This window comes from Mesocricetus auratus, unplaced genomic scaffold (assembly GCF_017639785.1).
Source record: "Mesocricetus auratus isolate SY011 unplaced genomic scaffold, BCM_Maur_2.0 Super-Scaffold_100025, whole genome shotgun sequence".
Taxonomy (NCBI): Eukaryota; Metazoa; Chordata; class Mammalia; order Rodentia; family Cricetidae; genus Mesocricetus; species Mesocricetus auratus.
This window is the reverse complement of record NW_024429206.1, coordinates 6,285,001-6,409,079: the sequence shown is the minus strand read 5'-3', so window position 1 is coordinate 6,409,079 and position 124,079 is coordinate 6,285,001. Positions and strand designations below refer to the sequence as shown.

At 45.0% G+C, this 124,079-nt stretch overlaps 1 protein-coding gene and 1 long non-coding RNA gene across 3 annotated transcripts; one reads left to right on the top strand and one right to left on the bottom strand.

Annotated features, from left to right (window-relative positions):
- Window positions 1–6,067: 6,067 nt before the first annotated feature.
- Sppl3 (signal peptide peptidase like 3) lies at window positions 6,068–90,052 on the bottom strand. Its single transcript, XM_005078962.3, has 11 exons — window positions 89,469–90,052; window positions 41,523–41,600; window positions 26,273–26,361; window positions 17,748–17,867; window positions 17,022–17,100; window positions 15,961–16,073; window positions 13,178–13,284; window positions 12,573–12,736; window positions 9,447–9,646; window positions 8,709–8,818; window positions 6,068–7,671 (listed from the first exon to the last, which is right to left on the bottom strand). Exons 1-11 carry the CDS (start codon window positions 90,035–90,037, stop codon window positions 7,600–7,602), a joined length of 1,701 nt encoding a protein of 566 aa, XP_005079019.2. The 5' UTR covers window positions 90,038–90,052; the 3' UTR covers window positions 6,068–7,599.
- Window positions 90,053–90,056: 4 nt separating this feature from the next.
- Window positions 90,057–101,547, top strand: LOC121133908. 2 transcript variants are annotated; one of them, XR_005870922.1, is made up of 4 exons: window positions 90,057–90,523; window positions 91,934–92,046; window positions 99,449–99,558; window positions 100,753–101,547. It is a non-coding gene; the product is annotated as an uncharacterized LOC121133908 (long non-coding RNA). The 2 variants fall into 2 exon arrangements; XR_005870921.1 differs by having other exon boundaries at window positions 90,057–90,527.
- Window positions 101,548–124,079: the final 22,532 nt, after the last annotated feature.

Sequence of the window (124,079 nt, the reverse complement as noted above, 5' to 3'; positions counted from 1 at the left end):
CTGTCGGAGCTGAGCTAAGCTGAGCTGCCGCCCCTGGGACACTTGGGAGCTCTCAGACTATTGCTCACTCAATAGATACACCAGGCAGTCAGGTGGTCAGTCTAAATGGAACTTAAAAACAAAACAAAGCAATTTCAAACAGGGTCTCACTATGTAGTCATGTCATGGCTGGCCTAGAATTCACTATATGGACCACTCTGCATCCTGAGTTAGTGTGAAATAGAAACTGAGCCATGTTCTAGTGCCAGGCCTTGGAAACTAAGTCCCTTCCTGGGCCCTGGGAGTCACTCAAACACCAGGACTGGCCGATTTGGTTCTCTTGCTACTGTACTTAAGTGTTTTGTTTTTTGTTTTTGAGACAGGGTTTCTCTGTAGCTTTGGAGCCTGTCCTGGAACTCGCTGTATAGACAAGGCTGGCCTTGAACTCACAGAGATCCACCTGCCCCTCCCTGCCTCCCGAGTGCTGGGATTAAAGGTGTGCACCACCAACACCGGTCTTGTTTTGGTTTTTAAAGACATGGTCTCACTATGTAGCTCTGGCTGTTCAGGAACTCACTATGTAGAGCAGGCTGGCTTCGAACTCACAGAGATTTGTCTGCCTCCGCCTTCTAAGACATGGTTCATTATGCCCGGTTTAGAATTATTTATTCTGTATGTTTTGCTTGCATGCAGTGCCTACAGAGGCCAGAAGAGGGCAGCAGATCCCTGGAGCTGCCATGTGGGTGTCAGGACTCAAACCTGGGGTCCTCTGTAAAAGCAGGCAGTGCTCTCTTTTTTTCCTTTTTAAGATTTATTATGTACATAGGCATGTGTGCATGCAGGTCAGAAGATGGTACCAGATCTCATTACAGATGGTTGTGAGCCATGGTTGTGAGCCACCATGTGGTTGCTGGGAATTGAACTCAGGACTCTGATCTCTGGAAGAACAGCCAGTGCACTTAACCACTGAGCCATCTCTCCAGCCCACAGCAGCTAGTGCTCTTAAACTTTTGAGCCATCTCTCCAGCCTCGTTATATGTTTATTGACAGTTTCTACTTGCTCATTTATTGTGAGTGTATTTTCCTGTGAATCTTGGAATATAGTTATAATAGGTACTTTAAAGTCTTGAATGTTGGGGCTGGAGAGATGGCTCCGTGGTTAAGAGCACTGACTGCTCCTCCAGAGGACCCAGGTTCAATTCCCAGCACCCACATGGCACCTCAAAACTGTCTGTAACTCCAGTCCCAGTGGATCTGATACCTTCACACCAATGCACATAAAATAAGGTTAAATTATTTAAAAAAAAGTCTTGAATGTTGCATGTGGTGGTGATGAACAGCTTTAATCCTAGCACTCAGAAGGCAGGGGCAGGCGGATCTCTGTGAGTTTGAGGCTGTAGACTGGGTTTCTGTTTCACCTGGTCCTGCAGCAGTTTAGTTTCCAAATCACACTGAGGCTTATATTAATTATAAACTGTTTGGCCAATGGGTCGGGCTTCTTAATGACTAGCTCTCTCTTACTAACCCATTTCTATTAATCTATGTATTTCCAGCCGGGCGGTGGTGGCACACGCCTTTAATCCCAGCACTCAGGAGGCAGAGGCAGGCGGATCTCTGTGAATTCGAGGCCGGGCTGGACCGATAGCCTCCGAAACAATACAGAGAAACCCTGTCTCATAAAAACCAAAAAAAAAAAAAAATCTATGTATTTCCACCTGGTGTTGGCTTACTGGAGAAGCCTGAGCGTCCTATCTTCCCAGTAGTTGCATGACATCTCCCTGGTGGTTCCTCTCTGTGTTCCTCTTCCCAGAATTCTCCTAGTCTAGTAGCCCCACCTATACTTCTGCCTGGCCATTGGCCAAAATAGTTTTATTCATCAACCAATAAGAGAAGCATATATTCACAGCATACAGGGCATCCACCATCACCAGACTGACCTACATAGTGAATTTGTGGCCAGTCAGGGCTGCAAAGTGAGACATGCGTAAAAAAACAAGGTCTTAAATGTAGCTAGGTATGAGGGCCTAAGCCTGCTGTCCTAGCTGCTCAGGAGGAGGAGACAGGAGGGCAGGCTGGGCAACACATGAATATCTGTCTCAGAAATAAGGCAGCCCCGTTCTGAGCTCCACATGCAGCGTGGTAGACTTACAGAGACATGCATACATGCATCTAATAAAAAAAATCATCTCCATGCCTTTATGGCCTCACACCTGAGACACCTCGAAGAACTCATCTCAATTTCTGTTCAAGTGTGTGTTCTGAAAGGATTCGAACAGGGTGCAGATACTCTGCTGAGGGGTCTCTTTAAATGTGGCTCAGCAGTAAAAACACTAGGTGTCCAAATTTGGTGACCCATGTTTAATCCCTGCAACCCACAAAGCAGCCAGATATGGCAGTGCACACCTAACCCCAGCACCCCTATAGTGACATGGCGGGCAGAGACACCAGCTTGAGGCTCAGGGGTCCAAAGACTCTGCCTCAGCAAGGGAGGACAGAAATGGGTTCATCAGCTGGGTGTTGGTGGCGCATGCCTTTAATCCCAGCACTCGGGAGGCAGAGGCAGGCGGATCTCTGTGAGTTTGAGACCAGCCTGGACTACCAAGCGAGTTCCAGGACAGCTTCCAAAGCCACAGAGAAACCCTGTCTCAAAAAACAAAACAAAAAAAAAATGGGTTTATCATCTTATCTCCACGTGTTGTGGCGCGCGCGCGCACACACACACACACACACACACACACTAGCGTTTCAGTCTTGGTTTAACCCAAGACCTCAACACAACACTCAGTTTCTAGGTTCTAGGCTGCTTGGACTCTGCTGAGTGTCTTAGGGACACAATCAGCGCTCTCTGTCTCTGTCTCTCTCTCGGCTGCCCTGGCACATGTCAGACTTGGGACACTTTTCGGTCCACTTGGGACATTCCTTTCATTTACGTGTTTAGGTTCTGTCCGGCAGGACTGAGATCTCAGAGGTCTCAGCAGCTGCCGTCTTCACACTTGCCACAGGAGCCCTGCTGCCGAATTGGCAGATGTGCTGGGACCCCGGCTGACTGGGTACATAAGTCCTGCTGCCTCCTTCCTAGGGACTATGAGGCTGCGACCTCACGATTGGGTAAACCACTTTTTTTTTTTTAAGGATCTTATTATTAATTCATTACCGATGGTTGTAAACCACCATGTGGTTGCTGGGAATTGAACTCAGGACCTCTGGAAGAGCATCCAGTGCTCTTAACCTCTGAGCCATCTCTCCACCCCTGGGTAAACCACTCTTAGTTCATATTAGTTTAGAGATTTACTTTTTAAATTCTGCGTGTGCACTGTGTTCGAAGGCGCAAGGGATTGTGAGGGGCCTGACGTGGGGATGGTTAAACCCTTCTCTTCGCTGGTGGGTGGAGGACTGATTCAGTGATGGTTTCTCTGTGACACTCAGGGGAGCGGTTACTGATGCATTGCCTGGTGGCAGTCGTTAGCCAGGCTGATGGCTCGTTCCTCCCACCCTTCTGTCCTTGGGGTCTCTGGCAGTAGGTCTGGTTCCAAGCCACATCTAGCTGTGTGGTCCTGGGCTGCACTATCTCCCATGTGGGTGTGGTGCCAGGGTGAGGCGGAGGAGTGGGCACTCATGGCCTGGAATGTTGGCCACAGCCAGCGGCTTTGTCCTGTGAACACCCCGCTTTCACCCCTTACGAGGCGCAGCCCCCTGCCCACGGCTTGGCAGACTCCCCCAGCCTGTGCCTCGGTGTTGTCTCCACCCCTGTCCAACAGCCCCCTCCCTTCTCCGTGGGGACTTGGAAAAGCTGAGGCTCAGGAATTGAGACCTCCAGTGCCTCTGTTGCGGGAGAACCAAGTTTCACATGGTCTACCCAACAGGGAAGCAGCCAACCAGGCAGAACCAAACCAGAGCTTTTCTTTTCTGACAGTTTTGCTCTGTAGCTTAGGTTGGTCTAAATTCATGATCTTTCTGTCCAGAGTGCATAGGAGGCAGAGGCGGAGGCAGACAGATCTCTGTGAGTTCAAGGCCAGCCTGGTCTGCAGAGCGAGTTCCAGGACAGCCAGGTATATACAGAGAAACCCTGTGTCAAAAAACAACAAAAGACATGGACCACCATTCCAAGCTTCCATGCTAGAATTGTAATTCTTTTGATCTGTGATGTTATGTAGGTTGCCACAGTTAGTATGACTCAGATCCCTAAGGCAACCACACACTGGTATGACCGGCTTTAAGTGCCATGCACGGGGGCTGCCACACCCTCTTGGCAGGGGAATGACTAAGACAGACTTCTGAGCCCTGTTGTGGTTAAAGGTTAAGGTGTGGCAAGCTGCTACTGCGTTCTTTCTGTAGTCATTTATGTTACATCTGACAGGAACCCTGGCTTCTGTGCTGGCCTGTTGAGTCCTCTTAGCTGGCCTGTCTAGCTCGGCCCCCATGGGGCTTGGGATGTTGGGCTATTGTCAGTGAGGCAGAGACTAGGCAGCGAGCGAGCCATGGGACCGTCTATTGAGCTCCACACGGAGCCCCCGTGTGACTACATCTTGTACACAGAGTTGGCTGCCACTCAAGTGTTCAAGCCCTACCCCTACCCACTTGACCGCCACAGTAAGGGGACCAGGATGTTCAGCTTGGTTTGTGTGAGTACCTAGTGCCTGTCAACCTAAGCACTGACCTATGACTGAACGTCCTGTAAGGATGGAAGGACCACGGGTCTCCGGGGAAGCAGATGAAAGGAGACTGAATGCAGACCCAGGCAAGTCTTGAGTTTCCGCTCCTCCTCAGGAGCAGCTGGACTGTACACATTGTCTCCAAGTTTCAAATGACTGCCTTTCTCTCCTGCTGAGACATGAGGGACCACTGTTCCAAAGAGAATCTCTCTGCCATAGGTGCCGAAGAAACGGGCACGTGAGGCTCAGTGACGTGCCCTGAGAGTGAGCCTACACGCTGCTGGCTCCTGGCTAAGCACTGACAGCCTCCAAACACTACAGAGAAACCCTGTCTAGTAAAACAAAAAAAAATGTGTGGTTCTTACACAGGACCCGGGTTTGATTCTCAGCACCCACATGGCAGCTTGCAAACACCCCTAGTTCAAGGGGAACCCAATGCCCTCTGTGGCCACCAGGCACACATGTATCACACGTATATAAATGCAGGAAAAAACCGCACACACATTTTAAAAACAGAGGGCACTTGGGGAGGACTCAGATTTGCCTTCTGGCACCACAAGGTAGTTCGCAACCATCTGTGACTCCAGTTTCTGGGGAGCTGGGACCTTCTGGTTTCCATGGGCATCAGGCATACACACAGCGCCCGTAAGACCTGCAGATAAAACAAAAAGTAGTTTAAAAAACCCATTTTATTTCCTGGCTCTGAAAACTGGCACTTCCCAAACCGCAGGGGTTTCACACAGACTGACCTGGTGAGCGGTAAGGAATGCTCTATTATCAACACTAGCAACAAAACCAAATTCCCTTCCCTGCCACCCCCTTTTCTTGTGGGTACAGTAGCCTGCCTGCGTGATGGAGGCCTGTGCTGGGCTGCTGTGGAGGAAGTTTCCCCATTGCCCTGGCTGTCCCATACAGCACTGTTGTCTCCAAGTGGCACATCTTGCTCGGAAGATGGCCTACTCCATGGAAGTCTGAGCAGAGCATGCCTTGTTTTGGGAACCAAGTCTGAGACTGGCAAAGACCCTGCCTGACAGACACAAGAACACATCGAAACCTTCGGCTTTTGAGGCCAAGGGTGTAGCAGGCACAGGAAGAGTACTGAGTCTCCCCAAGTCGCACTTCCTTCTGACAGCATCTGCCGAGGCTTTGGGGGAGTCTTTAAACATTCTGAAGACGGAGACCAAGTGCCAGGAATTCCTGGCACTTTACAGTGGAGTCCTCTTCCCCCATCACCCTGCACTGAACGCAGGGGCCTACTTCGGCCTTCATCAACGCCGCATGCAGGTGTGAGCTCTGTACACAAAGGGAGCCGCTACCCCGTGACAGAGCCAGAGTTGCGGGTGACAACTCTGGGGATAGGGTTTCCCATCAGTCTCTGGCACAGTGGAAATTACAGGAACTCGGCACCAACCCAAAAGTGAAGTCAGGACAAAAGCTAGAAAAAGGTGTCATTTATTAGAGACAAAACCCCAAACCCTCAAACCCTTCAGCAGAATTTGAAGATGACGGAGGAAGCCAACACCATGATGGCATCCTGCTCCCAGACGAGCTGGGCATGGGCTGTGACCTCTGCAGGAATGACAGCAGCCCTGGGGTCGACAGCACCAGCACCACACAGGCAGGCCATGCTGGCCGTGACCCCAAGGAAGAACAGATCCACACCCCGCTGCTGTCTCAGAGTCACCGAGATAAAGATGAGCAGACACTGTGCTAGTCACTGCTGTGCCCAGCCCTGGAGAGATGACACAGCCTGCTCTGACCCCAGCTCGTAGACTTTAGTCCCATTTTCAGAGAAGCAACTGACATTTGTACCCAAGACTGTAATCACAAAAGCAAGGACAGGACTGTGTTGTTTTTGTCCTTTTTGTTTTTTCTTAAGGAGTGAGGGCATGGGAAATACAGCGCACCAATGAAACGAAATGTCAAAAAAATACAAAAAAATATAAAATAGAAAAATGTATTTACAGGTAGTACATCACTATGATCAGAAAGCACAAAGACACCTGGCTGCTATAATACATGCACGGTTCAAGAGGCGATTCCTAAAAACTGCGAGGAGAGCCTGTAAAAAGAAAAGGGTCAAAAAGATCAAACCTTTTATCCCTAATTTGCTACACGGATCAAAAGAGGGAGGAGTCCCCAGAGCTCATGGGTCCATCGGTTCGACGTGGCCACAGTTTCCGACTGCAGGAGACTCGTGAGGCAGACAGCAGCTTATGCAAGGACGCCACAGGAAGCTGCTCCACATGCTCAGACTCAGCAAGCCCTGTCTGCTACACGGCATGATCTTAGCAGGGTTAGTCACTGTTTCTCATAGATATCTATGTGCGTGTATATATATATGTATATATATATATATATATGTACGTATGTATAAAACCGTGTCCTTGCTCATGGCCAACACGGGTGGACACAGTCATTACAACAAATTCTTATGTGTATGTTGTAAGAAGTCAGTCATTCAATGTCTGTGGATTTAATAAGTCACTTCACACCACAGAAAATATTTAATAAATCCAAAAGAAGAAAAAGAAAAAAAAAAAAAAGAGAACAGAACTTCTGTCTCAGGTCTCTGAAATGGAGTCCCCCACAGGAAACTGGTCCCAAAGTTTTGGAGGTTCACTGAAGAAACACCGGTCTGCTTTTCCCCATTCTCTTAGTGTTGGACGTCGTAGAGCAGGTCCTTGTTGTCTGCAGTTAATAAGTCAGCTCCGCTGCTCCCCACGAGGAAACAGTCTGGCCAGATCTGTAAAACCTGGGGAGGGCAGTCACTTCTGGAAGGATCCGCTCTCGCCCGCAGCGTGCAGGAAGAGAAGGGCACGTAGGCTCCAGCACCTTCCTGCACCCCGTCAGCCGCAAACCCAGTCACACTGCAGCTCCTCTGATACCAGCCAGCTTTTAGAGGAGACAAACCCGAGGTGAGAGAGAAGGGCGATGGTCGCATTCTGGTCACTTGCCACGTGAGCCATCATACTTCCAGGAACCGGGAGCTGCTGGACTTGGAGTGGAATGGCTCAGACCACATCCTTCGTAAGTCACCCTGGAGACACAAGGGACATGGATGAGTTCAGGGTCAAACAAGAGGCACCAGTCCTTTCTCACATGAGAGAGCTTCTGTGGTGACCACGGCAACAACCTTACTCACTGCAGATGACTAGGCCTCTGCAGCATGGAGATGCTTGTGTCTGGAGACTTCGCATACCCACCCTGGTCCCTGAGGGAAGTTCTACCTCAGGCATGTTCATGAACGTCTGTCAGTCTCGGGCTGACACAGGTACACGCACAAAAATGTGCATGGTGGTATATCCAGTCAGAAGGCAGAGGCAGTGGATCCCTGTGAGTAGGCCAGCCTGGCCTACATAGCCAGTTCCAGACCAACCAGAGCTACATTTTGAGACCCTGACTCAAAACCCTTTAAAAAGAAAACAGAAATTACTGTGAATTAGGGCTATAGGGGACAGGAGTTACATACGGCTCTAATATAAATGCTCACGTTTATGAGTATGAGTCCTCTGCCTGCATGTGTGTGTCTGGTGCCCACAGGGATCTCCTGGGACTAGAGTTATGTACAGGTGGTTCTGAGCCGCCACACAAGTGCGGGACTGAAGCTGGGCATCTCCAAGAGCAGTGAGGTCTCTGAACCACTAAGCCATCTTTCCAGCCTCAATATTAAGTAATGTATCCCAAATAAATTTAAGATTAAAAGCCATCGGGACAATGGAGGCGCTAGTTTGGTGTGGAACCCGGGGATGGACACTGACCCCAGGGCCTTTCTGAGCTCCAGGGTTTCAGCTTCTAAACAAGGGCCTTCCTAAGTTGCCCAGGCTGGTCCTGAACTCAAAATTCTTCCAAGTCAGGCCTTTTGAGAGCTGAGGTGACAGGAGCACCAGGGCATTTGGCCCTAAGGTGTTGCTATTATCAAAGTAAGAAGTCCTGACAGGATGACTCTTGTGATGTCAGTTTTTCACTGACCAGTGACAATGTAGTGACATAATCGTTAGCCCTTCCTGTCAACAGCTCTAAGCAGTCTACTGAGAACCAAGGGTGCAAGTCACCACCTCGCCTGTCTGCTCTCACCTTTAAGTAGGCCATGGTGAGGAGTGGCAATAAGGTGAATGGCACCAAGTAGAGGAGGGCGGGCTGGGCGGCTCGGTGGATCCGAGATGCCACAGTTGCAGTGAGCAGACCTACGAGAGAAGACATTGGTGACTGGCTGAGTGGCCAGGAGAGGAGAGACCCTTTGTCACCTGGCTGCTCTATGGACGGCCTGGTAGACTTAAGGTATTTGACAAAGCCTTACAACCATGCCTAAGAGCTCCCCTCTCAGCCTCCTTACTTGCTAGATGGGTAAATACTAGCCTGACCCCTCAGGGCTTACAAACTGACAGGGTCTCAGGTGAATGCCAGGTCAGTGAAGGCGAGGTACTTTTATACTATTTTAGCAGCAGGATAAGGCAAGTGTGCGCGCGCGCACTGTTTCTATTTCTGCTGGTAACAACTGTTTCTTCCTGGTTTGGTTTGTGTGTTGGCTGGAGGTGACGTATGCACTGGAACCAATGGAGGCCAACAACAAAGAAACAGGACAGTTTACCCGTGGCTAGCCTCTCAGCATGCTGTGTGTGTTGGACTGAGAACTGGCCATGTTCTTCCTACATGTGTCTCAGGCACAGGACACAGCACACAGAGCACACCCCCAAGGGCCCTGTGGTTATAAACAAAGTTACTGTTCTGCAGCTGCTGCAGACTTGGCTGGCTTAGCCACGAGTGTTGGGGAAGGAGCAGGGGCCTGGGCATTTCCTCGCTGGTCTTTCTTACCTACAAAGTACCCAATGAGGGTGCAGTGGAAGTAGGAGACCTTCTGCATGCGCCCAGAGATGTTAGCCGGACCCGGGGCACCACAGGAGTCACCACTGGCTTGTTTCTTGTAGTTGTCATAGCGCAGGACAAAGCATAAGAGGAGTCCAGGCATCACAATGTCCCCGATGCCCAACATAGAGAAGTGACTGCCAGTGGAGCTGAAACACAAGCCACACGTCAGGGCCGCCGCGCCCTAGCACGTCCACGCTTCGGCCGGGAGCCTCCTCTCTTTCATTTTACACACTGGCTCCAGGTCTCCCGCCCTCCTCCCCGCCCACCTCCCCAATGAAAGCGTCTGTGCTTGCTTGTTTCTCTTGGTTTGAGACAGCGTCTCACTGCAGCCCCGAATGGCCTGGAACTCACTATATCGACCAGGCCACCTTGAACTCAGAGTTCAACTTGCCTCTCCCTGAAATTCTGGGATTGAAGGTGTGTACCGCCATGCCTGGGCCTGTTTCTTTTTGAGATAATGTCTTGCTATGGACCAAGGCTGGTGTCGAAGGGACATTCTTCCTTAGCCTTCTAAATGCTGGGATTATTGACATGCCCCACTCTGTCAGGCTGACACTAATCCCCCCCTCCCAACAGGGTTTTTCTGTGGCTTTGGAAGCTGTTCTGGAACTAGCTCTTGTAGACCAGGCTGGTTTCGAACTCACAGAGTGCTGGGATTAAAGGCGAGCACCACCAGCTTTTTAAAGTGCAAAAACCTCCGAGCACTGGCTTTGGCAATCTGCTTCCAGGGAGCACGAAGTGAGTGGTGGGTGACCTCCTATGGGAATGTCACCATCTGTGACACATTCACTCCTGGGACTACAAATGAGGTCTATCAGCAGCTGTGGAAATATGCTACCCCAGTGAGAAATCGTTCCACACGTGGGGAAGCAAGGGGAAGGCTCTTTACTGAGAGAATAAAAAGCACAAGGCAGACTGCGGCTACTGTCCAAAGAGGAGCAGCAGAATAAAGATGCTACTAACTTATACACATCTTAGGCTTTGTACATTCCATATATGCTGTCTTCCATAAATCTCTCTTGGTTCCTGGTTAACTGAACAATTGAAATGGACAGGAGACTGTAGAGCTAGAGCCATTTTAAGTACATTAGTGTTGGTTTTTGAATAGCTGTCACCCAGGGACATCCTGCACACCTAACTCAATCATGCTTTTCTTGCTAGCACAGGGGATGTAGTGGTTATCGTTCCACAGGTATCTAGTGCTGCTTCTCAGTCTGTCTGTTATAGGATTGGGGTTCTAAGCCTGGTTGTCTCCATTGCTTTGGGAATGGGCCTAACAGCTGGTGAGCCCTGGTGAACAAAGTTTACACCCAATATCCTAAATTATGTCTAGCAGGCCTTGTTAGCAACATTCACTTTTGATACTTTGCAGGCAACACTATGTGTGTGACAATGTCTCTTAAGCAAATCTATTAGGAAGTCCCTTATAGTGTCTCTTCTACATCAGACAGAGACAAAAGTAGCACGCTGGTTGCCAAGACTGCTTCACTGAGATTGTTACCATGAGAACATATTTTTACAAATGTCTCAGAAAACAAAACAAAACACAGAATCCCAATTCTGCTAATTCTAGCCAACTGTAAAAAGCAGGAACCGCAGCAGCGGCCACGGTGTGACAATATGAAGCAACAGCCGTGTCAAGACAGAGGACGGCGCAAACAATGTCTTCACGATACGTGAAGGAGAGGAGTGACACAGAAGGGACAGCACCAGGAATCACATGAGACAGATGCCAGGACAGCAACAGAAAGGCTATCAGCAGTGACAAACAGGAGCCCTGTCCCAACTCCAGGAAGTGAGGGGAGCCAGGGTCATCCAAGTGGCCGGTTGAGACACAGGCCACAAATGCAGCGGTGTTAGGGGGTGGGGTGTGTGTGTGTGTGTGTGTGTGTGTGTGTGGACAGTAATGAAGACATACTTCACTCTGCTTATCTATCTCACAGGGCTGAGAACTAGGTGCTACCTTTAGAGGTGGCTCGTTGAGAATAAGCTACTGTCAAGGCTTGAAGACTAGGACCAGTTGCATGTCACAGAGTCTGGGGACGGCTGGATGAGGTGGTCTGGCTTTAGACATGCCGAGTTTAGACAGTGTAAGCAGCCAGTCCTGCCCTGTGGTGAGGAGAGCTTCCATCCATTCCAGTGCAGCACTGGGTTCTGCAGCCTCTTCTTGCCTGGGGCAGTCACTGCTGGTGGGATTGAAAGCGCCGAGCTTGGTCCTCCACACAGAGCACTGTTCACTTCCTCATTCTCCAAAACCCTAGAGAGACTACTCTTGACTGGAATAAACCGGGGAGACTCCAACACAGTGGCTCTCAACCTTCCGAACGCTGCAACCTTTTAATACAGTTCCTCATGCTGTAGTGAACTCCCAACCATAAAATTATTTTCATTGCTACTTCATAATTGTAATTCTGCTACTGTTATGAATCATAATGTAAGTATCTGATATGCAGGATATGTGACCTCTTGTGAAAGGGTTGTTCAATCCCAAGGGGTAGCGACCCATAGGTTGAGAACCACTGATCTAAATGTAGATGATTTAGATAAAAAAAAATTTGGTGCCTACAGAATATTCCAATAGTTGTAAAATACCTCTTCTCAGTAGTCTATCAAACTTTAATTCCACGAGTCTCATCAGGTCATATGGAAACAGATTTAGAGGTGAGCATGCAGAAAGTCTACAGAACCCGTGTCCTGGTTTGAAAAAACGACGCCCCATAGGTGTTTCGATACTTGGCCCCAGCTGGTGACTCTGTTTTCCAAGGTTGTGAAGCCATTAGGAAGTAAGGCCTAGCAGGAGGAAGGGGTCCTTCTGGGGCAATGGTGGTGGCATAGTGGGGGACTCTGTTTCCTAGTCCTTGGAGAGAGAACAAGATACCCCGGGCTCTCACTGCCAGAGATGGAGCAGCAGCCACACACACCTCCCCTGCTCGTGAGATCACCCCATCCTCTCTTGGGTGATCTGTGGGCATTTGTTATTGGGATTACAGAAGAAAGACAGATGTCCATGGCAGGAAGACACAAGGCAGCAGTTATGGTTATTAAGGGCAGAGACCTGCAGGCCAGTCCTACCTTGGGAAGACCAATTTTCCAGGCAAAGACAGGCGAGGAACATCACGCCCGACACTGGGTCCCAGGTGGAGTTTCCGGGACAGAACATCTAGGGGATTGTCAGCTGGCTGTGTGGCTACTTTCACCATGACATTGCTGTTGAAGATGTAGGCTGAGAAAAACACCTGCCAAGATGAAGAGATGACTGTAACAGAAGGGGTGAGCCACTTGAGTTAGTCAGTAGCCCTCTTTTGTTGTCCTAAAGCTCAGACCCTGCAGGTCTTGGCCAAGGCTTTGACTGTCTGAAGGGAAGGGAACCTTCTTCCTGTGTGTGCTGGCCTGTAGATTGCTGTCTTTCCACACCCAGACACTCCTTCAGTAGAATGGGGGCTGCTATTCAGGAACTCTCACCAGCCTGTGGTCTGTTGCCCCAGTCACACACACTACCTACAGTATCACAGATGTCACCAACAAACGCGGCAGATGCCTGTATATGCCCAACACCAGCAGCCCTGGGGTAGCAGGACTCACCTGAGATGCTCGGCAGGCCAGGCTTTGGGTATTTAGCAGTGACTGCTTCAATTAAACACAAAGGGGAACAGGGCTTCTAATGAAGAGACACTCACCCAGAAGACATCGTAGATGAGGAGCCCTGAGAGAAGCAGGCAGGATACCTTGAGGCTTGGGAGGCGGACAAAGGCGATCATGGCAACACAGAGACCCATGGCCAGAGCTGGGGGTAGGGGAATATGGGAATCAGTTGGTGTGTGGATGGCAGTCTCTTTCCACAAGCTCTTGACTACCCAGCCCTACAGAGGGCTCTTGAGCTCTCATTTCAGACGTGTTAGTACTGCAGCAGCCCACCTGTGGTACACACCTTTAATCCTAGCACTCAGGAGGGCAGAGGCAGGCGGCCGTCTGTGAGTTTAAGGTCTACAGAGTGAGACCCTGTCGAGACACACCATCCCAATAATTCACTGTCCTCTCTACTGAATTTCCTCCACCAATCCTTCAATGTAGTATCTGCAGCATTTTCATCTTAAACAACATAGTGTTTGGCAATAGCCCTCCTAGCTGCCTTCCTACAATTTCTGTGACCCAATTTACACCAAGGTCCCTTAAAGCTAGTTTCTTAAACCATGTTTAGCAAAAAATTAGTAGTAAGGGTTTCTAAACACACAACTGTCAAAAAACCCTAAATGTGACACCTGGGAGTATTCCCTATGCACCACCACACCACTTATGGGAGCCCTGGCACTGCTCATGTGTCACGACACGTGGTGCCTGCCAAGGATCCAGCATTTGTATGCACATCAAGTTTTCTTTCTGGTCTCACAGAGCAGTGATTAAATTACAGAAAGGGACTCTTTCCCTACAGTATTCTCAGTGTGCAAATGTGCATCACATGAGCTTCATGAATAACTGATAAGATGAATTTTGAATTGTGACCAGAACACAACTCCAACCGTTTCTGACCTGGCCTGAACACCCTCTGCCATTTTGTACTGTGTTTCTGTGAAGCATCATTTAGTAAAGTCAAGAGACTGACCAACCCTGAAGAGCACTGAGTAAGATACACACTTTGGTAAAAGTAAACAAGCACCCCATTTCGTCAGTGTGCATGTTTTGTTGGTTTTGTAGACAGGGTTTCTCTGTGTAGCTTTGGAGCCTATCCTGGCACTTGCTCTGTAGATCAGGCTAGCCTAGAAATCTGCCTGCCTCTGCCTCCCAAGTGCTGGGATTAAAGGCGTGCACCACCAATGCCCAGCTGCATGTTTTGTTTTAACAGTGGAGAGCAGAGTGTAATAAATGAGCCATACTCTGGGAAACACCTTGAGATCACTGTATCCCTTATCCCACAAGCACCAAAATGCACTTTGTCTTTAGTAGATATTTATTTTTGGGGACAGAGTCTTTCTATGAACTCTCTATGGAGATCAGGCTGGTTATTCTGGAACTCTCTATGGAGATCAGGCTAGACTCTATCTTAGAGAGATCCACACGCCTCCTGAGCGCTAGCATTAAAGGCGTGTGGCCACTACCTCCAGGCAGGCTGGAACACAGCTTTTTAAAATCTTTTAACTTTTGATGTTTATGTGAGTGTCTGATATGGGTGTGCAGATGCCTGCAAAACCAGAAGGGTGGGATCCTTTGGAGCTGTCGTTACAGGATATGTAAGCCATACCATGTGTATATAGAGAACTGAATTCATGTCCTTGGAACAGTCTTCAAAAGAAAGAACTAGTGATAGAGGTTATGGCTGGTGACCTGAAAAACATTTTGCCAACTGGAAGAAGTCAGATGCAGCCTGGAAAAGCCAACTGGCAGATGCCAGGGGCGTGGCAGGCGAGGTTGCTGCTGGTCTAGCTGAGAGAATGGGGCAGGCCTGTTCTACTGTGTCTGTGAGGACTCAGTCTATAGCAGGTTGACATCTTCACTAGCAGCTTCTTTCTGCTCAGCCAATTTTATATGACCCTAGATAGTAGGCAGATAAAGCTGGTATATGAAGCAAACACTGGCTTACATATAAATTTACCATTAGAGACAAAAAGTCTGCATACTAATACAGACAGTGCCTGACAATTTTTACAAAACAAATCTTGGCTGTATGACACTGTCTACATAGATGCCTTCAATATTTCCTAGAATTGATCTCTAGCTTGATTACAGTCAATGCCAAGAATTCTGCTTTGCATAAATATGCAATACAAAATACTAGACGTATGCTTAGTATCATTTTAGAAATTGTTGGAAACTCTGTCCTAATTCCAAGCCAGAACTTATTCAATTAATTTTTTGAATGAAAATTAAGTCAGCAACTCAAAACAGCAATTTTATTTATTAGTTCTTGAGAGGGTCTTACTGTGTGGCCCTGACTCCTACCTAGAATTTGCTTTGTAGACCAGTTGACCTTGAACTCACAGTGATCCTCCTGCCTCCTCAGTCCTAGGATTAAAAAGCATGTATTGCCTAGTCTAGAGAAGGAGTTCTAGGACAGCCATGACTACACAGAAAAACCTTGTCTTGGAATAAAACAAACAAAGCATGTGCCATCATGCTTGGCTCAAACAGCAACTCAACCCAAAGCTATGCTAATGCAATATTTACATTCTGAGAAATGACAGCAGGAAAAGATCTATTATACCTTTCTGTTTCTGTGATAGAGAAGACTTTGTATTGCAGCAAAAAACACTTCAATCATAACATACATAGACGTCATCGTGAGCAAAAGTGTTTTAGGCAGGGAGCGTCAAGTCCTCAGGACTAAGAGTTTGGTGAAGGCACATGATGCTACAACATGTGTGCACACTGTCAGAACACCGTAATTGTGTCCGAATCTGCAGCAACCTCTGGTCACGTGACCTATGAAGGCATACTGGGTGCCATGACAACCTGCCATGTTACTCACCATCCATAAGAAGCCAGTGGCCAGTGAGAACCCAGATGAGGACAAGCATGACAGACAGAGAGAATGACAGTAACTCAGCAGCGGTGAAACGCCCACAGCAACCAAAGGAAATCCTGGAAAACACACATTTGTGGGACTGAGGGGCGTACTGCATTCAATAACCAAAGCTCCCATCGTTCTTCATGACCAGAACTCATGACGGCTGGCCAGAACTGTAGGAAACACGTGAAAAATTATCCGGGAAACTGAAAGAACCAAGCCTTGTTGGAGCCACCTAAAAAAAATTATTCTTTAGCTCCTATTTGGTAATGCATTTCACTTTTAAAATGTAATTTTATTTATTACTATGACTGTGTGTGGGTGGGAGGGTAGGGGTACATGAGGAGGCCAGCGCCTGTCTGTCCTTGCACTGCAGGTTCTAAGGGTCAAGCTCAAGCCACCAGGCCTGCTCAACAAGCTCTTCTACCCACTGAACCAAGGCACTGGTCTCAAAGTGTGTTTATACTAAATTACCAACATGGGCTTTTAAACATTTAATGTAGCATTAGTCTTTAGGAGGGCTGAACATAAGGAAATCCTATTTTTGAGAGAAAATAAATTGGAGAGAAGGAACAGATTCCATTCATTTAGCAATGATAAAATAATATTTGTAAGATGGGAAAACCTACTTGGTCACCACTAATTTCTAGAAAATCGGCCGCCACAACTGATTAGTTTTGACGCCATCTCCACCAGCACGCTCCAGCTTTCTTTCCAGGGAGCCATGGCTCCTGGAGGTGAGGCGCTCTGAGCAGGGCAGCACACGCGGTCACCCAAGAAGAGCCATGAGGAGTCCATCCCCTGTGTCCTTCCTACCCAGCTAAGGGGGAAGCACATCCCACACATTCCCACTGTGGAAGCCTCATCTGTATCTCCTCTGCCATGAAAAGGTGAAAAGGGGACATTATCTTCCAGTTTTAACAAGTATGGCCCAACATCTCAAACCCCAATCTCTGGCTGCGTATCCCAGCAGATCCCCGTCAGTCACTCTTAAAACCTAGAGGAAAGTCCTAAGAACTTACTTGTTCTGAGGTGAACAGGGTCTTGTTAAATACTGGCACATCGGGAGAAGAAGAAAAGCAAAAGCTATTGTTGCAAGAACTAGGGAAAGGAAATACGTTTCATTAAAACCTTTTTCTTAACTACTCATAAGAAAAATGACATAACTCATGTAAAACCCTCTTCCAACATACCTTTCTTGACAAGTGGGAAAGTTACTACCTAAAGACTTTTTGTTTTGTTTTGTTTTTTTGAGACAGTGTTCTCTGTGTAGCTTTGTAGACCAGGCTGGTCTTGAACTCACAGAGATCCGCCTGCCTTTGCCTCCCGAGTGCTGGGATTAAAGGTGTGCGCCACCACACCTGGCTCTAAAGACTTCCTTACTGTCTTAACCCAGAGGAAAGAACAAGCAGCAGGCAGAGGTAGACGCCTAGAGTATTTAACTCGCTCATTTCCCCCTGTACTTCCATCGTTGCTTAGTTTGAAAACACAAGGGAAAGCTGGCAAGTCCTTTATGAGCATCAATACTTCTATTGGCAGACTGGACATTACTGGAGGATGCAAGGGTCACGCCTACCGAGACCTTTGAGTTATAAAGGTGGTATCACTGAAGTTTCAGTTTTCCAATTCCCACCTTTCTCTCAGACTGATGAAGATACAACTTACAAGGCATGGCAGACACATCATAATATATGAACAGTGATTAAAACTATAATTTTTTCCTTGTAGTATACGTGAAGCCAATTTACCTGCTGTACATATTGTGAAAACGACTTGAACTGAGTCAAAGAAGAAGAACATTACAAGGAGAGAGACGGACGCTCCAATGGGCAGGAACAGAGCCTGGGTGGAGTCAATTGTCTGGATACCTGAGCAAGAGAAAACAGGACACACTCACCACTTATTTCTCAACAGGCAAGATGGCCACGTACCCCCCTCATAATTTACTGTACTCCTGAGTCTAAACAATGAACTGACATTACCTCTTCAGGCTTAAAAGAAGAGCTCAGATATTTTAGAATCCATTTATGTAGTTTTCCCAGCTTAAGGACTTTTAAGACCTTAACTGGAAAGTAACAGAGCAAGCATCAAACAAACACCTCAGTATGTGGCCAGAATTCATTCTACCCAAGAGGGTATAAACAAATACTGAAATGAAGAGGATGCCACAAGAGTTCCACACAGTTGTGAGCCACCACATGGGAGCTGGGATGAACTGAGACTCAGACTCTGGAAGAACAACCGTGCTCTTAACTGCTGAGTCACCTTTCCAGACATTTGAAATATTTAATACCAGTTAACTGGAACTGGCCGTCAGTTTCAAGACCTGCCATGACTTCAATTTTTATTCAAACTCCATATCCTATAACTGCCATCCTTGTCTTTCAGTAACCTAGCTTCCCACTCAGCCAAGCCAGAACTTTATGCAGTAAGCCATGAAATGCAGATGGCTCTAGGCATTACTGTCCCAATGACTTTCTCTCAGTGACATTGTGAGCCTCTTTGCTGTCCTTGGTGCTTTCACTACAGTGTGCAAAAACTCTTCATTTGAGTCAGGTGGTGCACACGCCTTTAATCCCAGCACTTGGGAGTCGGAGACAGGCGGATCTGTGAGCCTGGTCTACAGAGCGAGTTCCAGGTAGCAAGGGCTTCATAGTGAGACCTTGTCTCAAAGGGGGAAAAACAAAAAACAAAAAACCAAGAATAATTTCCTGAAGCTGGGGGATAGCTCAGCTGGTAAAACATTGGTTTTGGAAGCCCAAATATGAGTTTAATTCCCAAAACCCCACGCACAGTCTGCTGGGCATGGCTGTGTACTTGTGAGGCTGGCACTAGGGAAGAGGGTCTCTGGGGCTAGATGAGCAGTCAGCAGAGCCTAACTACTGAGCTCCAGGCCAATGGGAGACTTTGTCCTAAAGGAGGTGGATGACATTGTTCAAGGTGGCATCTGAGGTTGTTCTCTAGCTTCACATACATGCAAACACTTGGCTATACAAAGACATTAAGACAATAATTTTGGGCTGTAAAGACGCCTCAATAGTTTAGAGTACTTGGTGCTTTTGCAGAGGACCCAAGTTCAGTTCTCAGAACCCACAGAGCAGCTCACAACCATCTGTAAGCCCAGTTCTAGGGGACCTGACATCTTCCTTGGGCACACACGTGCACATGTAGGCACACATTTATACACACAATATAAAAATAAAATCCCAAAAGAAAAATTCTTGTGGCTAGAGAAGGCTCACTGGTTAAGTGCATGCACTGCTCTTCCAGAGGACCCGGGTTTGATTCCCAGCACCCACATCAGGAGGCTCATCACTACCTGCATGTAACTGCAGCTCAGGGCATCCAGTGTGTTCCTTCTGGTCTTTGAGGACACCTGCATCCAAGTGCCCACACCCATATACACATAATGAAAAGTAATAAACAACATTTTCTGTCAGTGGGTTCATTGCCATTCTGGTAGGGGGTGGAGGGAAGACAGCTTCAAACAGCCAATCAGAAAAGCTATTATGAATGAATTTTAAGGCACCAAAACAGGAAACTAATAGAGAAAGTCCTGGGCTAGAGCAGGATGCAGCACAGTGTTATGCCTTTTTAAAAAATATTTATTAGTATTTTATGTGACATTTGTCTGTGTGAGGGTGTCACCTAGAACAAGAGTTACAGACAGCTGTGAGCTGCCATGTGGGTGCTGGGAATTGAACCCAGGTCCTCTGGAAGAGCAGCCAGTGCTCTTAACTGCTGAGCCATTGCTCCAGGCCCCTGTTTTTTGTTTTTCTTAAGATTTATTTATTATGTATAGTGTTCTGCCTGCATGTATGGCTGCCAGCCAGAAGAGGGCACCAGATCTCACTACAGATGGTTGTCAGCCACCATGTGGGTGCTGGGAACTGAACTCAGGACCTCTGGAAGAGCAGCCCCATTCAGTGTTCTTAATTCTTGGTTGTCCATTGAAATCACTGAAGAGATCATCATTACTTAGAATCACAATTACTTATTATTTATTTTGTGTTTAGGTGTGGGTGTGCCATGGCTTGAACTCAGTTCATCAGACTTGGCAGTGTCTTTACATGTTGAGCCCCCCTGCTGGCTCTCAAGAGATGTTTAAACATTACACTGCTTAGATAATTACAATGAAGTCTCCAGGGGTTAGCTCTAGCTAAAAGTCTACACAGAAAAGTTTATTTTGTATGTGGAGTTTGGAACTATGACAGATGAGGGATTGGCAAAATCTAATGATCACCGATGGAAGGGGAAACCCCATGTGTTTTGTATGCCATCTACTTAATTAGTCCCACTGAGATGTCATATGAAACACTGTCACACAATCTATTATAAGGAATTAAAGTTAAAACTGTGTTGAGGCTACAAGTAAAATACACACATAGGCACAAAGGGCTGGGAATGACACGTTAACACTAAGCACCACTGCTAGGGCTGGGAGGTCTCTCAGCATTAGGAACACTTGCTCTTGCAACCGGTGAGTTCACTTCCCAGTGCCCATACCATGCAGCTCACAACTGCCTCTATGTACAGCTCCTGCAGGGAGAGGGTGGTGTGTGTGTGTGTGTGTGTGTGTGTGTGTGTGTGTGTGTGTGTGTGTGTGTGTGTGTGTGTGTGTGTTGCCCTTTTCTGGCCTCTGTGACTGCCACACCTGCTGTCCAGAGAATGCATTGTTGGGCAAAGACACCTGTGCTAGCCCGATGTCTTGAATTCCATCCCCGGGCCTGTGTGATCCTGTCTCCACCCTCACAGAGCAAAAAGAAAGCAGACATTTTAGAAGAGCAAACAGGGAGTGGAAAAGCCTATATAACCCTGATGCCTGAGGAAAGTGGGCAGGAAGACTATGGCTCAAGGACAGCTTGTCTTAAAGATGAGAAAAAACTCAGCTCTAAGGATTTAAATTTACCTATCCCAAGAGTTATTCAGTTTTAGGGGAAATAAGCCATGAAATATTTCCTCAAAACCAAACCACTTCTTAGTGGTTAGGTGAAGGTCAAGTAACCCACATAGCAGAGGGATAATTTCACTTGGGAATAGTGATCAAGGTGTGGTGACAAACACATATGACCCAGGAAGTGGTCTGCTCTGAGTTACAGTCAACCCTTAGCACACCACAGGGATTCTGAGTGTGTACACCTGCAGGCCAAATTCTATGACACCATCTCCTCTAAATGTGGGGCCTCTTCTGTGGGTCAAAGAACTAAAGAAAAGTACAGAAACAACTGTCTTCAACATAAATGACTTTGCTATTAGGTAAACAAACAAAACCCCTTTTAAACCACAAACCTAAACCACGTTCCCGTTCACGCTCTCTCCTCTCCTGTACAACAAAGCATGCTGTTGTCTACAGACATGCAATCAGTTCATTTGTGAGTGTGGTGCCCACCGGTGATCCCAGTGAGCTGAGGCACGTGTGTCAGATCAAGGTCATACTTGGTTACATAGTGATTTTGAGGTCATCCTGACCTACACAAAAGTCTGTCTCCTGAATTAAAATATGAACACAAAAGTTCAGACACCTGTTAGAAGGACAGTTACATTAGCAAGCCATCCAAGGGTGTTAGAGTGTATTGAATTTCTCTTTGAACCCATAGATTCTAAGCCAAGAGAATATGTCACTGGGCAAGTAAAGTTCTTTTAGTGCTGCCAGAGAGAATGGTTCTATAGGGGATGGACTAGCCAATTAGACATTTTTTGCCAAATTCCCATAATTTAAAAGCAAAATAAAGTAGAGCAAGACATTTAACATAGCAATCATAATCACAAAGGATTACACAGACCCAACTGCATTATCTTCAGAACGAAAGTCAAGCTAATAGAAAGGCATGATTATGGAATTAAAAATTATAAACAATAACATTTTTATTTTTTGGAACCCAGTCTTAATGTAGCCCAGGGTAGCCTCCAACTCCTAGAATGACTTCGGATTCCTCACCCTCCTGTCTCTTCCTCTCAGGGAGTATAAGCACTGGCAAAACACACACCTGGTTATGGAGCAAACAGTGAGAACACCGGTGTAAACTGAGTCGTTACACGGTTGACTTTATCTTTTGATTAACTATTTATCAACAACTATCATACACTAGGCAACAGGACGGATTAGGAGAAATGTCTAGTTTTCATGGGCTTTACAGTCAAAATGGGGAGATTAGAGATAGGTACTCTTTACTAACAAGAGAATTCCAAGTGTCTATCCACCAATTTCACAGTTCAAGACTTCCAGATGTCCGGTGCAGGGAGTACAGAAAGCCCATATTGACATAGGCTGGCCATGCCAAGGACCCCAATTCTTCAAACCCATGGGAAAATGGCAACTACCTGCTGAGGCCCCGAGGCGTCTTTAGGAGTACATGAGGAGGCAGCGTTCTCCTGGGGATGTTTAGGAGGTGAAGACCGCTCTCAACCAACTCCAACTGAGCTTAGTTAGCTAAATCTGCCTCCCTGATCCAGCTGTAGACCATAAACCCCGCCTCTTTGTTCCGCTGTAAGCAACAACCCCACCTCTCTATTCAACTCTTGGCAACAAACTCACAAGCTTCAAGGCTGCAGTTTCTCCAACAGAGAACTCAGTCTACCCTATCCCAGATTTTTCTTCTGTCTGTCTTTTCTTCATTCCTTCACCAGGCATTAGGTCTGTCTCTGGAGGCTATGAAAGGACTGAAGTCAGGCAATAGAATTTACGTGGCTTAAAAAATATCTTACTACTAGGGCTGGAGAGATGGCTCAGAGGTTAAGAGCACTGACTGCTCTTCCAGGGGTCCTGAGTTCAATTCCCAGCAACCACATGGTGGCTCACAACCATCTACACTTCAATCTGGTGTCCTCTTCTGGCATGTAGGCAGAACACTGTATGTAATAAGGCGTTGGTGGCGCACACCTTTAATCCCAGCACTCGGGAGGCAGAGGCAGGCGATCTCTGTGAGTTCGAGGCCAGCCTGGTCTACAAAGCGAGTTCCAGGACAGCCTCCAAAACAATACAGAGAAACCCTGTCTCGAAAAACCAAAAAAAAAAAAAAAAAAAAAAAAAAAAAATCAATCTTTAAAAAAAGACACGGTGGCACGAACCTATAATCCCAATAATGTGGAGAACAAAGGCAGGTGGATCCATGAGTTTACGGCCAGACTGGTCAACACAGTGAGTTCCAGGCCAACCACCATACACTCTCCCAAGAAACACAAGAGGAGCCTGTCTGTCCAGGTTTCATCCTGTGCTGTGCTGGTGGCTGTGCAGTGCTATTTCAGGCAGTTTACAGTCTGCTTTCCTGATTGCTACTGCTATTACTTTCAAAGAGGGTTCTTCTACTCTTTATCTGAAGTGACAACTCCCGAGTCTTTGGTCAGGTATTCTAGGAGCCCTACAGGAAGACCACAGTTACCATTGCACACTTTGATGTTTTGCTGTGGGTCACATGGCTGACCTAACCTGTTATCTTGAGCACTTCTAGGTCTTTCAATAACCAGGGACAATCTAGTAGTTACTGACAGCCAAGGCAAGTAACCTAGAACCCTTTATTCTGGCTGTTTCCGCCCTGTCCTTTCAACTTAGAATGATGGACTCCTCCATGGCTGAATGCCGACTTTCTCTGCACTGGCTCATCACCTTCTTGGTATCTGGGTCTCAGTGTTCTGTGGAAGTGATGATTCTCTTTCACCCTGATAAATAACAAGAACTAAACACTGGTGTTAGCAGTTAGGTACTTCCTTCCACAGTACGTTGAATGAGATTTTACTGAGACACATTGCAGATTTCCCTTAGATTCTGTGATGTAGTGTACCAGAGATTATCATCTGTTTTAATTACACCGTTTGCATATATGCTACACAACACAGGACTTTAGAAATAAAGTTACAAGCCAGGCAGTGGCGGTACGTGCCTTTAATACTAGCACCAAGGAGGCAGAGGCAGGTGGATCTGCGTTTGAGGCTAGCCTGGTCTACAGAGTGAGTTCCAGGACAGCCAGGGCCACACAGAGAAACCCTGTTTGGAAAAACCAAAGCAAACAAACAAAGAGAGTTACAACAGTGAATGTAAGTGACTGGCTGGAAGTACTAACAAGATAACAGTGACACAATACATTGATGTCAAAGTCAGACTTCACACTGGCGTTAGTGTGGTTTCTAGGAGTTATTGGTACAGACTTTATTTCACACAAAGATTTTATCACTTTGTGAAAAGACCTTTCTTTTTTTAAAGGCAGAGTCTATGTAGCCCTGGCTGTCCTGAAACTCTGTAGACCAGGCTGGCCTCAAACTCAGAGATCTACCTGTCTCTATGTCTCAAAGACTGAGTCTAAAGGCTGCTCAAGATTCATTCTGTTTTTTGTTTTGTTTTTTAAAACAGGGTTTCTCTGTGTAGCTCTGGCTGTCTTGCAACTAGCTTTTGTAGACAAGGCTGTCCTTAAACTCACAGAGCTGATTCTGTTTTGCTGTCTCTGTCATGTTCACTTCTCATTTTGAAGTAAAAAACTGGGTAAGTGCAATCTGGTTATGAAGCATTAAGGAACTAAATAAAAGGAAACGAATGGCATTAAGTGGTCTCTTTCCATCCATGGTCCTCCATCAACATTCTACCAACTGTTTCTAAGATCCAGACCTCACTAGCAGGCAGCAGTAACCTGTCCTGTGAGCCAAGCTCACTCTCTCCTGTCAGAAATCGCAAAGTCCCTTTTCTTGGAATGCTGTGTCTGCCAGCATCAGACCTATTATTCCCCAGAGAAAAGGCATACTGACCCACCACTATAGCTGGCTTTCTTCACTCTCTTCCTGGGTGGTGAAATGACTTGGTCTCTTTCTGAGGTGCTGAGTGCGGGCCACACCCTAACCCTAAACAACCAGGAAGGAACAGCTGGTGTTGGTGTAACAAAGCATGAGTAAATGGGAAGTGTCGGTATAAATGTTGCTATCCACAAGCCGTGTTTCTGGTGGTGGTGGGAGTCTACTGCTCAAGTCAACCCAGACCCCATCCTTCTTTCTCCTCATCTCTTTCCATAACAAGCATTGTATTCTCTCTAACTCTACTCAGGGAGAATTCACACACCTAAAAACTAATCCATTTTAGAATCCATTCTTTGGTAAACTTAAGATCTCTGAAATCACTACACTCTAGTTTTATTTTCTTTGTTACTTATTTATTCATTTGTCATTATTTATTTATTTTTACAACCACCCAGTAAGCTCTCACCTTTTATAGTTACTCTTCTTCTCTCCAGCCCCAGGCAACCACGAATTAACTTTTTGTCCAGACACATTTGTTGTTTGGGGGATTTCATATAAAGGAACTCACACAGGAAGTAACTATGCCTGGCTTCCTTTACTTAGCACAGCACAAGCTTCATCTGTATTGGTGCATGTACCAGAAGTTCACTTTTTTTTGTTTTGTTTTGTTTTGTTTTTTTACGAGACAGGGTTTCTCTGTATTGTTTTGGAGGCTGTCAGTCCAGCCTGGCCTCGAACTCAGAGATCCGCCTGCCTCTGCCTCCCGAGTGCTGGGATTAAAGGCGTGCGCCACCACCGCCCAGCCAGAAGTTCACTTTTATGAATATGGTGTGTATATACAGTATATATGTATGTGAAGTGCATGTACACATGTGTACTTATTTATTGAGCAGGGTCTCACTCTAGTTGGAGCTGACAGAGTAGGCTAGGCTCCCTACCCAGCAAACCCCAGAGGTGCTTTCATCCTGCCCCCCAGGGCTGGGGTTATAGGTACATGCCACTATGCCTGGATTATTACAAGGGTCCTGGGGATCTGAACTCAGGACCCCATGCTTGTAGGGCAAGCACTTTACTGATCAGGTCATCTCCCTGCCCCCAGTACTTCATTATGAAATAATATTCCACTGTATGGATACACAATAATTTGTTTACAAATTCACCTCTATAAAAAAAAAGATCTTTGAAATCAGGAGACACTCCTAATGGTTAGTTTTCTTCACAGTACTTGGATGCCGTCTCTTAAGAGTCACTGAATCACAGTGTTCTCAGTACAAGTTACCAACCTCACCTCATAAAAACAGATACTAAAGTCACAGGCAGGTGGACGCCTGAGATGGGTATCCTTTAGCCTTATCTTAAGGAAAGATCTCAGTAGTGAGCATTAGGCTCAAATACTCAGTGGGTTCAGATTTACAACATAAAATGTAGCAGATGATAGTTCTTTCAGCTGTATCAAGCAAAACACAAAGCCATGGAATGATTAACTGGGGGACAGAGGTCAGCTGAGGTAAGCACATGTGGATGGGGTGGGGGTGAATGACATGACACGCCTTACTGTTATTGGTGCTGTTGCCATTGAAAGACCCAGAAGAACTGTTACTGTCTTTCTCCTTATCTTGGTTTTCAAAGTCCATATTAAGAGACCTGTGGGAAAAATTGAAAGGTAAGTTTCAGTTTTGCTTAAGAAATAAATCAGCAAGGCCAGTCAGGAGACAGTGTTCTACAATGCTAAGTTATGAGGGGAAAACGATGATGTCTTCTGAACTATGAGCAAAGCTTACGGTGTCGGTTCAAGAGCTCTCCTGACCACTGAAAGGTGCACTCAAGTACAGCTCCATCTTCCAGTCTCAACACTCATCCTTCATTACTTTTCTTTGTTTTTTCTGTGTAGCCCTGGCTGTCCTTGAACTCACAGAGATCTGCCTGCCTCTGCTTCCCGAGTGCTGGGATTAAAGGTGTGTGCCACCACAGCCTGGCTTTAATTATTTTCTTGGGATAAAAATCTGGAGAGAAATGCTGGATAAGGAGCAAGCACATTTTGGGATTTTTATACCCAAGCAACAGCTTTTAGAGAGGGTAGTCTGAAGACTTTCTAAGGTGAAAATGCCTGTGCTTCTAACAACAGTCTTAAAGATAAATAAACAAAGGCCACTTACCCTACAACGGAAGAAAACACCTACAAATCATGTAACTGAGGTGTGTGTGTGTGTGTGTGTGTGTAGAATGGCAAGAATTAAGTCAGGTTAAGAGTCAAGTGTTGGGAAGGACAATGCTGGGAATCTCACACACTGAGGTGCTCATGTTTAACTGGGTCATTTTGGCAACAGTCCAACCATACATCTGATTTTGAAGTTCTAGCCTCCAGAACTCTGAGAAAATAATTTTCTGTTGTCTAAGCCATCAAGGCTATACAATAGTTTGCTATGGCAGCATGAGCTAATATAGAGTACAGGTCATATGCTATATTATTCCAACTTGTTTCATGTGTTCTGATATGTCCAATATTGGCAAATATCTTAATGTCTGCTAGGTAAAAACCTGTTTTTGTTGTTGGGAATTTCACAGATGCCAGCTAGATTAAACTGACAAAGAGGGAGGTTTGTCAGGACTCCTTAGTCAAGATTGCCGTGTAGAGTTAGTTTGGCTCTCTAGAACCCATGTCAAAAGCTGGTATGGTTGCACACATTTGTAACCCAGTTCTGGGAACAGGGAGTATGTGGCACAAAACCAGGCAATCCATGAAGTTTACTGGTTAGTCAGCCTAGCTCAATTGATGAGCTCACAGTTTCATGAGAGACATTGAGGAAGAAGATACCGGTTACGTCCTATGGATGACATGCACACACAACACAGACATACAGGACATAAAATTCACTATACTGTTGTTCATTTTCTTTCTGCTTATATTGGTCAATTATTGAATGAGGGACACTTATTTTCAGTTATATTTGTGGGTTTTATTTTCTTCTCTATCTACCAGTTTTATTCATATAATTATCATATATGAATAAGCATTTAGGAGGCTCAGGGAAATGTCTTTGCTCCAAGTCTAGTTACCTGAATTTAATTCCTCCATCCCATGTGGTGGAATGAGAACCAGTTCCTACAATCTACAAGCTGTACACACACACACACACAATGAAAGAAAAGAGACATTCTCTAGTTGGCATTTTCTTTGGGCTGCCAAACCAGTTCCCAAATAAAGACACGGAGACTTACTATAATTATGAATGCCTGACTTTGACTTAGTGTCCCACCAGCTCTTTTAACCTAATTTAACCTGTTTCTTTTCATCTACGTTTTGCCTTGGGGCTTTTTACCTTTCTTTTGTTCTACATGTCCTACTTTCCTGCTTCCTCCATGTCTGTCTGTCTGGCACCTGGTATCTCCCTGTAGTCTCTTTTACTTTCTTCTTTTGAGCCTAAATTCCTCCTTCTAGTTATTCTCCCTGATGGGAAGTTCCACCTATACCGACTCCCTTGCTCTTGGCCATTCAGCTTTTTATTAGACCAATCAGGTGCCTTAGGCAGGCAAGGTAAAACAGCAACACATCTTTATATATTTAAACAAATGCAACGCAACACATCTTTACATAGTTAAACAAATATTCTACAACAATATCCTCTTATAAAAGTTAATACTTAACACTCAGGAGTGCAAACTTGTACAGTCACTGTGAAAATTAGCATTATGAAAATTAGGAATCAATCTACTCCAAGACCCTGCAATACCACCGCTGGGCATATACCCAAAGGAGGCACATTCACACCACAAGGACATTTGTTCAACTATTTGTAATAGTCAGTATTTGTAATAGTCAGAACTTGGTAACAACCCAGATGCCCTTCAGCTGAAGAAGGGATAAAGAAAATGTGGTACCTCTAAATTTGTAGACAATTGGACAGAACTAGAAAAAAACCATCCTAAGTGAAGTAACCCAGACCTAGAAAGACAAATATAGTATGTACTCACTCATAAGTGAGTACCAGACACAGAGCAAAGTATAACCAGCCTACAATCTAGATCCCTCTTCCAGAAACAGCTGGAAGCAGATGTGATCTATGGCTAACCATTGGGTCAAGCTCCTGGAGTACAATTGAAGTGAAGGAGGAGCAATAATGTGAACAAAGGAGTCAAGACCACGATGGGGAAACCCACAGAATCAGCTGACCAGAGCTAGTGAGAGATCACTGACTCCGCACTGTCAACTGGGGAACCAGCACAGGACAGAACTAGGACCCCTGAATACAGGTGACAGTGGTGCAGTTGGGACAATATATGAGGCCACTGGCAGTGGGTCCAAGACCTAACACTAATGTACAAACGGACTCTGTGGAGCCCATTCTCTATGGAGGGATCCCTTGTTCAGCCTAGACATGTGTGGGGGGGGCGCTTAACGCCTTGGTCCTGCCTCATTAGTTGAAGGCACAGATGTAGTTGACATCCTAGGGGAGGCCTTATCCTCTCTGAGAAGCCTTTGGGAAGTGGGATGGGGGAAGGAAGGAGAGGGACCTGGGATTGGAATGTAAAGAACATATATTAAAAAGTTAGCACTCAGGCTATGCTTTCTGTCTGTGGAAATGCAGTTTGCTTGGAAAACTACTTTGCTTGACAGGGACCACTCTATCTTTCTGTTGATGAGTATAAGCAACAAGTTCCTTTTCTGGGCCTTTTAAACTTCTTTTGTTTTGTATTTTGGTTTTTCAGGTTTCTCTGAGTAGCCCTGGCTGTCCTGGAACTCACGCTGTAGCCCAGGCTGGCCTCAAATTCAGAGATCCACCTGCCTCTACCTCCTTAGTGCTGGGATTAAAGGCATGTGCCACTACTGCCTGACTTGCCTTTTAAACTTTTTTTAGTTTTATATTTATAGCAGTTATGTTTTTCTGTGTGTGTGTGCACGTGTGCATGTGTAAGGGTACACATGCATGTGTTTTGTGTGTATGTGTGATTAGGTAGACTGGTTGACCAGAGTTCCAGAAACCCAGCTGTGCTGCACTCGGTTTTTGTGTGGGCTCTGGGGCTCTGAACTCGGCATCATGTTTGTGAAAAACCACTCTAGGGACTGAGTGCCTCTGCAAGAGCAGCCAGCGCTCTTAACTGCTGAGCCCTACAGACAGACACAAACAGCTATTTTTAAATTTTTTTCTAAAGAAAGGGTCTTACTTAGGTTCATTTCCCAGCCCACATGATGGCTCACAACCATCTGTAACTCCAGTTCCCTGCAGGGATCCAGTGACCTCTCTGATCTCTGGGGACACTGCATGCACATGGCATACACACATACATGCTGGTAAAACACCCACACACAGAAAATAACAATTTTTTAATTTTTTTTTTTTTTAAAAAAGGGTCTTACTATGTAACCCTAGCTGGCCTGGAACTTGTTATGAAGACTAGGCTGGCCTGGAACTTGTTATGAAGACTAGGCTGGCCTGGAACTTGCAAAGATGGGTCTCCTTTGCCTCTGAGCCACACCTAGCTCAACTGGGTGTGTCACTTTGATTTGGTGTGAAGGATTTAAAATTTCTCAAAGTGGAAACTGGAAACAAATTCTTTCAGGTCTTGTTTATCTAAAAACATTTTTTCCTTCATTCCTGAAAGACACTTCTGCCACAGTCTTACAGTGGTGAGCTGGTCTCTAATCCCCTGACATTCTGGTATCTTTTTGTAAGGATAAACTGTCATCACATCTTTTCTCCTCTGGAGATGACCCTGCCCCTTGCGGCTTTCAGGATCTCCTTTTCTCACTGGTTCTGAGCCATTACATGAAGGTACTGTGCTTTGGGGTACTGCAAGTCAAGCCTCTTGTGCTTGGAGTATATTGAGGCTCCTGATCTGTGAATTATGGTTTTCAACAACCCTGAAAATGTATGACAATGATCTCATCTTTCTGTCTTGAGGCAGGTGTCACTGTGTAGCCAAGGATGGGGTGGGATGGGGTGTGGTGCGGTGGGAGGGGGCATGGTGGGGGGGGCCTCAAGCCGATGCTTCTTGAGGTGGGGGGGTGTCACAGAAGTGGTAATGACAGCTCTGTTTTCGTCTGGGCAGTCTCTAGCTCTTTGTTTTCAGGGCCCACTATCTTCTCCCCCACAATGTCTAGGAGCTGATCTGCCATGCAATGTATGACCTAATTTCATTTCTGTGCTTTTGATTTGGGCCTGATGGTTAAAAGTATTTACTGCTCTTAAAGGACCTGTGTTTAGTTCCCAGCACTCAACCATCTGTAACTGCAGTTCCAGGGAATCCAAGTCCTTTTCTGATTTCTGTGTACACCAGCCATGCACATGGTGCACAAACATTCACTGTAAGCAAACACTTACACACATAGAATCACCTAAGAAACCCCACTTGGTTTGGGTCTTTAGTCAAGCCCTTTTGTATATGATATATACCGTTACAACTGTATGATTTACTTCTTCAGTTACTCTAACATCTGTGTGTCAGTGTGGTCATTCTCAGCATAGCTCCGGCCTTCCTTGCCTTGTTGCAGATACTGTGCAAAAGTGTATCTACATTTTTAAAAATTTTTGTGGTGCTTGAGAGCAAACCCAGGGTTTTGTGTGAGACAAACACTCTACCACTGAATTCCACCTGTTTTCTCTGCTGCTTCAAGATTTTTACTCATGTTGGCTGCTTAGTTTTTCATATAGCTATACATTTTGTCTGATTTCTCACTTGCTCAACGTTGCTCTGTGTTTATGGAGTGATGTGAAGCAGCATGAGTCTGGGCAACTGTTTTCTACCTTGAGTGCTCTACTTGATGCCATGAGGCTGGTAAGTGGGAACAGTCTTCCTTCTCACACTGTCAATTTCCTTACATGCATGGATCACCCTGAACTCAGAGAAGGCTCTCTGCAGAGCAATTGGAAGTTTGAGCCAGAAAACAGGACCCACTCACTGTGAGTCAGGATTGCTTTCCTTTGCTATCTGAAGAAAACTATCTGAAATTGTCACTTCGTGCACTTTTGTAAGCACGCGAGCGCGCGTGCACACACACACACACACACACACAGAGTGAGTGAGAGGCCAATAATAACAGTAAACAGATCTAGACTACTCAGCTTTCTAATTCTAACATTCACCTGTTTGTATACATTTGGGGTCTTATATTTATTTTTAGATCTACCAAAGGAAGATGCTTTGGCAGGAAATAAAAGGTTAACTTAACTGCCCCAAGTCCATCAGTCCTAGAGGAATTGTTACAGTGACTGGTTGCTGGACAAACCATCACTTCTTGCTTCTGATTAGGTCTATAAAACAACAACACCTAAAAAAAAACAAAACACAAAACTTGTATTATGACACTTTAAGACCAGTCTCTTCTGCCACGATCCCTGCAGTAATTTAGCGTATGGTTCCACCCCTCTGTACTCTAAACTTTCATTAGCTCTCATGGCAGAGCTAATCATCTAAAGGGACAGAAGTCTAGACTGGTGATTCAGTGCATGGGAGCGTGCTTGCAGCCAGTGAACACAGTCTGCGTCCTCCCTGTGGGCATGCTTTGGGAAGACGTGCATCAATCTGAGTTTTCAAATCCACTTATGAACATAATAGCAGTAAGGACACTCGTTCTGTCCAAGGCTGCTTCTCTGACTCTGGTTTCAGCTGGGTGACTTTACAAGAATCTTTATTCGCATGTCTGCCCTGGGGTCAAGCTTTCACTTCTCCTGCTGGCACACCCCGACACTCTGAACTGGACAGCCGCTAGCTGCCTTTTTGGTCTTACCAGAGGCATGGGCTATACACAGCTTCTCTCAGAAGATGGAGGCAATGAACCTGTGCAACCAGGTTGAGGGGCTATTTAACTTCCAATTTGTTATTAACTGAGAGCTATTAAGAACTCAATCCTAGTACTCAGGAGGCAGAGGTAGGCAGATTTCTACCTACCAAATGTATAGCCAGCTTGGTCTATAGAGAGAGTTTCAAGACATCCAAGGCCACTCAGAAAAACCAAACCAATTCTACCTTTACACCTCCTTTCTCTCCTTTTGCAGCCACCCTTTCTACTTTCATTTTCTACATATGTATTACATATATGTGCTTCAGAATATTTGTCTACACTGCATGAAGATATGTCTGTTTTACCTCCCCTTCCTATGGCACCTAAGTGGTCTGACGAAGAGCTGAGTGGCCAACAGCTAGACAGGAGAGAGTAGGTGGGGACTTCCGGGCAGAGAGAGGAACTCAGATGCCAGTGAAACACAGAGGAAGTTGGGTGTACGTTATGGAGGATAGGTAACTAGCCCCATGGCAAAACATAAATTAATAGAAACAGGTTAATTTAAGTTATAAGAGCTAGTTGGGAACAAGCCTAAGCTAAAGGCCAAGCTTTAATAAGAATTCTCCATGTTATTATTGGGGAGATGGCTGTCCTAAAAGAAAGTCCAACAACATACATGTAGGTAAACCTAGATTACACAGATGAGAGAAAACATGTGATACTGGTCTTTCCTATGCTAGCTGATTCTGCTCAATATCTGTCTGATGTCAGAAGAGGTTCATCTGTGGGAAAAGATGAGTGAAGTGGGAATGTACACAGGGAAGGCTACAAACCCACTTATTTCCACGTGATAAAAATTAATAAACACAGCAGCAGCAAACACAGGGCTGGAGAGAGTTCAGCTATGAAGAGTGTGCACTGCTCCTATGGAGGACCCGTGTTCACGTCTCAGTACTTCAGCAGCTCACAGCCACCTGGAACTCCAGCTTCAGGGAGCCAACACCCTCTTCTGGCCTCCCCAAGCACCCGTACTCACGTGAACACACCATTCACACATATATAATGAAACTCTTGCAAAGCAGCAAGTCACCAGACCACCACTCTGCCCCCTTAAAAAACTCTCTACCGTGAAGATGGGCATGGTGGTGCAGGCTTATAACTCAGTACATGGGAGGCTGAGGCAGGAGATTGCTACAAATTAGAGGATAGCCTGGACTTCCTGGAGGCCTTACCAGGAAAAAAAAAAAAAGCACTATGGAGCTGGTCCAGCAGTTAAAGTGTATACTCCTCTTGTAGAGGACCTGAGTAGTTTGGGTTCTAGTGTCTGATGAGGGTGGCTAGTAACCACCCCTAACTACAACTCCAAGGGATGGGATGCCTTCTTCTGGATTTGGCTGGGCACCTGTACTCACACACATACAGATACATGAAATTTTTAAAGAGAACTTAAAATAAAACTTAATCCCAAACAAATCAACCAAGCAAACTCATCCATCTCTTACTGTCTTGTTGGCAGGTCCTGTTGCAGAGACAATGCCAAAGGCAGAACAAGGAGGCGCTATGGAGACAGCCACTCTTACCAGGTCTTATGTGACTGAGCTTCTCATTAGCTTCAATCCTGCTTAAAATCAAGCCTTGTCTGATTATGAGGGGTCACCACAGCACAGCGCAGAGATCTATATACGGAAAGTGGAAGGCTGTAAACACCTGCTCAAGCTGGGAAGTGTTAGGACACTGGGCCTAGCTTCAGGCCCTCGTGACTTCGATCCAGTAACAGCTTGGTATACTTGCGTGGCTGACAGAAGATTTCAGCTGTTTAAATACTTCCTTAGAGCTCTGGGACTATTTTGAATTATGGGCTTTTATCCTCACTGACTTGATAGCTTATTAACTCTACAGACACTAAAGTGCTAGGCTAGACCTTGAACAGTCTACTCTGTCTTCATAGGTGATTACCCTAATCCCCTAGTCCTGCCCCAGTATCACAATCTTATTACTGCTATACAACACTGTCATCTGATGCCAACACACCAAAATGTCATTACTATACACTCCATTCAAATTGCACCTTGGCTATTTGCTTCACCAAGAGCATACCTGGGTTACTTAAATGTTTAAATGATCACCATGGGTCATGAGGCAATTCAGCTTGCTGTGTAACCCTAATCATCTGAGTTCAAGTCACGCAGTCACATATATACGGAGGGAGAGTCAGCTCCACAGAGCGGTCCCCTCCATGTGCATGCTGGGGTACATGGTCCAACAGAAGGAACTGGACTGGTGGCACAGGCCCAGATTGTCAGCAGTTAGAAGGCTGAGGCAAGAAAGAGGACAGCAAGTTTGGATCAAAAGTCTGAAACAGCCAGTGTTATATGGTGAGATTCTGTCCTAAAAAATACCCAAACCAGTATTTTTTATTTCTACCTTTTATAGACTAATCGAACGGGAAGTAGTAGCAGGCGAATATGCAATTACTGATGCACAGTCATCATTCAAGAGGAAGACATAGGAGAACAGCAAGTTAGGGGCCACCCTGGGTCACACAGCAGAGAAAGGATGCAGATCGGAGAAGAGGATGGTCTTCTGATGAAGCGGCTGGAAATACTGAGAACTGCGGTTTTTGGGGTGAGGGGTAGGGGGGAGGACAGTGTGAGACTAGGTTGAACTTACTTTGTAACCAAGCATGACCTTGAACTTCTGACCCTCCTGCCTCTGTCTCCTTACTGTAGGGACTACAGATACATACCGCCATGCTCAATTTGTAACAGCTAGTCTTAACTGCACTCACACTGGCCAGGTACGTGCTGGGGATGGTTCTTTCTTCATCACTGGGAATGGAGTCCAAGGCTTGCAAATGCTCTACCACTGAATTGCAGCTCTCCAGTCCAAGAGCTGCAGTTCAGTGGTAGAGCCTGGCTTTTTTTTTTTTTAAGACGAAAATGCTGAGATCAGAGAGAAGGAGCAAGCCACAGCCACTCCTTTACCTCCTTAGCATCTCAGCAGACAAGAGAGGAGTTCCTGTTTCTTCCTGCTTACATCCTGTTTCCGTCCAGCTATCGCACTTCCTGTCTGTCTGTACAGACTTCTATGGTTAGCTGACCGTTAGATGGACTTGTACAAGCAAGATGCCACCACAACACTCCACTTTACAGTCTCCCATGCGCGAGTGTACTAAGACCAGCTTTCGTCGTGTCACTGTATTCCTCCAAGTCTCTCTGAGCTATTGTTTGGATGGGCTGCATAGGCTCTGCCTCACTGCAGACAAGGACCACGTCAGCGACCTTTGACATGATGCTACGGCATAATCTTGAGCTGAGTGGGAGCCAAAGGCCAACTAATTAGTGTCAAATAGAATGTGGTCATGACAAGAGTTTATTGTAACACTAGAGCAGGAAGTAGTTTAACACACTGAATGTCTCAGTAAGGGTTTATTTAGGTTGAGGTAGGGATCTAGTTATATTTTTTGTTTAAAGATAAGAATTAATTCATAAGAAAGGAATAGAATTAAAAAGAATCAGTCAGGGTTGTGGAGATGCTTCAGTCAGGAAACCACACAAGCACAAGGACCCGAGTCAGATGCCCAGGACCAGAGTAAAGGCCAGGTGTAGTAGCACAGTCTACAGTACCCAGTGCTGTGGCTGGAGACAAGTGGATTCATGTATTGGCTGCTCAGCCTACCTGATATGAGTTCCAGGTTCAGTGAGGGATGCTATCTCAAGAAATATGGTGGAGTGCTATTGAGGAATCTACCATAATCAACACCTACTCAAGCACACACCCACATAACATACAGGCACCACATACATCAAAAATTTAATCATTTGTGTCCCTACAGCTCAAAACCAGGGTTAACGTGGCAGACAAGTCAAGTTTCTATATTGAGTTACACCCTCACCCCATCAACTCTTAGAAATCAACTCATTCTTTAGACTCTAAAGGATTTTTTGAGCAAAATCCTTGGCCTGTTGTAGAAAACCTACACTACATGCCTTAGGATAAGGAGAGAGACACACACACACAGGTGTGCACAAGGCTTGGTCAGGTTGCTAAGGTGCTATGAGCAGTTAAGACAATGAGTCTGTATTCAGCTGGCAACATAAACATCTAGATCACCATTGTGTTTAAGAATAACCTACTGATTGACAGTCAGATGGCATGACAACCTTTGAATAACCCTATCATCCAAAACCTCTGCTGTTGGCTGTGTTCCCTCAATTTTGGCTGAGATACTTCTCAAAATGTTTATATCAAAGGGTATTATGAGCCATTTAACAAACACTTATTTATTTCAATGCCTCCAAGTAAGAGAGCTATGAAACTATGCACTTGTATGTGTACATACCCATATATACACGATTAAAAAATAAATGCTAAAAAAAGAATTTTGGGATTCCTTAGACTCATGTTAAAATCTGTCACTGTAGCTTGAGTTTGATATATATATTTAACAAATTCTTGAAAATTGACAGCAAATAAAGACTACAAATGGGCACACTAACATCAGACTCAGTAAGGTATTAACACAAAAATTGTTACGAAAGTATAGACAATGGTTCTCAACCTTCCTAATGCTATAACCCTTTAATACAGTTCCTCATGTTATGGTTGACCCCAACCACAAAATTATTTTTGTTGCTACTCCATAACTGTAATTATGCCGTTGTTATGAATCATAATGTGAACATTTTTGGAGAGAGAGGTTTGGCAGAGGGGTTTCAAGCCACAAGATGAGAACCATTGGTATAGAGGGGTATTTTACAAATGTCAGTCCACCAGGATATATACAATTACAAATATACAGAAAGTGAAAAGACAAACCTAGAGACTGGAAGAAAGAAAAAATGTTTGCAAGCATGTATCTAGTAAAGACATCTTCACAGTACATAAAGAGCTCGTTACATTCAACACTAGAAAGACAGAAACGGGAGAGGAACTCAGAGTAAGTATGACATGCTCAGGGCCTTGGACTTGACCCCCAGGACTGGGGGTGGGGGCACCACAAAAATCTGCACGGATAATAAAATAACACATGAAGTGATGCTGGACACAGTAAGTCACTAAGGAAATGCAAACCAGAGCCATAATGGGGAACCACTTTATACCCACAGGATAACAGAAAGATGACGATGACAGGTAATGGAAATGATGCTGTGATTCCATCTCAATCCAGAGTGGCCACCATCAACAAAAAACAGCACACAAAAGCACAATGCTGGTAAGGATACAGGAGGGAGAAGGGAAACATTATGTGCACCCAGCTGGTGGGAATGTAAATTAGTCTAAACACCATGGAAATCAGGATGCAGGTTCTTAAAAATTGAAAAATATAATTGCAGTGTGATCCCATTGTCCCATTTCTAGTTACAGACTCAAAGGAATCTAAGTTAGCACACAACAGAGATACCTCCACACCAGTGTGTGGCAATAGGCAGATAACACATTTTCTTAGAGGTTCCTTAATAAACCACCCCCCCACCACACACACAGTTTTGCCATAAAGGAAATGAAACTATAGTATTTTCAGGAAACTAGGTAAAGGTGGAATTCATCATATTAAGCATAATTAACCTAACTGAGAAAGTCAAAAATCACATTTCCTTTTACATGCCAAGTCTAGAATGAGCCATAACAACATAAAGAAGAAAAACACAGAAGCAGAAAGGACTATTTGGGAAGAAGAATGGAGGCAAAAGGAGGGGGAGTAAGAGAGTAATGTACTTATATGTGACTAAAGGGAAAATACTGATTTACAGGTATGGAAATCACATAGTAGAAGTCTGATATGTAATTAATAATGCTAGTAAAAATGAAGAAGACCCTAAAAAGTGAGCGGTTGGTGAGAATGTAAAGTAATTCATACAGTGCTGGTGAGAATATAAAGTGGTACAGATGCCTTGGAAAAGTGGCAATTTTTAAAATGTTAAATCAAAGAATTGCCATATTACCTAGTATTTCTACTACTGAAGAGAAATGAAAACATACATTCACATCAACACTCGTACACAAGCACTCATATCATCATTATTCATAACAGCCAAAACAGCAGCAGCCAGACAGCCAAAGAGCTACTCAGCAATACAAGGAGTGAAATACACAAACAGGCTGTGATATGTCTGCAATGAAAGCAGACAATGACAAGTGGTTACATCTAAGAAACCATGGCTGGAGTGTCCAGAGCAGCCACAACTAGAGATAGAGATTAGTAGTTACTACATATTAGTAGTTACTACAGTTGGAGAGCAGTCTGGTTTACACTGCAAATTCCAGGCCAGTCAGAGCACAGCATACTTAGTCCCTGTCTCAAAGAAATGAAATGGGCTGAAGAGATGTCTCAGACACTAAAAGCACTTGCTGCTCTTGCACAGAACCCGAGTGGTGTCTCCCATCTATTTGTAATTCTGGTTCCTGGAGCTCTGATGCCCTCTTCTCATCTCCCAGACACACAGGTAGTGCTCCAGTTTTCTCACTGTAAACCAGGAGACCTTGACACCTTTACAACAATCCTGTTACTCTCTTTAATACAATATGAAAACCTGCCCAGTCCTAAACTGGTGCAATTTTCTGGAAATATAGCAACATATAGTAGGGAGAGACAGTTCATACTCTCTGGTTGAGTACTTCACCTTATAAATGTTTATCTTTATTTCAGAGAGGGAGCACACATGACATGCATCTGGGCATGCGCCATGGTATATGTGGAGAGCAGAGGACAACTCTGCACAGCTGGTTTTCTCTTTCTCTTTACATGGTTCCATGGATCTGACTTGGATTTCCAGGCTGGTGCAAACAAGTGAGGCATGTCACTGGACATAAACGTTTATCATATTAATAAAGTTCAAACGAAGGGGAAAAATACAAAAAAGTGTAACAACTCACATGTTCAACAAAAACATAGCCTAATCAGCATGAAGAAATAATAAATTTCTAAACACTAATATGATTACAGAAAATACTTGGGATGTTGTGTGAAAAGAATCGGTATATAAAGGACCCTAGCTTTCTAAGTGTATACAACTCTGTATTTGTGTGTTGAACGAAAAGTTAATTTCCACTAATGAAAGTGGTGTGAGTTGTAACCCTAAAGATGGCTCTTTTTGTTTTAGTTTTCAAGGTTTTGTTTTTTGTTTGTTTGTTTTTTTAATGTTGATAAGTGGTATCAGTGGAGAAAAAAGATAAAATATCAGGGGTAGTAATACAAAATATTGGTAATACTGATCACACTGGTAAGGTTCTAAATTGCCCTGGCTTCTTAGAAGTGATTAAAAATTGTGTCCTGGCTGGGCAATGGTGGTGCATGCCTTTTATCCCAGCACTCAGGAGGCAGAGGTAGGCAGATCTCTGTGAGTTCAAGACCAATCTAGTCTAGAAGGTGAGTTCAAGGACATTAAGGGCGACATACAGAGACTCTGTCTCAAAGTAAATACATACACAAGTAAAAAGTGTGTCCTATTTCACTTTGCTGGAAAAACATGACACCCAAACATGACTCAGTGAAGGCAAGGGTTTATTTGGCTTGTACACCCCAATCACAGCCCATCTCGGAGGGAAGAAGGAGCTGAAGCAGAACCACAGAGGAACACACTGGCTTGTTCTCCACAGTCTCTACAGCTGTTTTCTTATATAACCCAGGACGTCCTTCTGGAGTGGCACTACCTGGAAGGCTGGACCATCCCACATCAATCATTAATCAGGAATATGCCCCCACAGACTTCCTACAGAATAATCTGATGGAGCCGTAGTTTAAGAGGTTCCTCCTTCCCAGAGGATTCTTGCCCGTGTTGACAAAACAATACCACCAACACCAAACAAAAAAGCGAACCACCCAGCAAAAGAACCTCTTAGACATCTTTGTGATTAAAACTGTATTCGGTGTGTATATTATAGTAATACATCTTTCTTCTACAATGACTGTAATAAAGGACTGCAAGTCTATGATTTTACAAAGTACTTATCAAAATCCAGATGTATTAGATAGCTCAAAATCCTTTTGCTGACATATTTATCACTCACACTACTTCAAGTTCTTAACTTAAAAACTTCCCAAGCAGTCTTTACTTTCATTTTTCTGTTCTGTGTGACTGTGTGTGCTGTGTCTTTGTGAGGGAAGCCATACACGTGCTGGTGCCCTCAGAGGCCAGGGAAGGTGCTGGATCCCTTAGATTGGTTACGTGGGAGAGCAGGGAGTGCTCTTAGCTGCTGAGCCATCTCTGCAGCCCACAGCCTTCATTTTCAGTTGTGTCAGACACACAATGATCTGAATCACACACCCACTATAGTTCCTTCAATGGCAGACTGTCTGAGAAGGGGGCATCTGTCTGGCTTCTTTATGTTTTCTTCCTAGTTATACGGCTGAGTGCTAGGATGGGTATGTAGTCCTCAGGATCCAGTCTCAGCATTCCCAAAGGCAACAGGGAGAAGACTTGGTAATGTCACCATACTCAACTCTGGTAACAGGGTGAGTGAGTTACATAAATGGTTTCTGAAGGCAAAAAAAAAAGTCTATTATTAGAATTGTAGGGATCAACCCAAGCCCATGCTTTTGCAGTAAGGAAAATGTAATTTTTGTAAGTGTGCTAGTCATGAGACAGCTCTTCTGGATAAGAGGGGGCTTTACTAGCTCCCTGAACACAGCTGTATTGTAGTGTACTCACTCCTTCTCTGTCTATCAAAGGCCCTCCACTATACTTTGATTTGGAGTTAAGAGAAAAAAACCCCTAACACTTCCTATCTATCATTCATTTTGTAGCATGTGATTTTTTTTGTATTTTGAATTGTCTATCTAAATTCTGATTCCTGTGACAGCAGAATCAGGGTCAGCTCTCCTCGTAGTCTTCCCAATAAGCTGTGCTCTGTAGTGAGTCACCACCCGCAGATCCAGTTTTAAGTTTTTACATATTTGCATTAATGTGCTAAATTCATAAGCAAAAACAAGACATGTTTAACATGACTGTTTAATAGCAGCCAACCAAAGAACCAATATTAGAATTACCCATTGGACCTCAAGTCTTCACAAAACCTATTTCTCTCCACAGAGCAATGTTTCCTTTAACTGCAACTAAATATAACCCCATGGGGAATGTCTTACCTGAAACTACCATAGACTATAAGAAGAATGGATATCAGAAATGTCGACACTTGACTGGAATCCACCAAGGAATAGGCCCTAGAGAAATAAGAGGACAAACATTAACTCACATGCATCAGGTGCTCAAGGAGCTCTCAGTCCTGTCTTTAAGAAGTGAGATGTAAGTCAGCATTACCAGCATCACTAAGATGAGCCATGTTAGCTTACCACATGGGATACACTGACAGCTTCAGTGTTGTTAGCTAACATTCCTAGGATATTAAAAGATAATGATGTAAAAACCTCACCTTCGTATGATTATAAAATACGTTTGCAACATCCACCACCAACTGAACCTATTCCAATGAGAAAACATGCTTAAACTTTTATAAGTTTACAATGAATAACCAATAATCCTTTGTTGGTTTGAGTTAATGACGAAGTAAAGACCACATTTCTCCTCGATTCCTTTCCTCATTTCCTGAGGTCTGATTATTGCCATCTGGGTGTGGTACAGAGGGTCTAAAACTAGTTACTATTTTGTACTTTATACCCGATCACCTAAGGAAACTGACACCCTTTTGATGGCTGTTTCTCTTAGGACGTGGATACATGGCATTCCTGCAATTCCACACCCTCCGTCTGCCAATACCTTAGCTCTCATGCTCAACTACTCAAAAATCTTGTTTTCAGGCAGCTCCAGGAACTCCCCACTCACACTACCTACTCCTGGGTAAACAAGTATCAGCAAAAAGAGTCTCTCTATGAAGCCCTGACTGTCCTAGAACCCACTATTGTAAGACCAGGCTGGTCTCAAACTCACAGAGATCCTCCTGCCTCTGCCTCCTGAGTGCTGGGACTAAGGGTGTGCACCACCAGGTAAAGATTCTCTTGTGTTGGAGACTGAACTCAGTACATGGCGAGCATTTGAAATCAAGTGCTCTACCATCCGAAGGCATCCCCAGCACAGGAATTACTAATTCTGGCAATATTCAATGGTCTTCTGAGAGCGAGGGGACATGAAAATAAACAGTCCCTTGGGCTCTTGATCCTTGCCTCAATGCCTTTTCTAAATGGATGAAAAGGAGTGAGCGCTCTCTCGCGTCGTGTGCTCTCCCTCCCTCCCGCTCTCCTCTTAACCTAAGTGAATGTAATTATCAGCAGAGGAGACAGATAGACACACTGCATGTGTGGGTAGCAGGCTGACCTCCTCTAAGTTGGGGGTGGTAACTGTGGGAGTGATCAGTATCAAAACAGGAACTTCAAGTTAAAAAAAAAAAAAGGTAAGACACTGTGTGTGTGTGTGTGTGTGTGTGTGTGTGTGTGTGTGTGTGTGTGTGTGTGTGTGTGTGTGTGTGTGTTACAGAGATGGGAGACACTCCACCCTTTCTGTGTGCTGACTGTATTTACTAGTGAAGAGGGAAAGGATACACAACCTCTGATCTTTAGAAGGTGGTACACACCTGCAATCCCAGCATCACTTCAGATGTGGAAGTTTGAGGACCAGGAGCCCAGGACCATCCTTGGCTACAAAGTGAAGTCTGATTGGGGTCCATAGTCAGTCTGTCTTTAGAAATTATCATCACATTTATTTATTTACTTACTTTTGTGTGTACTTGTACACACATGTATGTGAGATTCTCAGGGTTCAACTTTTCCCTTCTGGGGATCAAAACTCTGGTTGTTCCTTTATCAGCAGCCAGTGCCTTTCTTTACCTGCTGAGCTATCCAGCCAGCCTCACAATCAGTTTCTGAGCAGTAGCCACACAGATATCTATCAAGTACTTATGGGAGTATTAAAACAAACACAATTTAGTCAGAAATTCACAAGACTCAGATGGCTCCAACCTTAAGGAAATCAAACCCTGATAGCTATGACCCAATCAGAAGCTGCCAACTAATGTAATGTCTAACTGGGACTTTCTACTTTAACCAATCAAAAAAACCTTTTTTTTTTTTTGGTCTTGCTTTTGAAAACACCTATTTAAACCAGAGGTGGTGACTCACGCCTGTAATCCCAGCACTTGGGAGGGAGGCAGGAAGGCCAGAAGTTTAAAGTCATCTTTAGTTACCTAGAGAATTCAATGTCAGCTTGGGCTAGAAAATGTCTCAAAGGTATTTGTTTTTGAGAGAATGTCTATGCATCACTGGCTGCCCTGGAATTCCTCATGTAGACCTCCTGCTTACCTGAACTGTCATGAGATTAAATGAGAAGTTGGACCTAAATCTATCCTTTGATAAGTAAAGTATCCATTTTTAAATATAAAATGCTCCAAGAAAAAAAAAAGACAGACCAAAACCAAAACCATAACAACAACAAAAACTAGGGGAAACAGTTAAGTTAGAGTATAGAGAATTTTATTAGTCTTCCACTTTTGCATATATTTGAAATTTTCAATAATTTTTTTTTGCTTTGTTTTAGAGTCATGGCTGAGAAGACGACTTGGTGAGCAAAGGTATATGCAGCCAAGCCTGATAATCCGAATTCAATCCCCATGTCCCCAAGGTGGAAGGAGAGAACCTACTCTTACAAGTTGTCCTCTTACCGCTCAGATACATAGACTCACATAATAAAATTACAAAAGAAAAAGTCTATTTTTGTTATTGCTAATTCTCTCTTCTTTCTTGTTGGGGATAAACCCAGGACGCTGCACACAACAGGCAAGCACTCTGCTGAAATACACCCCACCTACTCTGGCAAAACCCAAGGCAAAGGCTGAGATGGGCAGCAATTTGATTATAATTAAAAGTATGAGGGTTGGCAAGACAGCTCAGCTGGTAAACTGGTGATGGAGCCCAAACTCAGGTCCCTTGAAAGAACAGTCTCCAATCCTGGATGTTTCCCCCACCCCCATCCCTTATGGACAAAAAGTGGAATTGCTTAAAATTCCACTCCAGCTGACAGAGCGTTAGCTCAGCACTTTAGAGAACTTGATGCTCTTCCAGAGGGTCTGGATTGGGTTCCTAGCACCCAAAGGGTGGCAGCAGGTCCAGGGGATCCCACATCTTCTGACCTCTGTGGGCAGCTGGCACACATGTGGTACACATACATACAAAACCCGCATGCACATAAAACAAAAACAAGTAAAATCATACAAATTCTGCTAGAGCAAACTATTCTGTATTAAAGACCTGAGAGCTGTACCCAGGTTGCAAAGTTGTTAGACTGTGCAAAGTTCCTAAGAGTAGAGTAGGGAAAGGAAACGCCTTTGCAATGTGACAGACCTTACCAAACTGCCTCTAGAGACAATACACCACTTTACACTCACACCAGGAATGGACTCAAGTTCCCATTTCCTCAAGCTCTGCCAAGGTCACCATGGTTGAAAACTGCTATGCTAGTATGACTTCCATTTGCACTGAATTTCTGATATAGTTGCAATTGAAAATTTGGTTGAAAATGAAGTTAGACAACTGCTTGTATGGCTTTTGTAGAAGGCATTTTGAAAAGCAATTTCAAATTGTTCTGTTCCCTGACTAGAGATATAGCAAAGAGCTCTCCTCAAAACTTGCTTTTGGATGGTGGTTTACAGCAATGACTTGGCTTTTGTATTCTTGTTTTTTTTGAACCATACTGTCATTATTTAAAAGGTAATAATGACTCAAACAGGCTGACAGAATGACAGGGGAAAGGTAAGTAGCTCTGTCAAGAAAATGGGTGGGTGTTTGGGGAATTCTAGGAAATTATGCCCAGCTACCTTACTCCACAACATCTTCCTGCCCTCCATCTCAAGACTGTCAGAGCATTTCCAGAAATGTGTTGTTATCGCAGGCCCTTGAGTCTGTTCCAAAGACTGTGAGTGTGCACTAAAGAGAGAACTATGCTGTTTTCTGAAATAAACAAATTCATATGAAATGCAACAATAAACTAAATACATACATTTAAAACATGCTAAAATCAGGCTGGTCTACTATACTTCACTCAGACAGGAAAACTTGGCCAGTGATGTTGTGATGCTTGTCAGGTGCTGAGCTAAAACATCTGAGGGTTGGCATAAAAAGCACGGATTCTCTCTAACTATATTCCACCAGGCCTTTACTTTAATGGACAAGCCAAGAAGTCCTCTAATATCCTAGAGGTTGCTGTGTGTCCTAAGAACATCAGAACCATGCTGAACTTCAGTAACTCGGGCAGTTAAAATCTATCTCAGGCTGCTTTTACCAGTGAGTGTGTGTAATGACACTAAAAAGGTCTGCCAAGCCCAGACACAGAGAGCACACTACTGAATCACGTGTCTCAAGCATCCGTCTTGCTGCAGTACAATGAAAGCATTCTTGTCCATCAACAAACCCAGTCCTTTCCTTCCTATTCCAACTCTGAAGACCATTTACACTCCTAAAACTGAGGACTCCTAAGTTAAGCTTTTATTTGGGCAAGTTGTGGTTTATGGTATTTACTATATTAGAAATTGAGTAACTTGATTCTACAAACCTGTAAGTAGAATACTTGGGAGGGAGGCAGAAGTTCTGGACCAGCCTAGACTACCTGATAATATCTCAAAACAAAACAAAAAACAAGGTACTGAAAAGTTTAAAAGCATTCACTGATTAATTTACTTAAAATGAAATTACTGTATGTGAATATAAATAGCACTTTAAAGGGAAAATATTTTCTGAAAAACACAGAACCAACAAGGGTCTTTTTTATATCCTTGTAAGCCCCCTGCATGTCTGACCCGGAGCAAGCTGGTTCAGTGTACTTTCACACTCCACCTACTGCACGCTGCCAGGCTTGCACTCTATGGAGAAAACTCAGGCACATACCTGCAGAAGAGGGGTGTTTAAACAGCTTTTTCAAATAATGGGGGCAGGGCAGTTTTCTGGGATGTGCATGGGGTAATTTGTTGGTTTGTTTTTTTTTTTTAAGACAGGGTCTCACTACCCACTTTAGGCTAGCCTTGAAATCACAGTCTTCCTGTTTTGGCCTCTGAGATTGCAGGCATGAGCCACCACACCTGACTAGAGTAATTTTCTTAGAGGTGAGATCTGAAATCCTGTCTATAGAATAACCACAATAAGAATAGATTACATCTGAACTGGATGGCCTATTTTGTACTCTGGGTGATCTTTTTATCCATGGAAGGTTTTGTAACATGATACTACATTAAATTCATATAGTTCTTCTGAGAGTAGTTCAGTTTTCCTTACACAATATTTGGAAATTCCTATCTGTTAATGCCATTCCTGAAGCTCATGGCAGTAATTACCCGCCCCCCCCAATCTCTAACTTCTATCTGAAAGAAATTTTACCATTAGCCAGGCTTATTTTGCTTTGAATAACTGACATGTAAGTTTGACTAGCTTTAGTCTGTTTACCACACTCTTACAAGTAAAATTGGTATCCTTCCCCAAAAGAACAGCAGGTGTCTACCCCAGCTAGTGTGTCACACAGCTGCACAGGTACTTTGCTAGAGATGAGTGATGACACCCTATTACATGCACAGATGCTTGTGGGAACTACCCACTTTCTCATTAAAATGTGTATGCAAGGATTGAAACTTAAGGAATCTTTATCACTTCATCAAGAATATTCTATGGTGAAATTGGCCCTAAAAACAAAAGTTGCACGCCCACTGAACAACACCATGATTAGTAGTAAAGTGAGGTGCCCCTGGGTTCATAAGATCACAGTGGAATTTTTAGGTGCCATAGGGTTCACTTGACCACAGTGGAGCTTTTTAGGGGCCACTGGGTTGTGAACCACAGTGGGGCTTTTCTGATGAGTAGGTGACTTCAAACAATACAGGCTATTGACACTTTACATTTCTTAGTACATTTCTTCATTGTGTGTGTGTGCATGCATATGTGTAGGAGGACATTGCTACAGTGTGGTATGAAGGTTCAATGCATACCCACAAAGCACAGATATACAAGTGAGCAAAACACTCAGATACATTACAAGTCTAAACATAAACTTTAATGATTAAAAAAAGGTTGTTGGGCCAGGCGTTGGTGGCGAACACCTTTAATCCTAGCTCTCAGGAGGCAGAGGCAGGTGGATCTCTGTGACTTTGAGGCCAGCCTGGTCTACAGCTATAGAGAGATCTCCAAGGCAGGTTCCAAAGCCACAGAGAAACCCTGTCTTGAAAAACCAAGAAGAAAAAAAAAGGTTGTTGGGCATAACAGTAAGCACCTTTAGCTGGTGAGCCATCTTTCAGCTCAAACATTTTCTTGTTGTTGTTTTGATTTTTTAGACAGGGTTTCTCTGTGTAGACCTCGTTATCCTGGAACTCACTTTGTAGACCAGGCTTGCATCGAACTTAAAGACCTGCCTGCCTCTGCTTCCTGAGTGGGATGGCCTGGCTAGCCCACCATTTTGACTTAAACAATTTGTCTAACATTATAATGCCCATAATAATTATTTTCCACATTTCCCCTTTTTTGGGGGGGGTTATCCCAATATGAACCATGCCATCTAGTGACACGTTGGTCAAAAACCAAAGCTCAAGTCAGTGCAAGCACAGTCTGTGATGTCTGCACAATGACACACTTCTCAGAACAATTACACAAAGTGTCTGTATTCTAAGTTTGACAGAATCAGTGCCTTATCACATAAAATTTAACAAATCAATCATTTATGTGCCAAGTACGAAGAGTGAGTGCACTCAGGAGGGTCCTGATCTTGTAAGGACACATGATACAAAGCAGTAGAATGAAGTTTAGCAGGGAGGAAAGTGCTATGGGAAGGGATGAGATGGGATGGGGATGGGGGATGGGATGGGTTACCACATTTCAGGAAATCAGCAGACTACAGGCAATTGTTACATTCCAACAAAGACAAGTCCAATCGCTTATGTACTGTCAAGGCTGCCACTTCAGCACTTCAGACACTGAATATTTGTGACAGACACCATATGGTTCACAAAGCTCCAAATATTTACTATTTGAACATTTACAGAAAACGTCTGCAGACACTGCTATGTCCTCTTGTTTTCTCAACAAGGACACCTGGCTAAGACAGCCAGTAAGTTAAAGAACAACCTACCCCTTTCTCCCCCTGAATTAATTTTTACAGTAAGTACAATCTGTTAGCATCCTAGAGTCAGAACATAAAAGGACTGTGTGTGTGTGTGTGTGTGTGTGTGTGTGTGTGTGTGTGTGTAGAGAGAGAGAGAGAGAGAGAGAGAGAGAGAGAGAGAGAGAGAGAGAGAGAGAGAGAGAGAGAGAAAGAGAGAGAGAAGGGGGGAGAGCGCTAGCAGCATCTCCCCCCTAGAGTCGGGCGGGAGAGGGAGGGAGGGAGGGAGGGAGGGAGGGAGGGAGGGAGGGAGGGAGGGAGGGGAGAGAGAGAGAGAGAGCGCGCACAAGCACGCTAGCAGCATCCTAGAGTCAGAATATAAGAGTGTTGCCAAGTTTCAAAATATCACCACCATCCCTTTCTAAGTATCAAACAATTATCATTTTTATATTATTTTTATATCTTACATTAGCAAGAAGGGCTATCAAACCTTTCTCAGAAGGAATATACACAAAGTACACTATATGTTAACAGTTGCATTTACAAGACTAACATGGCGAAAAAAGATTACTTCCATCAATCATACCAATGACTGAGCAAATTCAGATTTAAAAAAGTGTAGTTTCCAAGGCAACAGAGATGAACTAGAGTTGATTTATACAAGTTCTTTATCGGCAGCCTACAGAAGGTAAGAATGAATCTGCTGAGCAGAAGACCATACATGAAGGTCCTTGTTACAACTCCAACTCTTCTCTGTGATGACCCTCGGCTTCCTCAGGTTACAGGTGCAAAGCCATGTGAATCTCAATTGTGATGTGAGACTATATCCAGAAACACCTAAACATTGTCCTACACCGACTACAACAGACATATGGTAAACAAAAGTTTGAGAGATTGATTTCCACAGACAAGTAAATGCAAACTGGAAGAACATGGCTTACACATTACACCATTCAAATGATTTACTTACAGGAGTAAAAAAAAAAAAAAAAGCAGCTTTTGCGCCTTTATTCAAGACTGCTTTAGAACTTGACCAGAAAAAAAAAATCTTAAAAACCTGCAGAAATTTATATTAGTCAGGGTTCTCTAGAGGAATCTATAACACACACATAAAAGGGGATTTATAAGAATGGCTTATAGGCTGTGACCCAGCTAGTTCAACAATGCCTGCCCGTCCATCAATGGAAAATCCAAGAATCCAGAAGTTGTTCAGTTCGCGAGGCTAGATGTCTCAACGGGTCTTTAGTACATGAATCCTCACGAAGTGGGCTCTAATGCCAATGAATGAATGGACAAGCAGGCAAAGAGGGCAAGCTTCCTTCTTCCATGCCGTTATACAGGCCAGACGGCATCTCCCAGAGTAAAGATGGGCCCTCCCACTTCACATGACTAATTAAAGAGACAAAAATCCCCCTCTCCAGATATTGACAACCAAAAATAGACATCATATATCATGACTGAAACTACTCCTGAGTGTCTCAAACCCTCTCATAAAAAATAATATAAGCTGGGTATGTATGTTCCCAAAGAAATGAGAGCAGGAGCTCAGATATACAAATTTTCATAATGCACAGAACATCAATGGCAGAAGCCACCCACTGATGTGAGTGGATGAGCATGTGTGCTACTTACTTGAACTTAGGAAGGAGATCTGATCATGCTATATAACGTTCATGGATTTTGAAAACACGATGCTGAGTGACATAACCATGTGCAAAATAAGATTGATTTCACTCATATAAAGGATCTAATATAGATCAAATTCATAGAAATAGGAAGGCGAGCAGTTAGGATGGCTGGAGCAAAGGAGGTCAGGGAGTCACTGTTTGATGCGTGCAGTTCTGGGGGAGGATGAAAAAACTTGTGGATATGGGTAACTGCGATACCTATGGCTAACAGCCACACCACACATAACTGAAAGGACTAGTGCCGCTGAATTATACTGATCAATAGCTAATATGGCAGGGTTGAAGTTTTGGCTCTGTATATTTATCACAATTTAAAATGAAGGGAGTTTTAAAAATAATTTCTCTTATATATAACCAGTGGCATAATTGGCTTTTACTATTAAGACTTGTTTGTTTGTTGTTTTCCCTGAGACAGGGTTTCTTTGTGTAGTCCTGGCTGTCCTGGAACTCACTTTGTAGATCAGGCTGGACTTGAACTCAGAGATCCACCTGTCTCTGCCTTCTGAGTGCTAGGATCAAAGGTATGTGTCATCACTTAGATGCTTCTGTCCAGTCTGGCCCCACAGCCATTCAGTACCAAATAAACACACAGAGGCTTATGTTAATTAGAAACTGGCCTGTTACTCAGTCTTATTACTAACTAGCTCTTATGACTTAAATTCACCCATGATTCTTATCTATGTTTAGCCATGTAGCTTGGTACCTCTTCTCAGTAAGGCATTCTCATCTTGCTGCCTCTGCTTCTGGCTGGTGACTGCCTTTCTTCTTCCCCAAATTCCCCTCATCTGATCGCCCTGTATATTCTCCCTGCCTGGCTACTGGTCAATCAGTATTTTATTAAACCAATTCCAGTGACAAATCTTTACAGTAAGAGCACTGTCCCACAGCACCACCACCATAAGTCTTACTAAAAGAATGGTCTGTGCCATTCAGTGACTTTAGAAACAAAGTCTAATTTGTTTAGGAACATCCATTCAGTTCCAAAATCCAGACTGTAAGAAGACACTAAATTATCTCTGGTGCTCACCCCTCCTGGTGACAAATCTAGCCCTGCACAAGGCAGAAAGAGGCGAGTCATTAAAGTCCTCAAACTTTTACTGCTTATCTGTTCTTTATCAAGATAATTAGAAAGCTGAAAAGGAACATGTCTCATGACCAGTTTTAGATACTGTTCTGCTGTGAAGATACACCATGACCAAGACAACGTAAAGAAGAAAACAAGTAATTGGGGCTTACAGCTCAGAGGATTAGTCCTTTGTCATCATGGCAGAAAGTAGACAGGCATGGCATTGGAGCAGCAGCTGAAAGCTATTCACAGACAGCAGGCAGAGAGAGTCAGACTGGGCCATTCCCAATGACACACCTTCACCAACAAGGCTACAAGTCCTAATCCAAACAGTTCATCAACTGGGGACTAAGCATGTAAACACATGAGCCTATGGGGACCATTCTCACCCATCTATAACAAACACCAAACAAGAGAAGTGTCTGAAGGACTCAATTTCAGTAAAGCCACCTGCATTTACTATGGTCACCTCTAATTCATCAGATCTAAAACCAACCAGATCTCCTGTCTCCTTGTAGGAGCCAATGTCTGCCATGGACTCCAATGGGCAAATTGTTTCTATGCACACTGCATGCCTGATCAAGCCATCAAGCAATGCAACTGAGCTAGAGAAGAGCGCAAGGGAGCACAGGTGCCAGAGACCACGAGGAAGATCAATGCCCACCAGTGACTAAGCAAGAGCATTCCCTCCATGGGCATGGGGGTAGGAAATGAGAGAAAAGGCGGATGGGTGACAAGGCCAGCTTGGAAAGGGGATGCAGTGCTTGTTGTATGTCGAGCACATCCCCCACTCTGGACCACTCCTCCTCTTCCCCATCAGGCACCCTTTCTCCCAGTTTTATAAATTTCCATTTGATACATGTATACAATCCATTTGATGTATGCACACATTTCACATGACTATATAAAATCCATGAAAAACAGATGAGGAAAAAACTATCGGTTTTTATCTTTCTAGACTGGCTTAATTTGTTTACTATGACTGCTTCCAGTTGCACCAATTGTCCTGCACATGACATAACTTGAAAACGTAATGTACACACCCATAAAAATGTACATGCCTACATAATGAGTCCTAAAAGCCTAAAATACTAGTTTTAAATTATGTATACATGTGTTTGTGTATGAGTATTTGATTTGTGCTGGTGTCCTTGAAGGGATCAGTATGATGTGGGAAAAACCCCTAGTTTTCTGCAAGAGCAGTACAGGTTCTTAATGCTAAGCTCCTAACAGCCCCAAGCTCTACAGTTTGTCTTGGTTTTCTGAGACAAGGTTTCTCTGTGTAGCTCTGGCTGACCTGGAACTCACTCTGTAGACCGGGCTGACATCTGCTTGCAGTGATCGCCTATTCTGCTTCCTGAGTGCTGGGATTAAAGGCATGTGCCACCACTGTCCAACCGTTAGGTTTTAGCATAAGATTTTGTTTTCCTTTTTTGAGATGGGCTGGCCTCCAATTTCTCATGCAGCTGAGGATGACCTTGAGCTTCTCAATCCTCCTGCCTTTGGAGTGCTGGGATTGCAGCATGCAGAACCTCCAGGCTTAATAGGGCCTTTTATTATAGACTCACTTAGATAAATCCAAGACCAAGGATGTTGAAGGCTGACTTGAGAATCTAGTGGTGTTAAATGTGGCTAACCATCAAGTCCATGTTCACTGGTGGAAGGTATGGACAGTGCAGCACTCAAAAACTACAAAAGAGCTTGGTTGTCATCACTGTCCCCTGACATTACATGTTTATACTAAGTTCATTTTTGAATCTCAAGGTTCCCTTGGCTTCACCTACCTTCACTTGGAAAGCAAGCCAACTTCTATCCTGAAAGACACCATATAGAGAGGTGCAGTGTCTATTTTAAGGTACCTTGATCATACCATGGACCGAGTGACCAAAAAGTACAGAAATAAAGTTGACAATATGCAAACGCTCAGTAAACTGCAATACCAGTCAAAGAATTCTTTAAACTTTTTCAAGTATTACTTATATATTGTGGGGAGGGAGTTATGTGTGTATTTGTGGCTCTCTCTCCATTACACACACATTGAGATCAAACTGGGGGGGGGCAGGTGCTTTAACACACAGAGCTGTCTTGCTGGCCCACTCAATGTTCTTAAACAATGATTCTCAAAGACAAATGTTTCCTAATTTCATTTTTTTGGTGAGGGTGCTCACCCACACATATGACAAAGGAGGCCAAGCTTAATGTCAGTGACTTCCTCAATTCCTCTCCCCCTGGTTTTGAGACAGCCTTTCACCAACCCTGGAGCTAAATGAGCTGGTCAGAAGCCCTGTTCACCTGTGTCTGAGCTCCCAGTGCTTTTATGTGGGGTGTCTGAATTCAGGTCTACATTCTTGAACAGCAAGTATTTTTACCCACTGGGCTATCTCCAGCTATTTGACTAACAGTGATGGCCAAATGCATTTGATAAATGCCAGACTACTGGCCTTTTCTAGTAGAGTGCTCTTCAAGATATACCACCCACAAATCTTACCCTCATTTCCTCCTTTGTTTTCTTAAGAGAATCTAACAGATTTTGTATCCCAGAATATCTACTCTGGGAAGCCTTTCTCCAAGAGAGTTATTTTCTAAAACCTAAAGCTAGGAAAAACTTCTGCCTCAAGCACTGAATACAAAATAACCACCACAGCAGCACCAAATAATAATATTTAAGTATTATGTGCAAGTAGCATTACACACAATTTAAAGTTAGTTATGAAATATGTAGCAGAAGAAACACACAAATGAGCGAGACTGTTTACAAAGCCAACATTGAGAGTCTGGACTCATTCATGTACCAGGATTGAGTCCAGAACACTGCTTAGCTATGGAGAGAAAATGGTTATACATCCTTAGCAACAACAAAAAATAATCAATACTTGTTTTTTCAGAGGTGTAACAACAGATCTGTGACAACAGGTGGTTAGCTGGGATGAAGCCACTTTTATCTCTCTGAAGACTCAGATCAAGGGCGGGATAGATGGCTCAGTGGGTAAGAGTTCTTGCTCTGCAAACACAAAGACCTGAGTTTTAATCTCCAGCATGCACATAACAAGCTAGGCATGGGTGTGTATGCCGTTCGGAGACAGGCAGGTTCTGACACCTCCTGGCCAGCTGACCCAGCCAAAAAGGTAAGAATTTCCATTTCAGTGAGAGACCCTGTTTCAAGACAAACGAAGCAGAGAACAGCAGCAGCAAGACATCTTCCCAGATTTCTGCATGCACACACAGCCCTACACACTCATATATGCACATACTTTCCCACACGCACAACACAAGATTCAGAATAAACTACTGCCATCTACAAATGTAAAAATACAAATACAAAACTGGAAACTGGAAGAGGAGAGGCTCTAGGTAATCTTATGAACTTTCTAATTAATTTTGACAAGAAGAGACATTCATAAAACGAATGTCAAAATTTAAAAATCATTCTAAGAAAAGATTGTTTCTTAGTGGTTATCAAGACTGCTGGATTTGAGTCTATAGTATGTTTTCAGGGGAAAATTGAGTCAAACTGATAGAATTTGTATTTAGTACTTTAAAGGCTTGAGTTACATAGTTTCCAAACTTTAAGAAAGAAACACCACAACATCCAAACAAATGTTATCTGGCCTCCCAAATACAATAAACATGAAGAAAATATTTTAAAAAGGGGAGAAACTCTTTGAAAAGTATCTAAGCAACCAAACAAAACCCTATGTGAAAGACCTATGAGACTAAGAAATCAAACTGCTGCCATGACAACAATAATAGCAAACACTACTTAGGACTACTAGACACTATACAAGTCTTGTTCACTTCATCTCAGCATCATCCTTTTGAGGAGGAACTTTCGTTATGAACTCCAGAGCTGATGCTCAAGTGGAGGAGTAAGGCCCTTGGCCCCAGGGCAGAAACCTGGGAGAGGACTGGCATCTGGATGCCAACAGCCCAGATCTACTAAGAGTCCAGCTCCACCAACAGTCTAACTACATCAACTCCATGTCCAGAGGCCATGCCCTAACCAGCCACACTTCCTTCTCAGTTCTGGTATCTCCCCAACCTTACCTGGGACCAGTAAGTTGTGTGTCATGAATCAGACTGCACCATCTAGGGCAGGGGATATACCTTGGCAGTAAGGCTTTTGTCTAGCATGGGTGAGAGTATTTAGTCCTCAGCACCACAAGAAAGAAAATGAAAAGTCAATCTGGAAGGAAATGCTGCAATGTCCCCATCAGATAAAGACTGGTAAGCACAGTGCGCTAACTCTTCCACTTGTAATTTAAAACTAAGCAGAAGTTGCAAACAAACCCTTGTTAGAGCAATGGCAAGTGAGCACATGGAGACGGATGCTGAACCATATATCATTCCCACCTAACCAACACAATGAATGCTAAAACTTAAAGCGTGACTATTACTCTGTCTGTTAGAATGGGTCAAGTTAAAAAAGTTAAAAGCAGAGAGAGACAGAGAGAGGGGGGGGAGGGAGAGAGAAACGCTCGAAACAAGTACTGATAAAGAAGCAGCACTCTAGAGATTCCACATGCTGTGGTAGGAGTGCAGCATGATATACCCACATTAGTTTGGCAGTTTCAAATAACATTAAAACCTTACCATATGACTAAAAAGAAATCAACACATAAATCCTAGGGCTGTGGAGATGGCTCAGCTGGTAAAGTGCTTTCGTGAAAACATGAGGACTTGACTTTGATCCTGAGCACTCACATGAAAACGCCAGATGTGGGCTGCATAAATGGTTTAATGGGTAAGAGCACCTGCTACTCTTCTGGGGCCAGAGTTCAGTTCCCAGCACTCACTTCAGGTGGCTGACAACCTTCCTTAACACAGCTCCACGGGGTCCAACATCCTCTTCTGCCCAGCACTGGAGAGGCAGTGACAGAAGGATCAGTGGTCAACCTGTTCTTAGGGGTTGACACTTGACGTTATTCTCTGGTCTCCACAAGTGTTCATGCATGAATGCCATGCTCACATATGCACACCCACCTACATACATAACATTAAAAAGAGTATGTTCCCATAAAATCCTAAACATAAATGTTTATGGTAGTTTTATTCAGAACTGTCCCAAATTGGAGACAACCTAGATGTCTATCAAAACAGTAACAGATAAACACTCTGTAGTGCTTTTAATAAATAATGTGCAATAAAGACAAATTAATAACTTGCTGTATGGAATCTTAAATACACTATGCTAAGTAAAAGAAGACAGGCTGAAAAGGTGATAACAACATAATCCTGCCCATATGACATCTGAGAAGGAAAGTAGATGCCTGGAATGGCAGATAGTACTGAGTCTATCTATATTGTACACATTTCTTTCCAATATGAGTACCTATGATAATTTAATTTATAAATGAGGCAAGTAAGATACTAAAATAGCTTAAGTAGAACAATTATAGCACATTATAAGTTACATAAATCTGGTTTCTCTTGAATCTTACTGTACTATGCTTACCACCCTTTTTTACCATAGGAAAATAAATCATGGAAAAAGAAAACTCCATCAAGAGGGCACTGTAAATGTCTGTGAAATTGGTTATCAAAAAGGCAGGCAGGAAGGAAGCTCATAGTCAAGTAAATAGTATTCTAAACTCAGGCTAAAAACAAACTCAATACAGGGCCATTGAGATGGCTCAGTAGATAAAGCTGCCTGCTGCCAAGACAAATGATTAAGTTTGATCTCCTGTGCCCATGTGGTGAAGAGAATCACCTCCTACACGTTATCCTCTGACCTCCACACCTGTAAGGTGGTGGGAGCAGGTCCATACTTACATACATAAATCACGTATGTACACACAACAAGAAACAAACAAATGGAAATCTGCCAAAGATGGCTAGAGCTGTTTGTAGAGTACTCGCCTAACATCCACAAAGCTCTGGACTCCATAGCTTGTAATACGTAAATCCCAGCAGCATATGGGAGACACAGGCCAAAAGATCACAAGTACAAAGTCACTACGAAGGCCAGGCTGGGGCGCATGCAAACTTGTTTCAGGGTGCACATGTACACGCGCACACACAGAGATACAAAGAAGCTCACCTAAACCTCTAATCTCACTCTACTGTCGCTTTCATAGCAAAATTACGTTTAACATTTCATAGAAAAATCTTGAGAAAATGCTTTCCTAGTTTCAAGTACTTGCCTAAAAGTCTCTTTCCTTCTTTAACCTCTTAAAATGTCCGTTCTGTGAAGCTAAAAACAGTATCCATACATGCCTTACCTGAAACAGCACAATTTGTGTGGTCTCCCAATATTAGTGTCACAGAATCTGAAACTATGTCCACAAGCCGCACCCTCTGTTTTAAGACCACAAGAAACAGCTAGCCTGGGGAAATGAGTGCAGTGAGTCATTCCTCTCGTCCTACTAGTCACCTGAAGCAATCATTTGTTCTGTAAAAACTACAGACACCTTGGGAATCCTCAACATCGTTGGCAATTTAACTATGGCAACCTGCCTTGCAAAAGAACTGTTTTATGTGGAGCAGTTGTTTGAACAAGGAGGCCATGCAATCATCACATTCTACTTCTTACTTTTTATGGGATTCCAAACTAATTCACATTTCAAAAATGAAGATAATATTTGTATTTAACCACACAGTTATCAATGCCATGTGATAACTATCCCTTTGACTAGCTAAAAGGAAATGGGAGATAAAAGCCGATCATGGAAAAAGCTAATACTAATAAAAATATACTTGCTCCACATTTTAGCAACTTTGAAATTGAAGTACATTTTAAAATTGGGCAGCTTATTTTTCTTTAGTGGCATAAGAAGAATGGTTTATTTAAAATCAATCTTCAATTAGTTGAAACAAATGATGCTGAAATTATTCTTTCATGAGTTCAGATTAGCTGCATTTCAGAGAGTGTCTTAATTTGAGAATCAACACCAATATCCTCATACTTTACTTATATGGTGACTTTACAGTCACTATGAAAAGGAGGTGAGATCCCTATAAGGCAACAGATAACTTCCATCAAGCCGATTTAGCAGGCAGTCACCTACACAGCATTCCCCAAATACCCACTGTATAACTGCACTGTAACCTCTCTTGATTAACAAAGGACAAGACAAAAACAAAAGAAAATAACACAGCTACACTACAACCTGGTCAAAATCGCAAGCTTCACTTCCACCTCTACCCTCTCCCTTCTTGGCACAGAACCAACCCTGACTGTAGAGTAGGGGGATCCTGGAGACTGACCCTAAGGCTTTATGCATGCTAAGTGTTCTAGCACTGAGTCCAAATGATGTTTAAAATAACTTACTTTCCAAATTTGCCTGCAGTCATATGTAGCAAGGAAACTAAAATTTGACAATACCAAGATGGCATAGTAGAAATACTGTGTGGAATTTATAGGAAACCTTAAAAGAAAATATGGCCTTCTCCTGATGGGGAAGTCCTGTGTATATGTCAATAAAGCACTGTTGGCCAATAGGGAAGCAAGAAAGGTGGGACTAGGAGTTGAGGAGTATGCTGGGAAGGAGAAACACAGGGAGTCAAGATGTAACCGCCATAGGGGTAAGAAGTCCAGACCCTTTTCTCTGGTAAGAGAAATACTTAGATTGGCAGTTATGGGGTAAATACTTAACTCAGAGATAGCCAGTATAAAACAAGCAAGGCCAACAGCTTCATAATTAATACAGCGTCATGTGTGTTATTTGGGGACTACAACTTGGCAGAACCCAGGCAACTGGTGGGGAAAAACCAAAGCGGCTGGCAAGGAAAAGGCTTCTCTCTACATTCTCCTCTTTTGCATTTGGCATAAACTCAATCAGCCACCTTATCCCAATGGCCTGGGTAAGAAGTACCCACTAAAAGGCTCATGTGTTCATGGCTTGGTCTTCAGATGGCGGCTCAACCAAGAAGTGACCGAATGATGACCTAATCAGCAGAAAAACCCACTAATGGCTACATAATCAGACAGCACTGTTGGGAGGAGGTGGAAATAAGGAGTTGGGGATTCAGTGAGGAAGCTGGAGAAGGGCATTTTAGGGGGGATAAGTTCTTGTTGGCTCCCCTCTATCCCTCTGTTTCCCAGGTGCCTCATAGTGGGCAGAGCTCCTCTGTAATGCCTTCATACCATGATCCCACCTTGCTGCAGGCTGAAAAGCAATGAGGCCACCCAGCCACAGATCAAAACCTTTGAAACCACGAGCCATACTAAATCCTCTCTTAAGGTGATTTCGTCACAGCAACAGCACTAACATATTTGGTAGGCAAGATGGCTCAGCAGACAAAGGTGCCTGCCATGCAGCCAGACAACTAAGAATTTGATCCTTAGGACGAATGTGGTGAGAGAACCAACTCCTACAGACTGTCCTTTGATCTCTACACATGAACCATGGCATGTGCTGTCCCCACAATTTAAATAAAATTTTAAATGCAACAAATATTTAAATAAAAAAGGATAGATAAAGGATCCTCAAAAAACATTAGAAAGAAGGGGGGTCGTTGTCACTATGAGGGAGCAACAAGCCATCTCTTGCTGTTAAACACTAAGCCTTCTCTCCAGCACCCCCTTCCTTTCTTTTTAAAGGATTTATTTATTTTTAATGTGTATGAGTGCTTTACCTGTATGAATATATATTTGCACATCATGTTTGTGTCTGGTGTGGATGGAAGCCTGAAGAGAGCATAAAATCTCCTGAAACTGGAGTTACATATGGTTCTGAGCCACCTGTGGGTGCTGGCTATTGGACTCAAGATCATGCTGTGTCAGACACAGTGTCTTCTCAGTGTGTGCTTACCTGGGTGGAGGAAAAGTTACTAGAGTCCTTCAAACTCTAGAATAACGGCACTGAAGCCCATTTATAAGGCAATCCCTTACTACATACTCACTGCCCCTAAGACCTCACCTGATACCGTCACATGGAGGATTAAGCATCAACACTTGACTTTTGGGGGAGGGACCAAACACAAGTACTAAGATCACAGCACAAATTACTGAAGACAGAGCACCTAGACATTGATCGTTAATAAGAAAAACTGCTAAGAAGACTTTTTCTTTAATGTTGAGTAACCTGTTTGATCAATGATATGGAAGCTACAGAGGCAGGTCACACGTGTACAATCTGTTTGCACCATTTCTAACTAGAGATATTACTATATCACAATCTCAAGATACCGGCTTCTTTCAACAAACCCCCAGCCTTGAAAACCTCTGTGCATGGGCTCCATCCCACAGCACTCGGAACAAGCCTGGGTTCACAGGTATCATGTATGCACACATAAGCCCACAGCAATGTGGTGGTATCTTGCTTGCACAAATAAAGCCTGGGGGTCAGAGAATAGAGCTTGCCACTCACTGACCATAGAGGTCTGGAGTCTGTATAGACAGACAGGAAGTGAGGTAGCTGAGTAGAAACAGGATATAGGCAGAGAGAAACAGGAAATCGCTCTCTTGTCTGCTGAGACTAAGAAGTTAAGGTGTGCTGTGGTTTGCTCCTTCTTTCTGATATCTCATCATTTCCCTCTATGTCTGACTCCGGCTTTTTATTATCGAGATCAAATAAGAACTCCGTTTACGTTTTGTTGTCCAACGTGGGGCAAGAATTTCCATGAAAAACCTGACAAAAGCTAAAAAGGGAATTCTAAAGACAAAAGAGCAGAGGCAAGCATGGCTTCTTGGTATCAGCATTTTCTCAGGTGGGCAAGCAGAGACTTGTGGCTCCTTTAAAAAAGGCTTCCTGATTCAGCATTAGCGGCAAAAAAGCACACAAGGCTCTTCTAAGAGGCCCTGTTATCAACAATTAAATGGAGGCATGCTTCTTGGTGGTGACATGATCCTAAAACTCCACCATGAAGCCTAGACTCTCAGAAAGCCAAGGAATAGGGCAGGGGCAGCTGCTGCTTTAATTTTAGCCATGATGTTCAGCAGATAAAAGATGTGGTCAGAAAGAGATATACAGTAAAGATAGATTCAGAGGGAAAAAGAAAAATCTCTAAACACACACACATACACATACACACACACACACACACACACACACACACACACACACACACACACACACACACAGGCTTGGGATAGAAAAAAAAAGGAGGCAGATCTCTGTGAGTTCGAGGCTGGGCTGGACCAACAGCCTCCAAAACAATACAGAGAAACCCTGTCTTGTAAAAACCAAAAAAAAAGAGAGAAACAGAGTATCTGGGTGGTGGCACTTTAATCCCAGCACTCAGGAGGCAGAGGCAGGTAGATCTCTGTGATTTCAAGGCCAGCCTGGTTTACAGAGTGAGTTCAAGAGCAGCCAGCTGTTTCTGTCTTTTCTTATTTTTTTTGGAAGTCACTTGCTCTCACTTCCTATTTACTCATTTAATATTATTTCCTTCCTCTTGGGTCTCTGAGGAGAGTTGAACACTAAATAGTACAGTTACAGTTTTCCTTGTTTACCAGAATCAGTAAAGAAGCTCATAGATGTGTTAAGTGTAATAGGCTTAAAATACATTAAAAGATAAATTGATAATGCAAATTAGAATAGAAAGTAAGTTAGGTACAAGACTTTGGACTCATCAAGAAAGAATAGATAATGAAGTATTTTCTTGGAATTTGTCATATGATATTGGACTAGACATTGTTAATGTACATATTGCCATGTATATATTGCATATAGTTATTATACTTATTGTATATAGTTTTTCTTGTATTAGTTATAACCTTTTAGACAAAAAAGGGGAGATATGTGGTGACATTTTTTAACCATATTAAAATCAATGGAATTTCTGTTTTATTATCAGTGAAACAAACTTAGTGTCTGTCTTACACAGCAAGTATTTCAATTTAAAAGTTGTCCCAGAATTCTAGTGTCTGGCCATGGTCTACTACAGATTTTTCTCAGAGATTCTAGACAGAACAGTAAGCTATGCATGTTTGCATATGTAGTGTGTGTGTGCCTGAGAACATACATGTGCTTTCTGTGCATGCAGGAGGCTGTGGGGCTGGAAGAGGACGTTGGATCCCTGGATTGTAGGTACAGGCAGTTGTGAGGGCTCTTCACTGCTAAGTGTCTCTCACCCACAACAGATTAAAAGTTCTTAGGAGGAGTGAGTGACAGAGCTTTTAAGAGTAACACATTTTCCTATTTCTACAGTGTGGACAAAGTTGGTAAAACACAACGGAAATGCTAGACTTTGGAGCATACACGGAGCCTTCCTCAAGTTTCTAACTGCTTTCACAGAAGGTTTTGGAACAGATTTGTGGTTTTGTTTGCCAGACAGGGGACAGGAATAGAAAAGCCAAGAGCTTGTGGAGGTGTGGAGGTTTCTTCAAGCCCTCTATTTGTGACAGTGAACTCTGGCCAAGCTGGGGGAGTTAATTAAGAAAGCGGTGTGCTTTCCCAATGGATTTTTTAAAGGTTTTTCCAGAGGCTCAATAGCATTTTGGCTTAATAAAGACAAATAAATGAAGTTTTATATTATTGGATCCCTATACCAACAGCTGTGTCTGTATGCACAGAACAAGACCGTAATCAGCATGGAAGACCTAGTGCTGATGACGGAAGGAACAAGGAGGGAGAGGCCTGATTCAGTTCCTAGCTTTGGGGCGTCTGGAACACAGATCAGGTTCACTTAAGGGACTCCCTGAACTAGTTTCTGATGAATGCTGGAGTTGAACTTCATACTCTCTGGAAGAGCGCTGTCTTCCTGCTCTCCTGGACCCTGTACGAATATAACTCTGTTCATCTTAAAGGGCATATTCACTGGCTTGAAAACGTTTCAGATCTAATGCAAATTATTTTTAATTATGCATACATGGAGGTGTGTGCATATGAGGTGCCTGTGAAGTTCAGAAGAGATATCAGACCCTCTGAAACTGGAGGGCAGGCAGTTGTGAGCCACCTGAGTGGGTGCTGGGAATCTTGAATTCAGGTCCACCACCACTGGGATGAGGTGGTGCCTGCATGCCAGAGAGAGCACAGTGTAATCCAGGCCATTCCCACCTCCTGATTTGGAACAGCCAGGATTTCCTTACTACAGGGAGAAAAGACTAGCCAGCACTAACTGACAAGAACCTGTCTTTCTGCCTCCTGACAAAGAGGCAAAGGGGGACTTGAATTTCGTCTAATTTCATTTTCTTCACAGCTAGCTCCTAATATACCAGGAACAGAATAATAAATGTCAGAACATCTCACAGAAGTGCCTAGTAGTCCACAGCCAATAGTCCTAAAGTCACCTGAGGGGTAGGTTTGGATAGAGCTTTCTATCCTCACTCCACCTCATTAATGAGCTTCAACTAAGAAGTGGGGGGGGGCTGTGTGGGGCAAATGCTACTTCCAGGCAAGCCCAAGTGGCACAGATTGGTCAACCAATAATAGAATGCAGGGTTTTAATTTTCTCCAAGTCCCTTGCTGCCTGCTACCTAGAGCTAGCTTCACAAGCATTATTTTACAATTGTTAAATTATTTTAAAAGGCATATTTTACATATACTTGTGTAACTGAACTACATGTTTAGTATTAAAGGAAGCCAAATTTATAAATTTCTTTAACTACTACTGACTGTTCCATTTCCCCCAAATCTCATCACATATATCCAGAAGAAACACAAAGAAAATGGCTAGGTTCTCACTAATGCTCTAAATTGCCAGTCTTATTGGCATTCTCATGATATGTGATGTATAAGGAAAGTAAACAAACACCAAAGATAAAAATTCTAATTTTTTTGAGAGGGGCTTCATATAGCTCAGGCTAGCCTTGAATATGCTGTGTGTTGAGGATAACCTTGTATCCTGACCCTTCTACTCTCCAAGTGCTAGGGTAAGAGGTTTGCACTGTTGCACTTGGCTACAAACTATTCTTTAATCAACAATATGTGCAACAACTAATGAACACAAAGATATTTAAACAACTTCTAACAGTTAAAATTTTTTATATTATGGGTGCTTGGAGTGACAGATAACAAGTCACCATGTAGGCACTGGGAATTAAAGTTGGGACCTCTGGAAGAGCAGCCAGTGCTCTTATGTGCTGAGCCATCTCTCCAGCATTAACTTTAACACTTTACTTTTTATTTTGTTTTACTCACACTCATTCAGGACCTAATGTACACTTGATAACTATAAATTTTCTTTATAGTAATAGGACTAAAACAGAATTTATATATTACCTTGATGTATTCTTTTTTCTAACAAAATTACCAAAGGTGGTATTTCTATCCCTGAGTGCAATAGTGGCATGAATGTTACTGGAGTAGCCAACTGCTTCCCGGCTGGATTTAAGGCCTGTTCCAGAGGAGGAAACTATGCCTGGTACTGCAAATCTGAACAAGAACCCATGGTTAGAGAGCCTACAGAACCCAGGGGTAAACCTCCTATTATTCTGCTAAGGACATAATTTCAAACTGCCCTCTAAATATGTATGTCTATATCCATAGATTAGTGCAGCTCTCAGATCTCACCATACGTTTCTTTGTGCAGTGGACAGTGGTTAACACAGAAACTCATAACTCAACAAAGTACAGAGTCACAAATAGAACATCTATCTGCAACGCAGCCTCTCCTGAAAGCTCAAGGACCATCACAGAAGGGGGCAGAAGGACTGTAAGAGATAAAGGTCATGGAGGACAAAAACAATACAATGCCTTCTAACACAACAGAACCACAGTACTCATAAACCCACAGCAGCTACAGCTGACTGCACAAGACCATCCAACATTCCAGTATGGAGGTGGAAGGGACTCGTGAGCCCCCCCCCCACACACACTAAGGAGCTATGGATAATTTCTGGAGAATGATAGCTGTCTTTACAGGCATGGCCCCTGTTAAGTCAGCCACACTGTAGTATACGAATGGTTACACAAGCAATCCTTAAAAAATGAGGGGGGGGAACGATACCAAGTTGGCAGGGAAAGGAGGTGGCAGATCTAGGAGGAGTTAGGGAGAGGAGTGAGGAGTGAATATGATAGAAAAAAAATCAGTGATAAAGTATATTTAATTATTTTAGAATGCTGAAGAAGCCAGTAAGTTTTCTAAGTTCTTGTTAGATTATATATGCTAGTAGTTAGATGCAATTAAATCTAGTCTGATTGATATACTGATTTACATACAGACAAAGGCTAGTGAGGTGGCTCAGTGGGTAAAGCACTTACTGGGCAAGTCTGGCCATCTGAGTTCACCTGAGTTGTCCTCTGACATCGACACATGGTACCACAGCATACATCATGCACATGAGCCGTGTGAATGCTTGTAAGTACCCATGCTCATAATGCACACACATGCTTTTATGAAGTATAAAGAAGGAAACAGGTAGCACAGATTCCCTCCTCATATGCTGTAATCACCTCCTTTTTAACGAACTCAATAGTAACTGAGGGACAAGAGCCTTAGGTTCCATTAAGGCTGAAACAGAAAAAAAAACTCATGTTTTATTAAGTTTTATTAAGCCAAAAACATTTCTAATAATGTTACAAGTATTAAGAAAGTATTATAAATTGACCTATGGCAAGCTTAAAAGTAATAGAAACAATAGATAAAATATGAAGTTACAGACATCATGATTATGGATACACAAACACACAGAAATTAGCTATCAATTGTACAATATTAATAGTCATCTCTGTGTAGTCAACATTTTTCATGTATTCTTCCTATTCCCCATATCATTTCCCATGCACATTTATTATTTTTATAATTGTTGCCAGGGATGGTGGCACACAACTTTAATCTCAGGGCTTGGAAGGCAGATGGATCTTTTTGAACTCCAAGCCAGCCTGACCTACACAAAAAGTCTCAGGCCCACTGGGCTACATAATGAGACCCTGTGTTTAAAAAAGTGAATGCCGTGAAAGGAAACTGCTATGCTCCCACAAACAGTTGCCAGTGCAACAGGTAGCACAAGTCTGAGTGAGGACAGGCCTGCCCAGCTGGCAGCACTAATTTTATTACTTTACTTCTAAAGCAAGTCCAGGAAGGATGATTTTCATAAGCTCAAACAGAATATGGTCACAGCACTCTAGCATGGCTGATAGAAAGAAATGACAAATCAGTGGACTACCAAGAGCCCTACACTTACTGAGAATAACAACTTCACACACACCTCCCTCCCTCCCTCCCTCCCTCCCTCCCTCCCTCCCTCCCTCAAAACTGTGGGCTCTATAAACACGTGTGCTCTTATGTATCAGTTTGTTTTAGAGTTTCTAGGCAAGGTCTCACACCATAGCTCAGACTAACCTTGAACTCTAGGCAACAAAGTCTGGCCTTGCACGCCTCGTCTTCCTTCCTTTAGCAGCAGGGCTAGGATTACAGACATGCACCACCACATGCAGGCTGCCAACAATGTTTAAAATACAGGAACTAAGAGACATAGGCCTTAAGAGCCTCTTCCCTGACATTCTGGTGCCCTTTGAACCCTAGACTACTCAGTGGCCCTCTGGTCATGTGAGCCCCCAGGGAACCTTCAGGCCACCAAGTGTCAGGATGAAGTCTATATGCCTGAATGAGGCTCAGTAAGACTCCAAAGGTCTCTGCGATCTACCCCACTGGCTTCATCACTTCCTGTTATGTACCCTTGTTCAACAGCTGCTTCCTTCACCACAAAGTGACTCCTCCTGAAGAGCCATGTCTGCTCCTCCTTTACATCCTGAGTACCCAGATGGGCAACTTGTACCAAGTAGTTGCTCAAAATATGTAGCCAAATACCTGAAAAAGGGGCAGCTCAGAAGAGGAAGTTTTGTTTTGGCTCAGTTCCAGAAACGTCAGTCCAGTTACTAGGCTGGGTGCTTGGGTACAATTTTTGTGGCACAGAGACGAGCTGCTCACTTCATGGAGGACAAGAAGCAGGGCACATGGGAAGACAAGAGGGGCAGGACACATCCTGAGTAACGTTACTGCCCCCAAAGCAGAGTTCCTGCATGTTGTCAACTCTCGGTGCTGTCCATCCATCAGGTCAAAGCCCATGGTCTCTGGATCACCCTCATAGACGCACTTAAAGGTGTGCTTTACTTACCTAGGAGGTTCCCAGTCCACCTTAGCTGATCTCCAAGATTAGTCATTAGAATGTGTAATGGGACTTACTTCTTTTGGGCAGGTGCTGAGTCCATCTGTACTTTATAGTTGTTTAAAGCTGGTTTCATCATTTTAAATATCACCTATAAGCTTATGACCCCCTACATTCTATCTCTAGGCTGCACTTACTAAAGAACTTATATATGCAACTGGTATTTAACACCACCGCCACTGAGAATGTCTACAAGGTACCTCAACCAAAGCATGGCGCAAACAATTTTGTTCACCAGCCTTTGCATCAGGATCTAGTCCTGTCACAGCACTGGATGGAGTCTCTCTTGACCCTTCCCTCCTATTCTATATACAACCCATTAACAAATCGGTCAGCTTTACCTTACAGCCAGAATTGGCCAGAGCTTGTCTCATCTTTGCCACTACTATTCTGGTACAAGACAGCACAACCTCCAGCTCAGACTACTGCAACAAGCACTAAGTGATCTCCGTGTGCACTGGCTTCCCAAGGCTGTCCTCTCTACCTAGGAGCTAGGTCATTACATCCAGGGTCCAAGGGCATTTCTCAGACAGGCCTTCCTGGGATTCTATTACAACAAAACTTTCCATTCTGTCAACTTTGATTCTCTTATTTTTATTTATTTCACTTGCCAGGGCCAGGTTATTTATTCTCATTTGTTATCTTTATTGTCTTGTTCAACACAAGTTTTAGAAAGACTGCCCACTTTGCTTCCATACCACCTTGGAACAGCGTGATAGCCAGGCACTCTCTCAAAAATCTCTCAGTAATCTTTACACACACAGCTGATTTTATGAATGTGTTTTGGCTACACATATGTCTGTGTACAGTATCAGTGCGCCACGTCCCCTAGAACTGGAATTACAGGCAGTTGTGAGTCACTATATGGGTGCTGGGAACTATGTCCTCCAGAAGAGCAGCAAGCTCTTTTACTGCTGAGCCATTTCTCCAGCCCCTCTCAGTAATCTTAACTGAAAGTCTGAACAAACTCTCTTAAACTCTGAACAGTCAGAATTTTCCCCAGTCAGTGAATTAGAGCGTGATGCTAGAATCAGGTCCTATTGCCTGTTCCTTTGTTCAGAGTCTATACTTGCCTGTCGTGCACAGTGCCTCCGTTTTTGCACTAACACTGCAAAAAGAAAACCCAAGTGTTAACTGGGGACCTCGCTATATATGAAGCATAACACTGAGGTCAATTTCTGAGTCAAATCCTGCTCCTTAGCTCTTAGAGCTGACTATGCACCCTATGGTGTTGTCTACCCTTGAGCCAGTACAATCTGTAAATGAAGCCATCCCACCCTTTGATCGGTAAGTGGGCCTGAGTGCCTTGTAGACTTCACATAGTGCTAAGGGAGTTAAGTGCTCAGTCCAGACTGTCTGGGGTGGGTGTTCAACAAGAGGTAAGCAGTTCACCCTTCACAAGACATCTGGCATTATCTGCACACATTTTTGGTTCTTAACACTGCAAGTACAGTGTGGCAGCATCTACTAGGTAGTGGTCAGACATGCATGAAACTGTGAATTTTAAAAACTGTAGAAGGTTCCTAATATTCATGAAGCTCCTACAATAGGCCCTAAAAGGCAAGGATGAAAGCGAAGATGGAGTCATTGAATACAGAAACCAAAATGAACTGTGATCCTTCCAGAAGGTGATGGGACAGAAAGCTTCCCAAACAGGTCAGTGTCAATGGGCATGAAAACAAAGACCCCTTTGCTTCACATTTTACAAAACAAGCCACTTTAACCAGCCAGTTATTTCCTATTGTTCTGTCTCCCTGTTACCATCTTCCAAGGGAAGGATTAACTTGTTGTTGTTGTTGTTTTCTGTTTTTACTTCCTTCAGCCTCTTCAGCCTATAAACTCACCTCTGCTTAGCACTCATTTTATGGAAGTGAAGAGTACGTGAGTGTAGAATTGCAAATAATGTCAATTCAGATCTTTACATTTGTCCTAATTGTATCCTTTGACAACATCTTTTGATTCACGGGGCAACTCAACAACAAAAAAACTTTCTCATCCGAACATTACTAGTGGTTTTAGGATAAGGCTAACTGGTTGCTGGCCTCTCTGATAAGGTGTCTAATACCCTACTACATACTTTGAATAAAATGTCTCACTTGATGTCCAAACTGCCCCTAAGAACTAAGGACTCTCACGGTCCCTTGTAAAGGAGGAAACTGAACTCAAAGAGGTAGAGGAGTTTGCCAAATTACACTCTGTTGGGGCAGAACTGGGATGTATATCCAAGGCCGTTTTCATGATTGGCCTAACTCCACCTACCTTTTCACATCTACTTTCAACTGCTGTGCCCACTGAATGCCAGCGGAGAAACCTAGTAGACACTCTGTAGTAACACAGCAGGGTATCATTTACTCAGGCAATATTTGGCTCTGGTCACAGGGCCCTAGAGGTGTCTCACCCTATCTGGCTTCACTGTGCCCACACTGCAGTACTATCCTTAGCTCCAAAGCTCAGCTTCCCTGCCAGCCCCAGCTCTATGAGACAGAAGATAAAGGTTCACGATCTAGACCTTACAACTTCCTTTTTGGCAAGGGCCTTGAATCTTAAGTCAACTCTGGAATTACAAGGTCACCTAATCTTTTTTCAGATTAGGGAAGACTTAGTCTGACCACAGAACTTACGGCTCAATACAGGGCTCAAGGGAACAGAGTGATCCTGGGTCAGTGAGGAGGGCGACCACTCTTCTTTTTAGTCTGAATGTGGGCAGAAAGCACTGCAGGCTCTACAAGACTCCCTTTGCCTGCTTGTGAATGACAACCATTAAGGTTTTCTGGGAGCCCTGGAAAAGTTTGAAGGCCAAAGTGGAAAGGATTTTCTGTACTAGAAATATCAAGACAGTTATGGGATGATTGTTTTGGAATATTTGTTTAACTATGTTGCATTATTTACGTAAAGATGTGTTCCTATTTTACTTGCCTGCCTAAGGCACCTGACTGGTCCAATAAAAAGCTGAATGGTCAATAGTGAGATAGGAAGTATAGGTGGGACTTACCTGCAGGGAAAGTAAGTAGGAGGAGGAATTTAGGCACAGGGGGAAAAAAAAGGAGGAGAAAGAAACACCAAGGGCTAGCCAGCCAAACACAGAGGAAGCAGTAAAGTAGGACATACAGAATAAAAGGAAGGTAAAAAGCCCCAAGGCAAAACATAGATGAATAGAAACAGGTTAAAATTGGATTAAAAGAGCTGGAGGGACAAGCCTAAGCCAAAGCCAGGCACTCATAAGTAATAATAAACCTCCGTGTCTTTATTTAGGAGCTGGCTGGCAGCCCAAAGAAAAGTTCAACTGCAGCTGATTCAAGATCAAGTTGTGAGCACTCTTGCTGAGGAAGCAATGTTGCATTAGTCACAAAGACTCAACACTGGGGCTAGAGAGCCCAGTTCAGCAGTTACAAGCACTGACTGCTCTTCCAGAGGACCCAGGTTTGGTTCCCAGCATCTACACGGCAGCTGTCATCTGTAATGCCTGCCCCACAGGATCTGATCCCCTCTTCTGGCTTTCACAGGTATTACACACATGTGGAACATAGACATGCATGCAAAAGTAAAAAATAAGTAAATTTCAAAAAAGGAAAAGGAATACTCAACATCTCTTCCATTCATCTAGTTAGATATATTTAGAAGGCTCTTGCCAAGGGCCCAGAGTGCTGAGTGTTGACAATGCTGTTCTCTAGGAAGGTGGAGCAACTCACAGATTCCATCCACCATATTGGACTGCAGGGTCACCTCTCTGAACTCCAATGGAGCTGGAGTTACAGGACCCTGTGGTCTTAACTGCTGAGTTATCTCTGCAGCACCTTCTGTGGAGAATTCTCAAGAGCTTTACTTCAGCACCAGCAGCAGTTCAGATGATCAGGGATAATCTACACTCGGTCTGTCTGTCCAATAGGACAGAACAGAAGACTTCTGAGCCTCAGTCTTGCCTTTTCCCTGTGGAATCCCTATGGTCCAAAGGAAACCTTCTGGATGCCAATCAAACCCACACTAAATTGTTTTCATACAGCTCCAAATGCATGCTCGTTCACTGAGAATTCGTCCAGTAGACATCATGTGCCAGGTAGTATAATCCATTTGCTCCCACAGAAGTATGAATACCGTGGCACCCAAGAATAAGTCAGTCTGTCTGATGCTATGACAAAACCCTGAAACTAAGGTCAAACCAAATAAGAAGCTGAAGGTAGGAGACCCAAGTTGTACTTAAACTGTAAAATATGTTAATAAATGAATTTACATTTCAAAATCAGGATATGCCCATGAAAATAACCTAGATATCTGATCTTTTCTTAAAGATCAGCAATATTAGCAATGTTGTGAGGGCAGCATCAGCCTGGCATCTCTGTAGGGCTTTTCTACTCACCAGTTCCCACTATTCCCACTTAACTCACACTCATCTGCTATCTTCTCGGGACTCATTAGATGACGTTCACTGTTATCCAGAAGCTCCTTGAGGGTGGGATTCTAACAGGCTCTACACATACTTTAAGCTCTTAAAAGCTGCACAGCACTTTTCCACTAATGGGGACATTTGCAGCCTGCAGGAAGAAGGGAACTCTCAACTTGATGTATATTTGTTGCTTCTGGGGAAGTTCTAGTATCACTACACAGTTGACTAGAGTCTGTAAACATCAGTGAAAAAGGAATGGGAAATGGTCAAAGGTTTTGGGCTTCTGTGGTGGTTTGAATGAAAATGGTCCCCCATAGGCTCACATATTTGAATGCATGGTTCCTAGTTGCTGAACTATTTTATTTAGGAGCCTCCTAATGGAGGTGTGGTCTTGTTGGAAGAGCTGTGTCACTGGGGTGGGCTCGGAAGTTCTCTCACTCTCTGCCTGAAACTTGTGGGTCAGATGTGAGCTCTCAGCTCCTCTTATAGCACCATGCCTGCTGCCATGCTTCCTGTCATGAACCCTCTGAAACAGAAAGCAAGCCTGAAATTAAATGTTTTCTGTTTGGGTTTTTCAAGATAGTGTTTCTCTGGGTAGCCCTGGCTGTCCTGGAATTCGTTCTGTAGACCAGGCTGACCTCGAACTCACAGAGACTCGCCTGCTTCTGCCTCCCAAATGCCAGCATTGACCGGCCTAAACGCTTTCTTTTACAAGCTGCCTTTGTCATGGTGTCTCCTCACAGCAGCATAACAGTGACTAGGACAGCATCTAAAACAGTGCTCCCACATCAAGGAATCTTGCCCAGCAGAAAGCAGGCCCTGGGTTTGATCCCCAGCAACAGAAACAAGCAAAGCTTTGATTATTTAAAAAAAAAGGAGTATAAAGAAAACAGCACATTCTGAAAAATAAGTTCTCTAATCTGTAGCTGAAGGACACAGACCTGGTAGCTTTATGATTTAATGCTGATACCAGATGGTGGCACCACGCCTTTAACCCCAGCACTTGGAAGGCTGAGGCAGGTGGATCTCTTTGAGTTTGAAACCAGCCTGGTATGCAAGAGCTAGTTCCAGGCCAGCCTCCAAAGCCAGAGAGAAACCCTGTCCAAAAAAAAAAAAAAAAAAAAAAAAAAAAAGATTAATGCTGACAATGGAATGTTGACTAAAACAGTCAGGAGCAGATACACCAAGGAAGCAACTAACCCTGAGGTGGCCCCGCTGAAAGGATGGAGACAATAAAAACCTTGTGGAGAGTAACTAAAGCAGGTGGATACCACTTACGCATGAGTCTACACGAGGAGATAGCTTTGCCAAAGGAAAAGAGAGTGGCCAGAGGGAGCTGCTGTCTAAGCATGTGGCCAGTGCTAAATCTGCTGATTACAACCACTTGGTGACCTTCCCTTGTTCACTCAATTCTTCTATTCAAATAAATCTAAGCCAGCCAGGCCTTAGATCAGGGGTACACACACACACACACACACACACACACACACACACACACACACACACACACACACACACACACAGACACACACACAGTGCTACACTGCACTGAGAACCTCCCATTTACATTCACTCATGTGCATGACAACACTGACAGCTCTCCCTCAGCTTTTGCTGCTCTGTAACCACTTAAGTGATCAGTTTCCCTACATTAGGGAGGCTTCTCCAAAGAACACCTTCTTGTCCACTGGGGTATTTTGGCCCTGAATATAATCCTAAATTAAAAGACTGTCACACCCAGAGTAAATATTTCCTTCCAGGGCAAACAGTGCCATCCTTTACACATCTTGGGGCTCAGTCAGTCCCAAGCCATCCAACCCCGGCTTCTACACTGCCTGATGGTGAGCCCTCTGGGGATCTGTGAGCTCAAAAGAAATCTTCCTCCCTTCTTATCCCCAGTCCCTCACAGTGTAGGACCAGTTATGAGTGCGGTCCTTACTAAGAGTGTGAGCACTGCTAAAGATCAAGAATGAGCCAGTGGAAGCCCAAGGACTCTTCCTGTGCTCACTCGCCTGCAGCACACCCCAGTTGCCTAGCCGGCCCTATTTCAGGTACTTTTGGAAGGAGAGGCCACCCACCTCCTGGAGGCCTCTGTCCAAGAGTGTACTTGAGTACACTTAGAGCCCCCTGGAGATTTCACATGGCTTTCCGCACAGCAGGGGAAAGCTGCCAGGTGTGCCTCACCACCCATCTGCCAGTAAAGATCATGTCCATGAACCAATGGGAGAATCCTGGGGCTTACATTCTGCCAATAAGGACAATTGGTGAGGGGTAGGGGCGAGCTCTGGACACCAGAAGGTGGCATCATTCACTTCCCACTGGGCCAAGCTGGCACCTCCCTTGATGACTGCAGTAGGCCAGTCCTGCCCTCCTATGACTTCAGATCCCACTACGCTACCTGAGAAAGGAGTTGGGGATTTGGAGTCCACCACAGAGAATGCTGTGCTACCATATGGAGAGGTAGCTATCAAAAACATCCAGATGCTGGAAAAGATGAAACAGGACTTCACAGGGTGTGTTACCCAGTCAGAAATAAAAGAAATGGACATCACAGCTCACATTAAGATAAGGACCAGGTTGCTGTGCAGGGAGCAAATCATGCTTAGCTCCTTCTACCAGACCCTGCTAGGTAGTTTTGGGGGGCAGCCAGAGTGGCTCCTGGCACTTAGAAGTTTTCAGAGGGTTAAGATCAATTTTGTGCACCTCGCAGGAAAACCAAACTCTAGGTGCCCTAAATTCTTACTGTTTTAGTTCCCATCTACACCGGAGAAAGCAGCACCTAGCAATGGATTCTTTTAACCAGCTGAGTATCCCTAGGAGAGCCACCTGTGTTGTTTCCAATTTGGCCCCAAGGTGATCTTGCTAGCTTTCTAGTGTGGAGTCACCAATTAGGAGAAAGTGGGTGGTGGTTGGAGGCTTGCTGACAAGATAGCAACTTCTGATGCTGGGAGAGAAAAAAAGCTGGTAGTTGCCTGCCTTTAATCCCAGCACTCAGGAGGTAAAGACAGGCGAATCTCTCTGAGTTGGAGAACAGCCTGGTCTACAGACAGTGAGTTCCAAGACAGCCAGGACCACACAGACAGACAGACAGACAGACAGACAGACAGACAGACAGACAGACAGACAGACAAAAAGCTGGTAGCCTAAGCCATGGGGCCAGGAGTGGAGGGTTCCAGTGAAAATGAGATGACAATTTTCAAATGCAAACAAAGCAGTGTGTGTATCCAAATTGCTGTTCCCCTCAATAATTTAAAAGCAGTGTGTGCGAATGTGTGTGTCTGTGTGTGGGCTAAGTGTAGCCAAATTTATCATCTTGCCCTTCTCTTACTTGATTACCTTTGGTTGCTCCCTGCACAGCAACCCCAGAAGTCAACACAGGTGTGTGTCCCAGTTTCCTCTGGAAAGGGTGAAGAAGTGTCCCTGCAACTGGTAACCTTATGGACAAGGCAGATTAACATAAATGGGATATGTGGTGTGTGTGGGGGCTATTTAAGTTCTAATTATGGGTAAAATTTAGCCAACATCCAACATTTTTGCAGGGACAATATAATATTTGTGTCTTGTCCCCTTAAGTTTAAGCTTAGGTAGCAGGCTGCTTTGTCATCTGGAAGTCTTGGTAAGTGCTACAGGCATGCAGTTAAGGTCTGGTGGATGGTTTAGTGGGTTTGAATGGAGTACTGGATCAAAATTTTATCATTTTCTTAAATTTGGGGCATACTGTAAACATACTGAGAATAGTTGAATATTGTTTGCATAGAAGAAAATGTAAGATTTGTCCATGTCACCTGCTCTCCTTGAAGAACACCTATAAAGGTGATTACAATGATAAGAATATGTACTTTAGCTGAACAGGGAGTGTGCTTGCTTAGCTGGGTTAGACCCAGCAGCACCCTGTAAACAGCCAGGTGGAGCACTCTCCAAGGAGTACTTCCCAGCACTCCAAGTTGCAGCAGGAGAATCACAAGTTCAAGGTCATAGTTGACCTTAAGGCACAGAGAGTTTGAGGCCAACCTGGGATACGGGAGACCCTGTGTCAAATGGGGTAAGCGGTGGCTTTAAGTCTGACTTTTCTACCTTTAACCTCCTCAGCACCAGGAATTCCCATCTTAGCTCAGACCAGAGACATTGCTGCACTATGCAGACAACTTGGAACTGGTAAGCACTGTCATAATTAAGAATTTTCCAATTCTAATCTTTCTTTTTTCTATCCTTGTAGGCAGCAGCTTATCCAGGAAGTTCCTATTGATGATTTAACACTAGTTCTAGTCTTTTCTCCCCCTCCCTTTTTATTCCTTTCTCAAGTATTACAATAGGTACAATAAAATTCTACTTAGTGCTGCAGCTTGGCAAAGAAGAAAAAAAAGGTTTTAGCACCACAGAAAAGGGGAGAGGGGTTCAGTACTGACAATGAACTCTATGTAGCCCTGGCTGTCTCTGAACTCACTATGTAGACAAGGCTAGCCTCAAACTTACAAAAATGCACCTACTTTCTGACCTCCCAAGTGCTGGGATTAAAAGTATACACCAGCACAACTGGCAGAAGACAGTTTTTTGTCGTTTTTTTTTTTGTTGTTGTTGTTGTTTTTTTTTTTTTATTGAGACAGGGTTTCTCTGTATTGCTTTGAAGTCTGTCCTGGAACTCACTCTGTAGTTTGAGGCCAGCCTCAAACTCAGAGATCCGCCTGCCTCTGCCTCCCGAGGGCTGTGATTAAAGGAATGAACCACCAGCGCCCAGCAGAAGATGGTATTTTTATTTATTTATTTTTTGTTTGTTTTGGTTTTTCGAGACAGGGTTTCTCTGTATTGTTTTGGAGGCTGTCCTGGAACTAGTTCTTGTAGACCAGGCTGGCCTCGAACTCACAGAGATCCACCTGCCTCTGCCTCCCAAGTGCTGGGATTAAAGGCGTGCGCCACCAACGCCTGGCGAAGATGGTATTTTTAATAATGAAAAAAAAAAAAAAGCCGGGTGGTGGTGGTGGTGGTGGCGGCGCAGGCTCACAGTAACCTTTTACAGCACTACAGAGTAGAGATTGACAGCTGTTGGTGGCTGTGCTGCTGTGAGGCAGGTGATACGGTGCTCTGATGAAGTGCGGCCATACTGCTCTTAACCTTCTTAAACACATCACTGAATCACTGCAGTCATGTGTCATGATCTTTACTGGCACTTACTTTAAGTACAAATAAGTGCAAGAAAATGATTGCTTATTAGTAGCCAATAAACTCAGAATCAGGAGTAACTAGGCTGGTAAACAACCACAGACTGAGCACCAGAGTGCTAACATAGTGGCACTGTATAGTAGTTCAATGAACACAAACTGAACATTATTTAAAATCTTATATAAAATTGTCTTCAGGTTATGGGAGAGGCTGAAGGAGACCGCCGTAAATCCAATCCAAGATTAGCCTGTACCACAAAGTGAAACTGGGTCTCAAAATAGAGAATAAAGCAAATTAATGATAATATTCTAACTGTAGCTAAGCTGTGACTAGAACACCAGAGGAGTACTCGTGCATGTGACGTGCTTTTCCAAACGATCTGCTGTTGGCCAAACTCTAAATAAAAGGACAGTATATGCTAACAAATAAGCATGTAGACTCAGGGACAAGGCACCATGTCAAATGCTTTGAATTTGTATGCAAAAACATTTTAGACCAAAGGAACCAAAGGAGAATCAACCACCACAAGATAGAATAGTTCACTGTAGGACACTGCAAAAGCTAACAAACCTAACCCTGCCCACTAAATGCCTGCAACAACCCCCACTAGGATAGCACCACATACAAACTCAACTTCAGTAATTTTCTCCAAAGGAGGTTACAAGAGAATCCGTGTGACTAGGTAAGAGAGGGCACAACCCTTGGTACCTGCTGCACATCTACAGAAGCAAGTATGTCTGGTGCTACACAGCATTCCTTTACAGTTAGAACTCCAGAAGAAGCTGCCAGAGTACAGAAACAAATACTGTAAATGCATACACTGTTTTTTTAAAGATTTTATTTATTTATTAATATGTATACAATGTTCTGCCTGCAGGCCAGAAGAGGGCACCAGATCTCATTACAGATGGTTGTGAGCCACCATGTGGTTTTTGGGAATTGAACTCAGGACCTCTGGAAGAGCAGCCAGTGCTCTTAACCTCTGAGCCATCTCTCCAGCCCCAAATGCATACACTGTTAAGTATGTATAATCCAACACAAGTCAAATACAGCCGAGAACTGAAATAACACATAATTATAAAAAAGGAATTTCAAATATGAAGTTGAGAAAAAAACAAGAATATCTAGAAACTGTGTTTACTGGATCAGCAAGCCACTCACCACCAGTATGTTGTCTAAAATTAAACTCTGTCAAGAGGTGATAAAACAAAAAACAGTGATGCTATCATACTGTTTCAGAATATAAAGTTTAAAATTTGTGAAAAATTCTCCAAAAAGGTAATAAAATAGTGTTAATGTTAAGAAAAAAATGTGTCAGTTCTTAAAGACTAGACCATAAAAAAAACATTTTGTTCAGTCAACAAAAATGTATCTTTCTATATACTTACTTTCTTTTCAATGTGCATTGGTGTTTTACCTGCATGTATGTTTGTGTTAGGGTGTGAGATTCGCTGGAACTGGAGTTAAAGACAGCTGTGAGCTGCCATGTGGGAGCTAGGAATGAACCTGAGTTCTCAGGAAGAGCAGTTAGTGCTCTTAACCATGGAGCCATCTCTCTAACCCTTATATGCTGATTTAAAAAAAACAAAAAACAAATATAAATATAAATACAAAACCAAAGCAGACAGAATTAGAGAAAGGGGAGAACCCTGAATCTGAAGGTCTTCATGAACTGAGTTTGGGGGAAGAAAAACAACTAAGTGAGAAAGGCAGGCGTTACATGCACAGAAAGTCTGCACTCTGCCGATTTCCTTAAGTTGCAAGTACCTGACACCAGAGCTCACAAAGAACTGGAAATAGTTTGTGGTCCACTGGTCAGAATACAGAAACCACCACAGAACCCAACACCACAGTTTCTGTAAGAGTCTCTGCAAGAATCTCTGGTAGGGAGCTCAATTAGTCCACCAACAGTGTTCTGTGAACACCATGAGAACCTTAACAAAAAGCCTCAGTTATCCAAGGGTTAAGTACAGCATAATGTCATTTGCCTATGTAAGGAATACAGCAAAAGTCAGTGTCCAGTCAAACACAAAATTCTACATACAATGTCTAGGCATACAAAGAAGCAGGAAGAGATGAAAAATTAATTGGGGGGTGGTTGCTAGAGAGATGGCTCAGTGGTTAAGAGCACATGATGCTCTTACAGAGGACCCAGGTTTGGTTCCACCTATGCTGGACAGCTCACAACCCTGTATAACTCTAGCTCCAGGAATGTAACACCCACTTCTGGCCTCTAAATACACAGGATACATTCCTATATACACACCAACACATGCACTGGAAAAATTAAAAATAAATCTTTAAAGAAAGAAAAGAGCATGCCAGGCAGTGGTGGTGAACGCTTTAAATCCCAACACCTGGGAGGCAGAAGCAAGTGGATCTCTGTGAGTTCCGAGGACAGCCTGATCTACAAAGTGAGTTCAAGACAGCCACAGGAATGCATAGTGAAGCCTGTCTCGGGAGGGAGGGAGGGAGGGAGGGAGGGAGGGAGGGAGGGAGATGAAGCCATAAAAACTAACTCCAGGTTAGAGACACTCACTCAGAAGTTAAATCCAAGTGCTGCTCTTCCAGAAGATCAAGTTCAGTTCCCAGCACCCATGTCAAAAGACTCACCACCACCTGCAACTCCAGTTCCAGGGTGACCCAACCCCCCTCTCCAGCTTTTGTAGAAACCTGCACTCATATGCATACACCCTCAAACACACACACTTCTTTTGTTTGTTTTTGTTGTTGTTTTTGTTTTTTCGAGACAGGGTTTCTCTGTATTGTTTTGGAGCCTGTCCTGGAACTCGCTCGGTAGACCAGACTTGGTCTCGAACTCACAGAGATCCGCCAGTCTCTGCCTCCTGAGTGCTGGGATTAAAGGCGTGTGCCACCACCGCCCAGCCACACGCACTTCTTAAAAACAAAACAAAACAAGTATATATTAAGTATATTTAATATACTTAATATATAAGTATATTAAATAATTTCATCAAATGTAAGCTAACTTCTTCAATTAAAAGGTAATAAAGATTGTGCAGGGGTATAGCTCTGTGGCAGAAAATGATTGGTGTTGGTAAGACAACAAAGTAGGGGAAAAGACTGTCAAAACAGACAAGCAAGACTGAACCATCAAGAAATATTTTAAAGACACAGATTAACAAAATAAATGCATGGCTGCTCATGTTGGCACATGACTATAATCTCAGCACTGGGCAGGCAAAGGAAGGTCTTGAGTTCAAGATCAGCCTGGGCTACAAGGAGAATTCTGAGTCACTCATAAGCAACTACAAAAAAAAAAGTGAGGAAATATCTCCATTAAGACATAATCAAAAAGCACAGAACACTATGTAATTAATTTGTGAATATAAGCTTTCAGGACTCTAACAGAAAAACTTTGATAGTTGTAGAGAAAGACTATACTAGATCATGAAGACTATCTGAATTCAACAACAACTATTGTGAACTTCCAAATAAAAAATTACTATACTTTACAGAACTTGGAAAGCTGGAAAAGTGGGCAAAATACCAAAGAACATTCTATAAAAAACGAAGAGGTGAGCATGAAGGCTCACACCTGTAACCCAATACTTGGGAGGTTGAGACAGGAAATCTTCCTGAGCTCAAGGATATACTGGGATGCACAATGAGTTAGTTCCAGGTCAGCCATTGTGAGTTAGAGTATAAGATCTTGCCTCAAAACAAAGACACCCATCAAGGACAGAGTCAGCCCTATGAAACACCAAAAACAAGGTCTAACCAACTAGGTGGTAGTGCCACCTGTAATCCCAACACTCAGGAAGTACAAAAAGAATCATGAACTCAAGGCCATCCCAGCTGCATAACATATTTAAGGCCAGCTTAGACTCCAAGATTGTCTCCAAAACCAAACTACCAACTCCCACAGCCTCCCCTCACAAAACAAACACCCCAACCAAGAGACCAACTCTCAACGGAGCTGTCAAACAACTCAATACAAATGGGCTACTATTCATTCATCTACTGGCCATCTCTTGATACTACTGTTTAAATAAGATTTATTTTAATTATTTAAAATTTAATATAAATAATTTTAATAATTAAATATTTAGAGACATAATTAAATATTAGATATATCTCAACAATCTTTCAATTCTTAAATCAGCTTTGTTATCTGTGGTATAGCTGAAATAAACAACCATGACAACTCTGTCATAACCAAGACAGAAGCTGTGCTCAATACCTGTAAGAGACAAGCACGGCTGGCCCAGGTTATTTTCCATAAATGGCTCTCAATGAGTCTTATTTCCTGCTGTAGTATAATTTTCACATGTTATATGCTCTGAAATAAGCTACAGCTTAGTAATTGTCACCTCTGTGATTATCCTACAATAGACTTTAGGGAAGGGGGAATGATGGCCTGTCCCCTCCCTCCCCTCCGACATACCCAATCTCAGTCAGATGAGCCAAGCCTATAAATTCATTCTTTCTCACCAATTTAGTAGTTAATTTTGTGTCCTTAGATTTGATACAAGAAAGAGAATACAAGAGTGAAATGTGGTGGTACAGGCCTATAATCTCAGACAAGGAAGGCTAAGGTAGGAGGATCCCATTTTGGGGAGAAGAGACTAGTTTAGTGGCTCACTCCTGTAATCCCACCATATGAAAGGCTGAAGCAGTAAGAATACCCAGAGTCTAAGGCCAGCCTGGGCTAAAGAGCGAATTCTAGGCTAGCCTGAGCCACAGTGTGAGGTCCTGTCGAAAAACAGACAAACATACATCTCCACAATTCTTGCAAGAGGCAAGTATAGGAAAAGAGCATTCTCTCTTTGGGGAAATGAGGACAGTGAGAGAAGGCAAAACTTTGAAATAAAGTGACTGTTTGTAAAGGACACAGAAGCCAACAGGACGAAACCATGCCCTAAGACTGAAGCACTGATAAATTAAGTTGGGAGGGGTTAAGCACACACATACCACACCCTTTCCAGATAAGGATGATTAAACACAAAAGAAGTGTAAGTTAAAAGAGAACCTTCAGGGTCTTTGAGGTGGCTCAACAGGTGAAGTGACTTGGATTCAGTCTTGGAACCCACCCCCACACGACAGAGTTACCCTCTAACTTCTATACACACACAGACAGAGACACAAAATAAACATAGAAAACCAACTTATTTATTTAGAGAGCAGGTCTCACCATGTGTCTCTGGCTGTCTTAGAACTCACTATTTAGAGCTGAAGGGATGGCTCTTACAATTAAAAGCACTGGCTGGTCTTCCAGGGGACCCAGGTTCAATTCCCAGCATCTACGTGGCAGCTCACAATTGTATAAGTCCAGTTTCAGACTAGAGGATCTGACATCCTTACAAAGACATACATGGGGGAAATATCAATGCACATAAAATACAAGAAAAGGAACTCACCACCTAGATCAAGCAGGCTGGCCTCTCATCACAGACCCACCTGCCTCTAAATCCTGGGATTAACAGCATGCACTGCCACACCTGGCTTTAGGAACCAACTTTTAAAAGGAAATATTTAGGAACAGAAAACAAACAAAAACCCCAGCTGGGTGTGGTAGAGCACACTTTTAATCCCTGCACTCGGGAGGCAGAGGCTAGCCTGGTCTACAGAGTGAGTCCCAGAACAGCTAGGGCTACATAGACAAACCCTGTCTTGAAACACCAAATAGCTTTGATTCTACTTGTTATAGTTTTACTGTCACAAGGTGGGAAAAGAGTCATATTAAACACAGTCAATACCAAATTAAAAAAAAAATAGGTGCTGCCCATATGGCACAACAAAGTGGCTATAGGTTTAACCAAAAGGCCTTGGAACAATGGGACAACATTAGGGCTAGCAAGACAGCTTATTCGGAGCTAATCCTCTGGAGCCATGTAAATGCATAGGTGAACAGCAAGAACCTACCCCCAAAAGTTGTGCTCTGACCTCCACACAAAACCCATACTACACTTGCCCACATGCATCATGCACACACTTGCCAATTCATAAAATAAAGAGAAATTGTAAAAGTCTTAAAGAGGGCATTTCAGCTGGACCTACATATCTAGAGAGACAAGATCCACCTACAATACAAAGTCCCTTTGACTAGACAAACAACAGCCATTTGATTTAGCTGAACATTTTAAAGGGAAATGGGATTGTAAGGCCATATTTGTTCAAAAGTCAGATGTAAAGAGGCTGATTATTATATTCAAGCAATTGGAAAAAAAGATTACTAAATACAATACAACCAAACCTAGTAGCAACATAATGAAGACCAAGTGACAAAGGCTAGATGTACCCATTAAGTTTTCTGTGCAATTCTTAGATAATAGCTACAATAATTTAAAGAAAAATAAGCTTAAACTACAGGGAGCACAAAACAAAAACAAAGCCTTTCCTCTTTCCAAAATCAATTTCTTCCTCCTGCCTTCAAACACACGAGTCTCCCTGACTCAGAGTGGAAAACCAGCCCTTTATGGCCCGGCTGGTGCTCAGCCACCCCTTTCCTCCTTTCCTCCTTTCCTGGTGCATCAAGAGGTCTTTCAACACCCCCACCATCCAACCCTCCTACATCCTCACCCCCACTGCTCTGATCTGGAGCACACATCCACTAATGACTTCCTCTGCAAAGTAAATGGTCTGTTGTTTTTCACCCCCTCTGAATCTCAAAGCTTTTCACAGTCTTGTCCTGAAACTTCTTTTGTGCCTTTCACATTACTAATCAGTCTACCTCACACAGGCTTCTGACTCCTCTCCCTCCTCTTCCTCATTGTTAAAGTTTCCCAAGTGTTCTGAGTGTCTGGTCTTCTATTCTTTGCCCTCACTCAGTTAATGACCTGATTTTTTTCTAGTCTTCAGCTCACTGACTGGGCTTGTGGTACCAGACAGCACTGCTAATAATGGTTGCACTATCCAAGGCAAAGATAAGAGAATTTGTTCTTTACAATTAATTCTTACTTATAAGATTTTTATAAACATTTCTGAGAAATGGGTTTAAATGTGCAGATGTTTAGAACATCAAAAAAGAGCTGTGGTGGCAGCAAAATATTTTTTTAAAAGAGAAAAAAGGACTGATGAAGATTTAATCAAGTTTTGAAGGTAAAGTTAGACAATATTGAGGACAAATTAAAACAAGAACATAACAACACAAAGTCTGGCACAACAGTTGGAATGTCTGTATAGCCAGGCCGAAGAAACAATGGACACAAATTCTACCAGGCATGTCCTATTTAGGGCAAGAATGAAGTCTAGGCCTGCTGTTAGCTGGAGGGAAATGGGTGTGCCTTCAGACTCACTGCAAGGAAACAGATAACAGGGGTAAAGCCTTGCCCTGGCCGTTGGAAGAGTGGAAAACATTCCTGTATATTACCGAGAAATCCAGGCAAAGTCCACTTGCCACTCAAATAATTACTACATGAAGATAAATGTGACCTTATGATTTGTCTCCCATTCTGACCTGTGAAAGGCCTGACTTGACTACTCAGTTATTCTACTTTTTCTATTCTATTTGTTCATCATTACTTGGTGCTCCTGATAAAGTGGACATCTCACAAGTTTAAATGTTGGTTAGTCTGTCAAAGAGAAAAAGCATTCCCATACTAAAGAACTGTCTGGAGCCTACCAGGATCTAACAGAGTGTTCTGTACAGCGTCTCACAGAGCGTCTGCAGTCCAGCAGAGAACCTGCAGAAGCACTGGTGGTGGGTACTCAGTGGTACAGTACCTGATCAAACACTGCACCTAAGACACAGTGAGATTGCAGTTAATCAGAGGGGGAAACACACACTAGAGACTCCCAGGTCAAGAGCAGAACTCTGTCTTAGGTTCTCAAATTGAAATGTAGGAAGAGGTGACCAGCAGCTGAGTAGTCACTTCATTCAGTGAGATTCACAGCTAGGGGACAAATCTAGATGGGGGGAGAGGGGAGCATCAATACTCAATTTCCAAAAAAGTTGATCTACGACTTTTCTACAAGCAAAGAAAACAAAATCAAAACTTTTCTGACCGTCTCTAGCAGGCTAATGCAGTGGCTAGTGTAACAGTTTTTTTTTTTAAACCTACAACTTTTTATAGGGGCTCCATCACTAAGGGGGATTTTCTTTTTTTCTTGAGTTTTTCAAGGCAGGGTTTCCCTGTGACTTTTGGAGGCTGTCCTGGAACTAGCTCTTGTAGACCAGGCTGGTCTCGAACTCAAAGAGATTCACTTGCCTGGCCTCATATATCTGCTCAGCAACAAAAACTTACCCTTCTGTAAGCTATTTTGGTTTTTGTCTGTCATTTCTCAGAGAGAAACAAGACTAGACCTTTGAGAACTGTACTAAGGAATTGGAATTTTATTTTAACTGTGGCCAAAAACTACTAGCATAGGACTGCTATAATCTAACTTAGATCATTAGAAGGCCATTCAGAAAAATGGCCATCCAGAGGAGGCCAATATAGGAGCACCATGACAAAAGATACTGCAAAATGATTGTGGGAACATATAAGACTCAGTGGGTTTTTGTTGTTGTTGTTGTTTTTATCACTAACCAGATTTTCTATTAAGCCTTATTTCATTTCTAAACACACAACTGCCTGGCAAAAGCCTTCCATCTCTCTCTCACATAAACACAAACTCCTCCTGCCTTTGCCCTGAACTCCTAAACTATGATTACAGCTTATTTGCTTTTCTTTTTCTTGCTCTTCAGGTCTCTCTATGTGGCCCTGGCTGTCCCAGAACTGGCTATGTAGACCAGGCTTACCTCCAGCTCACAGACATCTCTGTCTAAATTACTTAGACTGTTAGCATCACTGTCAAACAGTCGGTCTTGACTCTGAACCCTTTTATGGTTTGTATCCTTGGGTGAGTTACTTACAGTCTTTTAAAGTTTTCATTGTGTTTGTATGTGGAGCATGTGCACGCCTGTGATATGTGCATCCGGAGTGCCAGCACTCAAGTGTGGCACAGGACAGCTTTGTGGAGTTGGCTTTCTTCCACATTTATGCTGCTTCCAGTCACAGAGGCCGGACCTGTGAAGCGGTCAGTTTTACCGACTGACCAACCCTTCCTTACATTCTTTTGGGCCCCAGTTTTTTTCTCAAAACATGAACACACAGAAAATATGAAATAAATTATATACTAGTTCTTTGGTAATGAGACACGCTTGAATGTCTCAGGAAGATGACCTACAGAAACAGTAAACAAGCAGGATCAACCGTTAGTAGGTTCAAGTGCAAGGATTGCTTGCACTGAACTCAAGAGCTCAGTTGGGGATTCTCACAGTACTGGCACTGAAACAACTACTCTAAGTATACACCGGGCAAGTGTTTTCCTTTAACCTTCAATTTGTGTTTTTACATGCATTTTTTTCCTTCTTCCCTGCGAGTAAAAAAGATGGAAACTGACCTTGCAGTTAATTCATGATGCAGACCCTTGTGAGGCTGGGATGCGACTCAGTGGGTAACTACTTGCCTAGCATGAATGAGTAAAACTCTTTGGTCTAGTCCCAGCCCTTGGTGAACTAATGTGGCACAAGTGTCCATGATCATTGAAGAGGTAAGATCAGAGATTCAAGCCGGGTGGTGGTAGCACACACCTTCAATCCCAGCACTTTCAAGGATCTCTGTGAGTTCGAGCTACACAGAGAAACCCTGTCTGGGGGACGGGGGCACGGGACTCAGTCATTCAAAGTCAGTCTTAGCTACATAAAGATGATCCTGGTGTGCCTATTAACTACTTTAACTTCTGTTAACAGTTTTTATTTCGCACTTTAAAAGGTAGTGGTACTGCTGCAGGCTTGCCATCCCAGCATCCAGAAGACAGTGAGTTCAAGGTCAACCTGAAATCATAATGTGTTCCAGGTCAGTCTGGATGCTACAGTGAGATCTTGTCTCAGAAGAATAAACAAAGTATGACATTCCATACTGTAAACACGATGGGACACCAGGAAAGCCAGTAGATAGGAACCCTGCAGTAGCCCCTCCTCCTATTCAATGTTCTTTCAACAGAAGATAACTGAAAAGTTGCCATCACATTAATCACACAGTATTTACTGAGCAGAAGCTATGTGCCAGCCAGTGCATTAGGCACTAGAGGACAAAGGTTAGTGTCACATAGTCCTCTCCCTGAAAGTGAGCAGGCTTGGTTTTTACACAAGAAATGGAAGGGTGATGTAGATAGGACCACAAGTAAAAACATGAAAAGACCACCTTCAGAAGTGAGCAGAAAATACAGCTAGATGGAGCTTGAGCTAGACCCTTGGGTGATAGTATTTTCTAGGAAGCGGCCATGTACAAGGGCCATATGATCCTAGGGGCAATTTATTTTTTTTTAATTTTATTATGAAAAAGTTAAACATGCACAAATCAACAGAGCCGGGCGGTGGTGGCGCACACCTTTAATCCCAGCACTCGGGAGCCAGAGGCAGGCGGATCTCTGTGAGTTCGAGGCCGGGCTGGATCAACAGCCTCCAAAACAATACAGAGAAACCCTGTCTCGTACAACCAAAATAAATAAATAAATAAAACGAACATACGAGATCACGGTTTTTATCAATCCTAGAAATCTTGTTTTATATGTAACTTACATGTCACTATAACATAAACCTATTTTTAAATACTACATTCCTTCTGGACTCATTCTCAGACAAATGTACAGGGTTATACTAGATATTTTCCTAAATGCAGAATACAAATAATCAAACAAACACAATTTTGTTTTTTAAAAAATCATTTTTATGTATCTGTATAAACCAAGTGAAGAATAGCAAAAAATACTGCAAATGACAGAAAACCCAAAATTCAGCTTACAAATACATGCAGAATACACCTTCCTCATTGTTATTTCTGTAAGGATGAGTAAAGTGGTGAGAGAACTTATAGGCCACATACTCAGCCCTTTCTCTCAGTCTCCTCAGCATGTTTCCTCCTCTGAAAATAGGGATGGTGTCCCCACCTTACAGACAAGTGGGAATTGAACAACTGTACGGTAAACACTATGTGTTTAGTTTTTTGTTCCCTGGTTGGCTAGAAGAACCACAAACAGGGTAAGAGCCTAGCTTCCCGTTCTCTCTCTAGATGCTGTGCAGTCTGCACCTGAACACATGCTACAATGCAGAGGGGGAGCATCCTGATGGCAGGGAGCTTCCTGGACTCTAAGCCAACAGCGCTGAGACCTAAGGAAGCATTTCAAGAGACTGTGTCTTGTAAATGCTCAGCCTTTACAAGTAGTCTCCCCTTTATTAGTAGTTCACATAGTCTCCCTCAACTGGTAGGGCCTCTGAGTGGCACAGGAAGACACTTTAACTTTCCATGTTTACAGACAGGGTTATCTATCACTCTGCAGCCCAGGCCAGCCTCAAACTGAGATTGCAAATGTGTATCATCAAATACACAAGTTCGCCCATTTCCTGACCACTGTGTGATGATTTCAACCAACCTGTAGCCTCTTCACAGTCCAGCAAGACAGCCATAAAGATTCAAGGTGCAGGCCCAGCTTTTCGTGCATGGCCACCACACAGGGCAGCATCAGCTTACTTCCTAATCCAACCTCAGGAAAGCAAACTGTAACCCTGTGTCCCACACCACCTGGCCCTCACAGCTGCCCAAAACTATCAGTTTGTCCTTTTAAAACACAACTGTAGTCAATCAAAACCTAACTTTTCTTTTAGTTTCTCAATTATCTTCTTTCTGAGGCTGTGTATACAGAGCTCAAGTTTGCATTATTAAATTCTCTTCAATCACGATGAGTTCCTGAGTTACTCTAAACGTTCCTTGTTTTCACAGACAACCCATTTCTTTCACTGTCTCCCTACGACGATGGCAGTTGCTCCATCATAATCCTGACACTTGTCTGTCCTGTGCTTTTCGAAGGTATCCACTTAATCCACGCAAGCTGTGAAAAAGGCAACTCCTGAACTTTTATAGTTCAGGGGAAAGGAATGAAGAACTCACTTTTCCACTGACAAAACCAAGTGGCCCTTCAACCCCACCTTAGGGAAAGTCTACAGCTCTGTAACAAAACCACAAGTGCTTCAAACCACCTCCAGGCTCTCTAGACTGCAACCAGGCTCCCCGCCCCACACCTACAACCTACCATCCATCTCTTATTTTCTCACCCCCAAGCCATTACTTGCTCTCGGCTACACCATCTCCGCTCGTCCCGAACATAATCAACCTCCCTCCACTGCAAACACTCCGCACCTCTGCACTTCTCATCCCTCTCCCCCACCCCAAACTTGGCACTCCCTCGCCAGGACGCATTTGTCACCCCCCTGTAAACTACAAGCAAGTACCTCAGCCCCGCAACACGCCGGAGAGTCCCACAGAAAGGGAATTAACTTGCACGCCCTCCATCTCCGAGCACTCCGAATGCACCAACCCTTACAAAGACTGCCCATGCCCCACTGCTACCAATACTTCCTTTCCAGAATGTGGTCATCCGAGCACACTCCCCTCCGCCGTGCAAGGATCTCTCGGCGCAGGGCCTCTGCCCACCGCGGAGGCGGACGCTCCCCCATCCACCCACCCGCCCCACTACTTGCAAGTTGTGCCTCTTACCACCTGTTCTCGCCAGAGCGGGGTACACCTTCACCCCGGCCTGCCTCTGCCCACCCTCCCTGGTCCCTCCTGCCCGCCAGCACCCGCGCCAGTCGGTTCCGAGGCGCCGCTCGGATGCCCGCCCCTCCCCCGGGCTCCGAGGACGCCCGCCTCTCGCACCCGGGCCCCGCACGCACCTGCGGCCCGGCCGCTCCCCCACCCCCGTTCCCGTCCCCAAGCCCGCACTCACCACGAATAGGTCTGCTCCGCCATGGTGCTGCCTCTCTCGGGGCTCCGCGGCTCGCTCGGCCGGCGGCAGAGGGCGCGGCCGGGGGCCCGGAGGCTCGCTCGCACGGCGGACGGGCACTCGGGCTCTGACGGGACTCGGACGGGGCCCCGCTGCCTGGGCCCCGGCGCGGGCCGGGCTCCGTTCTCGGCCTCCTCAGCCGCGGCGGCGGCGGCGGCTCCGCTGCGGCTCCAAACCCAACATGGCGGCGGCGGCGGCGCGGAGAACAAGGGCCCGGGGCGGGCGAACGGCAGCTCGGGCCCGCGCTCAGTGCGCGCCGGGCCTCGGGAGCGCCGCGCTCGGGCGGCGGCGGCGGCGGCCGGGGGACATGGCCAGCGGCGGCGGCGGCGGCGGCGGCGACAACGGCTGAGGGGGGGCGCTAGGCGTTGAGGCGAGGCCGTTCGGAGCACACCCGCCGAGGGAGGAGGGAACGGGGCAGGCGGGCGGGGGGGCGGGGAGAGCCAGGACCTTGCATCACGTGCCCAAAACACGCTCACGTGACCGTCGCGTCCCGCCCCTCGAGAGCGGCCCATGCGCGGAGCGCTCCGCTGGGCCCTGCTCGAAGCCACCGTTGGCGGCCGCCGCCGCGTGCTAGGCCCGGGTGCGCGGCGTCGTTCGGCTGCTGTGCTGCCACTCAGCTGTCAGCCTTCCATCATCGGCCCGTTGGCCTGGGTCCCCAACTGCCAGTCAACTGTCATCGGGTGGGCAGAGCTCTGCGTTCTGGTGCCCGCGTTTACACGTCTCCCGCATGGGCCCCACGCGGTGCCAATTCAAATGCTACATGCTTGTCTTCAAAGAAGCCATCAGCAGATCCTTGTTGGGTGACAACGAGGGGTCATCTCCTTCACCTGGGCCCTGGTCCTTGCAGACACCTTCTCGGGCAAGAGCAAGAGGCATGAGCTGTTCAAGCCGGCCAAAGCACGAAGACCGTTTCAGAGTTATGAAGCTATTTGTGGAGCAAAGGGACAGAGACTAAAAAGGAAGAGTACAAGCTACTTAGTGTGGACGAGCATAAGTCAGTAGGTAGAGTGCTGTGTGAGACCCTGTCTAAGGAAAAGAAAAAAAACAAAAAACAAACAGGAATAGTAGTGCAGGCCTTTAATTCCTGCACCGAGAAGGCAGAGGTACGGGAAGGGGAATGGGGGCAGAGGCAGGCCAAGACTTCATAGAGAGACATTCTAGCAAATGAATAAGTGGGTAAATAAATGAATGAATAAGAAAGACAGGGAAAAAGGGAAAAGCGTAGTCTAAATATTAAGAGTATGAGCCGGGCGGTGGTGGCGCACGCCTTTAATCCCAGCACTCGGGAGGCAGAGGCAGGCGGACAGCCTCCAAAACAATACAGAGAAACCCTGTCTCGTAAAAAAAAAAAAAAAAGAAAAGAAAAGAAAAAAAAGTATGAGAAGGCTATATAGTGTATGTTTCTGATCTCATGAAGTTCTGGGAAAATAACCATGGAAACAGTAAAAAGGTCATTGGTCATCTGGGGCAGAAGGGACAAGTTGAGGATGTTTAAAGCGACAAAACTAGACTATATGACACTGTAATCCCAGAACAACAGAAGTGGGGGTAGGCAGAGCAAAAGATCAGGGTCATCCTCAGCTATACAGGGAATTTGACACAGAGTTTAAGGCCAGGCTGAGCAAATGAAACCTTGTTGAAAGAGAAAGAACGAAAGAAGGAAAAGAAGAAAGAGAGAAGGGAAAAAGAAAGAAAGCAAACTGTCACAGATGTAAACTTAATAGACCAGAGACCAAGCTCAGGAACCGAGGCCTTAGGTAGAAATGGGATGGTGCAATGACCTGAACCCCTTACACACACGCACACAGACACACTCTTCCCCTTTGGGCGTCGGAGAGCATTTTCTCAGGAGAAAGACAGCCTAAAGCCACAAGAGGCTTACCAACAGAGAAATCATTTTGGCAAGAGAGTGGCACAGAGCAAGCCCCAAAAGTGGGGACCGGCGGGGGATGGGTGATCTGTGCCATAAGCTGTTGACCGAAGACGCTACAAGGGTGGGTGGAGGCCAGGCTTTGAAGGTTTCCCTAGGTCTCTCAAGTTATTATGCTTGTGATTGGAAATGATCCAGTTCCAGAAACATGGTTGGCTAATAAACACGGTACTCTTCCTTGAGGTTCCCTTTCTGCCTCCCTTTGCAGAGAGCAAGGATCTCACACTTTTGACCTGCACATCCAGGATCCTCTGTGGCTCACCCAGTGTTAGGCCAGGCTGTAACTCTGATCCAGTTTCCCAGGGCCTCCCCAGGCTTACAGGGAATGCCACACCCCAAATCTATCTTCAAAAAGATCAGTTGGCCAGTACCCATACAGCTTCTGCTTGCCTGTTCCCCAAGGGGAAGCCTTTCATGAGATGGCCAAGTACACAGTTCCTGCAAACTTTCCACCTTCCTCCTCTGCCCCAACGGCCAGGTACCAGGACCAGCCTCATTCTGGGTGTCCCCTCCTGAATGTCACCAGAGAGAAAGCCGAAGAAAAGGTGTCAGGAATGGTTTAATCCAAGGCCTCACTAACCACTTGGAAAGGTAACCAGCCTTTAAGTGTCTGCCCAGCCACGAACCCCACAGGGGTCATGGGGTGATGAAACAGCAAAGAGCCCAATTTCTTGACGTTCATGGAACTCGTGCAATTCTCCTACGTACTTCTACAAAAAACCAGTTGTGAACTTAAGTGTGACACAGTCATTCTGAGTCTCCAAGCCCAGAGAGTGAGGTTTCAGATCCCATGGGAAAGGCCCGAAACCATAAAGCAGGAGTGGTTGTGGGAGGTGCCAGATCTCTCTCTCAGGGGAGCTAAGAACAAAACAAACCAGACATGTCGCTAATGAAACAAAAATGACAAGCGGGTGCTCTGGGCAATTCTCTTAGGCTTTGATTCCCAGTGAGTCACAGGAGATTAAACCAAGTGAGAAGTTAGGATGAGGTGAGCAGAACAGGAGTGGCTGAGAAAATGTCAAAGCCTCTGAAAACTCTACACTACCCAGTGGGGGAAAATGTGATGTAAGAAAGGAGGGAAACGGAGCTTGGTGGAGGTATAGCATAGAGATCTAAACCAGAGGCTCCCAAAGTGTGTCTTAGGAAAACACATGACATCTATGACAAGTACCAAATACCACTTGGCAGGGCTGGGAGGTCATCCAGACCCCCAGAAACCCTGTGAGCATGGTCCCTAGAGATGAAGAGAGCCCAGAGCCTTGTGACTTGAGTATCCATGAGTGAGAATGCAGAAGGCATCTGTGGGTCATCAAGATCTCCACAAGCTTGCAATCCTCTGGGAAGGCCATTCTTCAGTAAACTAGAAGCCCTAGCATTGGCTGGAAGCTCCCCAGCTTGTGGCACTCAAGGAGCGACTTTCAGTGCCTGTGCCAGCACTTGGCTGTGAGCTGGAGCCGCCCCAGGCAGATCTGTGTATCTCTGCGCCTCGCCCGCCTGGGGAGTCAGGTGTGTTTGGCAAGGGTTCAGGTGTTGGCTATCCCCCAGGAAAGGTGCTTCACTCTCCTCCACCCCTACCCCGGGGTGAGAGGGCCATAGCTTGTGTAATATTTGTTGAAAGAGACCATGAAAGCACCTCTAATTATCCCCATGGTAATTATAGGATGGTTCTATCCACTGAGTGTGTTCAAAGGAGACTTGGAGAGCCTCCCAGGATGCATCATCTGCCTTAGGCACAGACTCCAGGGAGCAAACATTGCCAGGTCTGGCTTAGGCGTGCTTCTGGCCTGAGTGAGCCTGCCCATCCAGCCCAGCCTTCACTTCTGTCTCCCACTCGCACTGCACCAACAAGCAGGGGACACTTGGTCCTTCCCCAGGGACCTGCCTGCCAGTCCCCAAATGGCCAATGTTCTCTTTTGCTTCCATTATCTGTGATAAAGCCCAGGCAGCTTCCTCACTGTGGCCACCTGCAGCTTCCTGAAGTTGTTTCTCTCCTTCTGCACCTGTGAGTCCTGGGAACCCGACTCAGGTTGTCAACACAGGTGGTCAACCTTGGTAGCAGGTGTTTTTACCCACAGACCCACCTCACTGGCCCTAACCATGGAGTGGAAGGGGGTAGCTCTGTAATAGGGCATGTATTTACATACACAAGGACCTGGGTCATCTAACCTCCAGTACCAAAAGAAAAGCAAGCATACACACATACAAGCATTCACACATATGTGCACACATGTGGAAAGAGAACAGCTTCAAGCTACACCAAAAATTGTGGGAAAGTACAGAGTACTCTCTGACACAACTTCCCCTAATTGGCCCAGCAGTAACAATACGCGTAGATTCTGTGAGCTTGAACAAGCTTGTCACGGTATGCATCTGCCATTACAGTGTCATGTGGACCAGTGCTGTGTTAAAAAGAATCCCCAAGCTGTGCCTGTCCCCTAAGCAGCTGATGACCAGTGTAATCTTTCTACTGTTTCCATAGTTTTAATTTTTTCCAGAACGTCATGTGATTAGAACAATACATGACGCAGCTCCCTTAGATGGGCCCTTTATCACTTAGAAACACACTTGTAGCTTTCCTCTGTGCCTCCTGTATCCTAGGCAGGATTGAATTTCCGATCCTCCTGCTGGGATCTTCCTGTCCACACACCCAGATTAATTGGAAATCTAACCCAGGGCTGTATGGATGCTAAGCAAGGACTCTACTAACCCCACCACACGCCCAGCCCTCTGCACGTCTGGCTATGGTTTCTCCATAGGTTTAAAAACAGTTTTTTAGATGTATTCTTTTATCTGTATGAGTGTTTTGTTTGGCTGTGAGTGTACCATGTGCATGTCTGGTGCCCACCGAGCAGTGGTTTTCAACCTGTGGGTCGAGACCCCTTTGGGGTCACATATCAGATTTTTATATTATGATTCAAAATAGTAGCAAAATTACAGTAATGAAGTAGCAACACAGTAAGGTTGGAGTCACCACATTGTGAGCAGTTTCATTAAAGGGTTAACAGGAGGAAGGTCAGGAACCCCTGCCACAGAGGATGGTGGTGACATAACAGGTCAGAGCTGAGAATCCTCTGAAAGAGCAGTAAGTACTTTTGACTGTGGAACCCTCACCATCCCAGATTTTCATTTAAATTTGAGACAGATTTTTGCTATATAATCCAGGCCAGGACTGGGAATGTAGCTCAGGTGGTAAGGCATGAGTGTTTGCCTGCCATAAACAAAATCCAGGGTTTGATCCCCATAAAATGCTGTAATCCCAGCATTTGAGAGGTAGAGGCAGGAGGATCAGAAGTTTAATGTCGTCAGGCATTGGTGGCACACGCCTTTAATCCCAGCACTTGGGAGGCAGAGGTTGGTGGATCTCTGAGTTCAAGGCCAGCCTGGTCTCCAACAATACAGAGAAACCCTGTCTCAAAAAACAAACAAGGGGCTGGAGAGATGGCTCAGAGGTTAAGAGCACTGATTGCCCTTCGAGGGGTCCTGAGTTCAATTCCCAGCAACCACATGGTGGCTCACAACCATCTGTAATGAGATCTGGTGCCTCTTCTGGGGTGCAGACATACACGGAGGCAGAATGCTGTATTCATAATAAATAAATAAATCTAAAAAAACAAAAAACAAAAAACCAGAAGTTTAATGTCATCCTCACACACACAGAAAGTTGGAGGCCAGCCTGAGCTACCTCCAAAAGCAAAACAAAGCCTATGAGATGGCTCAGCAGGTAAAGGCACCAGGTGCCCAGCCTGACGTCCTGAGTTAGATCCCTAGAACTTATAAGATAGAAGATGAGAACTGCCTCCAGAAAGTCACACTCTACTTCCACATGTGCACAGGAAAGTGTTTAAAAGCAACGGCAGGCCTATGTGTTCCGGGTCAGGGGCTAGATCAACATGCCCAGTCACAGATCCTCTTTAGTCACCAAGTGGTACTGTTATATGAAAACCCCAGGGCTTATTTATACATTCACTCACTGAAGGATGTCTTAGCTGCTTCCAAGTGTTGGAAACTAAAATGATGATAAACATTCACAAGCAGACTTTGTTTGGGCATATGTGCCATTTATTTGGTTTTTTGCAAACATATTGTTTAATTTCCCAAACACTTATGGCATTCCCAGATATCTTATTGTTGAATTTTTCAAATTTAACATATTCTGTAAGATTGCAATGTTCTGAAGCTTATTAAGATGTGCTTATGACCCGGTATCTGGTTTATATTTGCAAATACTCTTTGTTCAGTTAGAATTGTATTATTTGGGGGATTGGTGTTCTATTCAAGTAAATTAATTCAAGGTGATCAATAATGCTGATATAGTCTGTCTTTACTGGCTTTGTATGTGTGTGATGGTAGTAGTAGTTAAATTGGTTCATTTTTTTTCTGAAGATATTTGCTTTAGCCACATTCTAGCAATGCAATATTTAAAGATTAATTTATTTTCATTTATGTACACATGTGCTTGCTTGAGTTTATGTGCACCAGGTGGATGCAGGAGCTGGCAGAGGCCAGAAGAGGGCATTAGATCCCCTGAACCTGGAGTTAGAGGTGGCTGTGATCCACTATGCCAGGTGCTTGGAACCAAATTCTGGTCCTCTGCTACAACAGCAAGTGCTCTTAACCTCCAACTCCCTGAATCAGTTATTAAAAAGCAAAAGTAATTTTGTTATTGTAGAAGGCACAAGGTGCATGTGCTCACAGATGAACATGGAGAAACCAGACCTGTTACACACGCAGGCTTTTCTTTTCAGCGAGAGCAGTGTGCACACCTGTTTTCCGTCCAGAGCGATGGGAGTGTGTGGGGCCAGGATTCTCTGGGATTCCCCTTGTCCTGAGCATCATTTCCCAGTCGACAGCAGCACCCGTTCTTGTGGAAGAGGTGACAGATGCTCCGCAAAGGAGTTTGTGTAGTCGTCCCAAAGCTTTATTGTGATGATTGTCATGAGGAAACGTCTTCCAAAGTTGTGCTTTGCTTAACTACGTAATAAATAAACTGCTCAGGGTCAGACTCCAGAAGTTTGACCCAGTCCACCTAAATCGCATTGAACCAGGTTTCTTTCTTGACTTTCATTTCTCTGCCAGCAGTGGAGTTTGAAGAGACCCCACACACACACACACACATGTCATGACTGCCTACTTCTCTTAATTCTATCCAATTTCCTTTATGTATTTAATACATGTTATTTGTTTGTGTGTGTGGTGCTGGGGATTGAACCCAGAGCTAGGCAGGAACTCCACCGCAGAGTCACAGCCACAGCCTGCACACTATATGATTAGATTAATATGCACTTAAATTATAATAGCCTCCTTCCTAATTAAAAGCCTCTGTTAAATCTTCCCTTTGAAGTTTTCTTTATCTGATACTAATATATTTTGTCTATTTCAGAAAAGGTTTCTCTGTGTAGCCCTGGTTGTCCTGGAACTCTGTAGACCAGGCTGGCCTTGAACTCACAGAGATCCCCCTGCCTCTGCCTCTTGAGTGCTGGGATAAAAGGCGCGCATGCCCGGCTTGGTTTCCTATTTCCTCTAACACAGGTCTGCTGATGTTTCACTCTCATTTAAGGGAAGTGTTATTAGATACAGAAACCTCAGTTGAAAGCCCAGCCCCCGCCCCCAAGCCGGGGCCTTCCTGTGTATCCCACACTGGCCTGGAACTCCCCATGTAACCCAGGCAAGCTTCACAATCACTGTCTTCGCCGTCTAACTTCCCAGTGCTGAGCTCACAGTCACGCAGCCCTGTGTCCAGCTCACTGAGCATTCGGGTAGCTGCTTCCTATTTCTAAACTGAGGAAACAGAGGCACTGGGAAATGAAACCGTGAAACCATCTGTACAAGACCACCCAGCTAAGCCCAGGGTGGTTTGAATGGTAGCCTAGACCCCTTCTGGAAGATCCTTGGTGCATAAGAGGAGGTGAGAGTTCTTCAGACCCCTATTTAGAGTAGGGCCAGGTAAGCTGTCAATCACGAGTCCTTTGAGAATCCATGCTAGATAGAGATGGCATGCTGCTGCTACCCAGGTAATGACTCCGCAGGGGAGGGGGCAATCAGCAATGCGTTCCACCTCCCCACCGCTATTCCTCTGCTTAAGACCCCGACTTTCCCATCATGCTTCACTCTGCAGGGGCCCGTGCTCAGGTTGTAGAATCACTCCTTTGGGCTGTCAGGTCCTGTCTCTTTAGTTGTGAAGCCACTCAGGAAAGAGTGCCTCTCTTTCTGGGATCCCTGACTCCTCTCTCAAAATGAAGATTAAGAACTGGCACCAACCTTTTGGGTCTGGAATGAGATAATGTAAGCGAGGGATGAGGGAGTTCCCGACACCCCCTTAGCATCCAGCAGTCTGTGCATATCTATTAAAAAGAAAAAAGATCATTTGTGGGCTAGAGATGGCTCAGAGGTTAGGAGCACTGACTGTTCTTCCAGAGGATCTGAGTTCCATTCCGAGCAACTACATGGCGGCTCACAACCATCTGTAATGAGACCTGGCGCCCTCTTCTGGTCTGCAGGCATACATGCAGGCAGAACACTATACATTAAGGGAAAAAAACCACAAAATTAGGAGTTGGGTGGATTGTGCATGTCAGTGCAGTGCCTGTGGAGGCCAGAAGAGGGCATCAGGTAGCCCTGGAGTTGGAGTTACAGATAGTTGTGAGGCACCTGACTTGGGTATTGGGATGGTCTTCATAACCACTGAGCTATCTCTCCAGCCTCTAGTTTGAAATTTTTCTTAAAGCAAGGTCTCACTAAGTAGACCTGGCTATCCTGAAACTTGCTATATAGACCAGGTTATCCTTGAACTCTCAGAGATCTGCTTCCCTCTGCCTCCTGAGTGCTGGGACTACAGGTGTGCATCACCTTGCCTACACTAGGCTGCAATTTTTATCTTTCAAATTTTATGTGTATGAATGTTTTGCCCGTATGTATGTGTGTACACCATGTGCATGCTGGGTGCCCAAGGAACCCAGAAGAGGATGTTGCATCACCTGAAACTGGAGTTGTGGATGGCTGTGAGCTGTTGATGCCGAACTCTCTCTCTCTCTCTCTCTCTCTCTCTCTCTCTCTCTCTCTCTCTCTCTCGCTCTCGCTCTCGCTCTCTCTCTCTCTCTCACACACACACACACATACACACACACATATATGTACACACACACACACACACACACACACGCCCCCAGGAAGCCATCAGGAGCCAGCAACACTCTACAAGACCAGCCAGTACTCTTGTCCGACAAGCCATCTCTCCAGCTTTAGGATGTAATTCTTAACACTGTCTCCCTTCCATTTCCTTCTGTCAAGATCTCTGACCTATCATCTCAGGTATCTCTAGTGAAATTACACAGTGTTCTCTAAGTCACTTCAGAATCCCTTCCCCTGGGTCTTCCTCCCCCAGCTGCTAACCTTTAGCCCATCCATCCCGTTTCTGGGCTTCTTTCCAAGAGCAGGAAGCACTTTAGTCTTACATGTATTTATTTTTGTAGTACCAAGGGATGGAACCCCAGGCCCTAAACATACTAGGGAAATACTCACCCCTCAAATCACATTCTCAAAATAAGAAACATTTAAATTTCTCCCAGAGCCCAAAAGAACCCCTTAGAAGCGTTCACATGTCCCCAGCCTCAGATTATGGCCCCTCTTGCTTCTTGGAGATCACAGTCTGTGAAGCCAGGGTGGCAAATTAGAATGGGATATGAAGACTACAAAGCCAGCTGCCAATACTTGATACTACCCATTTCTGTTTCAGAGATTTAAGAAGGGATCATGGGCCGGTTGGGTGGTGGCGCACGCCTTTAATCCAAGCACTCAAGAGGCAGAGACAGGCGGATCTCTGTGAATTGGAGGCCAGTCTAGACTACAAGAGCAAGTTCCAAAGTTCCAAAGCTATAGAGAAACCCTGTTCCAAAAAAAACAAAACAAAAAAAGAATGGATCTCGGTACCCTATGGAAATCCAGGACCGCCCCAGGAGTGACTGGAGAAGGCAAACCCTTACTGTCTCATTTTTAGACACCAACTGAAGACACTGCTGCTGTCTGAAGAGAGGACTTGGTCGCCACCCTCAAGGCTTGCCCATCTCGCTAGTCTCCCGAGAAACTTCGTGGTTGGCACATCCTAAGGTAACCAGATTCTCATCCCTTGCAGCTAATCTCCCTGGCTTCAGAGACTCAGGTCTGTAGATTGCAGTGAACACTGGGACTTGCTCAGAGCCAGGGCATGTCCCTGGGAAGGAAGGAGGAGGCCCCACTGTTTACCGAGTATCCTGTTCATGCCAGGTGCTCCATATTCTTTTTTTGAGACAGCATTTCTCTGTGTAGCCCTGGCTGTCCTGGAACTCTGTCTGCAGACCTCAAGGTTGGCCTCGAACTCACAGAGATCTGCTTGCCTCTTCCAAGTCATGCACCACCACCACCCAGCTAAGTGCCGTATACTCTTTATACTCTTTACTTAATGTACTTTCCACAGTGTCTTTCTCCTCCTCTGAATTCCCAACAGTTGGCAGAATACTCCCTAAATATTTAATCATGGCATTAGTCAAATCGCTCCCATTTACTGAGTTACATATGTCATAGGCTCGCTTCAAGTTTCTAACGCCTCTTATTTGCAGAGCACTTGCAGATGAAAGCTTGGATAACAAGGCTGGGGAGACAGCTCAGTGGATAAAGCACTTGCCATACAGATATGAGGACTGGAGTTCAGATCCACTGCACCCACGTAAATCCCAGTATTCAGGAAACATACACACCACACACACATGTGCACATGCAAACAAACAAAAACACTTTGATACCCCATCCCTAGATGAAAAGCTATAGGCAATCAACAACCACTGAGGCAGGGAGAATGAGTCTTCCCAGAGAATGAGCCCCCCTGATTAGTTTTCTAATACCAAGTGGTCAGTCCTAGAAATATACATACTGGCAACACTAAACAGACCCAGCAGGTTGTATTTATACATCTATTTGTTTATATGTATATGTAATAACAATGGTTAAACAAGTGGAGGGAGGAGAGAGGAGATGATATAATTACACACACACACACACACACACACACACACACACTGGTTTTTCTAGACAGGGTTTCACTGTGTAGCCCTGGCTACCCTGAAACTCGCTCTGTAGACCAGGCTGGCTTCGAACTCCTAGAGATCCTCCTGCCCCTGCCTCCTGAGTGCTGGGATTAAAGGCATGCACCACCTCTGACTGGCATGATAGTATTGTATTTTAATTAAATAAAAAACAAACACGAATAGACAAAAAGTGCTAATAATCCTATGATGCTGGGCTTTTCATCCTATTTTTCCTTCGTAGGAAACTAAAATACAAAGAAAGAAGTGACCAAAGGATAGACAAGAGAGAAATGGGCATCGGCTCCAAGCTTTGAACCCAGCAGAGGTGTTTGCGGTAGGAAGCGGCAGTGGACACACATCATGGGATTACTGTCAAGCAGCCACCGTGGAACAAGTGTCTTAGATGCTGCCAAATCGCCTCAGGCCTCCAAGAAGCGCTGAGATCAGTCATGTCCTCAGGACCGCACTGCTTTCTCACATGAAGAGCCAGAAGTGGACTGCCAACTCCATCGGAGCCACTTGGGGACATTCAGTGTAGAGGGGGGTTGCAGGCTGCCCCAGAGATGGCAAACATCTGCACCCCCAGCCTGTTCCTGGAGGCTTGGGGCTGGCACTGGGGCAGGAAGCTGCCTCACCTCACACAGTGAGTCACAGGCAATGCCCACTCCCAGGAGCCTGTGCCTCCCCAGGCAGGTAGGAGTGCATCCCAGATGCTGTCGGCACTGGAGAACAGCTGCCCACTGGGCTTCGTTACGTGGCGAGGCTCTCCCGAAGGTCGTCGCCCTGAAGGAGCCGCACAAAGGACCTGGTGATGCCATTCTACAGATCTGATTTGTCAGGTGACACGGAGACCCCCAAGAAGACAAAGCCTAAGAGTAGTGGTCCCCAATTCAAAGCCACCGGTGTGACCCTTCTCCTCTCTATCCCAGCTCATCTCGTGGGGCCACCCATGATCAGATCTGACCGCCTGACCCACCACCCCAGCCACGTAACTACCATCGTGAGATTAACTTGACCAAGTGATTACTTGCTGGTATTCGTGTCCTGACTATGCTCTTGCTCCTTGTTTACTGTTTGGGGTGGGGGTGAGGTCTTTTGTTTTGTTTTGTTGGTAGGGAATAGGGTTGAGACAGGGTCTCATTGGGCTCAGATCAGTGCTTGCTGGGTTTTGTTTTCTTTTGTGATAAGGTCTCACACTGTAGCCCAGCCTGACTTGAAGCTCCCTGTGTAATATAGGTAATAGAGGTAATTCTTCTGCCTCAGCTTCGTGAGTGTTGGGATTACAGGTGTGTACTATCACATCTACATTTGGATCGCTTCTTGAAACTCCATTCTGCAGGCCCAGGCCCCAGGATACAGACCCAGCCCTCCTTCAGGCTCTCAGACAAGTATCCTCTTGAACTTTTTCTCCATAAGCCTCTTGCTTTTGTCCATCCAGCTTTTACCTGCTTCTGCCAAGCCCGCTGGACTGGTTTGGGCCTATCATAATCCCAATTCAGAGACCTGCATAGCTTGTCTTTCCTGTCCCCCAAAGCCCAGTAGGCCCCATGCGAACTAGAGGGTGCGGCTGATATGTTCCATGAGGGGTCAATCTAGTCCACGTTTCATAGATGCCCGGGAACTGGGATGCTCCTGGACCATAGGGCCCCTTCTCAAGAGCACTGACCCAGATCCAGACAAAACCTGACAAACCCCACTCATCACTTAAACAGGGCTGGAGAGAGGGTAAGCAGGGAAAGGTGTTTGCCACCAAGGCTAACAACTGACTTCCTAAAGATGCTCCCTGACTTCCACACATGCGCAACAAATACATGTAATCAAAATAAAAGAAATGCATATAATCAAAAATAAATAAATAAAGTGGACTTTCCCCAAGTCCCTGCTGTGTATGAGCCAAACATCTTGACTGGCCCTCCAAATTTAAACTCTCAGAATCTCACATCTTCAACAAACCTCATGGATATCTATAATGCATCATGCTGCACTGACCCCATCTCAAAGAATTTCTGTAATCCAAGGACATCTTTGTGGGGTCAGTTTTCTCCTTTTGCCTTTACTGGGGTTCTGGAAGGATAGAACTCGGGCTGGCAAGCCCCTTTACCTGCTGAGCCATCTCGTCAGCCCTCTACCTTATGTAGAGATGGGGTCTCCCCATCTCTCTCTCTGAACCTGGAGTTGGTTGGCTCTGCTAGCCTGGGTGGCCTGCAAGCCCCAGGGCTTCCTGTCTCTACCCTCCCGGTGCTGAGGTTAGAAAGACACCACTAAGTCTGGCTGATGTTTTGTTTTGTTTAAAGACAGGGTGTTGCTAAAATTCCTTCTCTGGGGAAGACATAAACAAATCTACCTCCCACCCCATTATCCCAACAATAAACCAAGGTACTAGTATTCCATCAAGCTCACTCTGGGGAGCCAGTGGGTTATGAGGCTCACTTATAGAGCAATGGGGTCACGGGAAGAAATGTGGGTGCACTTAAAGTAGCCACAATGAAAGGTCTCTACCCCAGCAGGGACGATGACTCCCCACGGGCGGCCAGGCAAATGGAGCCTCCTCTAACCCCTTTCTATCTCCCGAGACCACATGTAATTAGGGAAGAATTGCTCAAGACTAGTTGGGAGGAGTGGTTGGATCCTCAGGTGGGAGTCCCGTGACTGTTCCCGCTCCCTCCTCCTCCTATGAAGGAAAGTTGACAGTCAACAAGCCCAGCTACTGTGATCTTTTGTGAGCAGGCCCAGACGAACTCCTAAAGTGTGGTCAAGAGAGGCGACAGTGTAGCTTGGAGGATAGCACTGTACAACACAGGGTCTCACGAGTGGCCCTGGCTAGGCTGGAACTTACTAAGTAGAGCGGGCTGGTCTCAGACACAAAGGGATTCACCTTTGAAATGTGGGTCCTCTTCCTTGCCAAATGAGCATGCTACCAACTAAACCATCTCCCCAGACTGAAGTTCGCAGTTTTATTTTTTTCGGGTTTTGTTGTTGTTGTTTGTTTTTTTGTGAACTGTCACGTCCATTCACAGTTAGGGAAACCAAAACCCACAGACGTTAAAGAGCACACCCTGGTCACACAAAGCCAGGAGGTGACTGCAGAGCTTGTGCTACTCTGTCACTCTCTGCTCTTGACTGAAGCTATTAAAAACTGGACAGGGTCTGGAGAGACGGCTCAGCAGTGAAGAGCACTGGCTGAACTTCCAGACGACTCGGCTTTGATTCCGAGCAACTGCATGATGGCTCCCACCAGTCCACAGTAACTCCATTTTCAGGGGATTCAAAACGCTCTCCTGGCCTCTATGGGCACCAGGCATCAGAGAGTGGCGCACAGACGTAGGTGCGGGCAAAATACTCATATACATGAAAACAAACAAAGTCAGACTCCAGGAATTAAGGAAGGCACCAGAACGTTCCACTCACCTAAACAAAAGGTGAGCAGAACTCAAAAGCCTCCCAGACCCACAGAGAAGACGATGACACGTGGAGTGAGCCAAGTGCAACGTGCCAGGGAGTGAGGCCCTGGCCAGCCAGACAAGTTACAGCCCATCCCAAAGGGTCACTCGGCTCCAAATGAACAGTCATGTGGGGTCGTGTTCAGTGTGATAAGTTCTGATTTTTGTTTCCATGAAAATTTAGGAATCTGAAACTTTTTTCTTCTTTCTAAAGATTTATACATTATATAGACAGTGTAGTGTTCTGCCTGCATATATGTCTACAGGCCAGAAGAGGGCACCAGGTCTCATTACTGATGGTTGTGAGCCACCATGTGGTTGTTGGGAATTGAACTCAGGATCTCTGGAAGAGCAGACAGTGTTCTTAACCACTGAGCCACATCTCCAGTCCCCAAACTTTTATATGAGGTTTCTAGACAAAGTATAACTGGTGCTGGGTACAGGCAAAACCATTGGACCCTGGACAAAAGATGTCCATGGACTCAGAAATAATTCTGCTTACAAATCTGAGGTTTGGCCTGGTTTGAGGATGTTTGTTGTTGTTGTTTGTTTTTCTGGGGCAAGTGAGGTTTAAAAATAGAACAAAACCCAGACTCCTGCAAGATGTTACATCCAGAAAATGGTTGGCCTGTCAGGGATTTATTTTATTTTCTTATTTTTGTTTTTTCGAGGCAGGGTTTCTCTGTATTGTTTTGGAGGCTGTCCTGGAACTCACTCTTGTAGACCAGGCTGGCCTCGAACTCACAGAGATCTGCCTGCCTCTGCCTCCTGAGTGCTGGGAGTGCCACCACCGCCCGGCCAGATTTAGTTTATTTTTATTTGTGTGTGTGTGCGCGCGTGTGTACATGTGTTTACACATACACGAGTACCTGTGAAGGCCAGAAGAGGGCATCAGATCCCGTGGAGCTGGAGAAATGTGCATTTGGGAGCCACCTGACAGGAGGGCTGGTGACTGAGCCCCTGTCCTCCAGCCACTCAGCTGTCTCTCATGCCCAGCTTTGGGCAGGGCTTTCGGGGATCTGAACTCAGAGCCTCATGCTTGCAGGGCAAGCCCTTACTGACTAAGCTGGCTCCCCACCTCTGCCAGTGGTTTTTATGAACACGCTGTTTAAACTGTCCCCGTCACCACCGTCCCTTTAAGGCTTTTCTATGAAATTTTCCTCCCTGGAACACTTGTTACCACCTGACAGATGAAAAACACCGGGCTTTTAATGCGTGTGGTCATTTATCCTTGTACAAAGTGCTTTGTGAGAACATGGATGTGATTTGTCTTAGTCCCAACCATGCACCCAGCACCTATATTTTGGAATAGACATATTATTATATGCTATGTATCAGTTATTATATAATAAAACGATGATTTGTTGCTGTTGTTTTGAAAGAGAGGCTTGCTATGTAAGCCCAGATGGGCTGGAATTCACGTTGTAGACCACACTGCCCTTGAACTTACAGCAATCCCCTTGCTCTTAAAACCTAAATTTTGAGATTACAGGCATTCACTGCCACACCCACTTCAAAAACTTGTTTAAAATTAGGCTTACTGATTTTATTGTATGTGTGAGTGTTTGACCTACATGTATGTGCGCCACCACCACATATGTGTGCTTGGTTCCTGGAACTGGAGTGACTGAAGGTTTTGAATCACCATGTGGGTGTTAGGAATCAAACCTGGGTCTTCTGCAAGAGGAACAAGAGCTTTCATGACTGAGATGTCACTCCAGCTCCTGTCAAACCCACGCAAGTAACAACTTTACATTTTTCCTATATTCATTTGTTATTGATGTGTATGTGGGTTCATGCATATGTGTGGTTACCTGAGGAGACCAGAGAGGGGCGCCGGAGCCCTAAAGCTGGAGTTACAGGCAGTTGTGAGCCACCTGACGTGGGTGCTGGGAATTGAACTCCAGTCCTCGGCAAGATTATGCTCTTAACAACTGAGCCATCTCTGTAACCCAATGTGACTCTTTGTTTTACAGACACGGGCTCTTTTTGTACCACTGGCTGACCTAGAACTCACAGGGATGTGCTTGTCTCTGCCTCCAAGGGCTAGAATTAAAGGACTACACCTGAAACACACTGTGTGTCAAAATGACTTTAAAAGACATCTAATTAGCTGGGCATGGTGGCCCAAGCCTTTAGCCCCAGAACTCAGGAGGCAGAGGCAAGCAAATCTCTGTGAGTTCAAGGCCAGCCTGGTCTACAGAGCCTTTTCCAGGACAGCCAGGGCTACATAGAGAAACCCAATCTCAAAACAAAACCAGCCCCCTCCACACACACACCAAAGCACCTAACAATTTTTAGGGGCTCCATGTACTAAGCTCTTAGCTTAGCTTTTTTTTTTTTTTTTTTTTTTTTTTTTTTTGGCTTTTTGAGACAGGGTTTCTCTGTATTGTTTTGGAGGCTGTCCTGGAACTCACTTTGTAGACCAGGCTGGCCTCGAACTCATGGAGATCCACCTGCCTCTGCCTCCCGAGTGCTGGGATAAAGGTGTGTGCTACCAACGCCTGGCAGCTTAGCTCTTTATGAATTTCAATGTCACCGAGTCCTCAGACTTGGAAACGGAGTCTCAGAGCATTTCACCTGCTTGGGTATGACAAGCAGGATTTGAACTTGGCAAAGACAAGAGGCCAGAGTGACCTAGAGGTAGGTGTTCTTGGGACAAGGTTGAGCTCAAGCAAAGGGGGCGGGCTGAGGAGATGACTCAGGTAAAGCACTTACTGTGTAAGCATAAGGGCCCAATTCCAGGTCCCCAGCACCCACAGGGATTCGGGGGACATGGCAGCCTTCCTAATTCTATCAGAAGGTAGGAACACAGGGCAGATGGGCATGACCGACTCCGGAAGTTGTTCCCTGGCCTGTACATTCACACTATGGCATGTGTGTGCTCACACACACCATTAAATACACAAGTATGAAACAAAATAAAATTCCTTTTTGGGACCTCCCCAAGGGCCCTCTTGTTTCCCTCTTCTACTCCTCAGGGAATCCTCTCAAGATTCCCCCAGGAACTCAGACTTAAATAATATTTCACACAAGATTGTAGAATTAACCAACCCTGTCCTTTCCCACTCCCGCTAATGGAAATGCTGGAACTAAACTCCAGTGGACAGATGGACACCCTAAGGGTGCCTAATGCGCTCCTCTTTGTGCCTCCGCATACTTGGCTTGCCTATTTGGCCATTTTCAGCTGCAATAACAAAATACCCGAGGTCAGGTACTTTTCAAAGCAAAGCAGTGTGTTTAGTCTATAGCTCTGACTGTCCAAGAACATGCTACCAACACCTGGCTGACTGTAGTGAGACATTCCCCTTCCCGCCCTGGCTGTGTCACAGCATGGTACAGATGGCACGTGAGAAGGGAAATGCAGCTTCCTAGCAAGACAGGAAGCCAGAGACCAGAGAGGGGATGGTCTCATTCTCTTTTATAACAACTTACTCTAGAGAGAACAAACTAGGTCCCTGTGAAGATGTCGTTAATACCTTCCAAGGGCATTGACCCTGATGAGCCAATGATTTTCCACTACACCCTACTTTTAGTAGCTCCACCCCTCTCAATACTGTCACATGGGGATTGATGGGTAGCTATTTCCTCCAGAGTTCATAATTCCATCTTGGAAGGAAGCTTAAGACCCAGGATGTTAGCTGGGCAGTGGTGCCACACACATCATTAATCTCAGCAATGGGGAGGCAGAGGTGGGCAGATCTCTGTGAGTCGGAGGCCAGCCTGGTCTACAGAGTGAGTTCCAGGACAGGCTCTAAAGCTACAGAGAAACCCTGTCTCAAAAAAAAAAAAAAGGTCTCAGGATGTTCTATAGGAGATGAAACATTCCATTCTGCAGGAAAGCTCCTTAGACTCAGGAAGGAAACAACTCAGAAGCCTCAGGAAGTTCCCGAAACCAAACTTGATTCACTAGGCCCCTCCCACCCCAAGTGTAAAGCTGTAAGGACTGCTGTAAGATGCCTTTAGACCAGCCTAGGTGCCTAGAGGAGGCAGAGGCAAGCCAAACTGCCTGGAGGGGACACCCCATCTATCAAGCTGCCTACAAGTTGTGCAGTGAGCTCCAGGGTTCCAGCTTTTGTGAGCCTCACCCATGCTGGGGTAGGCTTTGGGCGATGTAGCCTCATTTGCAGCAGAGTCCCCAGATTATTGGAGATGCCAGGACTGTGGAATGATCACCAGGGACAGCAGCAAGTGTGGAATAGAGCCTTCGAGTCATTCCTGCTCCTGAAGCAACCCCTCATCTATACTCCTATAACCTTCCCCCAATAAACTCAGGGACTCTCCAAGCTGGGTTTTGGTGGGATTCTTACTGACATATGCTGTCAGTGCCCTATCTGGGGTGAGAAGAAATTCATTCACAATTCTCAAGGAAGAGTGTCACACAGGGTTGTGCATGAGTCTTTTGGGAGCAAAGTAGATCCAAAACACAGCAACTTGACTGTGTGACCTTGATCTATGGTCTCTCTTCCACTTGACCATTAGTTCTTCAAAGACGAGACTTGCACCTGTCTCATCCGCTACCTTTGCCTCGTTTCCTACACCTTGAGCGAGCCCACTAAGTATCTGGGAGGGATGTTCCTTACTGCGTCATTTATAATACCAACTGGTTGCAATTAACTGAATGCCCCTCAAAAGGAAAGTACTAAGGAAGCTATGGCTTCCTTCTTCTCATATATTTGGTTGTAAGCCCAGCCATGGATGAGCCATTTCTCCACCCCAATGGCTTTCTTCTTAGTTTTGTCATCACTTGATGGAATATTACACACCCATATAAATAAACCAATTAGACAGAAAAGAGGAGATGATGGGGGATGTCCTTCTGCATATGTTTCTCTTATTGGTTGATGAATAAAACACTGATTGGCCAGTAGCAAAGCAGAAATTATAGGTAGGGCTATGAGACAAGGAGAATTCTGGAGAGAGGAAGGCAGAGAGAAGCTGCTTGGGAGACACTACGTAGCTACTGGGAAGATAGGATGTGCTGGGCGTTCTCTGGTGAGATAAGGCCATGTAGAAATACATGGATTAATAGTTACTGGTTAATAATTAAGAGAAAGCTAGCCAGTAAGAAGCCTGAGCTATCAGCCAAACAGTATATACTTAATATAAGCCTGGTTCATTTGGGGTGAAACGGCAGTGGGACTAGGCGGGACAGAACCTCCATCTACGCCAAACAACAAACAAAAACCTACACATTTTCACATTTTTATATCATATTGGTACAGAAAAGGAAAATGTCTTTAAAATGCCTTGTTTTCTAACCACTCGAAACTCTGAAACTACTGTTTGGTAACGGTTTGTTTTGTGCAGGTGTGTGATGGAGAGACTTATTGCATTCACTCGCAATGTATTTCCACAGAGTTCTTGGTTTTGAGACAGGGTCTCACTATGTAGTCCTGGTTGGTCTTGAATTATCTATGTTGGCCAGCCTGGCCTTGATCACAGAGATCACCTTGCCTCTGCCTCCCAAGTGCTGGGATTGACAGTGTGAGCCACCATGTCTGTCAGTATTTCCATGTTTTTCTCCAGGAAAGTGCAAAGCAGTTTGACATTTTAAAGACGACTGCGGACTTCTGATGGTTTGACTTGACCTTTCGACCTTGTGAAGTTGACACACAGTAGGAAATGAGCTTCAAACCTGAACTTCATCCTTTCTCCATACGAGCAGCTCAGAACAACTCATTTTCCTTTTCACTCTTCATTTGCCAACCAATCATTGACCTAAAGTCTTCAACATGCCCTGGTGTGTGGTAGTTTGAATGAGAATGACCCTCACAGTGTTTGTATACTTTGTCACCTGCTGGAGGAACTGTTTGGGAAGGGTGTGGCCTTGCTGGAGAAGACGTGTAGCATAAGGTTACCCAGTGTACTCTATGGCTCGCTTGTTGTCACGTGTGAACTCTCAGTTGTTGCTGCTGGCACGCCTTCTCTCTGCCACCATGGACTCTACTCTCTGGAACCATAAGCCGATAAAACATTTTCCTTCCCTCCCTCCCTCCCTCCCTCCCTCCCTCCCTCCCTCCCTACCTTCCTTCCCTTCTTCCCTCCCTCCCTCCCTTCCTTCCTTCCTTCCTTCCCTCCCTCCCTCCCTCCCTCTCTTCCTTCCTTCCTTCCCTCCTTCCCTCCCTCCCTTCCTTCGTTCCTTCCTACCTTCCTTCCCTCCCTCCCTTCTTTCCTACCTTCCTTTCTTCATCTCTCTCTCTCTTTCTTTGTTCCTTTTCTTTTTTTTTTGAGACAGAGTTTCTTTGGTAGCCTTGGCTGTCCTGGAACCTGCTCTGTAGACCAGGCTGGCCTTAAACTCACAGATATTCACTTGCTTCTACCTCCTGAGCGCTGGGATTAAAGGTGTGTGCCACCATCGCCTAGCTAAATATTTCTTTTATATATTGCCTTGGTCATGGAGCTTTATTACAGCAGTAGAAAAGTAACTAAGATACCACATAAAAGACTTTGCCTGCACCATGGCTTGCCCAACTATAGGCTAATGTAAACATTCAGAACATGTTGAAAGTGGGGTAGGCTGAGCTGTGCTATTCAGTATGTCTGAGGTATACTTTTGATTGAAGAGATCTTCAATTTATTGTTGGTTTACAAGGACACAAACCCTTGTAAGTGAGGAAAGTGAGTATTATATGGTCAAGCACAGCTAATCCTTCAAAGAGATAGCAATCAGGAACTGTTTCAGAGTCACACTGGGAAATGGCAGGCTTAGCGTAGGCATCTCTGTGTAGCTCGTAAAGTCCCTGCTGGAAATGCCATGGGCATGTGTGTCCAATAAAACAGAAGGTGTTACAGCACTGATGATCCGAGTGGTTTATCCTAGGACCTTGACTAAAGGAAGAAGGCCACAAAATACACACACACACACACACACACACACACACACACACGCACACGCACGTATGCACATACACACACACACCAAGAGAATAAATATAAAAACATATAAATGCATTTTCAAAGAATAACCTTGCAAATATTTATAGGGAGACAAAGACATTAGCAGCTAACAAACTACAAGGTCAAACTCAGGGCACGGACTGAAAATATCACTCACCCTGGCTTCCTCACCTGCCGAAGAGCGAGGTCCAGAGGCCAAGGCGACGATGTGAGAAGAAACGTGTGGCCACAGAACACGTGATCTCTAACAAGTTTAGGGAATGCATTCTTTACGTTTGTTACCCATCTAGTGCATGGGAGGGGAGGGTGGCATGGCGTGGAGGTATGCAGAGGTCAGGGGCAACTTCCTTGAGCTGGTTCTTCCCTTCCACCCTGTTGGTCCAAGGGACAGAACTGTCAGGCTCGGTAGCAGGCACCTTTACTCACAGAGCCATTTCTCCAGCCTGGGAATAGTTTTTGTTTTCCAAGACCGGATTTGTGTAGCTTTGGAACTACTCTGGAACTCACTCTGTAGAGCAGCTCGGTCTCTAACTCACAGAGATCCGCCTGGGATTAAAGGCATGCGCCACCACTGCCTGGCAGAAAAAGAGTTTTGGATGAATTAATTAACAAATAAGTAAGAAAATTTAAGAGTAGAACCCCCTGGATCAATTAAGTTTAGTAGCATTTATCTGAGCCAAGATAGACAAAGTAGAAAGGATTTGATACTGGGGCAGTCCCTCAAACCAGAACCAGTGCTGACCCTCCAGTCATGTGATCTGACAACATTTGGAGACCAACAGGAGGGAGCATAGAAAACAACTAGAGCTGGGCGTTGGTGGCCACGCCTTTAATCCCAGCACTCGGGAGGCAGAGGCAGGTGGATCTCGTGAGTTCGAGGCTGGGCTGAACCGACAGCCTCCAAAACAATACAGAGAAACCCTGTCTCGTAAAAACCAAAAAAAAAAAAAAAAAAGAAAAAAAGAAAATAACTAGACACTCCCCGGGCATGCCAGCTGTTACAGCCTAACCAGTACACTGGTCAGAGTCTTCTGCAATTACCCTTGATTCCATTCCCATAATTCAACTTTCCTGGTTGGGTCTGTCAGGCCCAGTGCTGGTCCTAAATCCAAATCCTATGCCCTTGCCTTTGGCCTCGAATTCACTATGTACCTGAGGAGGGTCTTGAACTTCTGACTCTCCTGACTCCACCTCCCCAAAACTGGGATTAGGATTACAGAGGCACACCACCACACTTGTTTTAAGTGGTGCTGGGAATCGAACCCAGAGCCTCATGCATGTTAGGAGAGCACTCTGCCTGCTGAATATATCTTCAAACCACCTGCCCACCACAAGTTTCCTTTAGCAAAATGAGTATGACTGTGCACTCAAGTCACCAGTCATAGGCCTGACTTATCCACAAGACTTCTTCCTGCTTGATTTCTGTAGACCAGGCTGGCCTCAAACTCAGAGATCCGCCTGCCTCTGCCTCCCAAGTGCTGGGATTACAGTTGTGTGCTACCAACCAGCTTGGGCTAGCACCTTTCAAAGGAGAGTCTTGGAGAGGTTGTATGAGTGTGTGACTCACAAGCCAAGAGGCTTCAGAACCAGACTTGCTTCACTGACACCGTGGCCATGAGCATCTCAGCTTCCAGAATGATGAGAAAAGAATTTCCCCGTCTATGGCACTGTGTTCTGGCAGCCCACGCAGACTGAGACGTAAGAGAAGCCCTACACATACTTGTTTTCTAATGATGAATTGTTCACATGCCGGCCACATACACAGTGAACCCTACTCACTATTTATCAAGATTCCCACATACTGGATTTGCCTGACTAATGAATGAGCAAATTCATCTTGCAAGTTATATTTCACACATAATAGCTCTCTTTAAAAAACAATTGTCTGGGTGCCAGGAGTGGTGGGCCTCAGCTTTAATCCTAGCTCTCTGGAGTTCGAGGCCAGTTTGGTCTACATCATGTAACCCTGATTCAAGCAAACAAGCAAAAAATTTAGCTGGGTGTGTTGGCCTAGAATACCAGCACTTAGGAGGTGGAGGCAGAAGGAACTTTGTTAGTTTTTAAGGCCAGCCTGGTCTACATGGGAGACCTTGCCTCAAAATAAATTAATTAAATGGAAAAGAGAGAAAGGAAGGAAGGGAGGGAGGAAGGAAGGAAGGGAGGGAGGAAGGAAGTAAAGAAGGAAGAAAGGTTAGTTTACCTGTATTATAGTCAGGATACAGTCACATACAGAAATTGCTTGTGGGCTTACAAAAACTCTGAGCAGGGGCAGGAGAGTGTGTACATCTCTAGCTCTTTCATTTCTAGAATGTTCCTCAGAGGCTCCCAGAATCACTCTCCTTATTCCTAAACTTCACTGATGGGCAGGCTTTGTAATGCTCTCTCCTTTCTAGCTTGAGGAGCTGATTCAATATTTACGACTCACATAAGAAAGCCAAGCAAGGGAGTGTTCCAGCACCAGGAAGCAGAGCCAGAGGGCTGGCTGCCAGCCCGGCCAGTTGATGATTTCCAGGTCTGAGTGAGATCCAGTCAGCCACCTGAGGAGACAGCTCAGTGGATGAGGTGCAGCCGTACCTCAGATCCCAGAACCCAAGAAAAATGCAGATGCGGTGGTGTGTGCCACGGTGACAGACACAGAAGGGCCCACGGGGCTGTCTGACCAGTCAGTCAGTCTAGCTAAAAGGATGGGTTCCAGGTTCAGGAGAGACCTTGCTGCAAAAACAAACAAACAAACAAACAAGGTGGAGAGCTATAGAGGGAAACAGACATCAATTTTTGCCTTCCACGTGCACTACTTGAAGGAGTATATCCACATACATGATGGCACCACACACACACACACAAACATGGTCCTGGGGAATGACACCTGAGGCTGTACACTTACACATACTCGGGCATACACACCCAAATCACTGGTGTTTGGTGGTACATACCTGTAGTTTCAGCATTCAGGAGGTGGATACAGGAAGATTTCTAATGTAGACAGGCCCTATTTCAAAAGAACTCCAAACCACCCCACCCCACACCACACAACACATCAAAGCAAAGCAAACCACACCACACCAAGCATCACTGGCTCCTGGGGTCATATTCTGGAAAGGAGGATAGCGGAGTTTGACACCATGGAACTAAAGAAAGACTATGAGACCCAGGTGTGCCTGGCTGGGAAGAAATGGGTGTGGTGAAAGGTAAGTTTGGGAGCTGAGGTTAAGCTGGGCATGGAGGTGCACATTTCTAATTTCACCACCTGGGGGGCAGAGGCAGGTGGGTCTCAGAGTCTGAGGACAGCCTGGTCTGCATAGTGAGTTCCAGGCTAGCCAGTGCTACAGGTTTGGGTCTTAAATCCTCGGCCTCGACCTCAGTGGTGTCCCCCAGAAGATGAACCAATCTTTACCCAGCACACAGAAACGGAGAGCGCTGAAGAGAAGCATTCTGCACAATTAGCTGTTGTCAGCCAGGCTGCTGGGGCATCTCATTAACATGCAGTCACAGGCTGCTGATGTGGCCCCTTGGAGAACTGCCCAGCCCCCACCCACTAATGCACATTGTCTAGCATCTGACATTTACATGCATTTCGACAGAACATAAATTCCTTTTTGCTGAAGTCTCTGGCGTGGCCGAGAGTCACAGCTTATCTTGCTTTGCCGGCTTTTCTTGACCTGCCCCTGAAGTTCCTAAGCTTCCAGATCCAGTCTGAATAGAGTTCTCCTCTCTGCTTGTCAGATGGTATCTGGAAGGGCCACATTAATCATCCCAGCCAGGGCTATTTATTTCTACAGACACCAAGCTCTATGCATAATATATGTAAGCCAAATATAACCAGGGCTTCTCGTTGCCTCTCCTCAGTATGGTGAGTGATTTGGCAGAAAAATGTAATCGGGAAGTAATTAAAATCTTTTCCAGTCTCTCAGAAAATGCCAGGATGAGTAGTTTTCTCTTCTCTTTCTTTGGTGGGACTGGGGATAAAACCAAGAGCCTTGCACAAGCTTGAATGAGGCTCCACCACTGAGCCGTGCCCTCAGAGACAAGCGCAAGCACATTTTTAAAAGATCAGGTTTCTTAATAGCTCCTCCGGCCTCAGATTCACTGCAGCCTAGGGTGACCCTGAGTTCTTGATTCCCCTGCCTTCACCTTCCAGGTGTTGGGTTATAGGCATGAGCCACCATGCCTGGCTTTATGTGGTGTTAGGAATCAAATCCAGGGTTCCATTCTTGCTAGGCATAAACCTGTCATGCTGAGCCGCAGCTTTAGCCCTAGACAGGGACATTTGTAAGGAGAGCTTCGGGGCTGGCAAGCTGCCTCGGTGGGTGAACATGCTTGCCACCCAGGCTACTGAGTTTGAGCCCTTGATCGAATCCACAGTGGAAGGAGGGCACTGGGCCCTGAAGACTGTGTTTGAGCGTGTCTGTAACCATCAGGGTCCATCCTACACTCACGGGAGTGCGAGGAGCATGCGCACACTCATGTGCACGCACAATCATCATAATAATAGTAAATAAAATGCCAAGGGCTTTGTGGAGGTGTAATGGACCTACAATACATTGTGTGTACTTCCGACGTGTGATTTGATAAGCTTCAATGGGGATGGACACCTGTCACACCATCACCACAGTCAAGCTCATTAGTAGAGTCACTGGAAACACAATATCTCCAGTCAGGACAGCCAAAGCTACACAGAGAAACTCTGTCTCAAAAACAAAATAGATAGATAGATAGATAGATAGATAGATAGATAGATAGATAGATAGGATTTCATTCCTGAACTTTACTAGATGAAAGTGTTATACTGGCCACCTGCCTATCAAATCAGCACCAAGAGACAGGGAGATCCTGAGTTCCAGGCCAACCTGGACTCCATAGAGTTCCAGGTCTGTGTGAACTACACAGCGAGATGCTGTCTCAAACAACTATAAATTACAACACCCCTAAAAATAAAAATCAACTCTGTTAGCTCTTTCTAGTCTCAGAGTCACTGCTTCACATGCTACATATTTATTATTTTTAATTCTGTGTATGTGCACACGGGTGCAGGTATGTGAGGACGATGCGGATGTGACATTCTCTGCAGTCGGGGTTACATGCAGTCGTGAGCCACCGTGTGGGTGTGAGAACTGAACCCAGGTCCTCTGCAAGAGCAGCAACTGCTCTTAACTATGGATCCATCTTTCCAGCCCCTTGCTTTACATTTTAAACACAAACGGAAACCCCGAATGGTCATGGAGAAAGGTAGACCTGAAACAGGCCAACTTCTTTTCTTCCGTCTTTGTCATCCTTTTGGGTCTTGGGGGCTGGATTTGGGTCACATCACAGATACCAACCTAGGAGACTGATCTGACTCACACAGGATCATTCACCCCCTGTATATCCTCCCTTCCTCTCCCTTTCCATCCCTCCCCCCTTTCCCTCCTCCCCCCCATCCCCTTTGTCACTCAGATTTAAACCTAGGGCCTCCCTCATGCATGCTAGGTGAGTATTCTACCACGGATCACTACCAGCTTAAAAACAGACAAACAAACCTTTGTTGTTATGGGAGTCTCACTAGGTTGTCCAAACTGACTTTGAATCCACTCTGTAGCCTATAGTCTGGCTCCCTACACACTCAAAGTCAGTGAGCACGCAGTCTAAGCAGCTCTTCTAACATACTGCTTACAGTATAACGGCAGCAGAAATTTGCACATAATATAGATGCTATATTTAAAACAGTAATTCTTGATCTGGGATTGGTTGAATTCCCAGACATGGGCCTACAGACTCAGGGATGGGCAAATAGCAACTTAACTATCAGTTAAAGAGAAATCTATAGTTTAAATGCAGGCATCTCTACACAGGGACCTGACTCCTACACTGTGCCCAGCAATTTTGTAATATTACAAACCTGCCTTGGACAATTGATTGCACCTGGGATCGGGGAGCAGCCTGAGAGGGAATTCCTTGCATCAATTTCCATGCAGACTAAATGGGAAACCAGAACAGGGGCGATCAAACCTGGCTGATTTTAGGGGCTGGAAGGATGGCTGCAGTTAGGGGTGCTTGCTGGAGTTGAGTTCTCAGCATCCATGTCGGGTAACCACAACCGCCTGAGCGCAGCCTCAGGTGGCGTGAGACCCTCTTCAGGCATCCTTAGGCACCGCACACTTGTGCACACACAGAGAAGCACGTGCAAGTGAATAAGACACATCAGGCTTTCTTTAAAAGTTGCTAATTTTAGCCAGGAGTGTAGCTCGTCCCTGCACTCAGGAGTCTGAGGCTGAATTGCCCTGAGCTTGAGGCCAACTTAAGCAATGCTGGGAATTGTGAGATCTTATCTCAGAGAGGGGGAAATAAAATGAACAAGAGGCCAGGGCTGCAGTCCAGGAGGTGGAGTGTTTACCCAGAATCTGCAGAAGTCTGGGTTCAATCTCATGCCCCCTCTGGATACGGGGCACACAGGGCACAGGCCCGTGATACTAACCCTGAGGCAGGAAGCTCTGACATCCAAGGTCATCTTCAGCCTGAGCCACATGAGATCTCGTCTCAGAAAACAAAAAGCAAACACGACACAGAGAACTGAAGAGATGGCTCAGCACTTAAGAACACAAGCTGCTCTTCCAGAGGACCCAGGTTCAATTCCCAGCACCCACAACCGTCAGTAACGGCAGTTCTTGGGAATCCAGTGCCCTCTTCTGGCCCTGGAGGATACTGCACACATATGATGCCCTGATAAACATGCAGGCAAAATTACTCATACACATAAAATAATAAAAATTATGTCACCTATACACATAAAATAATAATAAAAATTAAATTTTTTTTTAAAACTGGGCAGTGAGTTCAAGGCCAACCTGATCTACAGAGAGAGTTCCAGGACAGCTAGGGCTATACAGAGAAACCTTGTCTCAAGAAAAACAAAAGAGAAAACAAAACAACAACAAAAAATCAAAACAACAAAACAAAAAACTTAACATCAACTGCCGTCATTGTTTGGATATGTACCAACCAGGCATAGAAAATTTTGTCACTGACATAGCATGACAGCAATAAAATACAATACTGACTTTTACTTGTTTTCTTTTTAAAAATTATTTTCACCTTTATTTAGTGTCACACAGGAGTCGGGGGAGCTCTTGAATACACAAATGCTTTCTCCTTCTGCCAGGTGGGTCCCAGGGATCAAATCCAGGCCACCAGGCTTGGCAGCAAGCACCGGTTAGCCTCTGAGCCATCTTGCTGGCCTAATTTTAGTTGCTTTTAAATTGTCTTGAGGACACGATCCCCGTTGCAGCTGTGCTCCCGCTGGCTCACCATTGGTGGGTCACTTGGGGGAGAGCCTGGATGCCTGGCGATAGGAGAATGAACCCCAGCCCTGCAGGCATAGCCCGGCAGCCTCAGCTTCTCTCAACCCATTTCCTTATTACTCAATGTGGAATTTAATAACACCTGCAATCCATGATGGGCGTAAGATGAGATGTCATCACCTGGTGTGGCAGCACAAGCCTGTCTTTCCAAAACCTGGGAGTTAGCGACAGGGGCTATCACAAGTTGTTTGGACAACCTGGGCTGCATTCTGAGACTTTGCTTCAAACAAAACAGAAACGAAGGCAAACACGCCAAATAAAATAAGGGCGGGAGAGACGGACGGCTCAGGGGATACCGGCACTGGCTGTCAAGCATGAGGACCTCAGTTCAATCCCCACCTACATGGTGGCCCATGAGAAGCCAGCTTCTGACTCTTACATGCAACCCTCCCCCAACCACTACCCTAAATAAATTATTTAAAAATTAACATAAAAGCAAACCAAGGAAGCAATAGGCCTTTGCATGGTGGGGGTTTCCCACAGGAATACACCTTCAGGATTTGGCTGGGCCACCTCCTGGGTTTCTGATCTGGCTTGAGTTTAGCCTGGAGGATTTGCATGTTTAACAAGCTCCAGGAGGTGGGGCTGATGCAACTCTACCTCGAGAAACCTGTCAGCCGTCCTCTTGCCAGTGGCTGGTTCAGAGTTAGGCCTGTGGACCAATGAGAGGCAGGAGGTGCCTGCTCTGTGGAGGTGGCCTACGTGGGTGGTGGCAGCCTCTTTGTGACCACGAGCGGAACCGGCTCTCTGTGAAGCTGACCGGAGGAGCCGTATTTTCAGGGTCACTTGATGTTCTGCTTTGAGACGTCCCTGATAAGTCTGGGGTCTTGGGACACTTTGTGGCGGTTTGGGGAGGATTAGATGTTGTGGCCTTGCTGAAGGAAGTGTGGCACTGGGGGGCAGACACTGAGGTTTGAAAAGTCCATTCCCAGTTAGCACCTTGTCTCGCTGCCAGCTCCCTCCACTCCACCATCGCCAACTCTGGAATCTCAAGCCCCAAATCAGCTATTTCTTCTGTAAGTGGCCTGGGTCTTTTGTCACAGTACCAGAAAAGTAAGGGCCACATCTCACAGTGGGAATGTTTTTGTTTATGATTCTGAGGAAACTTTGAGTTCAAGACCAACAGACTATGAGACTATGAGAGAATGCAGGATTATGTCAAAGCACTGGGGAGGCTGAGGCAGGGGGATTGCTAGGGCTGCATAGCAAAACCTTGCCTCAAAAAAGAAAAAGAAAAAAAAAATGAATTTATCCCAAAGAATTCTTTTGGTTTTAGAAACAGGGTTGTGTGGGGGTTGGTGGCGCACGCCTTTAATCCCAGCACTTGGGAGGCAGAGGCAGGCGGATCTCTGTGAGTTCCAGACCAGCCTGGTCTACAGAGTGAGTTCCAGGACAGCCTCCAAAACAATATAGAGAAACCCTGTCTGGAAAAAAAAGAAAAGAAAAGAAAAGAAACAGGGTTGTGTGCATGAGGCCCAAGGACGACCTCAGTAAATGGTGATCTTCCTGCCTCCCCCACCTGAGTGCTGGGTCCACAGGCAGCCAGCCGTGCCAACTTCATGGCCTTCTGGGGATCAAACCCTGGGCTCTGAGCATCCCAACGGAGCTACATCCTCAGCCTGAAGGCTGAGGTTTCTGATTCAGACTAAAATCCCCCCACTACTCACAACTTGAACTTCTTTTCGGTCGTTTCAAGACCTACACCCCCTACTTTGCCCCCCTCCCCACTTTTTCAGACAAGTTCTCGATCACATAGCCCAGGCTACCACGGAAATTACTGCAACATTTGCCTCCAACTTGTAATCCCCCTGCCTCAGCCTCCTGAGTAGCTGGGATTATAGGCATCTGCCTGCCTGTCTGTCTGTCTGTCTGTCTATCATTGTACCTGGCTTACTATGTATCCTGAGCAGAGTGGAAGAAAATGCAAATGAGTGAAATCAGACTCTTGGCAGGTGGCAGCCCCACAGGTCTCGTGGGATCTAGAGCCGGGTCACCCCTTGAAGACAGTAGGGTAAAAGGGAACTAGTGACACTGTGGGGGCTTTGGTGCCACTTCTGAAAGGAACTAGCCATATTTGGGATACCACCGCGACGGAGTATTCTGCTCTACACAGCCGGACGGAACACCCGATGATATACATTATTGTTACTTTCTGAGTTGACTGGGGCTGGAGTGGCAGCCATGAACTCACTGGCCCCCTAACGAATGAGCCCTCTCTCCAGTGCTGTTGGTGCCCTTCCTCATGTCTCTTCACAAGCTCCCTTCGGTCTTTCAAATTTTTTTTTTTTTTGGTAAGGCCACTAACTGCACCATATGGGCCTCACCTCTTACTTCACTACATTGGGAATTAGGTTTCAACCTATGGATGGGGGATGGGGGCGGGCACACATGTTCTGCCAGTAGTGGAAGCTAAGGATGGGCGGGGGCATTTGGAGGGTGGCTCCAAATGACAGACCTGATGGGTCAAAGTCCTGAGGCAGAAAAGCTTCACGCATGGCAGGAGCCAAAGGCTCAGCCCCGGTAGTGAGTGGAGGAGACTAGACACCAGTTCCTGTGTCCCATCTCCCGTAGGCGTTTGATATTGGCAGGAAGTTTCGTGCAGTGGGCAGCCTTGATGCCAGGCCTTCACGTCTGCCTGGCTCTGGAAGTTTCTGTCTTCTGCTAGGCACCACTCTGGATTACAAGTCAGAGAAACTCTGCAACAACCTCTATCCCTCTTGTACAGACAAGGGAACTGAGGTTCAGAGTGGCCACTGGATCTGTAGGATTTGCAGTTGTCTGCCCAGGTGCATGAAGAGGCCAGACGTAGGTGGTGGCTGTCTGCCTCTATCATGGTTTCCACTATTTTCTGAGGCAGGGTCTCTCGCTGAACTTTTCTGCTAGACTACCTGGTCTGTGAGCTCTGGGATCCTTCTCTGCCTCCCAGCTCTGTGGCTTCAGATTTACGCAAAGCCACACCCAGGTGTTTGCTTGCCTGAGCTCTAGGGATCCGAACTCATGCCCTCCCGGCCCCAATGCTTGCATCAGTAAGCCCTTTACCCTCATAGCCATCTTCCCAGCCCGCGCTTCACTTCTTTGCTCACTTTAATTGGCATCTTGTATCATAGATGTCCTTGGGCTTTTGCTTGTGGGAACCAGATTCTCCTAAAAGCACCTAGACAGCGGGAAAGCAGGTGGGATCCTGGCAAGACTACCTGGAGTGTTTGTTCAGACAAGAAATTCTCTGGCATTTGGACAGAAGCAGGCGAGGGAGTGGGAGTGGTATAGGGGGGTGAGGGGAGTGGGTGTCTGATCCAGGAAAAGGTGTGTGAATCCGACTGGGAATTCTTAGGCTAACGAATGGCCGGAAGCGTTGGAGCGTGGAAGTCGAGCCCCCCTCTGCTGCTGAAGAAGGGTATTGCACCAGCGCGGAAGGACACAGGCCCTGCTCGCCACCTTCTGCTTTTCCTGGTCTAAGTTTGTCTGTGTCCAGGCCAGAGCTGGGTATGGGGAGTGAAGGAAAGCCGGTTGGTACGGTTCTCCCAGAGTTTATGTCTGATTAGATTGAAAACACACCTTCAGGAAACCCGGGAAAAACATGATGGAAGGAGAGAGCTAACACTCACAAGTTGTCCTTTGGCCTCTACATGCTCACCCCATAACGCACAGTAATAAAAAAAAACGTTTTTCATCTCAATAAAAAACGTTTTTCATCTCAGCACTCCGGAGGCAGAGGCAGGTGGGTCTCTGTGAGTTCAAGGCCAGCCTGGTCTACAGAGTGAGTTCCAGTGCAACTAGGTCTTCACAGAGAAACCCTGTCTCGAAAAACAACAACAACAATAATAAACGTTTTTCAAGAGCCAGGCCACACCGCAGTTCTCTTTCCTGTTGGAGGTCCCTGGGTCTGCAACCGTTGTGAGACACTGCAGAAGCGCTCAGAACGCAGGGACTGGACTCCACTCAGGAAACACTTTAGCTGCGCGTCAGCATCCATGGGTGGCAGGGGACAAGCGGAACTTCGTTCTTGTCATCTGCTCTCACAGGCAGGTGCAGATCCATAGGAAGGTGAGTTAAAATCCAGGCAACTCCGAGATCGGCTGACCTGATCCCCCTTTGCTGGGTCAAAGGGAAGGTTTCTTGGTGTTTGAACCTCGAGTATTCACAGATGTTTTTTGAACACTTACTATGTCCTCGGAGGCCCTTAAGGTCTGAAGTCCCCAAACCGTATACCCCGGGACACAACAGAATGATCTTAGAGAGATCTAGAAGGTAACACAGACACCTGTTGGGTGCCTTACAAACTACCAACCACAGGTCCTTCAGTCTGATCCTGGAAGCAACCCCCATTCCTTCCCACGATATCACCTCTTCCTGAGACCAGCTTTATGGTCCTTTTGATAAAGAATGGCATGCAAACATGGCCACAGAGCAGGAACATGAAGGCAGTAGACTCTAATCTAATGCCAAGGTCTAAGCCATCATGTTGAGTCACCAGGCACCTGCATACTGTTAGGACATTGCTACAGGTATTGAGAAAAAACAGCACTCAGGCGGGAGAGGCAGGTGGATCCCTGTGAGTCTGAGGCCAGCCTGGTCTCCAGAGTGAGTTCCAGGACAGCCAGGGCTACACAGTGAAACCCTGTCTCAAAAACACAAGTGGCGCACGCCTTTAATCCCAGCACTTGAGAGGCAGAGGCTGGTGGATCTCTATGAGTTCAAGGCCAGCCTGGTCTACGGAGTAAGCTCCAGGCCAACCAGGGCTACACAGTGAGACCCTGCCTCAAAACAAAACAAACAAAAATAGCACACTAAACCCAACAAATGTGCAGTGATTATGTGCCAAGCAAAATATGAAAAATTGGGTGCTGGAGTGATGGCACAGTAGTCATGAGTTCCTATGGAGGAGCTGAGTTTGATTCCCAGAACTTATGTCAGACAGCTCATAATTGCCTGTGACTCCAGCTTCAGGGGTATCCAAACCCTCTGGTCCCCACAGACACCTGCACTCAGGTGCACATAGCCCTCCCTGCACACACACACACACACACACACACACACAATTAGAAATAAAACTCTTTAAAAAGTAAATACATTTATTTATTTAATGTGTACGGGTATCTTGACTGCATGTATGTCAGTATACCATACATATATATGCCTTGTGCCTGAAAGGTCACTGGATCCCTGGGACTGGAGTTACAGACAATTGTGAACTGCCACATGGGTGCTGGGAATGGAATTTAAACCTTCTGCAAGAGAAGCCGTGCTTTTAACTTTCCAGGCCCCACAAAAGAAAAAACAATTTTTTCAAGACAGGTTTCTCTGTGTAGCCTGGCTGTCCTCTGTAGACCAGACTGGCTTCCAACTCACAGAGATCCACTTGCCTCTGCCTCCTGAGTGCTGGAATTAAAGGAGTGTACCAGCAGGGCGTTGGCGGCGCACGCCTTTAATCCCAGCACTCAGGAGGTAGAGGCAGGCTGATCTCTGTAAATTCGAGACCAGCCTGGACTACCAATCGAGTTCCAAGACAGCCTCCAAAGCCACAGAGAAACCCTGTCTCGAAAAACCAAAAAAAAAAAAAAAAAAAAAAAAATGAGTGTACCATCACCACCTGGCTTGTTTTGTTTTGTTTCTGAGACAGGGTTTCTCTGTGGCTTTGGAGGTTGTCCTGGAACTAGCTCTTGTTGATCAGGCTTGCCTCAAACTCACAGAGATCCTCCTACCTCTGCCTCCTGAGTGCTGAGATTAAAGGCATGTGCCACCACTGCCCGGCACCACCTGGCTTTTTATTTATTCTTATTTTATGTGCATTGGTGTTTTGCCTGTATGTATGTCTGTATGAAGGTGTCAGATCTTGGAGTTACAGACAATTGTGAGCTACCATGTGGGTGCTGGGAATTGAACCTGGTCCTTTG

Coding starts and splice junctions, on each gene's coding strand:
- Sppl3 (XM_005078962.3), bottom strand. CDS start 90,037: ATGGGCCGCTCTCGAGGGGCGGGACGCGACGGTCACGTGAGCGTGTTT. Junction 8,819..9,446: donor CCTCATTGGGTACTTTGTAG/GTAAGAAAGACC, acceptor CTTCTCTCGTAG/GTCTGCTCACTGCAACTGTG. Junction 7,672..8,708: donor TCACCATGGCCTACTTAAAG/GTGAGAGCAGAC, acceptor TTGTGTCTCCAG/GGTGACTTACGAAGGATGTG.